This window comes from Sceloporus undulatus, chromosome 2, assembly GCF_019175285.1.
Source record: "Sceloporus undulatus isolate JIND9_A2432 ecotype Alabama chromosome 2, SceUnd_v1.1, whole genome shotgun sequence".
Taxonomy (NCBI): Eukaryota; Metazoa; Chordata; class Lepidosauria; order Squamata; family Phrynosomatidae; genus Sceloporus; species Sceloporus undulatus.
This window is the reverse complement of record NC_056523.1, coordinates 192,500,126-192,622,080: the sequence shown is the minus strand read 5'-3', so window position 1 is coordinate 192,622,080 and position 121,955 is coordinate 192,500,126. Positions and strand designations below refer to the sequence as shown.

Sequence of the window (121,955 nt, the reverse complement as noted above, 5' to 3'; positions counted from 1 at the left end):
TTAACAAATACACCCTGACTCATACTTGATTAATCAGTATTTGGAAATATAAATTTTAATATTAATAATAAACTCCCCCCACTTATTAAATGTATATACAGTATCGCTATAAATAACTTATCTCTCCTCATGTAAGCAGACATATTTATATAGGTAATATAACTATATTAAATTTGTGTGTGTGTGTCAATGAATCTATGTGGATTAAAAAGTTGTTCTGAGCAACTTCTGGGTATTTCCTGACCCTGCAGGAATTCCAGTGTACAGTATATGAGAGAATACAAACACCTTGTACCTATAACAATGTTTGCAGGTGTCAAATTAAGACCAAGCATTGATGGTATTGTTGGCTGAATTTCTATCCCAGTGACAAAGTAGTGTATGTTGAGGGAAATGTTCCCCAGAGAATGGCACTTTTTTGTGTGCCAGCCAATACCAGTAGGTCATTTGGATGCTGTAATGGTTTTTGCTTGCTTTTTTATTTGCCGCCCCATTGCAGACATAACTGCAAGGCCAGAGTAGGTTGTGGCGTCTACTGTCAAATGGTGCCAACTTTGCTAGGTCTTAAGTGAGCAGATGTTCTCCAAATTCTAGACAGATGGGGGGGAAATGATCTCCCATTTGATTTCTTCCAGTGATAAAATAATGGTTCATCTAATGTTACCACCACACTGTAACCAAGCTGGGCTTCTTGTAGTATACACGCTGCTTGCCCAGGTAAATGTCTCCCTTCAGAAAGATACAATATTTTACCATTACAGCACTTTTATTTCTTATTTTCTTAGTTGATTTTTCATTCATTCAAGTACACTTCACTTTCTTCCTAGCAAGGGTCCCACAGTGGCTTACTGTAATTTCAAGTAGCAGTTGGTTAAAATGTTGTGTTACTAAAACACACACACACACACACACACACACACACACACAATTAAACAATAATACTATTAAAAGCAGATAGTAGAATTCAAAATAAATTTACCACCAAAATGGGCATTTATTTCTGAACTGAAATAACTGCTTGTCAGTGGTTAGATCTGTTTCTTGTATGCATCACATTCTGAGCTGCTCAGTAGATCACATATTCTGAAAGGCAGATAGTTCATCAGTAATTTTATGCATCAGTCTTGTTTTCCTGATGTCAAATGTCAACTGCTTTGCAAGTTTATAAAATTTCATTGGGTTCCTCTGAAGGGACAGGGCTGTGAAAGAGGATGCCACAGTTTATCCAAGGCTTCATATTGTCTGTAATACAAACTCATCAGGAGAGTAGGCCAACGTATGCCTTCAGCTCAGTGATATCAAGGGGCTTCCACCATCTTTGACTTTGGTTCCATGCTCTTGTTCTGTGTATTTTTCCATGGGCTACATGGTAAATAATGTATTCAGCACAGAGGAATGCAACGGTTTCCTGTCACTATTTCTTCTTTTGTATGCCTCTTTAATCTTGGCAATTCCTGAACAATATCTGAGACAGCTTTATGGTGAACTGTGTGTGGCTGTCTGAATCAGGTCTTCACATCCCTGCTTCTCATGACATCAATGTAGTGGACCCTTGCTATCTGCTGGATTTTGGTTCTAGGACCCCCCCATAGATGCCAAAATCCATGGATATTCAGGCCCTGTTAAATACAGTGGCATAGGAAAATGGCGTCTCTTATATAAAATGACAAAATTAAGCTTTACTTTTTGGATATATATATCAAACCATAGATGACTGAATCTGTGGATAAAGAATTCGTGGATATGGAGGACTGAGTGTATCTGTGCTCAGTTCTTCCTGGATATAATTCAAGTGAGAATCCACTCACTGCCCTCTCACCTTTAAGCAAGGAGAAGGGCACATTCTCATCTGGGCACCCACACTACCTCCTCTTTATCATTTTTCAATCACAAATGGCATGGTGGGAGATTCATTTGTCCAAAAAAGATTACAAAAGGTATCTCACTGGCAAAATGCAGTTGATTTGATGGGACAATTTTTGTCCCAGCAACTAAAAAACAGCAACATTGTACAATGAAAGTGGATGAAACTTGTTCAAAACTCTTTGGGATACAAGGATCCAAAACACACTGCAGAAATCATCCAGTTTGATACAGCTTTAACTGCCCTAGGGAATCCTGGGAATTGTAATTTATTGTGGCATCAGAGCTCTCTGACAAACTGTCTCAGAAAACTACAGTTCCCAGAATCCCCTAGCATTGAGCCAGGACAGTTAAAGTGCTATGAAACTGGCTTATTCCTGCAGTTTGATCCTGAAAGTTGTAGTTTAAAAAAAAAAAAACCTTCCCAAGCTCAGAGCAAATTCACATTTATAGATGAAATTTTGCTACCTTATAATAGAGTAATTTTATTATATTCTATTCTGTTCTAACACAGCAATGGAATTACTGCTTACACAGAAAGCTGTGTATCTCTGTCAGTGGCAATGCTCCTAGATACTCAGATTATGCAAATTTATGTCTGGTAGGTTTTCCTAGACTGATTATTTAAATGCAAGCTTGCCTTTCCACCTTGAGGAGTTACCTGAGGCACTTAGCAGGAATGCAGATGTATATTTTACAAATTGGAGCAAATAACAAAGAATGTCCACCCATTAAATGCTCTACTTTGTTTGTTTCCTCAGATGAACATAATGCTGACTGCTGTTGAAGGATTCTGCCTTATAGAAGATGAATAAAGGATCTTTTGAGTGATTCTGGCAAGGTTTTCCTGTGCCATACTGAAGACATTTGCTTTCACAGGTAACTTGCATTACTTTTGAGAGGTAAACTATGGGCAAAGCAGGGGTGGGCAGGGAGGATGACTTTCCCATAATGGTTTGTGATGTTATCATGGAAGAGAACCCCATACATCCCCATGTCGTGATACTATATTATAAATCAGGGGTTACTGAATATTTTTTTTTCTGTTCTAAATACTGTACCCAATAAATATTAACTGTATTCAGTGGTTGCATTGTGTGGGATCGTTCTGCCTGCAGCCCCTTGGTTGTGATACCACATCTGTTGCAAAGTACAATAACAAAAATCCACAAAACAGTGATAACTTTACTGGCCAACCAAAATGCATGAAATACATGTTGCAAGCTTTCAAAGCTCCACTGGTACCTTCAGCAGGCACAGATGTTGAACATGATACAGTTCTCCTGTATAATACAGGAGAAAAAAATATGAGATTAGCCACAAACCTGCATTTTGGCAAGATGTTGCTCTTCTCAGTTCACATGTTTTTGACAGGACATTCATACAGGCCGGCCCCTCTTCTTTCTGGCCATGTGGTTACGCCATGAAAAAATTTAAGTTCCGTTAACAAAGCAAAAAGAGGTCAACACGGCTACCCCTGCATAAGAAATCTTGTGGAGAAACAATATTTCCTTAGCAACAAATTTGATTTGTATGCAGAGGCAGTGTTGCAGCATGGAAAGTTGTTTGCAGTATGACGAGCTCCTGTTGCCCATATTAGCTTTGGTGAAATGCATCATGTTTTTGAAATGTGGTTCTGGAGAAAAGTACTGAGAATACCAGGCATGGCCAAGTAGACAAACAAATGGGTTCTAGAACAGATCACGCCCAAACTATCTCTGGAAGCCAAGGCATGGTACAGACTGCCCAAAAAGGACGGCCTGCCAGAGGCCTAATTTCCTCCGGAGGGAAGCTGCAGCCGCCAAACTGCGCAGCTTCCCTGCGGAAGAAAAAGAACCTGGGAAAACCAGGTTCTTTTTCCGCCACCATTGTTGCATTGCAAGTGTGCCATTGCTGCACTCATGACGTAACTAGTACGGTGCAATGCACCACCATTGTAGCGCCACCAGTCCATGCTAGGGTTAGGGTTGCGTTGCCGCCATGCTACAAAGGGCCCATCTGTCCCGGACCCAAGATGACTAAATTGAGGCTGTCATACCTGTGTCACATCATGAGAAAAATGAATCATTAGAAAAGACAATGGTGCTTGGAAAGGTGGAAGGCAGTAGAAAGAGAGGAAGACCACATGCCAAATGGATAGACTTGATCAGGGAGAACATGGGACTGAGCCTGCAGGACCTGAACAGAACAGTTGAGGACTGGGCAACTTGAAGATGTCTCATCCACAGAATAACAATGAACCAAAGTCGACTCAAGGGCAGTTAACAACCACCACCACAACAACAATCGTGTTTTCTCCAGACCTCATCCCTGCTGAAGTCCTTGCCATTTTTAAAACATTTGAAAGGATTTTTTAAAATTTGTTTGTGTTTTAAAGACTGGGTTTCTCTGTGTGCCTCACCAGAGATTTATTGGGTGGGGCGGGGTGGGGCAAAGTATACGTGACAGCGGGGTTTCTATGCTTCAGCAAACTCTGGGCATTCATCATCAACCCTCCCCACTTTATTTCTGCCCTGTGAGCATCTGTTCCCCAGTGCTAAAGCACACACCTCCTAATTCAAAAGTATGGGCTTCAGCGGGGAAGAAAGAGTGAGCTATGCCCAGACCTAATGAGTATTTGGTTCAGTTCACAGTGTCAATATTAGTTGCATGTAGACACATTCTGGTTGCTCACTGTGTGTGTATGACAACATAGCAGCTAAGCTCTGGAGCTGGCACTGCCTTGCCAATGCTTGTTTATATACCCAGCTGGTGTCGCAGTCATTCCCCACCCATCTTTGCAGATATTGCATCTTTTCCTTGAGACATGGGTGAGGTTGATGTTTACCTGCTTCTCAAGAAAGAAAGTAATTAATAATTCTGGGTGGGGACCAGGCAGTGTGCTTGCATCCTTTTTGAAGTTGGAGGGAAGTAATTTTCCTTTCTGCTCCTCCGTCCCCATTCTCCCTCACCTCTGCTGAAGTGAGGAGCAGTAGCATGTTTCTCCCACCCTGCCCCAGAGCCAGGCCTTTAACTCCTGGAGGCGTGTGTTTGAGGGAGAAGGTGTGGCTCCCAGACTGATATTAAAAGTGAAAGTTGAAAGGCAATATGTTTTAATGAAACAACTGTTACTTGAATACCTGTTTTGTTCCTCTGACAATAATGTTATGTTGTTAAGTTAAGTACAGGCACACCTTAATTGTTAGACAGAGGTTTGATTAAATGTGGGGATCTCATTATTGCAAGCTATTGTACATACTGTGAAAGCCAGTTGAAAAGATCAAAGCCACAAGTTGGGAAAACTGGAACATTAAAAGTGAGGGAGTATGGGGGGGATGTTATTTGGCAGTGGCAACCAGTCATCTTCCCCATGCCCTGCAGACATGGATGGTTGTGTCGTAATGCTGATGATCTCACATCTTGCCCAAGCCTGACCTACCTGAGCAAATGCTCAAGATGTTTCTCCAGAGCTTGGAAAAACTTAACTACAATTGTCTTTTAGTATCCACAGGGATTCTGTTCCTGACCCCCCCCCCCCAATGCCAAATCTGTGGAATCTCAAGTCCCATAGTTTTTAATGGTGGCACCTGGCCATGTGCACATGCCACCATTAGGGCCAATGTGGCTTGCCATCAGCGGATGCTCAGATTTGTGGATGACAAGCTCATGGTTGAAGTGGGTGGGCTGCCCAAATCCCACTGGCTGTGCTGACAGGAGGATTCTGGAAGTTGCTGTGTAAAAAGAAAAATGTTTCTCCACTGTGCATTTTGCTGCATGAGTGGTAGTGACATTTGCCTTCAAGTCATTTCTGACAGCCACAGAGTGTAGTCAAGACTTGATAGTACTGATTTTCTGCATTTACAGATAGCTAGTAAAATGAGAGGTGCCCTTCATGAGTCATCGTATACCCTCCAGAAGGCTAGATTGTGCCGTCCTCCTGATTTAATACAAGTCTGCTGATTCTCTGGTCTTGCCTTGATACTAGTCTGGTGTCTCCTCACCCACTCAGCTTTCCTGTTTGTTGCTGGTGCTGTCGGCCTATCCTCTATGTAAAGTTTTGCCTGCTCTTCAATATGCCCATTATATCTTTACACAGAGCGGACAACACCAAGTAATACCCTTTTCCTCTAGGCCAGTGGTTCCCAACCTTTTCTATGCGCCTCACCACTAGAAAATGTTTGATTAATGCTCACATAGCCTACAAAAGTAATATAACATTAGAGGATGAAGAAGTCTAATTTCTAATTTTTGAACCACATCAACCACAAAAGATCAAATTGAACCACATATAACATTGCAAGTGAACCAATTGAACTTTAAAAAAATAAGCTTTTAACTGGATGCATAAAATGCAAATCTAAATTGAGCAATTAGATTGTAATTTGTTCAGAAAAAAATTGAGTGATGACTTGTGTCCTATCACTCCAGGGCACAAGCCATTTTTTGTTGCACCCCCTGATATTCTATCTTGCACTCCTGGCTGGGAACACCTGCTCTAGCCAGTTGTAGCACTATGATTTTGATTTAATTGCCATGGCTGCATCCCATGAAATCTTCGGATTTGTAATGTGATAATGCACCAGAGGGGCTCCCAGGTGAGTAGTCTAAATACCCCTCCCTACACTGCAGATCATAGAGTTCTATTAGGTGGAGGCATAGCTGTTAAAGTGGAATCATAGCGCTATAACTGTATAGTGTGAAACCATAAGAAAATGGAGGTAAGATGGCAGGTGGATGCAAAGATGGAGGAGCAACTGAGACAGCTCCTCAACCTTGGGCTGCTGCCACACTGCAGAAATAAAGCAGTTTGACACCACCTTACCTTCCATGGCTCAATGCTATGGAATTGTCTCTGGTATTTGTCTCTGGTGGAGCACAAGGCTAAATATTTTTAAAACATTGTTGTTGTTGTTGTTGTTGTGTACCTTCAAGTCATTTCCAGCTGACGAGTGGTGACCCTAAGACAAACCTATCATAGGGTTTTCTTAGCAAGATTTGTTCAGAGGGGAGTTGCCATTGCCTTCCCCTGAGGCTGAGAGCATGTGACTGGCCCAAGGCCACCCAGTAGATTTCATGGCCAAGCTGGGACTCAGACCTTGGTCTTCAAAGTCATAGTCCAACACGCAAACCACTGCACCGCGCTGGCTCCAAAAGTACAAATCTCCAAATTCCGTAGCATTGAGTTATGGCAGTTAAAGTGGTGTCAAACTGTTTTATGTCTGCAGTGTGGACACACCCTTGGTTATTGCTAAACTTCCATTCTGTGTGTGTGTGTGTTTAGCCTCATCAAATGTTTTAAAAAGAGACAGTATGGTGTAATGATTTGAATGCTGAACTAGGCTCTGGGAGACTCGGGTTCGAATCTCTGCTCCACCATAGAACCTCCCTCTGTGGCCCTGGGCAAGTTGGACTCTCTCTGCCTCAGAGGAAGGCAATGACAAATGTCTGAACAAGGAAACCCTATCAGAGAGTTGCCATAAGTCCGAGTTGACTTGAAGCCATACAATGACAGCAACATACATTTTTCAATAATATTTGCAAAAAATATTTTCAGACTCTTAGCTTTTTAAGTGCAGTTAACACTCTGTGAGCAGTCAGATTAGGAATTGGTCAGGGATAAGTACAATGAAGGTTTGTTAATTGATTTACAAGGAAGAGATACAATATCTAGTTGGCTTTCTTGCTCCTCCTGAATGTTAAAGCATCTCTCAAGACAATTAACTGATGGTCAGCTAAGCCTCTTAACTCCACTGAGGTATTAGGACAGCTAGAATAGCCAGCAGGCTCTGTCTCAGGTGGGAAAACAAAACAATAGAAGAAAAGGAGAATTCACTTAAGGCAGCCTTTTTTTCCATCCCTAAAAAGGAGCTTAAATGGCAATACTAAACTTATCTCCTTACGAATAATCTCCACTGAGTTCAACATGGCTTACTCCAAGGTAAGTGTGTATTAGGATTTGCAGCCTTAAGGACTGTTAATGCAGGAACTGTGGCACATTCAGTGTATTGTATTATTGTAAGATTCCCAAACTTTTGCACACAACTGCAGAGACCTAACTTGCCATTCCCCAATTCTCTTGCACTAGAATATACCCCAAGAAAAAGTGTGTGTGTGTGTGTGTGCGCGCGCGCGCGCGCATGCACCTTCAAGTCACCTGGTTATGGTGATCCGATGAATTTCATAGGGTTTTCTTAGGCCAGGAATACTCAGAGGTGGTTTCTGCCATTGTTGTTGTGTGCCTTCAGGTAATTGCCAATTTATGGCATCCCTAAGGTGAACCTTTCATGGGATTTGCTTGGCAGGTTTCTTCAGAGGGGGTTTGCCATTGCTATTCTCTGAGGCTGAGAGAGTGTAACTTGTCCAAGGACCCCCAGTGGATTTACATGGCTAAGCTGGAATTCGAACCCTAGTCTCCAGAGTTATCATCCAATGCTCAGACCACTGGCTTTCAGCGGTTTTGCCATTCCTTTCCTCTAAAACATTGGCTACAGAACCTGGTGTTTTCTGGCGGTCTTCTGTCCGAGTACTAACCAGGACTCACCCTGCATTGCTTCCAGGATCAGACATAATCTGGTGCCTTTAAGGTATTTAGGCCAATGGCAGCAATACTGCCCCAGCAAAGGTTGGATCTGATGCTATAGGAAAATTTTCTCAAGGTGTCTTGATCTGCATCTTTAACTTGAACGACACACATACATCTAACAGTGTAGCAATCAATGCACAAGAAAAGGCTGTTGACATGGACCCAAATCCCAGGCATAGCCTCATCACTGGAATGTTGAAATGCATTTAAATAATATCCTTGCAGATTAAATAGAAAATTGACTGTGGTATGTTTAGTTCAGCAATACTTCTGCATGCCTTCTTCATCAGTGGTAGTGATGTGATCAATCTTGCATTGTACAGCCACATGCCCATCATTATTGAGGTCAAGGAACCCACCATCACATGAACAAACATTTTGGGTCGCCTTTTTTAATATAATAATACAATTAAAAAGTTAACATCTAACAATTTGCGAATAGAGCCATATTTAAAAATCACTGTTTGTGATGCTTGGCGAGCTGTGTTGCTCTTGGTGTCAGCATATGTATGTAATGTTTCTTTCTTTTCCTCTGCTTTCTTTTCCTGCAGTTCCTGCTCATTATCCTAAATGTTCAAAAATTAAATTAAAAAAGAACTATATGACTCCAGTTGCCTGAATTGTTCAGGTTACTTACCTTATACGATCTGGGCTCACCCTGTCTACGAAATCATATCATGTACAATATGACACCCATATCTGTGGTGGTTCCACTTACCCATATCTGAAAAAATATTTTCTCTCTAGGCATTTCCTAGGTCCTCCAACACAATTCTGTGGTATGATTCTAGTGGACATTCATACCGGATGAGCTAGAAATGCCTAGACAGGTTTCTCTAGGAATCTCTAGGTCCTCCAAACTTCCTCCAGAAGTCATTCATTTCAATAATAATAATAAATAATAAATAATTTATTTATATTTCTCACCTCTCCCTGCGGATCGAGGTGGGATTACAACCAGATAAAATTCAGTCATCATTACCAATAAACGATACAGTTAGAATCAACAATAATAATTCCAACAAAAACCCTAACCCTCCCACAATACAATAATAAAATTAACAGTTAAAACCAATAGAGTTGTTTGCTATTATCTGCAGTTTTGCCTTTTTATAATAACTCAGGGAATGTACCCCCCACAGATATGGGTGTTGTATGCCATGCAGTGGCTTGAGCATTGGACTGTGAATCTGGAGACCAGGTTTCGATTCCCACTCAGCATAAAATCCATTGGGTGGCCTTGGACAAGTCACAGGCTGTCAGACTTAAGGGAAGACGATGACAAACCTCTGAACAAATCCTGCCAAGAAAACCCCATGATAAGTTCAGCTTAGGATCGTCATGAGTTGGAAACAACATGGAGACACACAACACACACACACACTGTACATTACCTGGTCACCCATCCGATCACTCAGTCCAGTCACAATGGCAGTGAGATTGGTCAAACAGTGAATTTTTGGATGGTCTACATGGAAGCAATTTATACAGAGTGTCACCTGTTATTACTTTGTTTGGAACAAACAGGCTTGTGTTCACCTGGCTGTGAGTTGCTTTCCCCAAGCGCAAAGGGATGCTTACCAGCTACTACCATTCTAGTGCCCAAGGCAAAAGGGAGCTGTCCTTTGGAGTTACTCTAAGCATACAAGCAGGAAAGCCTGGTGCTGTGAGAAGGGGGTGTTGCTGAGTCAGATTCTGACTGTCTGCTGGATATATCAGGTTCTCAATGTGACTTCTTGTGGTAGTGGTGGGTGTCTTGGGTAGGGGCATTTGCTTTGCCAGTTAGGAAACTGGCAATTGGATATTCACTAAAGGCCAATGCACAGTAGGAAGCTGCTGCTGCTGCTGCTTCCAACCCAATCTTGTGTTTGCAAGGCCAACAGGAAACACAAGAGCAAATGCACAGTCATCAGTCCATAGAGTATAGTAAGCCATCCATATCAACAGTTTTTTAATCCGTCGATTCAGGTATCCACAGCTTGCAAATATTTTTTAAAATATATAAATTCAAAAAAGCAAACCTTGATTTTGCCATTTTATATAAGGGACACGATTTTACTCTGCCACTGTAGTTAATGGGACTTGAGCACTCACAAATTTTGCTGTCTACTGTGGGTCCTGGAACCAAACCCCAGCAGATACCAAAGGCCAACTGTATCAAGCTTGAAAAGGGTAGCGGTGGTAGAATGGCTTTCTGGTATCACTTGGCCTTTCCCATTTCCCACCTCTCTGTGACACGCATACATTTTTATTCCACAAAGAAAAGCAATCCCTCTTCGCCATGGAGGCCCACTGGGTAACCTTGGGCAAGTCGTACTCTCTCAGCCTCAAAGCAAGGCAATGGCAAATGCCCTTTGATCAAGTCTTGCCAAGAAAAGTCCTTAATAGGTTTGCCTGAGGCTTACTGTAAATTAGAAACTAAATGAAGCTGCACAACAGCAAATGACAAACAGCTTTAGTTAAATGGAGATCTGATAAGCACAAAGATGTTTCTGCTGCTTTATGAGAGCAAAAATCATAAAAATAGGGAGATGGAGAGCCAGACAGTCTGAGTCTGATCCTGTAGACCGAACATATAGAGCCTGGGAAATTTTTACTTTGGGACTGCAACTCCCAGAATCACCTAGTGGCTTGCTGACAGGGGAATTCTGGGAGATGTTATCAAAAAAGTTCACTTTTATGAGCTCTGAGGTTAAGTTAGACCCAGTATTCAAATTATCACTTAATTATAATCCAGGAATGGGAATTTCCTGTTAGACAGCTCCTGGTCATAGTGCTGACCAGGATTAGCATTTTGTTTACCAGATGGGTAATGTTATAGGGCTGCAACCTGCAATTTTCTTCACCATTGTCTATTCTGGTTAGGAGTCAGGACCACTGAATGTTGCAGTCTCAGAACACCTGGAAGGCCATAGTCAATTTCAACTCCTGTTGTAAAGAAAATGCTAATGTAATGCAGTGACCAAAAGCTGTTTTACTAGGAAGTCTTTGTTGCAAATATCAACACAGCAGCCATGTTCCTGGGCAGCCCTCTCTTCTGTCAGTCTCAGTCTGCATCCATCTGTAGTGTGGAAATATTAATACTGTCCTGCTTTGCAGCATTGTGGGAAGATAATACGCTGCATACAAGAGAGTGAGCATGGTGTGATGATGGGTTGAGTGGACTAGAGCTCTGGGAGACCAGAGTTCAGATCCCTGCTTAGCCGTGGAAACCCACTGGGTGGCTTTGTGGAAGTCACATTGTCTCTGCCTTGGAGAAAGGCAAAGGCAAACTTCCTCTGAACAAGTCTTGCCAAGAAAACCCAGGGTCACCTTAGGGTCGACGTATGTCAGAAATGACTTGAGGGCACACAACAACAACAGTGTACACAAAGTTCTCTGATTACTGTTTGTGCTATATACTCATTATATAGCAATAGCAAGTACATTTCTATACCGCTTGTCGGTGCACTTAAGCACTCCCTAAGCAGTTTACAATATGTAAGATAATTGCCCCCAAGAAGCTGGGTACTCATTTTAGTAACCTACGAAAGGATGCCAGGCTGAGTCAACCCTGAGCCCCTGGCTGGTATTGAACTCACAACCTTGTGGCTTGTGAATGAGTGGCTGCAGTACAGATATTTAACCACTGTGTCACCATCAGAATTGGTGACTTGGTAACCCCTGTGCAAATCAAGGACTAGCATCACTGGCTTTTTGGGCTAGATGGTACCTCTTCCTAGAAATACTTGTCCCCCCTCCCACCTCTTCGGTTCCTGTTTGTCACTGTCAAGACTTGGAAAAATGGGTCCAAGGTACCAGGGCATATGTATGTGCCATTGTTGTGTGTTGCATGCCTTGAAGTTGTTTCTGACTTATGTACCTAAAGACAAAAAAATAAATAAATGAGGTTTTCTTGGCAAGATTCTTCAGAGGGGTTTTTCCATTGCCATCTCGGTGCAGTGGTTTGAATATTTGACTCTGGAGAGCAGGGTCTGAATCCCTGCTCAGCCATGAGAACACACTGATCTTGGGGCCAGTCATACTCTCTCATCCTCAAAGGATGCATCTGCTATACTAATATTGTATATGCTACACAACTATACTAATACTGTATATGCTGCACAAGTAACCTCCTCTCATCTTCAGTCCCCTGCAAAATAAAAGTATCAACATATCTTACAGGACATTATGAATAAAGTTGTATAAAGAGTACCTTGGACCCAATTTTCCAAGTGTTGACAGTGACAAACAGGAACTGAGGAGGTGGGAAGGGGGCAGGTATTTCTAGGAAGAGGTACCATCTAGCCAAAAAAACAAGTGATGCCAGTCCTTGATTTGCACAGTGGTTGCCAAGTCACCTATTCTGATCCGGCTAACTGTGCCCCCAACCACGAGATTTGTAGATGTGATTAGTAGATCAGGTAAGAATTCTGTGGGAGCCAGAGAAATCAGGCTAGCAGACTTGATGGAAAGGAAATGATCACCAGATTTGCCAACCTGGAAGATACATGCCACAACCCAGGCAGACACTTGCATATCACCAAAAAGAGGATGTTGGTTGACATAAAATTCTGTAGACAAATGTATATGAGAAATTATTTTTGTAATTTAAATAGGATTACAGTACATCTCACTTGAGTGAAGGAAACTTGGGATCAGCTGGCGTGCATGCCTCCTGAGTCTGATGCCAGAATACACTACACTTCCCAGAATTACATAGCATTGAGCCATGGCAGTTAAAGTGGTGCCAAACCAGATTATTTCTGCAGTGCAGATGCAACTGTAGACTTTTAACTGGATTTGGGATGGACAGTCCTTCTAACAAAGAACACTTTCAAAAAGGGACCAGAACAAAGTCACATTCTAAATGTTACTTTATCTGTGTAATTAATAATGCTAGAGTAACCTGTAAATGTTACTTTTCAAAGGTGCTTTAAGGCATTTTTAGAAGGATACCATTCTTGTTAGTTTTCATATACATTAACTGGTAATATAGCTTGAAACAGAGGTAGAGGAAGTTAAAGAATCAAGTCACACCAACCAGAGAGACAACAGGAAGTCTAGTAGCACAATATATAGAATATACAGAATAATTTTGATTACCAGTGAGAATTAAGATATATATATATATATATATATATTCCATATGTGTATATGTATTATGTTATCTTTTTCAATATGTATACAGTATATCTATAACTTTTTTAAAAAGGCAACAGAAAAGTAACAAGCAAGGAAGTGATGTACTTTCATAATATTGCAACAAGTAACAAAAAGAAATTACTATAATACATAATGCAGTAGTACCCCAACTTTGGTCCTCCAGGTGTTTTAGATTTCAGTTCCCAGAAACCCCAGGCAGTTTGGTCATAAGTAGGAATTCTGGGATCTGAAGTCCAAAGCATCTGGAGGACCAAACTCTGGGTACCACTGGGGTAATTTTCCAGTTTATGGCATATTCTAGATGATGCCTCTCTCTCCCCCACACCCTAATCTTTGTTCTAAGCTCCTAACCTGTGATTTTTGTGCTTTCTTCACCATCTCTAGATTCTACTAAATTGCCCTGCTGTCCCTCTTAGTCCAAATGACAGAAGATTGGATGTGGTACTATCCTGATGCCCTCTAACACAGGCGTCCACACGTGGGCCTCACCGTAACCAGTACTACAATACTGTGGCCAAGCCATGGAGAGTATCTACCAATTCTACTTCGACACGTCAAAGATTGTGGAGCACTACAATTACACCAAGGATAAGCTGGAGAAGGATCTTTCAACTGGTCTTTCAACTGGCAGCATTCTCATCATCGTGCTTTGCTGCTTTATCATCCTGGAGAACCTGCTGGTGCTTGTGTCTGTTTGGAGGAACAAGAAGTTCCATTCAGCCATGTTCATCTTCATCGGCAACCTGGCCTTTTCAGACCTGCTGGCTGGCTCGGCCTTCATTGCCAACATTGTTCTTTCGGGCCCGGCCACCTTCCTCCTCACCCCAGTCCAATGGTTTGTACGAGAGGGCACAGCCTTTGCCACACTGGCTGCCTCAGTCTTCAGCCTGCTGGCTATTGCCATTGAGCGGCACGTGGCCATCACTAAGGTGAAAGTCTACAGCAGTGACAAGAACTGCCGGATGGTGCTCCTGATTGGGGCTTGCTGGGTCATCTCGGCTGCCATTGGTGGGCTGCCCATCCTTGGCTGGAACTGCATGGCTGATCTTGACAAGTGCTCAACTGTCCTGCCCCTTTACTCCAAACAGTACATCCTCTTTGTGGTCTTGATCTTCACCATCATCCTCTTCTCCATTGTGATCCTCTACGTTCGGATCTACCGCATCGTCCGCTCCAGCCACGCTGAAATGGCCGGCTCCCAGACTGTGTCCTTGCTCAGGACGGTCACTTTTGTCCTGGGGGCTTTCATCATCTGCTGGCTGCCGGCCTTCATCATCCTTATGGTGGATGCTTCATGTGCCAGGAAGTCATGCGCCATCCTTTACAAGGCAAAATACTTCTTTGCCTTTGCTACTCTCAATTCAGCCATCAATCCTGTCATCTATACCCTCCGCAGCAAGGACATGAGGAAAGAGTTCCTGCGGGTTCTCTGCTGCTGGGGGATGATGGGACAAGGGAAGCCTGCGGAGCGGTGCATGATCCCCCTCCGCAGCTCCAGTTCTTTGGACCGCTGCACACAAAAACAGGACCTTCCCACTGCACCTTTCATGAAGGAGCATTCCACATTTGTGTGAAAAGACACAAGGAAGGGGACTACAAGGTGGAAAGAAGGAGAGGGTTGGGATAGGGTGGGCCTCAATGATGCGGTACAAAGGCAACACGGTACAAGGTATGAAAATAACATCCTGGTGGCCAAATCCACCCATTGTGGACTTAAATGGAAGTGTCCATTTGTTCACTAGACCTACACAGTATTATAACTTACTGTTAGACGTGTGTGAGAGAGAAACTGACTGACAGATGGGCTGACTGAAATGAAGTGTGAGGAATGGGTAGCTGCTGAGCTACAAATATGGTACGATTCTCCATTCTAGCAGGGGCCTTGTCACTCTGAACATCCACATTTATTTCTGTCCTATACCTGAGGGTCATAGACCTTAAGAGGGATGTACATTTCCTCTTAAGTAACCCCTTACTCTCCCATAGTGGGATTTCCTCAGAGAGAATGTGCTTCAGCCATGAGTCATCAATTAAACTTGATTTTACCATTGAACGATCATTCACAAAGCAAAGCTCAATAAATACAAGTTATGTAGGGGAGGAAAATCACATACTTTAACAAAGAGATGTCTTTCTCCACTAGATGGAGCACTTCTTTGTAAAACATTCACTTCCTCTTTCTATGGAAAAGTAGCCAGAGTCACTCCAATCTGTTTGGGCTGTGTCTATACTCTTGTCTTGGCTCTGATTTGCCCATTCCAGGTTCCCAAGGAATTTGGGGTGGGATGGGGGGCTTTCTCAGGAATGGAGACTGACACAACATTATTTGTTTGTTAGCTCTAGCGTGGCCTGCAGTGCAGAGATGCAGATGTCTATCCATCTATGTTTCCTGCTCTGAGCTCCATTCAGACTGGTTTTTCAGGTTTTCTCCACATTTCAAGTAGAGCAAGGGAGGGGTAAAAAAAAAGGGCAATTTCTCCTTTCATAAAGGAGAGGCAACAGCTCAGTTCAGAGCTGAGTAAGGCAATAGCAATAGCAGCTACATTTCTATACCGCTTCATACTGAACTAAGCAGTCTCTAAGCAGTTTACAACGTGTAAGCTAATTGCCCCAAATAATCGGGGTACTCATTTTTGTGACCTTGGAAGGATGCCAGGCTGTGTTGACCCTGGAGCCCTTGGCTGGAATCGAATTCACAACTTTTTGGCTGGGAGTGAGTGGCTGCAATACTGGCATCTAACTACTGCGCCACTTGGGCTCCCTGAGACAAGTTGTAGTCCAACATGACCAGAGAAAGGCCACTTGGGGAAGGCTTTTCTGTGGGGGAGAGAAGAGGAATCAGTGCAGCTGAATATTCCTGGAAGCGCCACAAGAATTAGGGACAGTATGTGGCTGCTGTGACCTTGTGTCCAATGTGTCTCTCTTACTGGTGTCACTGTAATGGAAGGTACAGCAATAGGGATCGTCTTGCTCTGAGCAAGGTTTCTAACCTTTTATTGCTTCTTCTGTCTTTCACATACATGCACAGAAGATGGAAGAGCTGCACAATGTCTAGAAGTGCTCACAGCTTCTACTGTAGTTGCCCACGGGAATCAGCTCCTGGATGGAAGACCAACAACAAATACCAGATTGCTGGAGGCTATATTTCAGAGGAAGGCACTGGCCAAACCACCTTTGAGTACCCTTGCTTAAGAGAACTAGGAAATTAATGGGGTCTCCATAAGTCAGCAGGCAACCTGAAGGTACATACAACCATACAGGGGCTAAGGAAGGGGTAGTCAACTCCCTAGGGGCTTCATGCTGCAGCTGCACTGCCCATGATGATGGTTGGGAAGTTCTGTGAGCTGAGAGTCCAAAAAAGGAGTTTTTCCAAGTTAGAAAACATGCATCCAAAGTTCCTGCTGTCCTTTACCAAGCACTTGCATAATGGAGCTTGTGATCCATCTACCCCAGTACTGTCAAGTCTTGACTGGCAGCCATAGCTTGCCAAGTTTTCAGGCAGAATTGTCTCCTTGCAGCCTCCCATCCAACTACTAATCAGACCAGATCCTGTTTAGTTCCAAAATTAAGTAAGACTAGCGGACCTAGCAGTGGTGTCACTAGAGTTGGCATCACCCGGTGCGGTACCTCATGGTGTCAACCCCTGTAGGCCTCTTTCCATACTTACACCACACAGAATCTTTAGTAAAGTTTTTGTACCAATAGCAATTCCTGTATATCACCGAGTGGCTATAGTTGTAACATAAACAATTATTATTATTATTATTATTATTATTATTATTATTATTATAGTTTATTTATATAGCGCTGTAGATTTACACAGCGCTGTACATACAGATAATAAAATTGATAAAAATGAAACCTGCCAATGGCGTACATTCTACAAAATACATATAAAACAATAGGTAATAATACAAGATAGATACAACAACTAGCAAAATTAAAATTATACGTTTAAATTGTAATATCCTATGCACAGCCTAAGTATATTTACAGTTATATGCTTTGATGTGGTTAAAGTTAACATTTGGTAAGGTGTGCTGTTTTCAAAAAGAATTTAAAAGGATAAAATAAATAAATTTGTAATCTATTTTTGAAAAAAATAAAAAACCTGGGGCTTCTCCTTTTTCCTCCGCCCGAGCCTCAGCCCACTCACACCATCTCTTCAGTGTTTTAAAGGGACGCAGGCAAATCCCATAGCCCATTTCTGCACTATGAATTGCCATAGCTACATCCTGTGGAATCCTGGGATTTGTGCACTAAAGCTCACTGGGTAAGAATTCTGTCCCTCCCTGAACTTCCTAATTCCCAGGATTCCATAGGACAGAACCATGGACAATAAGGGGAATCATAGCACTATAATGGTGTAATGCAAAAGGGTGCTGGTGTATTCAGGGTAGCATAGTGGTCTCTTCGGAGGTTTTGTGCTCATTACTCTGAAAAGCCCAATACCCCTTCACAGTTGATACCGGCACTTAAGTGGCTAAATGGGGAATCAGCCACTAGAAGATCTAGGGAGAAATTTGCCCCTTGAGGAGTAACCAATGCTTATCTCTCTGTTGTTTCCAACTCGGAGGCAAAAGAGGAGAACACAGTGAACTTGGTAAGACTACCTGGTAGTTCATTTTGGGCATGGAGATGAAGCTTTTTACTCAGCACTCTGTAGCTCTTCCTGAAATGCCACCCCAAGATGCAGATTGCTGAACAGGGGGGCAAGGGCAGGATGGGAAACTGGTCTGATGCTGCATTTGGTAGCTACTGACAGCCATCTGGGCAGCGACCATGTTGGTAGCAGAGAATGACCTATTTAAAGAGTCAATAGGAGAGAGCCAGTGTGGTGTAGTGGTTTGAGGGTTGGACTAGAATTCCAGGAGACCCGGGTTCAAATCCTGTTCAGCCATAGAAATCCACTGGGTGACCCTGGCCAAGCCACACACTCTCAGCCTTGCAGGAAGGCATGGGCAAACCCTGCGCCTCTAAACAAATCTTGCCACGAAAACCTTGTGATAAGATTGTCTTAGAGTCTCTGCAAGTCAGAAACTACTTAAACACACACAACAACAGCCTATCAACAGGGCTTCTATGCAGCCCACAGTGCAGGGGTTAGTTTTGGGTCAGAATAACCTCCCCTTCAGCCCAAAGTCTTCATGCATCTGCTGAGAGACTGGATTTGGGCCTCATTTTCAGTTTGCTTCTCCTATTTCCATCCAGCAGATGGAAGGTCTCTTCCAGCCCCTTTGACAAACAAATTGACACTGTAGTGTGAGAATAAAGATGTGCTGTAGGTTTGGGAGAAGCTGAGTTGGTGAGGCTGATGGGGTTGTTAAGGGAGGAGATGTGGATGGTAGGGAGGAGCAAGCAGTTCCTTCAAGGAAAGACCCAGGAGTGTTTCCTGCTAGCATAGCTGCTCCAGCTGGAGAAGCATGCCGGAAGCATGATTCAGCCAGTGTGATGTGTAGGAACATGCCAGCAAGAGGAGGGTGTCATCTTTCTTAATGAACGGGAATTAAGATGCAGGCGTGGGAATCAGGTCCCTCCAGGAGCATGGGTGATGCAGCCCAGGGCTGGAGGAGGCAGGTGATTGCTTTAGATTATCCATCTTCCTCTTGCTTTCCTGCACTGCCTTACAGCGTTCCACGGGACGGAGGCCTTCCTTGAATAAATGTCTCAACTCCCCTTTAGAACCCATCCCCTTCCTCTTGTGAGAACTAACAGGGACATCAAGCCCTCCATATCTATGGACTTTATTATCCATGGATTAAAGCATCCAAAGCATTTTTAAAAATATACTGTAGTACAAATGCCAAAAGGCAAACCTTGATTTTGAGCCATTTTATATATGAGACACCATTTTACTCTGCCATTGTATTTAATGGGACTTGAGTAGCCATGGTTTTTGGTATCCATGGGGGGTGCTGGAACCCCAGCAGAGACCAAGGGCCCACTGTATATATGCTGCTTCCCAGTTTACTACACCTGCTGGTTCTAAACAGGATCTCAGGAAATCTAATGGTTGCATATGGATTACAGCTTGATGAAGGGCTGTATTTGTACCCAGAGTGGGGCATGCTCCATCCATCCATATCAGGAAGGGGTTCTCCTCCAAATGATTGGATCTCTATTGGCTGAAAGGGGTTGTTGAGTGTTAGCAATTAATGCCGCACCCTGAGAAATATCCATTGTAAAGAATAAGTGTGCAAGCCATTCACTAATTAAACTGAGTCAGGGCTGTTTGAGTTCCAGAGATTTGAATCAGAATAGCAAGAACCTTGGATAGGACCCCTTTTATCTTTAAAAGTGGTTAAATGCCTGTACTGCAGCCACTCACTCAAAACCACAAGGTTGCGAGTTCAAGACCAGCAAAAGGGCTCAAGCTAGACTCAGGCTTGCATCCTTCCGAGGTTGCTAAAATGAGTACAGTGGTACCCCGGGATACGAATGCGCCGCCTTACGAAATTTCCGGGTTACGAAAAAAATCCATTTAAAAAAACTGTTCCGGGTTACGAAGGTTTTTTCGGGTTACGAAAAATTTTTTGGTGCTTTTCGGCGCTATTTCACACGAAATCGCGGCTTTTCCCCATTAGCGCCTATGGCTTTTTCGGCTTACGAAGTATTCCGGGTTACGAAAGCGGCGGCGGAACGAATTAATTTCGTAACCCGGGGTACCACTGTACCCAGATTGTTGGGGGCAAATTAGCTTATAGTTGTAAACCACTTAGACACTGCTTAGGCGGTATGAAGCGTTATATAAATGAAGCTTGTTTGTTTGTTATGTATAAATGGATAGTCAAAAAGGATCTCTATGCATGGACAGAAGCTATGTCTCTTGCCACTGAATCATCCACACCTCACACACACATGTTTCCAGAAAGACACTGAATCTAGTACTTCTCCTGAGCATGTGCCTTCAATTTTTCATAAGGTTTCCTTAAGCAAGAAATACTCAGAGATGTTTTTTACAGTTTCTTCCTCTGAAATATAGCCTACAGCAACCTGTTATTTATTGGTGGCCTCTGTGGTCTCTTCCAACTCTATGATTCTATGAACTAAGGCTGACCCTGCTTAGCTTCCAAGATCAGACAGAATCTGGTGCCATCAGGGTATTTAGGCATCACTATATCTTTCCTATGGTTATAGATGATTAAACATTGAAGGCTGCAAGTATCTGGTACATGACAATATGTATAGGGAGCAGGGCATGGAAGAGGGGTTGAGGAATAGGGTGGGAAACATTTGACCCTCCAGGTGCTTTTGGACTACAACTCCCACAAATTGTTACCATTGGCCATGCTGTGTGGAGCTTCTCAAAGCTGAAATCTAGAACTTCTGGAAGGTCAAACTCTCAGGGCATGGAAGGATGTACAACAAAAAAGTGTCCCTGCTGTGGATTTGCACACGCAGCTAAGGAAACTATGAAGGAAAGATTTGTGGATGAAAGTTTGCTTTGAATAAAGTCCTATAAATGTGCACCATGTGTACAAACACAATCTGGCATGTTCCCATCCAGAAGGAAGTTACATGTGATTTATTCACAAGTTAGTATAGGACTGGAGCCTCAAACTGTTGACTCCATGCATTGTGTGGGTGGGTGTGTTGTTTGTCATAGCAATGAAGTATCCATGACTGGTGTGTTTGTGTGTGTGTGCATGCAAGATTCAGATTCAGTGTGCAAGTGTTAATAAGTGAAGTTTCCTGTCTGTAAAGAGTTGCTGACCTGCTAATAGGCGTACAATCAGAGCCGGTGATGTGTGCATTTTGACTGGTGCCTGGGCCTGTTCATGTGCATCGGTGTGCACATGTTGTGTGGACATGCATGTAGTATTCCCCTCCTCCAGCAATAGCATGGCACGACAGTGACATTTTGGTGATACCATGATATATAACCTCCACAGCTCTCTCTACAATTATGTCTCATATTTGTATTTACTAACCCTTTCTTCCTCTGTGGTCAAGTTGGGGCAAAAGACCCTTGGTTTCTTTCAAGGAGAGACTTTCACGGTGCTTAGTGTGTCCTTCCTTTCAGGCACTTGTTATCACGTTGTACAAGCAAACTTCTAGATGAGTGGTGGTGGTATGCTTTCAAGGGTGGATTGAAAATAGTAAATTTTATTTTTAATCAAACTTAATTTTTTAAAGAAATTAAAAAGCAGCTTCCAGTGGCATATTGAAGAAGTGTTGTTGCTGGTGCTATATATGTTTATATCTGCTTTCAGGGTTTTCAGGGTTTTATGAGATTTGAGAAACCTGTTTCATTAGAGGCAACAGTGCACCAAAAAACCTAAAATCCACCCAGTGCATATGCACATCAAAAAGAACATAGATTTACCAAACCACCCTCCACTGTCAAAAAATGACTGTTTACTTTCAGCTCTATCACCCTACTTCTGAATATGCTACCAGAGGATACATCTACACTGTAGAAATAATGCAGTTTAACTGCTGTGGAACCAGCCTACAGAGTCCTGTGATTTGTAGTTTTGTGAAGCACCTACACACTTTGGCAGAGGAGTCAGCAGACCTTGTAGGGCTACAAATCCCAGGATTCCATAGGATGGAGCTATGACACTTATATGGTGTCAAACTGGATTATTTCTATAGTGTAGATGCAATCAGATACAGCATCTGTCTGATGTCACCTGAGTCCATCCTTTCATCCACATCATGAATGGAGTGAAGTTTGGCAAGAGTTTGTTGCACTACTTATGTTCTGTGCCTATGTAAACTTTTGGCCTATGAACAATACAAGTGGGAAAACTACTTGTGAGTACCAAATCTGAGATACAGGGTTGCTCACACTGGAGGCATACCCTTAAAAGAGATTGCATGTCCCATTACCACTTGTCAGTCTTGAATGTGTCAAAGCAAAATGTTAAGAATGTGTATCTACAGCAGAGACTTGATGATTTATTAGTCTGTTCTTTGCCCTTGGAAATCATAGAAGGAGCTTGGATGAAGTTAGGGGAAGGAGGAGCAATAAAATGCTCATCATTGCCACCATCTATCTTTCTTTCTTTCTTTCTTTCTTCCCTTTCCTCCCTCACCCCTCCATTGCACAAAACAAACTGTATGATGTTAGGCCATTTGCTCCTGCTATTTGTAGCTCAGCAGAATTTTGCCTGTGGAAACACTAACTTTTTGCGTTTGTTTTTAAAATGTTATTCTCCCTTTTAATGGAGATTTGTATTAAAATGTTCACTTCTACATCAGGCTTCTGTGCTTTTTTCTCCCTTTATGTTTGTGTGAGGACCAGCATGCATTTGAAAAAATACCTAGGAATCTTTCCCTCTCTCCTCCCGACAACCAGATCCCCCCCCAATTGGACCCTATTACAACTCATAATCAATCTCATTGTGTCTGGGAGCAGTGTTGGTGTGTAGTCCAACGTATCTCGAGGGCACCAGGGTGGTGAAAGCTGCACTAAGGGATGAGCATCACTAGTGCATTAAGATCTCACACCATGATAAAATGCATCTGAAACTTTTATGGCTGTGGATACAGTTCGGCAGCCAGTTCCTACTGTCAGAGCTACGCAGAGCACTGCTTTATGCTGAGTTTGGATGATAGGTTTATCTAATTCAGTCTTCTTCATGCTGCCACTCCAGAATTTCAGACATATCTGGAAATGCCAGAGACTGAATCAGGCAGTGGTGACTGAGGACATCCCTGTCAGTGGAGCAGGAAATCCATTCCAGACTTCCATCCTAACTTTAAAGTAGATATCCAAGGTTTGTTGTTGTTGTTGCTATCTGTCTTCACATTCACTCTGACTTACAGCAACCCTTTCATAGGATTTTCTTGTTAAAATTTGATCCCAACCGCTTCAGTAATTCCTTCCTCTGAACCTCAGATAGTGTAACTTGCCCATGGTCATGCACTGGGTTTCTACAGCCAAGCAGGGATTTGATCCCCAGCCTCACTGTGTCCTAGTCCAACATCCAAACCACTGCACTATACTGGTTCTTGCTATCCAAAATGTTGAACTGTTTTTGAAGTTAGAGTTCATCACCTTGGATATTTCTCTGTTCAAACTAAACCCAGAGCAGATTCACCAATGTGCTGTTATCCAAAGAACAGATGGGAGGAACTGGGAGGTCCCCGCCAACTGTTAGCGATACTTCAAATGTTGTGGGAATTAGCTTTGCAAGAGACTTGGGTAACCTTTGGACCATGTGCGCCAATATATGCCAGTACTAATTGGCAGGACTCCAGGTTTTGAATGACACACAAGATAGCAATTCACACAAACACAGCTAACCAAAATGGAAATATGGAAAGGGGATAGCAGAGGTTTTTAGGGGTTTCAGTGAGATTATAATTACCTGTCCGATGAGAAGACCATGGGAAACTGGAGTGGTTCAGCCTTGAAAGTTTGAGGGTGACACAGAACATACGGAGTGGTGTAAGCCAGCTGTGTGCACAGTGGTTAGGTTTTGATACCTTAAAACTAGCCCTAAGTGATGGGCTATTTAACCAGGTAACAAAGCTTGGATGTCTTATCCCAGGAATCAGCAGTGAGATTCTGGGCAGGTTAATGGTTTTAATTTTAGTGTAATAAAACAGTGATTGGATCGGGATATCCCTGAGATGGGTGGGTGGATGAATGGAGTAGTTTGGCTGAGAACATAACAGGGGGTAGATAGATATTGACTTACTGCTTTGGTTACGAAGAGTTTTGGTTGTGAAGAGTCTCCGGTTTTGAGAGCAAACACTGATTACTTGGGGGAAAGAAGGAACACTTTAATTGGATGGTTTTGTTTACCTGGATGTACCCATGCCACAGGCAAAATGATTCTTTTTTCACCTGGGAATCTGATGTAGTGTTCTTGAAAAGTCATTGGTCTTTCAAAAACATGCTATCCCAGAAATGTGATATGAAAGTATGAGGACCCTAAAATACAGTGCGGGAACCATGTCTTCTTCATGAGAAGAAAGAGCTTTACTCCTGAGCAACAGCCTTTCCATACCACAAAGCCCTGCCAAGCCATGGTAAAAGCACGCATCATGCTGCATCCACCAGTCCACAAGAGCAAAGAGGAAACTGCAGCACGTACAGTCAGCCCTTCTTATATACAGATTTTTTATACACAGATTCAAGCATCCACGGTTTGAAAATGTTCCAAAAAAGTATACATTTCAAATATCAAACCTTGATTTTCCATTTTTTATAAGGGACACCATTTTGCTATGTCATTATATTTAATGGGACTTGAGCATCCACGGATTTTGTTATCCATGGGGGATATTGGAACCAAATCCCAGTGTATAACAAGGGTCCACTGTATATCTTTGTTCCAGACCCTTGACTTCTTGATTCCACCCTATTCTTTCCTTGGGCTGGGAGGAAATCTTTTCCTTCACCGATGCAGCTGTTGTTAGCAAATGGAACAGGGAGGAATGAGTGGGAGCTTTCCGTCTGGCTGGGACTGTGGGAGCTGAGCCTTTTCACATCAGGGTGGGCGAGTGTGAGGGGTGGGACAATGCTTTCACAAGATTATTTTCCTCTTTATTAAAAAAACAAAAGCCCTCCCACCACCCCCAGTCTCCCTTGAGGGATGTGGCAGGCAAAGACTCCTGCTGAAAATAGTGCTTTCTTTTGCGCAGGAAAGCTTAAGGCAAGCAGCTCAAACTGAAGTGTGAGGAGACTGGTGGTGGAAAAGGTTGGATGGGAGAGAGGTGTTTCTTTCCTGAGTATTACATAGCAGTTTCTTTCGTTTTTCAATGACATTTTTCCACTATGCTGCACAGAACTACAAAAGCATCCATGACTTTTCTTTATTCTTAACCTGGGGGACAAGATATTCCCTAGAGTAAAACTGCACTGTTGTTTGGGCCGTTACACATATAGAGAATTTAGAGCTTGGAAAAGGTGGATGGAAGGGTCTTTCTTTCTTTCTTTCTTTCTTTCTTTCTTTCTTGATTACAGCTTTGCTGGCTGGGAGGATCTAGGGAGCTGTACTCCCCCAAAAGTAATTTTTCTAAGCTTTGATGTGATGGTCTAGCTGTGTCCAAGAGTATGTACAGTACAGTACTGTTATAAATGCTTCATGCAAAATATTGTAACTTGCCCATCCCTGCCTATGACCATTTGTTTTGGGGCTTTGTAATGGTGTGAATGTGGGACTACAGCTCTGGAGACCAGGGTTCAATTTCCTGCTGGGTGACCATGGGCAAATCACACTTTCCCAGCCTTATGGAAAGGCGATGGCAAATCTCCTCTGAACAAATCTTGCCAAGAAAACCCCATGATAAGTTTGCCTTAGGGTCGCTGTAATTCGGAAATGACTTGGAAGGCACACAACAGCAACAACATTCAAAATCACCTCTGCTTTGCTCACTCTCCCTTGTGGCCTCAGAGAAGGAAGTGGAGAAACTGTTCTGGGATGCAGCCATAACAGCAAAATCCTACTTGTGAGACAACTAGCACATAAAGATCTGAATCTGGAAGTATGCCGAGGCCCGAGGAACAATTTTGTTTAATTTTTAAAAAGTAGAATACAGACCAGATGTCCCAGGGTTTCTTCTTCCACGCCTCTTCTCCATCTCCCCAGATCATTGTGCTGGGGATGTGAGGTCTTCACTCCTCAGTGCATGGCAGGCCAAAAGCTACTGAGAGACCCAACCCCAAAAGACAAACATTCCCAGGGAAGCTGGAGGGGTCAGTGGCTTCCTTCTGACTACGCAGGCAGCAGATGTTTCAGGAGGGTGGGTGGAGGGAACTTGTTTTCTTTTAAAAAGCAACATCTGCAATGGATTTGTTGGCTTTGAGGGATACAGACAACCACAAAAACCACAAAGCATGAAGCAAAGAAGACCAATGTCTGTTCTAAAGGAAAGAGAAAGAAAGGGACGTGATTTTCAGCATGTGTTTTGGCCCACCTGTCCTCCCACACTACCACGTGCTCCAATAATGGGCTTATGTACATTAAAAAGAAAAAGAAAAGATGGCCTCATCTTTCAGCATACAATTCTCATGTTTTGCCACATGTCTCCTTTGAAACATTACCTGTAATAATAAAACAATTCAAACAGGAAAATAAATCAGAGTTCTTCATATTTTCTCACTGCTTCATTCTAATCCAAGACTTGATCCCTTGTCAGTTTCTCAGATCATGTGCCCCTAATACAGAGACCAGATATTACCTATTTATACTATCCAGGGCCCCCCAAAATAGTTGCCATTATAGTTTATGTTGCTGATGTTGTTGTTGCGTGCCTTCAAGTCATTTCCGACTTATGGCAGCCCTATCACGAGGTTTTCTTGGTGAGTTTGTTCAGAGTGGGTTTGCCATTGTCATCCTCTGAGGCTGAGAGAATATGGCTAGCCCAAAGTCACCCAGTGGACTTCCATGACCAAACCGGGATTTGAACCCTGGTCTCCAGAGTCTAAGGGCCCGAACAGACAGGCCAAAATAAAGCTGCTTCAGGTCACTTTGGAGGTATGCTATTTAAATGATGCATGCGTCTTAAGAGGCCAGAAGCCGCACTATAGCCATGCTCCAGTCCTAAGGATTGGAGTGCAGCTCTGGCATGGTTTCTGGCCTCTTAAGATGCATGTGTCATTTAAACACTATGCCTCCAAAGTGACCCGAACCAGCTTTATTTTGACCTGTCTGTTTGGACCCTTAGTCCAACACTCAAACCACTACACCATGCTTGTGTTACACTTTATTTTCCCGTTTCTCAAAGGCAAAGAACACAGTTACTTTTATTTGCTTCTTTACAAATACCTAAATATCTGTAGTAGAAACCACACTCTCCCTCTGTCCACCTGTCATCCTCCTATACAAGAAGGTGTGAGGGAGCTATTAAACCAAGTAATGCTTCTTCCCCATCTTTTAGTGGGAAGCCAGACCCCTATAACTACAAAAATAATTTGAAGGGCACAGCTACACTACCAAAAGAATGAAGTTATTCCTTGTCAAGTCCCAGTTATAATGCAGTTTAGACATTACCAGGAAAATGACATAATTAAAATTAACTTTTTATTTGTAATGAGTTATACACAAGCTCTGCTTATATCAAAGGAAACTGGTTAGTCATTAATGGGTCACAAGAGTAATCTCCAGAGCAAGGATGACTAACTGTCAAGGTTTTGGTCACTGTAAGGATATCTGCTCAAATTTTGGGGAATATTAATTAGCTCAACACACCAATATAGGGCTCCTTAAAAGTACCCTTGTCGGATCGAATCCCAGCCTGTCTACCAATGGACCAGAACTTCCAGGAACTGACGCAAAGGCAAAGTCTTTGAATTTTAATCTAGTTTATTGATGCACAGGGGGACACACTCACACACATACATTCACTCATGCAATCACTCAAGGCTAATAGAATAAAGGGAGGAAAAATGGGGAGAGAACACAAGGCCTGCTAATGGAGATACTTGCCTGAGATGGTTTCCTCGGAATCAAGGTAGATGCAGCAACACTGTGAAGGGAAATGGGAAAGGGGGTGTGTGGAACCACGCCAGGAGAAGCAGACTGACAGAGTGCCTGCCTGCCAACCACGTGGACCTTCGAACAAAGGAAAAACTGGACCTTAAATAGGTTCCTAGTCACGAGTCAGCAGAGGCGGTTGTCCTACATCAAAGTAAAACCAAATTTACACATCACTTGATCCATAGGCATCCTTTGCCATGGGAAAACGATTGTTGCCGGAATGGCTTGTATCTGTGAAACATCTCTCAGCCATAAATCTGTCTTCTAGGTGTGAAGGAATCTCCCTGTCTGCAACTCCTAAGTAAGGCTGCTGCCTATGTGGTCTCTCCGCTTTCAGGTCATGGCAGCCAAGGGGCAGCTCCCATAATGCCTTTCCTTTAGGGTCATAAGGAGACATACTTCACCCTATAGATGCAGAACTTGCTTGGAGGCTCCTATGATCAAGTGATGCCAGGGAAAGGGGGCCACCTGGTTACCTCCACAGATGCATTTTGGGATAGGGATTTTGGGGGTATTTTTTATAAAATTCCAGACTTGATAACATCACTCAGGAAATCTTAGATGGCAGCATCCCTGAAAAGTATTAGGGAATATTGTGGACAATTTCAACATGTGTTTGCCTTCACTAAGCTGTTTTGGGCCTAGAAAAGGCATTTATTTCAACAGGAAGTAATATGAATGAATGATAATATAGAAGGGAACAAAGGAGCCTCAGGGGCCATAAAAACAGACCTGGGGCCACATGCAAGCAGTGTGTTGTACTTTCCCCATCCCTGCTCTAGAGGAACCTAAACTAGTTTCTTCTTACTGTTTTCTTCAAGTTGTTTCCGACTTATGGCAACGCTAAAGCAAACCTATCATGTGGTTTTATGACAAGATTTGTTCAGAGGAGGTTTGCCACTGCCTTCCCCCGAGGCTGAGAGAGTGTGACTTATCCAAGGTCACTCAATAGGTTTCATGGCCAAGTGGGGAATTGAACCCTGGGCTCCAGAGTCGTAATCTAAAACTCAAACTACAGTCGGCCCTTCTTATACATGGTTTTTTTATACACTGATTCAAGCATCCACGGTTTGAAAAGGTTCCAAAAAAGTATACATTTCAAATATCAAACCTTGATTTTCCATTTTTTTTATAAAGGACACAATTTTGCTCTGTCATTATATTTAATGGAACTTGAGCATCCACGGATTTTGTTATACAGTACATGGGGGATCTTGGAACCAAATCCCAGCATATAACAAGGGCCACACAATGCCACACTAGCTCTCAAAATTAGGATTTCCAGATTGTGGTATCTTGCCAAATATTTTACAAAGGCTCTGCCACTCTTCCTGATGCTCCCAGCCACTGCCAGATGTTTGCCCAACTTCAGTGGGCCTTTTTGTAAGATCTTGACATCTAAGCCACATTTTTGCAAAGTTTCCTTCTCTGCTAAAGCCTTTCGTTCTCTTCTACTCAGATTTTTATCCTTCTCAATCTCCAGGGGTTTAGGGAGAATTACGATGGGTTCAATTTGTTTTTAAGAACTCTGAGTGTATAAAACAGATCAATATAAAACCTTGCCACATCCTATGACAAATGATTTCAAACCAAAAACTCACAAAACACCCAATTAACCTTGGCTAGCCTCTGAAGCAATGTTTTGCAATGACTCCGGAAGACAAGTCAGCATCCAGCTTCTTCAGGAGGAAGGAAAGCTGAAACAGCCAGATACTTAGTTGCCAAGAACCTCAGGCCAACAGTTGGTGGCATTTGGTGCACAGATGAGAAAGGAGGTGGAAGGAAGAATGGAGAGATAGCAGTGTTGGTTTAACAAAAACAATGCCAAAAAAAAGGGGGGGGGATTACCACAAGGGTGCCGCTAGTCATCTTGTGTTGTTTTGGGATGCAAAAAGCAGTGTCAAGGCTCTAGCTTGCATGTATTTTTTCCCCTCATTCTGAATGGAATCCATCCTTTCGAATTCTGAGTGTGGTTTTAGGAGTGAGGTGGGTCAAATATTTGCTTCCAATTGAGGCAGCATTGATTCTAAGCATCAAAACAGGTGTGGTGCTCTTGTGTCAGAATTATGCATCTATTAATGTCCCCTTATGCTACAAAATCAAATTAATGTAGAAGGATCAGTCAAATCATATATAGACCCAATTATCCACCCACCCAACCAATTATCTAGAAAAGTAATTCCAGTTCTTGACCTCAGCAGTGGGAATTTGTAGGGTTGCCAGAGCAAAAACTGGAGAAGGCTCCTTTACCTTTAATGGTTCTGTTGAAGAGGAAATTTCAGCAGATGTAGCTTGCTGTTCAGTTGGATGACAAGCAATGTCTACTGAAACCTTCTCTCATACACATCCATTAAAGCTGTCTCCAGTTTTCAACTGGGCAAGTCTACCATTGTGTGGACTTCAGGGAGAGAAAAGTATCAACATCTGGAGGATCACATCATTCTTGCTCCTGCTCTAAATGCTGGTACCTCACCCCAATAGAGATTGTGAGAATTTAAAAAAACCTCATCTCCACATGATGCTAAAGTGGTTGTATTAGAAGAGGTACATATGTGCATATGTGGTATTATTGCACCAAGGTCCATTTATTCTGATTAAATGTACTTTCTATAATTTTAGCCATCACACATCAAAATATTGTTCTTTATCCTCGTCTTTCCTATTGCTTGTATTTGTTGGTGAAAACAAGGAGGTGAAACATAAGAGCCTAATGTGTTTTTCACTTGCTGTCACCAGAATGGAAATTGCAAAGTACTGGGAGACAGGTGAATTACTTACAGAGAACTGATGGCATATAGAATATGGGATACTTTATTAATGGAAAAACTATCAGACAGAATGAATAAACTGAAGAATTCTATGGTGCATGAGGCATTCACAGAAAAATGGTTTCCATTCTTAGATTAGATTAATCATAATTCTCGTATTGTCAGTCCACCATACCATCATTTAAAACTTCGGAAAGATATTGTATAAGAGGCCTTAACAAAGCTTGAAGTATCATTACACTTCTTTGCTGTAGACATTACAGTCCCTGCTGTAATCTTTGCAGTAGATTATATAAAATAATGTTTAAAAATGTGAAATTATTTTTGATTATTTAAGATGGGACCCATTAAATATCTAACAATTATTAGTTAATGGAATATTAGATATGGATTTATGAAGAAACACCAAGACTATGTTGGGAAAGGAAGAATGCTTTACATCTTTTTATTATTATATTTTTTCTTCTTCTTTTTCTTTTTTCTCTATTCTCTTCCCCCCCCCTTTTCCCCCTCTTTCTTAATCTTTTCTCTCTATATATATTTTTTTCTTTTTTCCTCTATTTTCTTTTTTTCTTTTTTATCTGTTTTTCTTTTTTCTCTTTCTCTTTTTCTTGGTTTCTTTTTCTTTTTCCTTTAGATTTTTGATTTTCTTTATATATATTTTTCTGTTTAACTGTACTGTTTGTAACATCATAATTTTCTTTAAAAAAGGACATGGGGAAAAGTAGGAGGAGAAGAGAGAAAACTGGACATCTTAAAAGCAGCTGAGAATGTGGGATAGCAGAGAATTAATCAGGACAGTCCATGTCAAATTGAGACAGTTGGAGGTATGCGAATACTCTTTATTTACATTCTAGTATTCCCTTTTTAAAATAAAGACACACCATTACTTTAGAATTTACCACATATGTGCAAAGTGATAGACAGGTTTCATTCTGATACATGGAATATTGCACAGTTTTAGTGAGTAAGGCACCATGATGAGGGATCACATCAAGGTGGCCTATGGGAACAACAAAATGGTGGAATGCTGAGCTCGGAAAAGTTATTATTTTGGCCTACAGGTCCCAGAATCCCCCAACCGGCATGGCCAATAGCTGTACCAGATGGGAGATTTCTGGAGGTTATAGGCCAAAGAAGTAACTTTTCCAGACTCTAGTGGAACAGAAGGAGAGAAAATTCTAGGAAACTGTACATTTCTACACAAATGCACACATCCCTCATGATGCGCTGCAGGAATCTGGAGCAAATGATTTGTAGAAAAGACTTCTGTGAGCAGCAGCCTACTAAACTGGTGGCACTAGACTAATCTATGGGGTAAAACAAATGGGCCAAATAAAGCAGTTTACACTCGCTTTGATGGTGGGGTGTTTAGATGACGCACGCTTCCAAAGCGGACAGAAACTGGATTGAAGCTGTATTCCGGGGCTAAAAAACGGAGCAAAAACATACCTCAATAGTCCAATTCAGGGCAGAAAATGGGCACCTTTGATCCTGCATGTAAACGCCCTGATGTGAAAGCGGTTCTAAAGGAGTGATCCATCCTAATCCTAACCCTACAGCATATAGACACACCGGTGCAGGTGTGCATTAAAAAAAGGATGTAGTTGGCGTATCCATACTTTGGATATATCATGAGACAACATGACTAAATGGAAAAGACAATAATGCTTGCCTGCCAAAGTGGAAGACAGTAGGAAAAGAGGGAGACCATATAACAGGTGGATTGATTCAATCAAGGTAGCCACAACCTGAGTTTGCAAAACCTAAAGTGATGACTGAGGATCTTGAAGGTCTCTCATTCACAGGATTGTCATAAGTCAATGCCAACCTGACAGCAAAATAAATAACAATGCTAACCAACCTGTTCAAGGTGTCCTAAACTCACCTCTTGCTTGAAGTGTGCTAGTTGATGGCCTCTGGTTGCCAGTGTTGAAATCAGTTTCACCTGCCAATCCAGACACATTTTGTAAATTAATGGAGAGGGGAGAGTGAGTAGTGTTGTCCTTTGCCTCTGGCAGCAAAACACCTTGGGACAGCCCTGGCTGCAAGTACAGTTGACCCGGCCATGGCATTTCCGCCTCCTCAGCACAGGCCTCAAGTTGATGGTGGCAGCTCACACAGCCACACCATTTTGACTGGGCAGCTGCCTTCACTGGCATACTTGAACGCTGCTGCTGTTGAAAAGGGGTGAAGGAAAGGGCTGGAGAACAAGTGACTCATGAGTGGAGAGCTGCCAATTCCTGAGTGGCAGGATTTGATGTAAATGATCTGTAAGTGAATCGGCATAGTGCAAAATAATACGCCTCCAAGTCAAACAATTTGACTTTTTTTTTTTGCTGGCAAAGCCCTCAGACGCTCAACATCTCTAGTGAGCCAATGTTTTGGGCTGCTTCAGATTCTGGCATCAGATCAAGGGTTATGCTCCACCAGCATGGCTCATTAAAATACACACACAGCATTATATACCAAGGAAGACTGATCAGTGCTTAATTGTGAAAAGAAGCAAAGTCTCTAGACAGCCTAGGCATAAAGCTGTCCTTACCATGGTGTGACTGCATCAGAGGGCTGATTCTGCATTCCACTAGCTAAAAGACAGCACAGCAGGAGACAGCAGAGTAGTGTAGTGGTTACAGTACTGGATTAGAGTTCAAATCCCCTCTTATTTGCCAGACTTACTAGGGTGGCCTTGAGCCAAGTCATACTCTTTCTCTCTAAGCCTAACCTACCTCACAAGGTTGTTGTGATGATTAAAAATGTAAGAAAGGGTCGTGTATGTCACTTTAAGTCCTTGGGAGTAAAGTTAGATTATAAATGTGATAACTACAGTATATACCCATGTATAAGTCTAGAAATTTTTGTCAAAAAATTGACCCCAAAAATTGGGTTGACTTATCCAAGGGTCAATGTAAGTAATTTGTTTAACTCTTCTCCTTCTCTGATTAGAGTGGCAAGAGGTATGAGCTTACTTCATACTGGGAGCAGCTAAAGGAAGCACCAACTTTGTCCTTTACATCCTTTGTTGCATGCCCTAAATTTATCCTCGACTTATCCATGAGTCATACTGAAATCCATAATTTTGGCTCCAAAACTTACACTTGACTTATACATGAGGTGGACTTATAGTCAAGTATATACAGTAACTACATCACTGCTGCCTGAAATGGTGGTCTGGTGGTACTGTGTTCAAGTAATTTCCAACTTAAATTGACCCTAAGGTAGCCCTATCCCAGGGTTTTCTTGGCAAGTTTCTTCAGAGGGGGGTTGTCATTGCCATCCTCTGGGGCTTAGAGACTGGGACGTGCCCAAGATGCCTGAGATGACCACCAATGTTAACTGCCATCAAGTCGACTTTGACTCACAGTGACCCTATGAATGAGGGACCTTCAAGTCACCCTGTCATCAACAGCCTTGCTCAAGTCTTGCAAACTCAGCGCTGTGGCTTTATGGATTGAATCCATCTACCTATAACATGGTCTCCCTCATTTTGATGAGACGGGTCAAAATGAAATGATTGTCATACTCTGCCTAATGATAGGCCCAGTCCTGCTACTGAGATCAACATAAAAAGCATTAGGAAACTGACAGAGTCCCACTTTCAGTCTACTGTACAGTAACTAGCAGAAGTAGAGAAACCCACCAGAAGCAGATTCATTGAAATAAATATCTGGTTCCTCAAGGCTCTACTTAAATATGGAGAAAGAGAAATCAGAAATGATCCAGAACGTATCCTAGTGAGTCATCATATTAATTGATGTGTAGTTCCTACTTACAGAAGAAAAATAACTTTTTTTGATAAAACACAGCTGGCTGAGTTGTTACATATTAGTTTTGGCTGGACAGCCTCTCTCCTAATTGCCCATCAGGGACTTGCAAAAGCTATCCACACACACATGTACATCCGCCACCACTGTTCTCCACATCCTAATTGGGGACCGGATCCTGGAGAAGCTTGCTTACACTCAAGACATCATAGGTTTCAATGGAAATGCTTGTTTGACCCGCTCAAGTAATAGGGGAGCTGGGCTGAGAAACATCAAACTTGAATGCTGTCATCCTTTTAGAGATGACAATTAAAGAATGTGAGTATCTTCTTACTCAAAGAGGTAAGGGCAATCCGCTGTTTGATTTATTGGGTGTGCTGTCAGGTTGCCAAATAGCTAATATTATCTGGTTAGTTTACAACTACATCGTTTAAAAAAAAAAGTCCACAAGATATGAAATCATAATAAAATGGCATTGGGCAAACAGTAGGAAGTTTAAAAAGGACACCGGACAAATAATAAATGTTTAAAAAATTGCATCAAACAATAAAATATTAATAAAATCACTGGCCAATGTAGGGAATTTACAGGATTTAAAGCACTAAAATAGTTCTATCCACTTTGGGCTGAAAAGAACATAATGCAAGTGCCAGGCAGCCCTCTCTGCAGAGGACATTTCTACTGAAAAGGCCTTCTCCTTTGTAATGACCTTTCATTCGGTTGAGGCATCTGGAGAAAGTCTTCAGAAAAGGATTTAGACAGTGCAGATCATGGACTGAGCAGAGGGGGCTTTCCTCCCCCTGAATTTTTCTTCATTTGGTCCTCAACCTGCCCATGACATTAGGGTTGTGTTGTTGCCTGAAAGTTGACTCCAGTTTATAGAAACTCTTTTGTAGGGTTTTCCTGGCAAGGTTTTTTTTTTTTCTGAGAGAGTGTAATGTGCCCAGAGTCACTTGGTGGGTTTCTAGGGATGAGTAGGTATTCCAACATGGATCTCCAGGAGTCCTACTCCAACACTCTGGCGTGGTACAGACCGCCCAAAAATGGTGGTCTGCAGGCACGCGTTTTAACTCCGGAGGGATGCTGCAGCCGCCAAACCATGTGATGTGCCGCCAGAGTAAAAAGAAGCTGGTTCTTCCAGGTTCTTTTTTTGGCTCATGGCGTATGTCATGTGTGCAGCACTGGTGCACTCACGGAATAAGCGACATGCAGCAACGTGCAGATGCTGCTCGCCCCTTACATAAAGATGGTGGCCCCTGTGTGGACAGGAGGCTGCCATTAGGCCACCACCAGCATGTAGTAGGACTTAGGACCGTGTGGTTGGTGCAAGGTCCCAAGCCCTACTATCGCTGCCAGGACACCATTTCCTGATGGTATGAACCGGGCCTCACACTACACTGACTTACAACTTTAGGGATCAAGTAACTAAGTAAAGAACGAAATTCAAGTGGAAACCAGCATGGCATAGTGGTTTGAGTGTATAACACGGGCACACTGTAATGCCATAAGCTCTGTAGACTGAGTCCCATACAGGAGATCTGTTGTTTCTTGGACAAACTGTTCTCTGGATACATTTCCATACAGCAAGGGTCATCTAGGGGCAGAACAATGTCAAAGCCAGTATCCTGCTGCACCAAGGATGGAGGTACATACCGTTTTAAGTGGGTTTGAAGTGCTTTTCTAGCTGCAGGTTTAAGGTAAAAAGGGCAGACATTCCAAAAGGCAACAGAAATTATTTAAGCATGCAATCATTGCATTCTTATGCAATGATTTGAAGGTTGGGAATGTGCTTAAAAACCACTTACAACTCATATAAAATGGCATGTGCCTTCATCTCTGGTGCAGCAGGATATTGGTCCTTGACATTATTCTGCTCCTAGTTGATCCTTGTTGGACAGAAAAGTGTCCAAGAAGCAACAGGCCACCTGTATGGGACTTGGCCTAATTCTCAAGCAAATCCTTGGCCCTCACCTTTCCCATTCATTTGTCTCTTGTCTTTGCAATAGTGACTGGTCGGTGCCATGGAGGCCTAGCTTTGTCAGGATAAATCCTATCTTTAGGTGCTGACAGAGTGACAAGGTTGCCTTCAGTGGCAGTTTGGGGAGGAGGGGTGGCATAAAGTTGTTAAAGGTCAAAGCCTGCCCTGTCAGATTACTGCTTTCAAAAGATGTAGACACTTTTAAAGTCAGCTTTTGGAAATGGAAGCAAGGGATGCCATTTTGTCCTCTTCCTCATGCAGCAAAGATCCTGGGCCATCCTTTTCCTTTGCTCTTACCCTCAGACTTTGTCCTGTGAATCTGTCTCAGCTGAAAGCTGTGGACATAAGGCATCTTAAATTAGATTCGCATGCTTTAGGTGTATGGTGTGTGTGCATGTATAGTATAAATGGCCCCTCATTGTGTGTTGTGCAATAGAAAAGGGCCCTCAATGATAGTTCACAGTCTTGCACAGAGGGCCCTTTTACACTACAAAATTATAGTGCTATGATTAAAGTACCCATTGTATCTTTACACCAGGGGTAGGCAACCTGCGGCCCGTGGGCCGGATGCGGCCCGGCAAGGCCTTGGGACCGGCCCCAGCCTGGTCCTGCCGCCGCTTGCCGCCAGAACCTTTGGCCTCTCGCATGAGAGCGTGGGGCCTTTGGCCTATCAGGAGGAGGCGGGCAAGGGGGGCAAGCAGCGGGCAAGGGGGGCAATTGTCTATAGAAGCCTCCGAAACATGCATTTATATTAACATTTTTTAAAAAATCAGCAATTTTTTGCGTGTCCTCCATTTTTATAAAAGTGTCCTCCATTTGAAAATTTTGTCCTACATTTGTCCTGGTTTATTTGTTTATTTAATTTTTTAAAAAATTATTTAATTATTTATTTTTTGGCTTCGGCCCCCCAGTTGTCTGAGGGACAGCAACCCGGCCCCCGGCTCAAAAAGGTTGCCTACCCCTGCTTTACACAGACAGCACTAGGTGCCCTTTCTTTACACAATCATAGCACTATGATTCCAATTTGCCATAGCTCCAGCATTCTATGGGGTCCTGGGGTGTGTAGTTTGGCCAGAAGTAGCCAGAGCTCTGGCTGACCATTTTGAATGGCCTTCCCCATAACTGCCAATCCCAGACAGGGCAGTTAAAGTGGGATAATAATGCTATAACTGTGTAATGTGAAAGGGTCCTGTGTCTCCCTCAGTTTCAGAGTATATTCCCAGAAAACTCTGAGGCAATGGAAAGCTTCTAGTGCTACTAGTTCAAAGGCACTGTGTACCTATTCTGACTTTACCTCCTCAACCGATTTTCTGTGGTAACAGCAACAACAACCAAAAAGTTGTTCAACAGCAATGTGAAAATCCAGGAGGCTGACAAACTGAAGGCTTTTCCTGGACTTTCTGTAAAATTCCATAAATGAAGCAGAGCAATTGCACAAGGTAGACCTTGTCTAGAACCATCCTGAGTCACAAATCAAGCAGAGCAGAAAGTTTTCAATGCTCTTCTGTATTTCTAAATGAACAGATTGCAGTATATCCAAAAACATGTAATTATGGGTTACAAGTAACATAAGAAGCTACACAATAAGGAGAAGTAAACCATAGAAATAAAAGAAAGCAGCTGTCAGAGCAACTGTCAAAGGAAAGAAAGAACAATAGATAAAACAAGGCATGTGAGTGATTTAAGTTACTGAGATGTGTTATTATTGTCAGTCTTATTGTTTAAAGCAACAGACTGACACTGTTGCTCACCAGATTAGACATTAATACAAATACCTATTAATTTTCCCCCAAGGTGCCCACTATGCACTGGGTCCTGAGGTTATACTGAATTTATCACCTTTGGTTGTTTCAGAACTTTCTATCTGAACATTTTTATTCTTTTAATTGGTAAAACAGTAAGTTAAATCTCACTCTCTCTCTCTTTTCTGAGCATACATTGCTAGACTTATCTTACTGCCATCAGTATAACCTTCAGTTGGCAAGGACAGTCTAAATCAGTTCTGTCATCCCACTTTTTCATGTGCTTTAAAATGTCCCAGTTTTTCTCTCTGCCTCCCAATTTCACTCTTTGCCCTTGATTTAGTTCAGTTGTTCCAAACGGGAGTTCAGAATACCAAAGTTGTGTGCACTCAATGAATTCAGCATGGGGGAAAGGAGGGGATTGAATCTTGCCTTCACAGCAGACTCAGGCAAAAGCAAACTGCTGCAGACATACTTAGCTTCTGTGTCCTTCCTCATTCATAACTTTTGCCATCTTGACCATGAAAATTGCATTGTCAGCAGTGTGAAGAACCTATGCAAATAGACCCAGCATAATTCGGGATTAAACTCTGCATGCCTTGAACCATGCATTTCGAATACATTCACATTATGGATTCCATTTTTATTCAAGTGTGAGCAACCGAACTCCAAGAGATGCACATTGATGCAAATCCATAGTGTGAATAACAAACCCAGAATGCGTGAGGTCATTTGCATTATTGTGCTTTAAAAAAATCATGTCTGAATAAACCCTGTGAAATATTGGAGGTTATACTATGGAGCAGGGATGAGCAACTGTGACAGGGGTCATTTTTCACCCTCCCTTCCCTTTAGGCCACACCAGTGAGTCTGATGATGAAAGTGATGTCATGTCACTTTTTGTTTCACTTCTGCTGATTTGGGAAGTTTATCTTTTTCAGCTGATTGGAAGACTATAGGAGTTATAGGGGCAAAACTGCTATCATTTGTGGTGGTTTTTACCCCTTTTGGCAAGACTTGGGCCAAAAATAGTTTGTGCAAATCTTTTTAATTTGGGGGAGTCTGGAGGTTTGGATTCCTCCCAAATGGGATCCTGGGTTGCACATGGCCCATGAAGCACAATTTTCCCACCCATGCTATAGACCAGTGGTTCTTAACCTGTGGATCGCGACCCCTTTGGGGATTGAATGAACCTTTCAAAGGGGTCGTCTAAGACCGTCGGAAAACACATATTTCCGATGGTCTTAGGAACCAAGATGAAAATAATTTTATGGTTGGGGGTCACTACAACATGAGGAACTGTATTAAAGAGTCACGGCATTAAGAAGGTTGAGAATCACTGCTGTAGACTCTATCTCCAGATGAGTTAAGTGCTCATTGTCCTCAGACAGAAAGCATTTAGCTATTCTAGCTGGGGATAATGGGAGATGTGGTTCAACATATCTGGAGGACATTATGTTAGAGAAAGCTGCTAGAAATAATGGTGTGAATATATATTGGTCAATGACCGAATAAATTTTATTATTAATGGTGCAAATAGCACTTTTCTTTTCATTTTCCTGGGACATTCTTTTGTCTCTTGTGCATGTCCAAGTTCAATGGCAATTATCCCAGGGAACAAAAGCTCCAGCAAAATAACTGTAGCAGGCATCCTGGAGTCTCCAGCTTGTTCCAACAGATGGTAAAGCCATCTCCTGGTTATTACTTAAGCAAGGATGAATACAGTACTGTATAATTTTGAGAATAGACAAGTGAAACAGCCCCATCTTCTGACAGCAAGACAGTATTGCTTTGTACCTAATGGATTTTTTTGTTCAGGAGCTCATAACTGCTTCTCTGGCATAATTCTCTAGGGAAAAATAATTCTAGGGCAAATATGTCTAAGGCAGTAATAGAACAGTTTATTCATGACAAACAAATACAGGTTATAGCCATCAAATTACTAAAATAATTAAAACCCTTTAAAACTTCCACAGTCAATTAGTTCTATAACATATAGAGCAATATCTAAGGCAGTAATAACTCTAGGGCAAAATTCAAGAATACAAAAGATACAAAAGAGTAATCTCAATGGTTTTATATTGAATGCAGAAACTGGTGTCAATGCAATACAGTATTAAGCCTGTGGGATAAGCCCCATTGGTGGTGGGCAACTGTGGCCCAAGACATTTTGCCTACTGAGGTGCCATTGCCAACACACACACACACACACGCACACACAGTCCGATTTTAATCCTGGTAAGAGGATGTCATCCTTAGTCTACTACAAGGTCTCAAAACTTTTTTGGGCTACCATCTCTTTTTCTCTTGGGTAACAACCCTAATGCCTCACCAATGCCTATTTCTTGATATTAGGTCTACTGTTCTACTGCACATTCAGAACAACCAAACTCAGTTGCAGCTCCATTTGCCATCTTGTCACTCTGGGAGCAGCAACCAAGTATCTGGCTGAGCAGTGACTGAGGAGCCTCTTGCCCATGCTGGCCTTTACGGCAAAGATGTCACTAGGGGTTGTGTGGAGTGCACGCTGTACTGGGTGACACCATAAGTGGGGTGATACAACAATGACCATGGAGTATATCAGACGGAGCTTTTGGGCGGTTTTGTAGCTCAGTTCCAGCTCACTTCCGACGTGATTGCACTTCCAATGATGCAGTTTCATGTCATAAACTGACTATCAGAAGGCATTGATTTCCATGGGAGCCCCTTGCGAATTGCTTCAGCAGTGTTTCTGAAGTCACCCCTCATTTTGGTTAAAACGGGAAAAAAGTGACTCCAGAGAATTCGCTTCCAGGCTGCCTTCGGTTGCACTGCGATTTGTTCTGGTGTGGAAAAGCACTCCGATGCCACCCCCTTGGCCCCTGCGTCCTGCTCCATCATCCCCCTCCTCCTCCTTCATGCCAGCCGATCCCATCATCCCCTGCCTTCTCCTAGACCTCGATGAAGGATGACAGCTAAGGAGGGGGCAGGGAAGGAGGGCAGCGTCCAGAACCCCACTGAGCATGTGCAAGGGGGCCGATTCGAATCGTTGAACCCTCAAAGTATGCCCTGGTGTGGTAATACAATGTGTACTCACTCCCCTTTGCTTGAGTCCGCATCACGGGACTTGCTTGGAATCGAACTGACTTCTCTACTCCCTCACTTTGGAAGGACAACCGAAAGGCAACCAGGTGTGGAAAAACATGACGTTTTAACCTAAATCCGAATTGCTAGAGAGGAGTGACTCTGGATCTGGTGTGGAAAAACATCTCGCTTTGCATTGCTAGAACAGGAGTGACTGCGGATCTGAGCTGCAACCTCCCCCATGTGTGGTACGGTCCTATGCTAGTAACGCCACTGTTGGTCCCTAAACATCTGCCTTTCAGAATAAATGGGGATAGCATTAACATACCTTGTAAGGCATGAGGAGCTCAGCAAAGGAGAAGATGTGGCCAGAAACTGGGGCAAACCAGGCTTCTTCTTTCTCCACCCTTGAGCTTCATACACTTTCTCCAAAAGAGGAGATAACACGGCAGGACTTTATGGGTTCCTCTGTCCTCCTGGTATGGCCCCATCAGTGAGAGAAGAAGAAATAGGTAGAACTATTGGGCAACTGAATGTGAAGAAGACTGCTGCCTGCCATCGATACAAGAGCCTCTGCCTTCAGGAATGGAGTGCAGGAGGAACCCATGGATTCTTCCTCCTTTAAAATCCAAAAGCAAAAGGCTGTTGTGTCAGTTCTGCTTTCTGCTTTGGAAGCTGGAGGCAGCTGTCTCCTATTCCAATAACAGTGTTCTGCTTTGTGTATTAAGAAAAGGAAGAATCTTTGGATTTCTCTGTACCAGACTCATGAAGCTGGAGTCTCTTGTGTGAATGGGACACAGCAGTCTCCAGCTTCAAGAGTTAGGAGGATGACGAAGTTGTTTATGTCACAACTATTACCATTACATTCAGTGATGCATGGAATTATTGTGTAACATTAGTACAAATTTTTTTACTAAGGATTCTGTATGGTCTGGTAAGGAGGAGGTCAGTTGGAGGGGGGGAGTGTGTCACCATGCACCACAAGTTATTGCACAAGGCATCATGAGTTATCGCACCAATCTTAGTGATGCCACTGCCTTGTGGCAAAGGCCACTGCAGGCAAGAGGCCTTTTGGTTGCTGCTCAGCTGCTGCACCCAAGGTGACCAGGTGCAAAGGGAGAAGCTTCTCCCCAGTGAGGAAGGACTCCCAATCTTTCTTTGTCGAGGTGGAGAGGGACGCACCCAGTGTGTGTGTGTAGGGGGTTTACATGCTCTGGACTGGAGACTAGCATGGATGGGGAAAGGGACAGATTTTAACTACTGGAACCACTCCAAGTCAAAGGACTCTTTCCAAGAACTGAACCCAGACACTCCTCCCCTTCCTTCCCCAGAGACGTGCCTCCCCCACACAGCTTCAAGTGTTCATTATCCCTGCCCCCAAACATTGTTTTTACTGCTACCTCTTCTCTCAGTCTGTTTGACGAAAGAAAGCAGAAACAGCAGTGCAACTGTGACTTGCCAGCCAAGTCCCGGCAAAGCTCACTTAAAACCTAAGCAAGGCCTTGTTCCCACTGGCTTATAACACGGATCAGGACGTGAATCATGGGTGCATCATTCCCATTTGAGTGTGCATTCGATCCACATTGCTCCAATATCGTTCCCATTGGAATTCGAATCTGACTCCGAAGTGATCTAATTATCCTGAAAAAATCCAAATCAGTAAACCGGTTTAATTTAACAGTGCATTTTCAGCGAGTTTTCCTGTGCCTCCCAAGTCTGATTCGCGGCATATGAATGAGAACAACAAGGGTGTCCGATTCGGGAACTTGGGGATGGGAGAAGCAGTGCTCAAGGGGCTGGCCTGGGGGTGTCACCCACTTGTTCTCTTTCCTGCATTACCAGTGCAATTTCCCCCATTTGCATAGCCTTTCCCCCGGTGGAGTGGGAAGCAGGGAAGACACAGAAGAGCCTAGGACGCAAAGGGATTTGGGGTGAATAGAGGCTCCTTCTCTCTTTCCCAGAGGAGCTATGGGAAGACACAGAAGAGCCTGGGATGCAAAGGGGTTTAGGGCTAATAGGGGCTCCATCTCTCTTCTGGAGGGAGTCTGGGGAGACACAGAAGAACCTGGGATGCAAAGGGGTTTAGGGCGAATAGAGGTTCCTTCTCTCTTCCAGAGAATAGATTTAAGGGGAATAGAAGCTCCTTCTTCCTTTTCCGGAGGGGAAAAGCACCTAAGCAGCTGATTGGCTGTGACGTCAAGCGCTTAAGCACTTGATTGACAGCTGTTTTTTTTAAAAAAGAGGTCCCGGAAGGGCAATGAGAACAAGGAGCAAAATAACCCACTTCAAATTATCACAGGGAAAATACCAATGGGAACGAACAACCCAGGTCTATTTGCACCCGTTTTTAATGGGAACGATGGGTCAGATTTGATTACGACTTGGAAAAAAAATCCAAGTCAGAACTGCAGCGATATAAGTCGCGTTATATGCCCAGTGGGAATGGGGCCCAGGATCCCAAATCTGAAAGCTCCTTTTTGCCGCGTCTTCTCCCCTGCTGCCATGTGCTCTAACTCCTCATTCCAGTCAGTCAGTTTGTCCCCAAATAGCACTGCTTCAAGCCACAGAAGCCATGCTCTGCATCCAAGCCTCATAAGAGTTTCCCAACTGCCATTATTAGTGAAATACACAGCTAAGGGAGTGAGTATATCTGGGGAGGTGAAGAGAGGGAGACATCACCGCAGAAAACAATCATCAAGGTGTGGTGGTTTTAAAGGACACTTGAGAGATGTTTCATGTAACCCTCCTCTCCACCATGATCCTAAAGGATGATAGGTCCCCTTGTCTTGTACATTAATATTTGACTGAAAGCTCCCCTGCAACAGCCTTTTCTCCTCACTACCTTCCTGGATCTTTCCACTGCCCCAGTGGGGCATACCACCAACTTTGGAAATCACTGGTCTGCTGTATCTGAGAGCAACAGACCAGCGAGTTAGTGAATGTACATCCATGTGCACATGATGTGTCATCTGACACACAGAGATGAGAGAGAAATCACTAGGGTTCTGGTGGAATGACAAGGCCAACTGAGGCTGCTGCTTCATTCTGTACAAAGCAGTGAAGGCAAGTCTTGGTGAGTTGGGGACAGTAAGCAATTACCCTTCCCAACTCACCATGTGCTCCATCCCTTGCTACCATGCTACCAAATTTAAGTGGCAAATGAGGAAAAGCTCTTAAAAACAAGCATGAAATGCTAGCTTTAAAGGGTTTTGTGGCTTCATGTCATTTTTCAGCAGTATGGATTTGAGCTGAAACATCTGGGGACCTGCTATGGAACCAGCATGTCTTCCATGGGCCACATATCACCATTCACTTGTCTAAAGGTAGCTCTGGCCCTGTGAGGACCATAGAATAGTTGAAGAGATGCAGAAGAGGCCATGTAGCACATCCTGCTCTCTCATCAAAGTGAGTGTGGGGAGATGAAGGCAGGAGAAAACAAAAAGAACAACCTGAGGGCTGCCACAGCTATCCCCTGGTTGCTTCACTCTGTCTAATGGTAGGAAAGACCCTACTCAAAGAGGACACCACTGTGCAAATAAGATTCAGATTATAGTTGGGGGCACTGTTTTTCTCCTTGAAAGGTGTAATCTGTCTGGAGACACATGCTTATGGTGAGCAGGACTGTCCCCAGCCATAAAAGAGACCAAAAACAAATCTAGGCACAGCCAAACCTTTTGTTTCTTCTTGCCACCCCTTTCCTGTCATCTTTTGCCTCCCCACTTCTGTCACCGAATCACAATTCAAACTACTAATTGCAACATTAAAGAGAGATTAAAGCACATTTAAAGCATCCCTCAAATAAAGCGAAAATGGAGAGTAATTGTGCAAATGATTATCATACGCAATTGCACAAATAAAGCGAGATCAGAAATGCGTTGTCACTGAAATCCTGAAAGTAAAAGGATGCGCATTAATGCTTCTTTGTGACCACTTTAATGGCGGGTTTTGTGCGGTGTAGTATGAAATCGTTTCACGTAATTACACGATTTTTCTGGGCTATTCACAGGACAAACTCCCAATCTTCTTTGTGTGATAAACTCCACAGACACTTTACCTCCTTTCTCCTGGCTCAGTATATAGGCAGGTGAGCAGAATAAAAGGGTTAGAAGCCTGCTTGGTCCATCTCTCATAGAGATACATTTCCAGAAACAACTATTTCCCCATATTTGATTATCAATACAGGTCTGGTGCAAACATGAAGAGAAATGTTATGGTGAGATGTTATGATTCAACAGGGCACATAAATGTGCAGAGGCTACAGGTTATACATGCTGACCCTAGCCCTGTTTATTTGTGATTTCGATGGAATTTTACAGAGATTTATTGGACTTCACCTTCCAGAATCTCCCAAATTGTACTGTAGGATTCTGGGAGCTAAATTCCAAAAAAATAACTTGCCATATTCTACATCTTACCTGGATTCACCTGAGCAATAGAAAATGCCACACAATTGATGCATTTACTGCATGGGGGAATTTGTGTTAAAGAATAAATAGAAGGGCATCCTTCAGATCTCAGGTCAGAGATTGAGTCAGGTCTCATGTGAGAAGGGTACACCATGGGAATAGTCAATACAAATAGACCTTGCACTTGACACACATTTCTATATACTGTTTCTGAGCATAATGCATGAACAGGACTTCTATGAACCCTGAATGTATCTGACTGTATCTGACAGGATGGAGATACCATTGCCTGGAAGAAAACGTGACTCGGAAATTGGGATGGGAGTCTTGGAGATGTCTCATCCATAGGATAACCATGAGCTGAAGTCGACTTGAAGGCAATTAACAACAACAAACTTCAGAGTGCCCCTCTCAATCCTGGATCTTCATGTGGCAGCAGTGGCAAAACAACATTCACAAAATTCCATTTAGTGTGCCAGTTGTGCTCTTTCCTGAGCTGCCCTGATTTGGCACTAATTCATTCCTTGGATTTTCATCTCTGTAGCAAACAAACTGTAGTGGTTTCAGAACTGGACTATGATTCTGGAGATCAGGGTCCAATTCCCCACTCTGTCATGGAAACCCACTGGGTGATCTTGGGCGAGTTGCACACTCTCAGCCTCAGAAACCCTTATGATAGGTTCACCTTAGGGTTGCCATAAATTGTAAGTGATTTGAAGGCATGTTACAACAGTAATATTTTTTTTATTTTTTAATAATTTTATTGATTAAAAGCACAAAACAAACACAAAACAAACAATATAATGCCGTTACTTATCACTTATGACATGTATACTACTTGCATTCTATATCAATCCTATTTTATCTCACTTCCTTAGGCTAACACCCAAAGTCCCTCCAATCGTATCTTATCACTTATAACTAACTCTCATTGTATGAATTAACTATTGCCCATTAGATCTATAAATAATGATAATAGTACTTAGATACGCTCTTTACACCAATTCTGCTTCTACTCATTCAGTCACTTAATATTCCTTTATCTCTATACACTTCTCCATCAGAGCTTGTATGATTTGCATTCTCTTTTCATGTTTCTTATATATTCCTTCCATGGATTCCAAACCCCATAATATTTTTCTAATGTCTCATTACTTAATAACGTGGTTAATTTTTGCATCTCACAGATTTCCATTACCTTTAATCTCCATTCATCTAAATTTGGGGTTTCTTCGCTCTTCCAGTATTTCCCGAGAATCAATCTCGCCGCCACGATCAAAAAAAATATTAATTTGTCTTTATTTTTATCTAATTTTAATTTGTCTGAAATATTTAAAAGATACAGTCCTGGATCCAAACCCACTTCAAAATCTATCATCTTTTTAATTTCTTTGTGTATGATTTCCCAAAATTTCCTTACTTTTTTGCACTTCCACCAGCAGTGTAAGTATGTCCCCACATTCGTTTTACATTTCCAACATTTCTGATTATTATTTTTATACATTTTCCCTAATTTGAATGGTGTCAAGTGCCACCTATACATCATTTTATATAAATTCTCTTTTAAAAGGACACATGGAGTATATTTTATCCTTACTTGCCATAGCTTATCCCATGATTCTAACTGGATTTGTTCTTCACAGTCCTTTGCCCACTTTAACATAAAATCTTTAACTGTTTCTTTTTCTAATTCTAGTTTTCTAATTATACTATATAATTTTGAAATCTGTTTTTTTGGGAGTTTCAATATATTTTCTAATCCCATTTCCATCGAACCAAATCCTCTTTCTTTTAAATCTACAATGAAACGTTCCTTCAATTGCATATAGGTGAACCAGTTACAAGATAGACCTTCTCTATTCAACTCTTCCTGTGTTTTAATCGTTACCTCGTTCCCTCTTATTTTTAATAAATCTTTATATGTCACCCAATATTCCTTTTTCAGAATCTCTCTTTTATATATAGCTTCGTTTGGTGACGTATAGAGTGGTAGTTTCGGACACCATATTTTTTGTACTTGTTCCAAATCCTCAATAGATTTTTCCTTATTATATGATTATCAAAATTTTTGTCCAGTTTTAATTTATCATAAAAGAGATATCCGTGAAGACCAAATTTTAATTCAAATTTTTCCATATTAATTACCCTTTTATTTTGTAGTTTTATCCAGTCCATAAGCCAATCAAGCACACATGCATAGAAATACCATCTCAAATTTGGGACCGCAAGGCCCCCTTTGTCTGTGGCATCCTGTAAAACACTAGTTTTAATTCTCGGTTTTTTATTGCTCCAAATGAAATTCGACAAGTCTTTTTCCCACTTTTTAAATATCTGGTCTTTATTTATTATTGGGATATTCTGAAAAAGGAATATCATTTTAGGGAGTATTGTCATTTTGATAATTGCCATTTTACCAATCCACGAGACATTCTTATTTCCCCAATTTTGTAGGTCTGTTTTAATTGTTTTCCATATCTTTTCATAATTGTTTTTAAACAGATCAATATTTTTATTCGTTATGTTAATTCCTAAGTATTTGATTTTTTTAACCATTTGAAAACCCGATTTTTCTTGCAATTCTTCTATCTCTTCCTTCCCCATGTTCATTGTAATAATCTTTGTTTTTTCAAAATTTATTTTATATCCTGCTACCTTTCCAAATTTCTTTAGTCATTTCAGTAAATCGTCTATACTTTCATTGGGATTTGCAATAGTTAAAACCAAGTCGTCAGCATATGCTTTTAATTTATACTCCTCCCCATTTAATTTGAAACCTTCAATTTTTTTATTTTGTCTAATTTGATTCAGCAGAGTCTCCAAGGTTATTATGAACAGCAATGGGGATAGGGGGCAACCTTGTCTGACCCCTCTAAAGATCCCACATCTTTCCGTTCTTTCTCCGTTAATTACAAATCTGGTGTCTTGCATGTCATATATTGTTTTTATTGCGGTTATGAAATTTGTCCCCATTTCTATGTTTTTTAATAATTCAATCATATATTCCCAGTTCACGTTATCAAAGGCCTTTTCGGCATCAATGAAATATAGAGCCAATTTTTTATCGATTCGTTTACTATGAATTTCTATCAAATTTATAATGCTTCTGATGTTATCTTTAATCATTCTACCAGGGAGAAAACCCGATTGGTCTGTATGTATCCATTCACTTAGTACTTTTTTTAGTCTTTCAGCCAGAATTGAAGCAAAAAGTTTGTAGTCAGAATTTAACAATGTAATCGGCCTATAATTTTTAGTTAATGTCAAATCTTTATCTTCTTTTGGGATTATTATTGTTTCAGATTGTATCCATGTTGGGGGAATTTTCCCTTTTAGACAGTCATTCATCACATCTACCAGGGGTTTCACTAAACTTTCTTCACACGCTTTATAATATTCATTAGTGAAGCCGTCTGGGCCCGGTGTTTTCCCGTTTTTGCTCTTTCGTATGGCCTGGGAAATCTCACAAGGTGTGATATCAGAATTCAAAATTGCTTTTTGTTCCTCCGTAATTTTTTGAATCTGCAAGGACTTGATAAAATTATTAATTTTAGTCTCCTTGACCATTGGTTTCTTATAGAGTTCTTTATAATATTTGTAGAAACAATTTTTAATTTGATTTTGATTAACCACAAGGTTATCGTCTTCTCTCAGCACTCTTATAGTGCGTTTTGCTCTATCTTTTTTTATATAATGAGCTAATAATTTCCCTGGTTTATTTGCAAATTCAAAAAATTTTTGTTTCGAAAATTTAATTTTCTTCTCCAATTGTTCCACCATTATATTCGAAATTTGACTTTGTAAAAATTTAATCTCTTAAGGTTTCTTGATCCTTGGGGTTCTCTTTCAATTTTTTTTCCCTCTTTCTCAATTCCTCATTTAATTTTTTCCAAATTCTCATTCTTATTCTTTTTAATCTCTGATGCTTTTTTAATCAACCATCCTCTTATAACCGCCTTGTGCGCGTCCCAGACCATTTGAACATTTGTACCTTTATCCAGATTTTCTTCAAAATAATAGTTAATATTCTGTTTTAATTTTTTAATCAATTCCTCATCTTTTAATAATATATTATTTATTCTCCATTTGGGGTCTTTATTCCCTAATACCAAATTTATTTGCACTGGGCTGTGATCTGAAATAATTCTTGGGAGGATAATTGCTTTCTTTACTTTTGAGATCATATGTACAGATATTAGAATCATGTCTATTCGTGACCAGGATTGATGGGGATTGGAGAAAAAGGTGAAATCTTTATTTGATCCATTTTTACATCTCTAAACATCTTCTATAACTAAATTATTCATCATATTAAAAAATTTGTTTGGTAATTTCCCTTGTTGTTTTTTCAATTTTTTTTCTGAAAATTTATCCAATTTGGGGTCAATTACCCCGTTCCAATCTCCTAGCATTATCAAAGAGTCGAATTCTATACCTAATATTGTATTCTTAAGTTTTTTGTAAAATTTGTTTTTTCGTTCTAATGTTCCATATACTCCCACTATTAATATTTTCTCTTCACTACAATTTAGTTCTACTATTACATAATGTCCTTCCGGATCATTGTAAATTTCTTTCGCTTCATATTTTGTATTTACATAGATAACCACCCCCTTTTTTTTGTTTTTAGAAGCTGAGATGAATTCCTGACCTAACTTAACAAATCTTAAATGCTTTTTATCTTTTTCTTTGATTCTCGTTTCTTGCAGACAAATCACATCTAAGTTAAGTTTGTGCAAATAATGACATATTTTTTTTCTCTTTTGGGGTGTATTTAATCCTTGTACGTTCCAGGAGAATATTTTTAATTGATTTGCCATTTTCGGGCTGTATCTTTCAAATCATACAGACAGGTCAATTTTCTTTATTTATTCAATTCAGATTTATTTATTAACTTCTCAATTTAAAAAAAACAAGAGAGTAATAAAGTTGGAATTTACTCAATATGGTAATTTGTCAAAATTGTCTTTCCGCCTCCTCTCTTTCCTCTTCCCTCCTAATCCGATCTTCTTCTGAGTTGATTTCTTGTAAATCTAAAAATGAATTGTTTAGACAACCCTGTTCAGACTCTTGATTTTCCTCCTCTCTTATGTCTTCTTCTTCTTCTTCCTTGTTCTCTTCTTCGTTCTCTTTGTATCTTGGGTCTAGCAGATTGTTGCTTGCTTCCTTTCCATTTTTTCCCTTCTTCTTTCTTCCCTTTTCCGTTGTGTTTGAGCTCGAAGAACTATTCCCCTCTTGTGTACGTACGGAGGTTTTCCTTAGGAAGGCCTTTGCCTGTTCCGGTGTTTGTATTTTAATTCTTTTTTGGTTCCACCAGAAGGTTAGGCCTTCTGGTGTCTCCCAGCGGTATGGTATACTTTCCTTTCTCAAAAATGTAGTTAAGATGATGTAATCTTTTCTCTTCTTTAATAATCTTCCAGGCACATCTTTCAAAATTTTTAGTTCCAGGTTGTTATATTTAAACGGCGTGCTGTTATGTACTGCTAAAAACTGATCTCTGACCCTTTTTCTTACAAAATAAATTGCTACATCCCTGGGCCAGCCTTTTTGTTTTGCAACAAAAGAGTTTATGCGGTATAATTTATCGATCTCTTCCTCGAAAAAAATAGGGTCTTTCTTTAGAAATTTGGCAATTTCCTTTATTAGTTTTTCCGCCAGATCCTCATTTTGTTCTTCCGGTAGCCCTCTGATTTTTAAACATTTTTCTCTTAGCTTTTGTTCCCATACCGCTTTTTCGTCCAGTTCTTCTTCTCTTTTTAGTAGAAGCTTCGCAAAGTCCAATTCTAATTTTTCAGTACTAAATTCAACTATATCAACCCTCTGTTTAATTTTTTGGTTGTCTTGAATCAGGGTGTCCACTTTCCCATTTATTTCCTTTAAATCCGCCCGTATCTCTTGTTTTATCTCCTTTTTAAAATTGTTCATCTCTTTTGCCAAGCTTGCAGAGAGATTTATGGAGAGACTTTCTATTTTGTCCAGTAAAAGTTGATTCATTTCTTGGGGTTGTAGTTTATCAACAGAAAGCTTTCTTTGATTAGGAATTGACTGATTTGCTTTTTGAGTTTGTTGTCTGGTATTCATATTAATCCTATCACCTTCTTCTTTTCTCTCTTTGAAATATAAAGAAAACAACCCTCCACCACCCCAAATAGAGAGGTATGAGGAAGAGAGGAGGAGAAATATAATATTATGGGGTTAGGAATTCAATCAAATAACATTCAATACCACCAGATTAGTTATTTCTTATCCCCCTTTACTACCGAAATCTTATTTATAGTTTTAAGCTTTATTCCCCCTATAATATCGCTACAATAAACAATTTTCTCCTTTTTTGAGCTGTATACTACTTCTAATTGTCCTTCTTACTTACTATTAGTTATTATTTAAAAAAAAAATAATAAAACAATTTCTTTCACTTCCTTCTCTTTTTGTTTTCTTCTCACACCCCTATATTTCCCAAATACACTTTACTTTAAAGTCTTTTCTATTATCTTCCCCCTTTTATCTATATTCTATTCTTTCTGTTACTTAGAGTTCAATATTTATCTCTACTCCTATTTCACAGTTTTTCCAATTTCATTCCTTATAACTTTTGTTCCCTAGTAACTTATGATACAATAACTCTCTTATATATTTCACAAATTACGTTATTTTTCTTTTAAATTCTAACCCCCAGTGTCTCAAATCTTCTTCCTTCCTTTCCCCTTTACCGCGAAGCTTTGTATTGCTTTGTTCTCCTTGTCACCCTCTGTTTTTGCTTTGATTCCCGCACTGAGTCTTCTTTTGTTTTAGTCCTCCAGAAGCCCTTCTTTCTTTGGCTTTCTTTCTTCCTGCTTTCTACTGCTCTCCCGCTAGCACACTTCCTTCCTCCTCCTTCTCCCTTCCTGCGACACTCTTTCTCGCCGTCTCTATACTTATGAGTCCTCCAACTATACTTCCGGGGCCGCTCTTGCACGTCTCTCCTTGTCTTCTCCGGATGCCTCTGACCGCTGCACTCCTTCCGCTTCACTCCTTCCTCCCCCTCCCGTCCAGAGACCTTGGAGCTGCTGCGTTCCCTCCTCCGCCGCGGATTCTCCCCCGTGTGTCCTTGGCTTTTCCCAGGTATGTGTTCAGACCCAGGGAGTTAACTCTTTCTTTTCTTTTCTCAAACAAACTTAGACCTTAAGTTTGTATCCCTTTATAAGACGAAAGGCAGGCGAAATAAAGTAAAGGGAATCAAAGTCATGAAAAATCCCAAGTTCAATCTCAGACTTTTCCAGGCTCCGTCAGTGCTCCTCCAGATCTAAAAAGGATATTATCTTTGAGCAACTGAATGTATTATTTTATATATCCAAGATGTTCAAAAGTTAATATTAACTAAGTACTTTCTTCCTTATTTTCCCAATCCAATGCAATTTAAGTAGCTGTTATGTTACTGGGCTTTGGAAGCCTTAAATCCAAGAGTCCTCTTTGTAACTCAGTAGAATCAAAAATTGGTGGCGCCTCTGTGCGAACGAATTGCTTCCTGCCATAAACTAGCGTGGATTGCTCTCACAGACCCCTGCTATGGATTCTTCAGTCTTCCCCACGTAGCGGTTGGACTTACTCTGAGGATTTCTCAGTCCATAAGCGGTAAGGGTCTTCCGTCGAGCCCCCTCTGATTGTCCTGACAGTCAGGGCAATTTCCCGGACTTGCAGAAATCCCTTTCTGGGTCCAGGGCACCGCTTTGGCCAAGACGTCTCCGCAGCTGCCTCGGAGTTCGTCCTAACGAGGCGCCATCACAACCGGAAGTCACAACAGTAATATTTTACAGGGCTACCCTCAGAGAAATTTTAGTTAGTGCAGCATGCAATACCAGTCTCGTTACCCCTAAATTATAAGGTATAGGCTACTGCATTTTTTTCATAACTGAAGTTATTGGTATTAATTATTGAAGCCTTAAAAGGCCTGGGTCATAACAAAAGGGTAACTGTCTTACTATGAACACCTCCAGTTATTAAAATCTACAGGAAGATCGTCTGAAGATGTATCACGACTTGCAGAGACCTATATGGGTTTTAGTTTGAACTGTAAAAGAGGTGTTGAACCATATTCCTTAACAATGTTATGCAGCTTTGATAGTGGCTTTAAAGTTTGGGTTAAAACCCAAAGCTGATTCACCATTCCATTGACATGGGAGCTACCTGCCACTACTGTATGCAGTGTGATACGTGTAGCAACACTACCTGTAACACATTAGTTCATGGATAATTATGGGAATAACAATACTCCTTTTAAATGCAATGCAATAATTGTCAATGCTACTTTTCTGAGTGGTGATGAGGAACATTTATCTGCAGACCAAGATCATCTATGAAGTGTAAAGTTGCATCCATGCAAAACTATGCCTTATCTCTCATCTCCCACAGGACTCATCTGTCTCTTGCACTCCTCCCCACTATGGCTTCTAAGTAGTAGGGGATGGTCGGAGAGCATCCCACTATGTCCCAGTGACTGAACGCATAGTAACAAAGGCATCCTATGGACCCTCCTGAATATCTCCTGGAAGTCCCAGAGAAGGACATCACCACTGTGCATCCCGCTACAGGGACATAGCCAGACACTCCTCTGCTGCTTCCTGCTCTCTAATAGTCACTAAAAGTCAGTGTAAGTGATGGGTGTGTTTTGAGGGGGTTGAGGGAGTCATTGTGCAAGAGAGGAGCTGAATTCCTTCCTCTGCAATGACCAAAAAGAGAGACACACCATCAGAATTACAGTGGCATTGGTCACTAACAGGATGCCAGCTATTATTATTACTTGGGTTTTGTGGGAGGGGGGCGATGGCGATGATTTGGCATTTGAAAAATCACACACAAAAACATTTTAGTCTGTTTCCTTGTTTTTAAAAATCAAAGGAAAAGTTACAAGCAACACAACACACAACTTTTCAATATTTATGAATGACTTAGATCAGGGGTAGGCAGCCTTTTTGAGCCGGGGGCCGGGTTGCTGTCCCTCAGACAACTGGGGGGGGCTGAAGCCAAAAAATAAATAATTAAATAATTCTTTAAAAATTTAAATAAATAAATAAACCGGGACAAATGTAGGACAACATTTTCAAATGGTGGGCACTTTTTTAAAAAAAATGGAGGACACACAAAAAAAAATTCTGATTTTTTAAAAAAATGTTAATATAAATGCATGTTTCTGAGGCGTCTATAGACAATTGCCCCCCTTGCCCCTGCGCGCGAGAGGCCAAAGGCCCCGGCAGCAATCGGCGGCAGGACTGGGCTGGGGCCGGTCCCAAGGCCTCCCCAGGCCGCATCCGGCCCGCGGGCCGCAGGTTGCCTACCCCTGACTTAGATGATGAGTTAGAGGGAATCCTTATCAAATCTGCAAATGATACAAAAATGGAAGGAGTAACTAACACGTTGGAAGATAGGAACAGAATTCTAAAGGACATTGATAAATTGGAAAATTGGGCTGAAACTAACAATGAAATTCAACAGAGACAATTATTGTTGTTGCTGTTGTTGTTGTTGTATATCCCACCTTCAGGACTTTGACAGGACCACCTGCCAAGGCAGAGAAGATCACATGTAAGGAGAACAAACCATATGATGAGGAAAGACTGAAAGAATTGTGCATGTTCAGCCTGGCGAAGAGAAAACTGAGCAGGGACAGGATTGCATTCTTTAACTATCTCAAGGGCTGTAACAAAGAGAAGGGTGCAGGTTTGTTCTTTACTGCCTCCAAGAATAGGATCAGGTCTAATGGTTTTAATTTTCAGGAGGGCAGATCTTTATTGAACATTAGAAAGAACCTTTTGACAGTAAGAGTGGTTCATCAATGAAACCAATTGCCTACAGAGCTGGTGAAGTTTCCATCTCTGGATGTCCTTGAAAAGAGACTGGACATCCAGAGAAGGAAACTGGAGATTCTGGGAGTTGGAGTCCAAAACACCCAGAAGACTAAAGTTTGGGAATCATTGCTAGATGGTTTTGGATTTGATGACCCATGGAGCCCCTTTCAACCCTATGATTCTATGAGATACTGAAAATTGTTCACATTTAGAACTCTCTGAGTTCACATTCTCTTGGAAACATTGTCTGCCCCTCTTCTTTGGATGCCTAAACTGTATTTCCAAATACTCAACTGACGTTTTAAGTTATTGCAGCAGGGGAATGAACCAAAATTTGATTGGGGCAGCAGAACTCTTATTTGCCCCTATTTTGCTTCTCAGCCTCACAATGGCTCATACACACTGCACATATGAGAGTCAGCATTAGGGTTTCTTTCACTAAAGTATAGTGAAAGATGACTATCTACTTTCCTATTTTCAATAGATTTCTTTGCAACAATAAAAGTTTTGTTTTTTAATCTTACCAGAGCATCCTGCATACCCTGTTTTATAATAGAAGCTCCTGTTACACTGGGACATGCTGCACTCTACTTAATATAAATATCAAATTTCCTACAATAAATACTCCTAGTAAGTAAATAAACCTTGCACATTTATTCCGAAGTCAAAATGGAACTTGTTTCTTCATGGTTGGGAAAGAGGAATTCTAATCTGCTTTCCTTAACTTCAGTCTTCCAGAATTCAAACATATATCCGTTTGAAAAACCAGTATGCAATGGAAAATAAGTATGCAATAGACTCATGTAGCACCTTTGAGACTGACTGAAAGAAGTTGGTAACATGAGCTTTTGGAGACTGAAGCCTACTTTGATGCATGTTTCATATGTTTTCATGTTTCAAAGGTGCTACAAGATCCCTTCAGTCTTCCAGGACACTCTTGTCTCCAACTGACCTCTGTAATGGCCATTCTTCAAGAGGGGAACCTCCATGAAGTTTCAACGTCTGAAGAAGAATCCAAACAAATCTTTTATTACTTGCAATGCAAAAGCATTTTATCACACAACATGGGTTAATGAAATCACAAATGCAAGAATGGCTGTTATCATCACCAACCATCTATCTTGTGAATGGCCAGTCTTAAAAAGTCAATATTCATTTCCATTTCGCTTCCCTTTAACCCCACTGATCACATGCCCCCATTTCCATTGCTAGTCCCAGATAGACCCGACTCACTGAATAAATTGGATTATATAAGTGTTGATTTACAGCTCGGCAATCTATCCCATTCTAGTTCAAAGCAGCAATTAGGTTTTGGTTAGGGGCCTTCCCCATTACAAAAAGCAAAACCCTGCTTTGATGGGCAACTAGAAGCGGACCGCCTTTGAACAACAGGCGAAAGGAGGATGGAGCAAGTTTGTTTTCTGCTGCTCCAGATAATATGATATGAAGCAATGGATTCAAACTATTGTACAGGGGAAAAAAGATTCCACCTAGACATTAGGAAGAAGTTCCTATCAGTAAGAGCTGTCCATCTGGGTAATGGAGTTTCTTTGGAGGTTTTTAAACAGAGGCTGTTGGGAGGGCTTTGCATATTCCTGCAGGGCAGGAGATTGAACTGGATAGCCCTTGGGGTGTTTTCCAAATCTAGAATACTTGCACTCCCCTTTGTAAACCCTTATTATTATGCATCTGAGGAAGTAGACTTAAGTCTATGAAAGCTCATGCTGCCAACTTCTTTCTTTCAGTTCATCTCAAAGGTGCTACTAACTAAAGAGATACCAAGATAGGGAAAAGAAACGGGAAGAAAAGGAATGCTCCTTCCTACATAATTGCGCAATTGTGCCAAAGATTTCCAGACCATGTTGCGTTCATCCAGTATTTCTCCTGCACACACACTGGAAGGCTCCTGCAACAAGTGCAGTGAACAGCTTGCTAATAGTGTGAATGAAGCACAATTGCGAAGGTGTGGAGGTTAATAGTGTTTCATTCATGCTATTGATGAAACAATCCAGGACCTAGACTGCCTTTCATTGCAGGCAATTCATTCTCATTGCTAGGATTGGTTTTGTAGTGGATTTCAGTCTTGTTTTGAAATGTAGGGCACATTTTTGTTTACATTTGAGGGGGGGAAAGTGGTGAACTGTATCAATTTTATTTTCTTCTGTTTGGGACGGAAACATGATTTTCAGACACGCACGGTAGCATCAAAACAGCACACACAAAACATTCAATCACAATGTAATAACGAAACACTAAGGGATATCTGCAGAACGCAGATCTCTTTCATTTTTATGGCATCATTACAGCGCAGTTGCACAAGTGTGCTGAAAATATCAATCGCTAGAGCACTATTATCTTCCAATAGTGCGATTGTTGTGGAATTGGCCCTGGTGCAATAATCTCCCAAGATCTCTCTGCCTCTTGATTGTACAGACTAACATGGCTATATCTTTGGATTCTACCCATCATTACACTTGTCCCTCCACGTTTGCTGGGGTTAGAAGTACAGGACCCCTGTGAATGTAGAAAAATCCACAAATAACAAAAACACCATGTTTTTCCCTGAGGGGACACCTCTCTAGGAATCTCTAGGTCCTCCAGGGCAACTCTGTGGTCAACATCTGCCAGACATTGAGCACAGAATTGCACAGGAGGAGCCACAAATGCCTAGTGGAGTACTCTCTCTAGGAACCTCTATGTCTTTCAGTGTGACTTTTGGTTAAAGTTGACCATAGAGTTACGCTGGAGGAGGACCTAGATATTCCTAGAGAGAACATATTAATATTTATTATCATCATCATTATTATTCCTTCCCCCCTTTCCTCTTTCCATCTCTGATTGCACAGACTAACATGGCTATATCTTTGGATTCTACCCATAATAATAATAATAATAATGATAATGATTTCTGTAGTCCCATCCATGTACATAGTGCTCCAGGAACCATCTCTGAATCCCATTATTGTTGCTCTTCTTCCCATTGTCATTATCATCATCACGATTATTATTATTATTCCTTCCCGCCCCCGCCCCCTTTTCCTTTGACGACTTGGTCTCTCCCTCTCCATAGGAACTGGCGCAAAGGGCCCGCCCGCCATTTCACAGACAAACTCCGCCCCCTTCTCTTCATATATCCCTTCCCCCCCATCTCTAACGTGGGATGGTCTCTCCCAGCGCAGGCCCCGCCCCTCCCTCCTCCTGGGGCCCCTCCCTCCCCGGTGCGCGCGAAATCAGTCTCCGGCCGACCGAGGAAGAGAGCGGTCGCGTTCTTCCCTGCTCTTCCTCCTCTTTGGTTCCCGTCTCCTTGGTTCCGATGCCTGCCCGGTCCGCCCCGGAGGAGCTGCGAAGGCGGTGAGTGAGTGAGCCAGCGGGGCCTAAGCCAAGCAAGCCCCAAGTCTGGAAGGAGGAGGAGAAGAAGGGAGAGGAGACCCATCTCTCTCTTCTTCCCCCGCAGAGACTCCATTCCAAGCCCCCCTCTGAGCACACTTATGATGAGGGTTGTTTTATTTGTACCCCGCCTTTCTCCCAAAGTGGGACCCAAGGCGGCTAACATATAACTGACCCTCCTTCCCTCCTTTCTTTTCTCCCCACCTTTAAAACCCATCTTTAATATAGGGGCCCTGGCTCCTTCCCCTTCCCTCCTTGACCTCCTCTCCCCATTTGATCATGAACAAACCTTGCCAAGAAGAACAAGCAAACAAATGTGTGAATCTACAGCACTATATAAATAAAGTATAATAATAGTACTAATTAAGGGTCTGCATAAGTCAGATACAACTCAAAAACACAGCAACAGCCACAACAGTATTTAATAATCAATATTCAATAATTGTGGATGTATAGGAAAACTGTAGTCTCCCCTCCTCCCCTTTCTTTCCCATTCCCCTCCTAAATAAATATATTTGGGCCTCCATTTGGATATTTTTTTGGAGGGAGGAATTGGATATAAGGGGGGAGTCTGTAGTTGTCCTACACATCCAAGACTATTTTCATTGGGGTTTGTCATCTGAGGTTGAGAGAGTGTGGCTTTGCTTGTTGTGTGTCTTAGAGTTGTACCTGTTGTGTGTTTTCAAGTTGTATCTGACTTATGGCCACCTTAAGGTGTGAGCCTATCATGGGTTTTTTCTTCTTGGCAAGGTTTCTTCATTGGGGTTTGCCATCTGAGGTTGAGAGAGTGTGGCTTTGCCCTCCTTCTTCTTGTGTGTCTTCGAGTTGTATCTGACTTATGGCCACCTTACGGTGAGCCTATCATAGGGTTTTTCTTCTTGACAAGGTTTGTTCATTGGGGTTTGCCATCCTCTGAGGTTGAGAGAGTGTGACTGGACCTGTGTGTCTTCAGGTGACTTAGGGTGACCTTAAGGTATGAGCCTATCATGGGGGTTTTCTTCTTGGCAAGGTTTGCTCAATGGAGTTTGCCATCTGAGGCTGAGAGAGTGTGGCTTTGCTTGTTGTATGTCTTCAAGTTGTACTTGTCTGCCTTTGAGTTGTATCTGACTTATGGCCACCTTACAGTGAGTGTACCATGTCCCCCCCCCCTACTTGGCAAGGTTTCTTCATTGGGGTTTGCCTTGACCTTCCCCTGAAGCTGAGAGAGTGTGATTTGGCCCTAGTTGTTTTTATGTATCTTCAAGTTGTATCTGATGTATGGTGACCCTAAGGTGAGACTATCATAGGTTTCTTTTGGCAAGGTTTCTTCATAAAGGGATTGCCATTGCCTTTCCCTGAGGCTGAGAGAGTGCAACTTGTCCTAGTTGTTCTGATATGCTTTCAAGTCATTTTTGAGTTATGGCAACCCTAAGGCAAAACTACCATGGACTTTTCTTGGCAAGAGGAGGCTATGAGAGTGTGGCTTGTCCAATATTTCTCCCCCATACCAACAATAACTACTAGGCTTCCTCCCCTTGTTGCTTTTTCACAGATTCTTCCACAGAGAAATGAAAGTTCCTCCAGGTTGGGGTGTGTGTAAAAGGGGGGAACCCCAAAGTGTTAGGAGAAGAAAAGGTCCCTTAAAAAGGAAAATACAACATAAGGAGGGTCTCTCTTGTATGTCACCCCTCACCACCACCTTTCCTTCATTTTTCACAGAACAAATCTGACTTATAACTGAACCTGTAAAATTGGGGTGTCTTCTGTGCCTCCCTTTGGAGACCTGGACTTTTGAGGAATTGGAAGGCATGCTTTACTATAGGAGAGCATCTTCATTGCTTTCCCAGTTGTGGGCCTGTTACCTCTAAAGAAAATGAATATCCTCCCCTCCATATATAAGTTGAAGTTGTGGGTTCAAGGTGGCATTCAAGGTGTCCCTTCCTGCCTCTGCATTATTTTCTTTTGGCAGCCCCTATCTGTCAAGCAACAAAAGTAGGGTGCTAGGTTGTCACTTGTTTCCAAATCATTGAAATCACTAAGGTGTCAGGTTTTTAGGTTTCTGCCATCTCAGTTACTTTTTGACTCTTCTCATGCCTTACTCCTTCCCCAACACTTTTAATCGAAATACAGCGGAACAGAGGAGTGAAGCCAGGTAACTAATTTATTCCTAGTATTATTTCTTCTTCTTCAAGAAGCAGGGAAGACAGAGGCAGGAGTAGCTGCTCTCTTCTGTTTGCATCCAGCATTTTTCTCTTTGGGGGGAGTGCAGGTATGTGAGAGTTTTATTTTGCTGTTGTGTGTCTTCAGGTCTTTTTCCAACTTATGGTGACCCTAAGGCAAGTTTTGTCCAGAGGGGTTTTGCCATTGCCATCCTCTAAGGCTGAGATCAGGGGAGCCAAAATGGGTCCTTTTGCATTTTTGGCCTCTCCTTTCTTCTGGGTTGCCTCTTCTCTCATAATGCTCCTGCTTACCATCTGAGACAGGAAGTGAAAATATCTTACGCAGTCCAAAGCATGGCTTGGCGGGAACGCTTGCTTGTGTGTGTGTGTGTGTGTGTTTCAGGCCAGGATTGGCACACTCTCTCACACACACACACTCCAGGAAACAGTGGTTAATATGCCCTGACTTAAAAAAAGAGAGAAGGGGGGGTTCCTCATGCGTTGGGTTCATTGGCACCCTCGGGGCTTGCAGGGCGGGCTGGTTGGTTCTCTGCTTTCTGGCGCCTTCAGGAGCGCGGTGCATTTCAATGGAGCCCGGCCCTTTCCTTAGGAAGCGTTTTCTGTGGGCCTCTCTTCCTGGGCCAACCTATCCCAACAGCAGCCATTCTGGATAATCCGAGCTGTAGACTTTTTTCCCTTTCTGCTCGGAACAAATTGTCATTGTGCAAATGTTTTTGCTTAGTCGCTTTCTCTGGAGCTGGTGGCTGTGCTGCCGCAGAAGCATGTTGGCCGTTGGGTCGGAAGCAAAGCGCTATTCTCCCCCTCCTCCACCATGTTTACCAACAGATATTTTTAAATATAAATATATATATATATTACTGTCCCGCAGCTTTGGGATTTTAGATAGGAAACCATTGTTGTGTTTAGGAAACAGAATACAGACATGACTAACTTTCCACTTTCTTCCACAGAAGGAAAAATAGAGTTGGACTCATGTAATCATTGTTCTTCCCCATGCTTCTTTACATTTGGTATCCGTCATAGCTCTGTGTTTCTGCTCTCAAGTGGTCCTTATGGCCCAGCTGCAAAATGGAGTCCAGAAAGGTGCGCTTGTTGAAAATGAGCTGGCTTTTGTGTAGCAGTGCAGAGACCGGAAGAAGGGTAGTGTTCTTTCGCTCTCTTCTTTTGGGGAGAGGGGGGTCTCATTAAGTGCCCACATGTTAGCTTTCCAGCTTGAAGGCTCAGTACATGAAGCTTTTTATGCCAGCTGCTGTTATGCGCTGTGGAGAGGCTTGCCATGCAGCTTGTGCCACATGGTCCGTCTGTCTGTTTGCTCTCAGAGGAGGAAGATAGGCAACGCAGGCAGGCAGCGTCTATGTTGCTATTGTCTGGGTTTGGTAGTTTAGGAGGTACTCTCCCGTCTTTCCCACACAAGAACCTGTGGCTTTAATGCAGCAATTTTCCCAAACCTTTTTTTCCTGAGAGAGTAGGATAGGGCCTTCCCTTGTTCCCCCACTGTCTGCCCCATCTGAACTCTTCCCATTCTAGGAATGGAGAAGGTGTTGATGGCGGAATTACAAACAATCTAGCAGTGTGTTTGAAGAGACAATCAGTTAATGTTCCTGTCCCTTCTTTCCCTCCGTATTGTTGCATGTGTGTGTTTGGTGGTGACCGCAGGAGAACCATGCATCTGCAACTGCCTCACAACCATTTCACACCTTGAAGTATCCCATAGCTCTCTGTTCTTATGTGGGGTGATGGTAGATTGCAGTCAGCCATTAGCTGCATGGAAAATCGTCTCCATAGTAAAATTTTGAACTGCTTTAGGCCAAGAGCTAGCTTTTCCTTTAGAAGTCAAGCTTTGTTAGATTATTTTTTTTAGCTAGGAAACTTGTTCCTGAGTTACTGTGGCATTTAGCTATGAAAGTTTGTGAAACCAATATGAATACCCACCAGGTAGCTGCTACTTTCAAATATTAATTTGGAGAAACGGAAAGAGAAGAAAGGGATCCCAGATAGTTGTATGTGTTGTACAATTGATTTAGCAGGACATCGGTAACCGTGTAGTATTGGGGGTTCAGTAAAGTGGGAATAACCATTCTTCAGGTCTGTGGCTTCCTTGGCGGTATTAATTTTCAGAACCCAGTGGGTGATGGTGGGTTAGCAGTTCAATTTATGTGCCTCTGCTCCTTCTACAGTTGTCCACCTCCCTCTAAAATGCCCTTTTGATAAATTACATTTTCAAGTGGTGTATTTATGTACCTGCAGGTTGCCTGTTGAATTGTGGTGATTCCATGTATTTCATATGGTTTTCTTAGGTAAGGAGCATAGCACTTTGTACCCCTTGTTGATCTCCCATCCAACTACTAACCAAGGCTGACTCTTCTTAGTTTCCAAGACAAGACAGGGAAATGGTGTCTTCACAGTACTTGCTTGATCCTGCTTTATTCCCACCACTTCTGCCTGCCTTTGCCAACAGGAGTGGAAGGTTGGTCAGGAGTGGAAGGGTTTTGGATATGAGCCAAAAGTCAGATGTTGTAAGCCATGAAATGTTGGGTTGGCAAGACCAGTGTGACAATGACACAGGTACATTTTAGCCTGTCTTCCATTTGTTCACTTACAAGTGGGTGGCCAGGAATGTTAGCCAACTGACTTTGTGGCATTTTAGCAACTGTGATCTGTGCTGTGCAAAGAAAGCAAGAAGTGAAAGATCTGATAGGTTGTTAGTGTGTTGTAGCCAAAACAAATAGGGTTTGTGTCATGTTACTTCAAGACCAACAAATTTATTACACTGCAAACTTTTGGAGCTGTAACTTATTCTTATTAAACTCATGGAATGGTAACATCTTTGGGATGGTGCAAAAGTGGGAAATTAGTGGCCCTCTATGTTTTGCTGGGCTGCAACTCCCATTAATTCTAGTGATTACAGCTAGTGATGAGAAATCATGGGAATTGCAATCAGACTTCTATTGGGCTGCATGATCCCCATTTTTGGTATCACAGTTCCTTGTACAGAAGCAGAGGGATGCGGAGGATCTTACAAAGTAAGTAAGTAAATTATTCAGGGTGTAAATGGAAAGGTGACTGAGACAAGAGACTAAATGGTTGAATTAGTAAATGTGACCTGTTCCAATTGTTGATGAATATAGCCATAGCAAGAGCAACTCACATACACACACAAACCACCGAAAGAATCATGTACTCCTCTAGATGTTGTCAGACAAGTCCCAGCAGTCCTAGCCAACAGAGACAGTAGTGAAAAATATCAGCCCAACAACAGCTGAAAGACTGCATAATTCCTAATCAGTGACTACTGTTTGTAGTGTGAGCTAGCCAATTTCTGCTGAGCCTGTCTAATAATGTGTCAGCGTTGGAAATGAATTTCAGTTCTGCAGTTTTGCACAGGAGCCACTAAACAGATTCTCTCTTCAAAGAGAGCAAGCATTTTAAAAGGGCCTTCATAACAACATGGTATTTTGCTTAAAATAAAACATCTGGCCTACAGTGTGCCAAATCATAAAACTAAAGGGTAAGTTAGAAAGAGTGTGTCTTATGTGGCCACCTTGAATGAAAGAATGGGGAAATCCCTTTTCTATATAAAAAGGGGCAGAGGGGCAGGGAGAAAAAAGGAACGTAGCAGCATGTTTAAGCCAAACTGGTTTTTATTTTAGAATGTGCTTTTGTGGATAAAAACTTACTCAGATTTAGTACAGAGTGATATCTAGGCCTCAAGATATGCAGCAGTTGTGGGACTGGGGTGGAATGTAATAAGATCCAAAAAGCTGCACATCATGCCTTTCTGTGTATCACAGAGGGAGGGGACACATGCAGTTCAGCTGTTTTGGTGCCATGAAATGTTGAAACAGACGAGGAGTTAAATATGAGAACTGCAAGTAAGTGGTGCCCTTTCACTTTGGCCATTGTCCTAGAGTAGTAAAAGAGTTAGTCTTTTAAAATATTTTGATCATGGTTGCTTGTTTTTATTGGAAGGGCAGATCCAAAGGGAGAAATTGTGTGTCAGTGGAGTTAAGAAATTGCTCAAGTCCTAGACTTGGCTGCTCACAATTTGGTCATGTTCTTGCATGGATATGCGTGCATGTATTCACATGTATGACAGACAAATGACAAGTAGCTTGCAGAGGATACTGGAGTCCTTTTCTAGAGCCTGAAAGTGTAGGTGTGTGGCTGGGATTCTGGTTGGTTGCTGCTCTTCAATGGAAAAACATCCCACTCTCTTCAGATCGCTTGCAATATGGCTTCTAGCCAGGACAGCTTGACTTTATAGCTGAAGATCAAATAGAATTCATTTTCTTTTTATAGTGTTGCAGAAGTCTGTGGCCTAGAGCCTGTGTTCCTTCATTTGGCCTGTCCAGTAGCATCTGTTGTCGGCCACAACCATGATGCCAACCTGGGCTGTGTAGTCAGCCATGTGGGAGTCTCACTTTGAGTTACAGGATGAGAGCTCTGCTTCCTTGAGGTATTCAGTTAGCCCATCTTACTTCCCATAGTCCCACTTTAGGGAACAAGTACCAAGCTAAATGTTGAAAACTTTTCTCTCAACACACCCCTGATTTTAAGTTCATTAGTAAATTAGTAAGTATGCCTTTCTTAGTGGACACTGCAGGAAGGGCTGATGAGAAGAAGCCCAACAAGAATCCTCCTTTCCCACAGGGAGTCAGTTGAAACCCCTGGGGAAGACTACTGGGTGTTAAAGCTTGTTTGTTTTGTGTGTGTGTTCCCATCCATCTTCAACGGTCCCTCCACATTTGCTTGAGTTAGGCGTGAAGGACCCCTGTGAATGTGGAAAAACTGCAAATACAACACCACTGTTCTTTTTACCTAGGAAAACACCTCTCTAGGAATCTCCAGGTCCTCCAGTTCAACTCTCTGGTCAACTTATGCCAAAGGTTGATCATAGAATCATACTGGAGGACCTACAAATGCTACCTACAAGGACCTACAAGGTTTTGTCTAGGAAGTCCTAGGTTCTCCAGCACAACTTTATGGTCAATCTCTGGCAGAGTTGTGCTAGAGAACCTAGAGATTCCTAGAGAGAACATATTAATAAAAAGTGCAAATACATTCGTAAAAGTCAAAACCACAAATGTGGAGGGCCAGCTGTAGTTCCTTCTCTTTGGGATGGCTAAAATGACTGTTTGCTTAACCAGCTCCTCTGGCTTTTGGGTTGGCAGCTGTGGCTCTCTTCCTGAAGAGTGAAAGTTAGCTTTGAAACCCATTCTTTGCAGACAGTAAGTGAAGCACTCCCTGGATTAAGAAAACAAAACAGACATCTTTGTGAATTGGAATATGCTGTAAGCCTATAAGAGTCTTTGAAGGGTTGAGCCATAGCATGAATTTCCTCCCCTAACTGAATATGTCCCTTGCATTTTCTTATAGATAACTTTTTTTTTGCTGTGTTTTTCTTTCTTTTCTAATTTTGAGGACTTCACTGGGAATGTTTTGAAGCAGCCGTTCATAAAGTCATGCCCTGCGGAGGTTTCATGGGTGATTGGCCATGCAGGCTATGGATGGTATGAGTTGCATACATCTGAAGGACACCAAGTTGTGGAAGGCTGCTTTAAAGCATACTAGACTTCTCCTCTGTCTCTTTTGGATGAACAAATTTGTTGGCAGCAGCATTTGTGCTGTCATTCTGTCATTTTTGTGTCTGGACGTAGGCTTGCTAAATACTGTGATGTAGTGCTGAACCCTCCAGAGGTGTGGCTGAGTGGAAATCAATCCCCACTATGATCATGATCAAAGTCCGAGACCAAAGGAGGCAAAAGTAGTTTCTCGTACTCTTTCAGCCACTTTGAGCCAGGGCAAACATGTTGTCCCCTTGACTTCCCTCTTCACTGGAACATGGTGTCTCTGAGGTGCTATTGATCAAAGATGTGAACATGAAGTGAGACTCCAAGCTGGTGGGTAGTGAGGGTGTGTGTGTTGTGTGCCTTCAAGTTATTTCCGACTCATAGCGACCCTAAGGTGAATCTATTCATGGGGCTTTCTTGACAAGATTTGACAAGGTCACCCAGTGGGTTTCCATGGCCAAGCTGGAAATTGAACCCTAGTCTCCATTGTGCAACACTCAAACTACTACTCCATGCTGGGTGGCAAGGAACAAGATGCCAAAGGAGGCAAAGTCAATGGACCTAATACAGTCCAGTCCCAGTACATAGAATTCTGAAGTTAGAAATGATATAGCCTACTTTCACAGGGTCAGGGGGAGTAGTTTCTCATCCTTAGGACCTATCACCAGAAATATGCAAAAGAAAAAAAACTGCTAAAAATCAAAATTAGAATTGTCATGTCTAATTGCTGCTGTCCCATGAAAACTAGAGGGGTTAAAACAGAAAGAGGCTCCCTCCTAATGAAGAACTGTTTTGTTTTGTTTTTTATAATAGGCTAAAAGATCTGGAAAGGGATGAAGATGGTCTTGGAGAAAGAGTGAGTGCACCCATTTTCATTTCCCCCACTCTGATGGAGAGTCGCACGTCTGACCATGCCTTTCTGCCATTTTCCTAGTAAGCCTCTGCAGGTCTGACTTACTAGATGCAAGAGTCCCTCATCCTCTTTCTTTCTCTTCAGGAATGCGTTAAGGAAAAGCTGAATCTGATACATGGCTTCTTACAGGCAGATGCTCAGAATCAGCTGAAAGACCTGGAGACCAAGCTTCACAAAGAGGAGCTCTCTGAGGTGAGTAGCTAATGGTTAGGGATGCATGGATTCTTTTTGTACTGTTCCAGGGGCACACTCTGTCTGCTTCCCTGTTTAACTGGAAGAATTTCTGAAATTAATATGTGTCAAGTTTCTTGCTATTTTCAATTCCTTTTTTTTTTCTGGGACTTGTACATTTGATTAAATCCCAGTTTAGAAAGGAATCTTGATGAAGCCCCCCCCCCCCCATGGTGATTCAAGCACATGTGTAATTTTCTGATGCATATCAATCACAAGAAGGGCATGAATTGAAAACTAGCATACTGTATACATACAGTGACCTCAACCAGGGATGAAGTATCACAACACCTACAAGCTTGGGTTGTTTGGCCCCTTCCTCCTCCCGCAGATTGGTAGAGAAGCTAAAAATACATGTGCTTAGCCAATCAGTCTTTCTGTTCTGCTGCAGGAACGGTATCTGGCCAAAGTTAAAGCCCTACTCCACAAAGAACTTCCTTTTGAAAATGGAGATAACCTGGAACTTGGCCAGAAGGCCAATGGCTGTGCAGAAAACGGTGCCTATGGTAGCGATGAAGAACCTGAGAGAATGGGTATTAAGGTGGAGGAGGACAGCAGCATGGAGATCGAAGAGGCAGCCTCATCTTCCTCTTCAACACCACTGGCTTCACCATCTCTGCCTAAAGCTCGTAGAGGCAGGAGAAGCAAGTCTAACAGTGAGAGTAGAAGTAAGAAGTGATTTAAACACTTAAGCAAAACGCTTGAGAAATGCCATTAATTTTAGGTGTGTTCCTTAAACCTGTAGTGGGCAATGTGCAGTCCTAGGGTTGCCTGCAGCCCTTGGGCTGGTTTCATGTGGCCTTTGCCCTAATTCCCAAACCTCTCTGCAAGGAATTAGTTCAGCGAGGGAAGGAAGGAGATAGAAGAGGTGACAAAGAGGATGAGAAAAGGGTGTGTCAGAAGCAGAGAGATAGGGGAAATAGTTGGCCTAATTTTGCACCAAGTTTCATCCACCACTAATCTTAGCCTTATCCACTTCTAGCTGTGGTCCCAACAGGTTAAAAAAAAAGGTTGCCTGTCCTACTTTAAATGGACAGCACCTTAAAACCTGCCACCAGACAGGTAAGCTGAAACTTTCTGGTTGTATTGGGTTGATTTCAAACAGTTGACACAGATATGTGTAGACAGGTGAGCTAGTAGAAATATACAGTTAGTCCTCCATATCCACAGATTCTTTATCCATGGATTCAAGCAGCCCCAGCTTGAAAATATTTTTATATACATCTATCTGTGTGCGTGTATTCAAAAAAGCAAACCTTGATTTTACCATTCTATATAAGGGGCACCATTTTACTATGCCATTGCAATTAATGGGAATTGAGCATCCACAGATTGTAGTATCAACAGGGCATCATGGAACCAAACCTCAACAGTTACTAAGTGCCCACTGTATTGTGGAATAATAACTTCTGGACTTCTGTAACCCGATGCCCTTCATATGTATTAGACTACAATTGCCATTGTCCAATCAGCAGGTCAGTGACCACTTGTGAGGGAAGGTGGGAATTGCAGTCTACCACACATCAGGAGGGCACTGAATTGGAGAAATATGTCAGTCTCAACTCTGGAGCCCTCCCTCCTCCATCATGAGAGATAGGGGGAAATGGGGTCAGTGCTGCATGAAACCACATGCACAGCAGGATGGGGAAATTTTTTTTGTTTTTTGTTTTTGTTTTTGGCCCCTTTCTGCAGTGCATTAGCCAAGCAAAAATTTCAGAACCAGCAGTACTGACAGGTTGCATCATCTCATTTTCTATCTCATTTCTGTTACTGAGTGCTGGCTTCACAGTCTCCTTATTATGAAGCATCAAATCATAAATCTGGATTGTGGAGTAAGCTATGAGGTTTAGATGTGTTGCTATACATTACATAGCTCATTTGTGCAAGAGCTAAGTGTCATACTCTGAACCAGAGCTTGCAAAGTTAACATTATTGAATGACACCTCACAGAATCACACACACCCCAGGCATAACTAGTGGCCGTGGAGGGGCTTGACTTGTGATGGAAGTGATTCTAGAAGGTCTCATCCCAGGAAATAACTTTACCAAGTTCTGCTTGGGAACTAGGTAAGTGCTTGGTTTGTATTTGTGTTTCCACTCAGCCTCAATTCACTCCAGTCCTTGTATCCAATCCCTGTTCTTCATTTCAAGGTGGCTGTAGCAAAATGAGGGACATGGCTCTTTAGGCAGTGAGAGCAAACTCCTGAGTTTGGTGGGATATTGGGAATCACATGACCCCCCAGGTACTGTGGGACTGTAGCTCCTAGCATTCCTTGCCATTGGCTGTGCTGGTCACTGCTTAAGGGACTTAACACTTAAACAACATCAGGAGGTGTACCTGATTCCCACCCTGGTATAAGTGTGAGGAAGTTTGTCCTTCCAGTCAATTTGAGATTAAGGTAGTGTGTTTGATGATGGAAGGTTGCTCTGATTTAGACATGATGATAGTGATGTTGATGGGGAGTGTAATCTGACATGAGCTGCAGTAATAGTCCAGTACAGTAATAGTGTAATCTGACATGAGCACTTGAAAACTGCAGTAATAGTGCATGTTGGCATCTGCAACTGTGTGTGTTGTTTTTGTTTTGTTTTATATTTTTTATTAATGTACAGAAACCCCAAGCAGCTCAAGGATCACCCGTAGTTCTGGCAAGCAACCTACCATTTTGACTATGTTTTCCAAAGGGTGAGTAGGGTAGTGTGTAACACTGATTGCCTTTTGGGGCAGGGAGGAATGGTATGTTTTCATTGCTGCTTCTGTGTCATATTGACTATCTCATTTGCCTGCCTTTTCTTCTTTTTGCTGTGATTGCCACATTTACAGTTCCAGTGAGGTGGTTAGTGGTGAGCACTGGGCAGACAATGGTGTGTGGGTTTATGTATGTATGACAAGTGTGGGGTTATAGACTCCTGACTAGGAAGGAGCAGGTTATAAGATTTTGACAAAGAACAGCAAGCTTTCGTGGGTCAAGAAACAGTGACAAAAGTTCAGCAAGCTTGACTTTCCCAGGAGCTTCTGAGATGGTTTGTTGTCATAAGTGCATGGTCCCCCCAAAGCATGAAGAATTGAGATAAAAGGTTGGGATGGGGGTTGGGAGTTGCAGTCCAGAAAGTAACTTCTAAGCTCTGATCAAAGCCCTTGTTGTGTCCCGCAATTTACCTTGTAAGTCATGTTATCAGAGCTGGATTTTGGATTAGTCGTGACAGTAAAATCATGTGAAAAAAAGGGGGTTCAAATTGAATGTCTGCACATCTATGGCTATCCATTGCATGCTGTTTACACTAAACATGCTTTGCACAATTGAACTCATTAGGGGACTCAACAGACCGCCCCTAAGGGGCGGCTCTGTGCTGCCCCTTTCCTTGCCGGATTGGGGCCACAACAATTACACATTACGTCCCTGATCTGACCTTTCCGTGGCGCAAAAAGAAGCCGCACAAAGCGGCTCCTTTTTGCGTCACAAAAAGGGCACCCTAGCTGCTGCCGCCATGGCTTTTCAGCACTCCTTTGGCGCAGCACTTTAAATGGAGCCTCATGGTGCCCCCTGCCATGTGGTTTGGCATGTGGCGTGCAAACACTACGACCCCACGACAGTCTGTATAGGATATAAGAGTTGTTTAGCTCCCCCCCCCCCACACACACACACTCTTAAGTAGAATTAATCACTTCTGAATTACAGTAACTTTCTCTAAAAAGCCCATATTATGGTTGATCACAATAGGTCCAATAAACGCAAATCTGAAGAAGTGAATGGAGAGCCAAAAGAAGAAACGAATGTAGAAAACGAGGAGGAAGAGGAGGAGGAACAACTTGGAGAGAAGGTATGCATGTAAGACCATGTGAATGTTGAATGCTTTACAATATTTTTCTTTTTTCTTTCCTCCCCCTCCCCCAAAATGTTTGAAATATGGATGCAAAACTTAGAATACTTTTAGGTGATGTGTATGGCAAAACAACTATGGCTTTAGTGTTTCTGTATTACCCCTGGTGGACTGATGTCTTCATCCTGGAGGATGCATACCTTGCATTCATGAGAATCAAATTTTCACCTTCTTAAAGGAAGAAAAGGTTGGAGGCTTCTCAACACTGTTTTTCCCTTTCCAGGAACAAGATGAGAAAAGAATCAAAATGGAAACTAAAGAAGGGTAAGCATTGTTAGCTGGAAACTTGATGACTGGGAACATTCCTCCTTGTTCATTTTCCTAGCAAAGAATAAATAAGTTTGTAGCTGTGTACAAAAGCATGAACTTATTTTGAGGTTTTCTCCTCTTTGAGAAGCATACATAAGGCCTGAACAGGTACAGCAGCTTTGTTCTCCTTTGCACCAAGCCACTCTATAGCCATTTATTTTTCTAACCAGCCCCAATAAATTCAATAATATCAATTGCAATTTATCAGAGAGAGGGACATAATGAAGATGAGCTTATCTGATTGTGTGTTAAAATATAGGATATTTCTTGGTAAAAGTAATGACACTACTACTGCCTATAGGAAAAAATGCAGAAAGTCTTTGATAGTATTTGGGAACAGTGCTGTTCTTTATTCTTTTGTAACAACAGGGCAAGGGAGTGGAAATGAAGCCAATTTATTTGTTCTCTTTAACTTGGATGGCCTTGTTTGAGCAAAGAGTGAACCAGGATTCGCTTCAGTTTTTTGGTAGATAGGAGCACATACTAGTGTTGGCTTGGAAAAAAGAAAGCAAGGGGCCAATTCACATGAATTGTGTAGCCCTGGTTTCTTAACCCTAATAAACAGTTGGAGAACATTGCAGTTTTCACAGCCCAGAAAAGCTGATAGTCTTTTAAGATGTGTTTACTTTGATTAAACATTTAGTGGTAAATATCTAGATGCCTAGCATTGATGGGATAACATAAGAGACATTGAATTGGAACAGTCAGTAGCTGTCCCACTTTGGAGGACATAAAATGGCTACAAATCTGCCTTCCTGTACAAGATTGTTCCTTTCAACATGAAAGCTGCTTTGTACATGAAAGTGCAAAGCACTATGTGTGTAGGTGTGTATTATTTATTTAGAAGAATTATAACTTTCCTTTTGGCTACAAGAGTCCTCAGTGTGTCTTGTGGATATAGATGAAAAACACCTACAGTAGTATCACAGTTGTTTTCTACTTTACAGTTGCGTATCAGAATTAAAGGATTAAAATTTACAGAATCTGTGTATCCAGTAGCTTAATAATGTTCTTGCAACAGCTTATGTTCAACTTATTTTACTGTTGGACAAGTTGTTTATTTTTGAGTTTTGTATGGTTTTATTTTGTTTTTTCTAGGTCTGAGATAAAGGAAGAAGCAACTCAGATTAAAACAGTGCCACCTGTTAAAGTAAGTGGACATTTGTGTATTTTTGTTTTGATTTGTATTTGGAAAATCTGTCTAGAACTGTAGCATTTCTGGTGCAACCCTCTTCCCTGATGGTTGATAAGCAGTATAAGGAGTCGAAAAAACATCTGTTCTCTGCTTCTAGATACTGCAGTACAAGCATAAGTGTAAAAATTGAAAGTGCAGAGAAAGCAGTTCAGATGGCTCTCTAACGGCTGGCCCTAATTTTCCTTGGCCTCTGTTTTCTGTCTTTAAAAACAGAGTACAGTCAACCCTACATATCCACGTTTTTTTTTAATCCATGGATTCAAGCATCCACAGCTTGAAGATATTCAAAAATATATAAATTCTGAAAAGCAAACCTTGATTTTGCCATTTTATGAAAGGGACACCATTTTATTGTCCATTGTATTTATCCATGGATTTTCCTGGAACAAAACCCCAGCAGATGCCAAGGACCCACTTTAATGATGGTGTACCTTACAGGGTAGTTTTTGAAGATGATTGAGAAATGTAGCTAAGCAGCTTCTGTATTTGAAGAGCTCTATAAGCCATGATGAGTGAAATGAAATTGAGTTTAAGAACTGGATTGGTGTGAGCAAATGGTTTAGCAGCACAAATTTAGCAGACAAGCACCTATTTGTGCAGGTACAGCAGACATCAGTGTTGTTTGGAAAAACCTGTCAGATGTCCATTTTGGCTAGATTGCAACAGTCCATATAGCTGAGCCAAAATCATTTTATGATCTGAGGCAAAGGACAAAATGGTGTTCCTCTCCATCTGACATACTAAAGCCAGCTAGGCTGTCAGTTGAATCTTTCACACGTGAATAGTATCTGTTGCCACCCCAGAGGCATCAGGCTAGTTCAGGGAGCCCAGAGCAGCACATGTACCACTGCCCTCCAACAATGTGGAACACTGCTGCCCTGCTGGCATCTGTTGCCTGAGGCAACATGACCCTTGGTTATTCAGAAGTCACAATTAATCTTTGTTTATCAAAACTGTTTTCTCAAGCACTTTCTTGTTATGTATTCTAAAACCCTCCTTTGTTTAAATAGGTAAAAATATTCTATGCAAATTTATTTTAAAATATTTTGTTTTTGATATGATTAACTTCATGAGTTGCCTGAGAAATGCTTTATAGTGAAGACGAGGTTATACTGTCATTATACAAGTACTTGCATTCAGTTACAATGTCATACAGCAAGCTTTTGGGTAGCTACCTTTTTGACTCCTGAAGTTAGCTGAGTCATGCATTTGAACAACAGGTTGTTTTTAGACTCTTTGTAAACCTCTTGAAGGAATAAAAAAAAATTCTTTTTAAAGTGTTCAAAAATGACTGATATTATCCTGTCTTGTCCTTTGGTGATTTTCCTGATTTCAGATTTGCTCCTCCATTAAATTTGGAACAATATTCCCTAGGTAAAATAAAAAAACACCACCCTTCAAACTACGCATTTAAATAGTGAGGATTTTAAGGTTTGTTGGAAAAACATCATCCATTTTTTAAAATCCTTTTGTTGCTCATCAAATGTCCATTGGATGCCTGTTTTAACTTGCCTAATAAAAGGGTGGTTGTTTTCTGAGAAAGAACAACTGGTTCTCTCTGAGTAGGATCTTTCAATGCAAGTGACTAATTAGAGCATATTATAAACTGACATTGGCATAATTATGTCAGTAAATGGGAAGTTTCTAAAGCCTTGTAAATTGAGTCCTCTTGAGTTTCCTGCATTAAAGTGGGGGAGGTGGGCACAAAGTACAGCCTCCAGCTATAAGTGGATGCCAGCTCCCAGCATTCCTCACCACTAGTTTTCCTGGGGGTTGAGGAGTGGTGAGGAATGCTTGGAGTTGTAGTGGCTAGAAAGGGGCTGCACTTTGCCAGCCTTTCACACAAAGGTAACAAGGGCTGAGAAAAGCACAACCTTCCTCTTTCTGTATAGTTTAGCAACTGCTACAATTCATGCTAAAACATAATTGCATACCATCAAAAGTGTTTTAGCACAGGCTTTCCATTGTAACAGAACATTTCTTGTGCAGTTCACAGTCCTTGACCAATATCTTGGGGTGACATATCCCTCTTGTGTCTTTCCTTTCCAGACCACTCCTCCCAAGTGTGCTGAATGCCGACAGTACTTGGATGACCCTGACCTCAAGTTCTTTCAAGGGGATCCAGATGATGCAGTAAGTCAGTGGACCTTTTGCAACTGAATGAATAGAATGCTGCCTCAGTGGTTGCAGGTCCCTCCAGAATAAAGGCAAAATATTTTATCTTCCTAGCTAGATGAGCCAGAGATGCTGACTGATGAACGTCTGTCTATTTTTGATGCCAATGAAGATGGGTTTGAGAGTTACGATGATCTGCCCCAACACAAAGTGACATTTTTCAGGTGAGGCCTCCTGCAGACTTCGTGTAAACCCAGGTTGGAAGGGAATCGGGAAGAGTGACTGTTGGAAGGCAAGCATTGCCTGGGGCTTTCTCAGTGTTGCTCTCTCTCCAAATGGGATTCTGCAAGTAGCAGCAGGATGAAGGAGCTGCTCATTTGGGTCTCTCAGGGCACAGGACAAGGTGTGCAGGGTAGAGGAGGAAAGTGATAAGCGCAGGTAGGCAAATAGCACTCCTGCTCAAGGCCCATCCATTTTTTATGTTCCAATTGATGCTACCAATCCAGTGGAACAACTCTCCCAGTACAACTGCAGAACTGAAGCTAGCTGGACAGTTTGTGTACAGTAGGGCTTGAGAAAGTCAGGATCCTGCCTCTCCATTTCCTGAAATGCCCCATTTAGCATGGCAGTGACTGAGGATTCTGGGAGCATTGTTGTTGTTATATTATTATTATTATTATTATTATTATTACCACTACTACTGTTTGTATCCACTTTTTTTTCCAAATTTGGAACTCAAAAGAGCTGGAAAAAATACCAACTTTGATCTACCCTAGTGACATGTAAAAGTATATAACTGTAGATAGGGATCTTTGCCCGTGTGTAGTTCTGTATCTGGATGAATGTGTCTGTTTTTAGAGAAAGAGAGGTGATTTAACTTTATAACAACACAAAAGGAGCAGTTTTTGTGTCTTCCTTGCTATAAGGAGAGACTTTAAAGATGTAGGAAATGCCTTCAGTCTTGGGCTCTGCTTGTGCCAGCAGTGGCAGATGGAGGTCTTCTGAGTGGCAGGAGAAATCCTACTGGAGAAGTCAGACCTTGCCTGAAAGTACAAGGCTGCATTGTTGCATCATGACCAGATTCTCAAAGGGCATTCTGGAGGAGGAGACAGGTCTTTCCTCTGTTTTCCCAAGCAGCTTTACTACCTCATTGAATTTGTCCTCTCTTGCTGCTTCTTTGCGGTCTCTGTGAATGCACACAAATGGGCTATTCTATGTCTGCTCAGATAGCATTGGAATCTTCTGGAATTGCTAGGGAAAATTTTTTGGCAGTAGCCCCGCTCATTTGTGTATATACCCCAGCATTCCCGCTCTTTCTCCACTTCCTTTCGTCCACCGTGCTAGCAGCTTGAAGGAACTATGCCTAGATTCATTTGTTCTTGATAAATTCGGATTGAACTTGGACCATTTCATGGCTTTTCTTGTCAGACTGGATTCAGCTATGGCTACACTTTCAAAAAGTATGTGCAATGCAAATGAAAAATACCAGGCCATGGTATTCAAAGTACCTCCTGTGTTTGGGGGGAGGTCATAACGTGTCCGCCTGATCTCATTGCAAAGCCTTCACCCCGCAGGCTTGCAAAAATTGAGAGACTTGCTTCTGGGCAGCTCTCTATCGCCAAGTGCAGCAACCTGAAGCTACCATTTCAATGCTTTCTAAATCTTCTAAGAAAAACCCTAAATCTTCTAAGAAAAACCCAAAGCTGGCTGCTCTGACACCTCTGTAGTCACAACCGTTGCATCTAAGTTTGACCAGGATCATGATGCTAAAGGGAAACATTCTATAAAATGCAAGCACACAGAGTCTGAAGGGTCACCACATAAGCACAACTCCTCAAAAAAACACCGGGACTCTTCCCACACCGAAGCTGGGGAATGTAAAAGGAAGAAACGCTCATCGGATTCATCCCATGAGCAGAAGTGCACTCTAAAATTGACTCCCCCAGCAGTTGAGGGATCACAACAGAAGGTACCTATCCCTTCTGAGACTTCTCTAGCAAAATCCCCAGTCCCATGTTGAAGTGGATGTGGGGTCTGCTTCAGAGGACAAATTGCCCGCCTCTCCTCTGCCTCCTCCCATTCCCCAGAGATGGCTGATGCCTCATTTGTTCCAGGTTCGAGACCACTAGTTGGTTTCTCTTGAATCTCAAGAATGCTTCATGGATGTCGACACCAACTGTGAGTACCATGAACATACTGACGAGGCTAATCATTGGTACCAAGAAGAAGGTGCATCTTTAGATTATTCTGATCTGATCTTTGATGAATAGACAGGTCTATACTATGTTCCCTTAGACTGCCAAGACATTAACGATGACCACCTCATTCAGGAGTTACGTCGCCATGCTCGCTCCTCCCCAGCCAGGTCTTTGGTGTCATACCAGCCTCGGCGTCTCACTCTGCTCAGCTCTCAAAGTCCATCTCAAAGTCTGCTACCAAAGCACCTCCTCCCATGCTAGTACACTAGGAATCAATACGTTCCTGGCCGAGACAAAGATACCCATCCCAATCCTCTTCTTTGTTGGCAGGCGTCAGCTACCCCAACCCCAATCCAAGTATGCCTCTTACACAGAAGAATTATTGCTCATACAGCTCAAATAGCGTTCAGACACATGGCATCAACCACCTACATCACCCCATGGTCAAGGCTCCAGTTCCAGGCTTGGTTCCTCTCTGTCTTTGATCCACAGAGGGACCGTCTTCTAAAGTGGTTCACGGTACCGAAACCCATAGCCAAGTCTTTGCAGTGGTGGCTAACACCTGCCGATGTTTGTGTTGGAATGCCGTTGTTACCACCTCAACTAGAGCTCACACTGACTACAGATGCTTCCCTGATGAGATGAGGAGCCTATACAGATGACCTCACAGTCAAAGTGAAATGATCCCCCAAAGAAAAGCATCTCCACATCAATGCCCTCAAGATGCCTTAAGATCCTTTGAGTCCACCCTTCAGTACTGCACAGTTTTGTTGCTAACATACAACACCATGGTCATGTATTACATCAACAAGCGAGAGGGAACTGGATCCCAAACCCTACTCAGCCTCGTCCTTTGCATCTGGGACTGGTGCATAGAGAAGTAATGGGGCTTGTGCCCGCAGCGTACCCCATTACACCTTCTGGGGCGTAGGAGGCTTTTTTCTGGCACGGCTTCCAGCATATGCTGGAACCCGCTTGTGGCACGCCCGTATATGACTCAGGTGCACTGTATGTTCTATTCCCTCCATTCTCATTGATCGCCAAGGTTATCACCAAAATGAGGATCAACCATTCCAATGCCATCCTCATTACTCGTGGTGGCCAAGACAAGCTTGGTTTGTGCCACTGCTTCACCTGTCCAGAAGGAGTTATCTCTGCCTACCATTCCAGCCCGAAGGCCAGGTTCGATATGCGGATGTCGGGAACTTTTGCCTCATAGCTTGGCGGATTCGTCCGTAACTTCCCTTCCAGAAACTGTCCACGAGGTCATCCTTGCAGCTCATAAACGTTCTATCCAAAAGTCTTACAACCTTAAGTGGTGCATATCCAAGACCTTCTTGACTGAGAGAGGGCTTCCCCATCTCAGGTTTGAGAACCTCACATACTGGCACTCCTCATTACGTTAGCAGACTCTGACCTCTCACTCTCATCACTGAATTGCTACCTTGCTGCCATTTGCACTCATTACCAATTTGACAACCATCCTTCCTTTTTAAAAGAGATGCTGGTCAAGAAAATTCTCAAAAGATTTAATAATCTCCACCCACTTTCCTCGATCCCTACCCCCACATGGAGCTTAGAATTCATTCTTACCTGCTTATCTGGAAAGCCATTTGAACCTATGGCCATGACTGACTTACGATTGCTCTACTGGAAACAGCATTCCTCACAGTCATAATAATAATGCGATATATTTATATTGCGCCTTTTCCTTGCAGAATCAAAGCGGATTACAAGTAAAGGCATCACTCCGGCTCATCATGCTAGTGAGCTGTGTGCACTCTGTATCAACCAGCACTACCTCAGCTTTCATAGGGACAAGGTACAGTAGTACTCCATCCTGACATCATGCTTTTACCTAAGGTGGTCTCTTCTTTCCATATGAGCCAGGACATTGTGTTACCAACTCTGGATCTGAACCTGTCTATCGATACCAAATGCCGCCTCTATGCCCTTTATGTTCGATGAACGCTCGCATTCTATCTGAACAGGACTTCAAATTCAACATGGTCTCAGAGACTTTGTTTGTTACTTGAACTTGAAGTTGGGATTCCTGTAACCACTCAGTGCTTCTCAAAGTGGGTAACTGCCACCATTCATCTCTGCTATGAACATTCTAAGAAAACACACACACACACCGCTTGAATTTGAGCCGACTTCACCAGGGCAGTAGTCACATCCTTCATTTTTCTCAGTGGCATACCTTTGGAGGATGTCTGCAAAGCTGCTGTCTTGTCTCAGCCACTAACTTTCATCTCCCACTATAGATTGGCCATCAGAGCAAGATGGTATGCAGCTTTTGGCAGGGCAGTGTGGCTTTCTGGAGTACATTGAGGATTGGTAAACTGAATTTTGCTATCTGTTAGTTCTAACACATGACTCAAACACCACTATTGTTTCCATGTCTTTATTGTTAATAAACACTCGTTATTGATATTCACTTGGTATTATGACACTTCCTCCTACATTGATCAAATCTTATCAGTCTAACCCATTTGTGTGCATTCACAGAGACCACGAAGAAGGACAGGTTGCTTACCTGTAACTGTAGTTCTTTGAATGGTTATCTGTGAATTCCCACAATCCCACCCATTCTCCCCACAGAGTCGTGTCCTGCTCTTGTTCCTCTCTTATGCTGTTATGCAGCATCTTTATGGAACTGGAGAAAGAGCAGGAACACTAGGGGAATATATACAGATAAGCAGGGCTATCACCAAAAAGTTTTTCCTAGCAATTCCAGAAGGTTGTGAAGGTATCTGCACAGGGTCAGAATAACCCATTTGTAGGAATTCACAGATGACCACTCAAAGAACTACAGTTACAGGTAAGCAACCTGTCTTTATCAGTACTTTCCTTTGTCCCCTCCTCTCAATGCCAACAAAGGCACAGATACCTGATTGCCGTACATTTTATTAATTTCTTGACTTAATGTAGGGGTGAGAATCATGTGCCATTTAGGTGGTTTTCAGACTACCATGTCTGGGAAGGACCCCATCACAGCCAAAACGAAGTGGACACAATGGGATTTGTCATTCCAAGAAGCCGTAGATCTAACTATAGTAAATGTGCCAACAAAAACTGGTAAAGAATACCCTTGCTTCTGCCACTATTTGTATTTCCATAGTCAACCATGAATTCAGAGGGGTTTCCTTCAGACTGAGTGCAACCCTGCTAAATAGCAGCTGAAATCTCCTATCCTGATTATGAAATTTTCCCACCCAAAGTACTTCGTTTTATCTGGATTCAGCTTCATTATAGCTGGCTTATAGTGTGTGAACAACTTTGTCTGCATGAATGGAAGGCTGGAACTGTGTGTTAGACTCAAATATCAAAGACCCTACAACTGTCTATTTTTCTGTACAGCGTCTATGACCGAAAAGGCCATCTGTGTCCATTTGATACCGGTCTCATAGAAAGGAATATTGAACTGTACTTCAGTGGTGCCGTGAAGCCAATCTATGATGATAACCCTTGCCTGGATGGTGAGTATGAACTTACTCTAGGACATCCTTGTTTCAGCTCCCAGGAAATTTGAATTGCATACTGCTGTCTGGTGGTTCTTCTGGCAGTCTGTGTTGCAAGCTAGTTGCCTAGGCTTGCAACACGTTGACAAGTAAACTAATTTGCTGGCTGTTCACTCTTGTACTTCCAGATGGCTGAAGTTAACAGATGGAGTTCTTTAGGCATTGGTTTTCTGATCTTCAGCTGTATTGGGAAGTGTTTATCTTACTGTAGTGTTCACCATCAGTGCAAAAATGAATGCCAAATGGTCCTAGTATTGAATTTATATCTGTTTGTGTCCAAAGGGTGTAGCAAGGGGGGTGCGGGTGGGGGGGGGGGAATAAGGATGTTGCCACCTCAAATAAGAATTCTGTCCCACCAATGAATTTTTCTTCAGTTGTCAAATTTCTAGCATTGCAATAATTTCCAACTTCAGTTGACCATTTAGAAACAGAATTTAGGTGTCCAAAAAAGGGGGCCAGGCATGGTTACCCAGGGAATGTGAACATAACTAATTAAAGAATCTAGTTAGGTCTCACTATCTGCAGTGGTAGAAATTTGGAAACTAAAGGGAAATTTCATAGAGGGAGGAGATTATTATTGGGCCCTCATTCCCCTCACCTTTATTATTCCCCTGTTGTGTCAGCTTGTCATGGTCTTGATTTCAAACTGGGCCTTTCCCATTAAGAAACCTGTTATCCAATAACAAGTAATGTAAGAAATAGCTCAGGAATTAGTGTACCCTTTATTCCAAAGAGAAAAGCTAAAGGAATACTAATGTTATGCTTGCCTTTGCTTCACAAAGAGCTGATAGCTCCTTCTACATTGGGGAAGTACCGTGTTTCTTTAGGCCAAGAATTCCAGAGTTTTGTCTTAAACAAGAAACAGAATATGCCAAGCTTCCAAAAACAAGACAAAAACATACCAGTTGATAGAGCTCCTGCTCAAGTCAGGATTGGCTTTTTCGGATTGGTGGGGAAAGAGGGAAGTTCCTGTGTAGTCCGTAAGTTTTCATGCTTACAGGGGAAGGGAAGATCTTCAAGGATGGTTGTGCTGTTCTGCAGGCTGGACAGAGCAGAGCATCTGCCTCTGCTGTGGCCAGTTAAGCAAATTCCAACTATGAATACTTGCTGATGCTTATCTAGGAATGCATAGATATGTTTAAATCTTCTCTCTGTTCCTATTACTGATTAAGGTGGTGTCCGAGCTCGCAAGATGGGTCCCATCAATGCTTGGTGGATAACTGGTTTTGACGGAGGAGAGAAAGCTTTGATTGGCTTCACTACAGGTAAGCTCCTAAGAACATTTTTCAGACACCATTAGCAGTAATTGTCACGATGGGAAAGCCAGTTGTATTTTCTTCATATCCCACATTTCTCCCAGCCCTTGCCTTGCAAACGTCAAACCAGGCATAGCTAAAAATACACATCATAAAAATGTTAACAAATAATTAAATTAAACTCTTAATAGTATTAAAAGCAAGTAAAAGCATGTCCATTTAAGAAAAATATATAGATAACATAGGACACTATTAAAGGCCCCTTTCATCATTAGAAGTCATTTCTTAAAGGCTTCTGAAATAAAATAATTTTTTAAAAAATCTGCCTACAGGAAGTATTGTAGTAATGATACTGGTCTAGCCTTCCTAGAAAAAGAATTCCAGAGCTTGCAGGCAGCCACTAAGTAAACCCTTCGTGGAGTAGTAATGGAACTGCTGGGTTGTCCAAGTTTGTTTCCTCACATGATGCACTCAAAATATTGTCAGGGAGAAGGGGAGAGATGTAGTGGGATGCCAGCCAACTTCTTTTTAGGTGGATATAACTGAGTTTAGCCTAATCAGCCTTTTCTTCACTATCAAAACCATTATTCTGGGTAAAGTCTAATTTTAAAAAATGTAAGCTGCTCTGATAGCCTTTTGGCTGAAGAGCGGGGTATAAATACTATAAATAAATAATAAATAATTGCATGCTGGGCAGAATAAAGTATCCTCTCAGATTTTTTTTAACAACTTCTGGGGTGTAAAATAAATATACTTTTGTTTCTGATCTTCATTACATTTTTGTTTTTATGGATTTCATGTAAATTACCTTTCATGGTTGTGGAATCGAGAGTGCATTCAAAAATGCATTATTAAGTAAGAGAAAACAATTGAGCAATAGAGGACTCTTAGTTTTTTAAAAAACAACAACACATCAACGCTATCTTTTAAAAAATAGCGAAACAGCCCAGATATCTATTTAAAAAGCACTGTATAAAAGTACAGACAACCATGTTACCAATAAAAAAATTTATGTCACTGCTAATAATAATAATAATAATAATAATAATAAATTTTATTTACATACTACCCTGTGGCGAACCAATCCGGGCGGTTTACAACATTAAAATAACATACAGCATAAAAACAATATATTTCCCTCCCCCCTTAAAAAGTTATTAAACTGCATTAAAACCACAATAACTAGTTAAAACAACAATAAATTAAACAAAATAATACCAACTGATAAACCACTGCAACTTCAGTTCTAAAGAAAAAAAAAGGGGGCTTTGGAGACATTACTGAGGAGCGGGGAGATCCTGAGGCTGGGATATTTTAGTCTGGAAAGGCCTGCCTGAAGAGATCCGTCTTGACAGCCTTTTTGAAGCTGTCCAAAGATGTTAATTGACGGATCTCGTCCAGCAGGTTGTTCCAGAGCCTGGGGGCGACAGCAGAAAAAGCCCTCCGGTAGGTCGCCACAAGCCTTGATTTTTGAGGCTGCAACAAGTTCCTCCCAGAGGACCGGAGGGCGTGAGGGGGATTGGGAAGAGGTGGTCTACCGCCTCTATTGCTACCCAAGCTTTCAAAGCATGTTTGTGTCTTCACCTTTTTCTGTTGGGTTAGCTAAAAAATTCCAGCCTTTACAGTTGCCGATACATTTTTTAAAATGTTGAGTGTACCAACTGTGTACTGAACAGCTGAACAGAGTACAAAAAGCCACAGTCCTGAGTTAAGGCAGCTTGACTGTTGAAAGTGCTGAATTTCAGCAACCACTTGTTTTCGGTGCTAATACGCAAGAGAGGATTCCTGTGCATTGTGGCCCTCTGAGCATTAAATCCTTCATGCTTATTCTTGCAACAGCTGCTACATGGGAGCTGTTGGTAGAAGGCTTTTACTTAAGCAGTGCTTCTTGCATGCTAGTGCTTCTGTAGCAGTTTCCTAGAACATTATCACGCCAGAATTGAGAAGTCTGTGTGGATTTGCTTGCAAGAGGCTGGTAAGCAGGATACCAGAATCTGACTATTCTACCTTCAGCATTTTGTCTGGCATATTCAAAAAATTCTTTATTATTCACTTTTAAATTAGTCCCAGAGAGGCAAATGCTATGGTCAGAAAACAGACAAGGAGAATTTCTATTCTCCTCCACTTCATGTGCAAACTTGTGCTCTCTCACTGTTTCTTTTATTCTTACTATCTTACTCTTTCTTTATTGCTTTCTTGCCTGGCTCTTAAGCTTTTAGGGAGGGATGAGGAATACAGAGAAGCCCTGTTGGAAATGGAGGGCTGGGCTAGATGAGCATTTTGGTTTGATTCTTGAAACCAGTTCTTGTGTTTGTAGGTGGACCATTTTTAAATTGCTTAATTGTCCATCGGTTCATGGCAGAACTTGGAAAGGTTAATTTTCTGGGCTACAACTCATAGTGTCCACTGGCCATGCTTAGCAGAGGTTACTGGGAGCTGTAATCAAAATAAATTATATTTCTAAGCTCTGGTTCATGGCTATATTTTTGTACCTGAGTCACATTCACCAGGATATGGCTTTGCATTGAATTCCAGCTTTTGCGGATTACATCCTGATGGAACCGAGTGAGGAATATGCTGCCATCTTTGCCCTGATGCAGGAAAAGATCTACATGAGCAAAATCGTTGTTGAATTCTTGCAAAACAATCCTGATGTCAGCTATGAGGACTTGCTGAACAAGATAGAGGTTAGTTGGGACAGAGCAGGGAAACAGTCTGTACATTAGACAGGGAATCTAGCCAGCCAAGCCTTAATATAGCTGTGGTTCTGAATAAGGTTCTAAAAGGGTGTGTTGTAATCCTGAGATGTTGTGAAAGATACTTGATTTCTTAGGCTGTCCCTTTCTGAAAGGGAAAATTCTGGTTTGGATGGGGATAGAAAGGTCAAATGTCTTTATTCCCCATTTCTACCCCAGAGAAGTCACATAACTCAGTGGTAGAAAGTGTGCTTTGTATATACATATAATATCCCAGGTTCCATTCCTAGTATTTCTGCTGAAAAAAATATCAGATGTTTTGACTTCAACTCTCTAGGATGTTATACACAACGTGGGTACCAGGAACGTGGAACTGAAAGTTTTCCACTGTCATATTTTTTCATAGAAATTTTACTGTTTCTAAAAGCTCATTTTCATAAGATAAATTAGGATCATAATGGAAAAGATACCAATGAAACTAGAAAATTTCAAAATTGTAAATCAGGCTTCCTCAGTCTCCTTGCAACTCAACTAGTAATAATAAATTTCTGTATTAAAAATACACAGTTATTTTGGAGTGGTAAATTAACCGTGCATGTCTACTTAGTAAATTTTATTGAATTCAACAGGACTTACTTCCAGGTAAGTACAGGTTAAGTCTCCCATATCAGGAATTCCAAAATCTGAAATATTCCAAAAACCAAAACACTTTTAACGAGTGGCTGAGATAGTGACACTTTTGCTTTCTGATGGTTCACTGAGCACAAACTTTGTTTCATGCACACAATTATTTAAATTATTATATAGACTTGCATTCAAGCTATGTGCATAAGGTGTGTATGAAACATACATGAATGATGTGTTTAGACTTGGGTCCCATCTCCAAGATACCTCATTATGTAAGTATATGCAAATACAGGTATTCCAGAATTTTAAAAAATTGAAAATAGTTCTGGTCCTAAGCATTTCAGATAAGGAAGACCCAACCTGCATGTATAAAACTGCAGCCTCAATATCTTAATTCTGAGTGCTTTCCCTTTTTAAAAAATGGGGAAAAAAATGAACTACTGTGCTATCAAGCTGTCAAGGTTAAAATATTTGCAGGAATCCCAGTAAAAATAATATCTAATAAAGGTCTGAATTGTTTGAATAGATAATTTAAAACACCTGAACTCAGCGGCAGTAACTTTTCAGTAGATGTGTATAGGTTTGTCCTGTAAATATCTTCTGCATTACTCTTTTGTAATTAAATTAACTCCAGTTACTTCAAGATAACGAAGAAAAAACGTTAGAGACATTTCCTTGAAGAAACTAGAGGCAGTGTGTATCTTTTCCATCTCACTTTAACCTATTTGACTTGATTGTTCTTTATATCCTTAAGAATAATCTGATCAAATAGGTTAAAGTGAGAGGCTCTTCCTATGAGCTCCATGGCTGAACTGAGATTTAAATCTGATTTTTTTCAGTTCAGGTCAGATTCTGTAGTTCAGGAAAGGGGAACTTCTAAATGCTTTGGCCTACCACTCACATCAGCCCATCTAGTATGGCCAGGAGTAACAGACTTGTGAGAGCTGTAAATGCAAAAACATCTGAAGGCCCCAAATGTTCCTCATCTATGCTGCAGACCCTGAACCAGACCACCTTTCAGAATGATTGAACAACCATCTTTGAACAACAGACAACTGAAAAAATGGATGAAATCAGTGTTGCAGGATCTTTTGTTCTTGTTCTAAACTCTTTCTCTCAAGCTGTCAGTTTTGAAGTAAGAGAACTGTTACATCCTGTAATCCTCTCCAGACGACCGTTCCTCCTGCTGGATTAAACTTCAACCGCTTCACTGAGGATTCTCTCCTGCGGCACGCCCAGTTTGTGGTGGAGCAAGTTGAAAGCTATGATGAGGCAGGAGACAGCGACGAGCCTCCTGTTCTGATCACACCCTGCATGAGAGACCTGATTAAGCTGGCTGGCGTCACTTTGGGGAAAAGGTACACCAAGGCTGCAAGGAGGGACAGCCGGACGGAGTGCATCCATAAATAACTGTCTCACGACAAATGAGCAGTCTCTTATACTGGAAATTGGCCTTGCCTAGGAAAGGATCAAATACAGTTGAGCTTTAAACAACAACCTAGAAACACAAATGTTGGTCTCAAGATGCAGAATTTTGCAATTTGTATGATCTGTGCAGATGTGTGCAGTTTATTTTATGTTGTTTATTTTCATAGTTCCTCTGCCGCTGTCAGTTGCAGGTGGGAGTTATATAGCACTGGTGCTCTACTAAAGGGTCTTGTTTAACCACCTGAGTGACTTTTGAAATTTCATTAAACATTGGAATATGTCCCACACAGTTACAAGCACTAGAAGCTTGTGCTGTTTTATAATGAAAGTTTTTTTTTTTTTAGGAAAGAGCATATACTCCAATGTGGCTCATAGATTCCAAGAGTCGCTACATTGATGTGATAAAGCAGGAAGAGTCCAAACCGAGCTTCAGCCTATATGGGAAACAGGGGTTTAATGAGTTCCCTACACAGCTATTAGGTGGACAAAGTGTAGCTCTGGGGCTTCAAGCAGCCCCTCCAGGCCCCTCCAGACTCCTTGGATTGCTCTTTTTGTAGCCAAAAAACTGAGTTTCTTCCCCTGGAAACCTCCAGGAGCAGCAGGTCACCTTTTAAATAAGTTACCGTTCCAAGGCATTACTTAACATGTTAAAAATATAATTTTTAAAACAATAGAAGTGGACTTCTTTCTGATGCTTCCTGCTTGTTTTTTGGCAGGTCATGTGGCCCCAACATGGTCCCCATGGGAGAAAACCTGACCTCAGACTTCACTACCATTGCACAGCCCTGATGTAGACAGCATTTAATCTCCAATTAAATGGAAGCAGCCCTTGTCCCAGAAATCTCTTGATTTTCTCTGTTAACCTACCTAGTCTTAACTATTAGTTAAGACGTAGTTCCTTAGAGGGAACAGTTGCATGAGTGCAAGCTATAGATCTTTAGCATTTGACAACAACTGATATGATGGGATGCTCTTTTATATGGACTATGACCTTCAGTTTAACAGTGAGCAACTGGAAGGTTTGGGTGGTCATACCTATCTGTTTCTACATCACCACCCACCATTGCTACCTTAATCCTGCCCACTAGAGATTTCTGGGATGTTTTTTTCAGCGATAGCTTGGAATCCTATGAGCCACACTGTCTTTAATATGGTAGAGTGCACAGTTCACATCCCTGGAAATTCTAAACTAGAGAGCAAAGCAGTAGTCAGTTGGGTGTAATTACTATTTTTGGATGGCAGAGGGCATTCAGTCCTAGCATCCTCCTGCTTCCATACTTTGAAGCAGCAGAGCCATATGATTTGACCCCTCAATGTGCATTATAACCTATGGTAAAGGCTTTGGAACAAAGGAAGCTGATTTATATTGTGCCTAGCCACTGGTCCCTCTAACTCTCCAGGGTTGTAGGTGGGATAGTTTTCCAGCTGTTTGACTCTGGAGCACCACTTGCATCCAAAGTATGAATTTGACCATTGAGGGGGAGCCTTCCTCATAGATCAGCTGCATGAAGAGACACTTGAGTGAACTCCTTTTCCATTGTTAAGATGAAGATGAAATACTGTAGCCCAGTGTGGGATGCTTAGATGTTTTGGACTGTTGTTCCATCATTCCTGGCTATCCAAAATAATGAATGAGGCTGATGGGAATTGAAGTCCAAAACTGGGAATGCCAATATCTGCTTGAGGAAGGTTGCTATAGGTCCTTTGAGACAAAAAAAGTGATAACTTGTATTGTCCCAGTTTTCTTTTATCCAAGCAAGGTCCAGCAAGCGTGTATTTTCTCACATCAATTTTCTCCTTCCAGGCGAGCAGCAAGAAGGCAGGCCATTAGACACCCTACTAAGATCGACAAGGACAAAGGCCCCACCAAGGCCACCACCACCAAGCTGGTGTATTTGATCTTTGACACTTTCTTCTCTGAGCAAATAGAGAAGACCGAAAAGGAGGAAGACAAGGAGAACGCTACAAAGCGCAGGAGGTGTGGTGTCTGTGAGGTAACTACCGTGGGGCTGTATTGCTGGCCTAAGCCCTCTTTTTCTTGCAGTATTGGTGGGCTGGTGTACTTAAATAGTTGGCCCCAAGATTGAGGATAAGAAACTTCAGGGTCTTCCATGGCTTCTTCATCACACATCTTCTCCCTGCTTTATGGATTCCCTTTTAATTTTGTTGTTGTTCTGTGCCTTCAAATTGCTTCCAACTTGTGGCGACCCTAAAGTGAGCCTATCATGAGGGTTTTCTTGGTAAGATTTGTTCAGTGGAGGTTTGCCATTGGCTTCCCCTGAGGCTGAGAAAGTGTGACTTGCCCAAGGTAATTTATTTTTACTACCACACCACTTGTTGCTGAAAACATTCCCAGATTCTGCAAGCACTCAGCTTTTCTGCTGCAGAACGCAGAAGGCAAATGAAGGATAATCCCTTGTAGGATTTTTGTAACAGATTCCATTTATTGAAAGCAAGGCAAGCAGGAAGAGATCCAGATTATGAACTCCTCCCTTGGTCTTTGTTCCTCAAAACCTGTTTTTCCATCACAGCATGGGAAACAAAGGAGAGCCCCTCAGTCTTCGTGTTTCCTTGCAAATTTATAAACACGGTTGGTAAAAAATATGAGTGTTTTACCTGTCAAAAAGGATGTAGAGGTAGATTTTCTTCTCCAAGAGGGAAAAACAAAGTTTCAGTGTTTGATTGTTGTTTTTTTAAAGAGATGTTTGCAGTAGAACAATATGGAAAATGAGCCCTAAGAGAATTCTTAGGCTGTATTTAGTAAAGGAACATGTTAGACCTTCTAAAAGGACTATTTTTGTTATTTTGCTGAACTTTTTTCTTTCTGTGTGTATGTACTTTTACCCTTTGCTTCTGGGTTCATTTTGTTTCCATGTCTAATGTTTTTATGTATTTGTAAAACTGCCATAAGAAACATTAGCCAGTCTAAACATAATGAACAAATGCTTTTACAAATAATTTCCCCCCAGTTAATCTCTCCATAGTGCAGGGTGGGCAACATTTGCCCTGTGACCCACACACTGCTCCCCAACCAACCTTTGTGTTCCTCATGCCCCTCTGAGATCCAGTGTTCTGTAATGATTTGAATGTTGGCCTGGATCTTCAGGAGACCAAGGTTTGGATCCTTACTCAGCCATGGATGAACTGTCAGCCCAAGAGGGAGGCAGTGGGTAACCCTCTTAAAAATGTTACCCATAAAGCCCCATGACAGGTTCAACTTAGGGTCACCGTAATTCAAAAAGGACTTGAAAGCACACAGTAGTAACAACAACAGGTCTGTCTGAACTGCATAGTGGCAGTAGCAAACTAGGAAATTCAGAAGTGTGATTTGTTGCTAATTGTTAGGGCTAAGGGATTACAGTCAGCTAGGATGTGAAGCAAAAGGTTGACCTCTGGGCCTGCCAAAAGTTTGAGTTCTTAATTTTTAGTTGATTTTCCCCTTCCTTTATTGGACTGCTGTTTTCTGTTTTAGGTGTCCCACTTTCCTTGTGAACTAGCCCTGTTTGAAGTCTCATATGGCACCTGTTGGACATCCTTCTGTTGACTCAGTTCCTTGTTCTTCTTTCCTTCTACTTTCCTTTCCAGGTTTGCCAGCAGCCAGAGTGTGGCAAATGCAGAGCTTGCCAGGATATGATTAAATTTGGCGGCAGTGGAAAGACAAAGCAGGCCTGCTTACACAGAAGGTAATTGTGAACATTGTGTTGATGGGCCAGGCAAGGGATTTGGTGCAAGGGAGTCAACTGCCCCTCTGACACCTTAGTCAGCAAAGGGAAGATATCCAGAGAAGCTTTGGGCTGGGTAGCATATGAACAGGGTTATCTCAGATTGGTTTCCTGTTTTCCTGGATTGATTTGCTTTAACATAGTTTATCTTGGGGAGGAGAGAGGTGGTGGGGAGAGTCTGCAGTGCTTAATTCCAAGAGAAGCCAGCTATGTTGAAAGACAGATTTCAACCTATGTTTCACCAGATTCTTGGTATCAACTGATTATGAACATAGTAGCTCGTGTGCTGCTAATGACAACAGGCATTAGCAGTTTTGTAAAAGAGGAAAGTTGCAAAATTAAATGGGGCATTGCAGGAAACTGACACAAAAACGGTTGAAGAAAGCCTGACCAGCAAATCCTGGGCAAGATGATTTTGACCTTATGTTATTTCTAGAAGCAGTCATTTTCTTGTATCAAAAATAGCTTACACGCTGGAAGGCTGTACCCAAGCATATAAAAGTAATGAGTGTCTGTTTTACATTTCCATACATACTCTCAAATATGTTAAAATTACTGATATTTGAAATTATTAATAGAACAAGGAAAGACTGCTGTGACCCTCCACAGATTGTTGGACTACAATTTCCATCAGCTCTCACCACTCTGAACACTGTCTGTCTGTGTCTGATGGGACCTGCCATCTAACAGCATTTGGGATGCTATATGTTCTCTATCCACCCTGGAAATACAGTCAGGGATAACATTATTGGTTGGCATCTGTCAGTTTCTCAGATTATCTTTAACTGATCGAAAAAGACTGATTTGCAGCATATCGCATCTCTTATAAGTTACATTTTTGTTTTAAGAGAGATCCTCAGTGTGCAGCCCTCCCTGATATAATTAAAATAGCAGCGAACCACAGGGATTCGACTCCAGACTGGATTCTGTATGTGCCTTACCTAGATAAGATGAAGAATATTGGCTCTTGGTATAAGATGCTGTGTGCATTCAGGAATAATAAGAATTGAACAATTATGAATTTAAAAAAATAAGAGTCAGATAATATATAAGAAAGAGATTTGATGTTGCCCCCATAGAGATTCCCTGTAACATTTGCAGTGATGATATAGGTGTTGGTCTAGTCTTGGGAAAGTGCTGTACAAATGAAATTAAAAAAAACCATTAACTTGCTTGCTTTGTACAATCTTGTCTTATTAGTACTAGGTGTATAATTTGGTTTCGGATACATTGCAGAGCGTTAGCAACTTGTATATGTGGGTGGGGTGAAGTGGGGGGAAATTTTATAACTTTCTGATTTGGTTATAGGTGTCCCAACTTGGCTGTGAAAGAAGCTGATGAGGATGAAGAAGTGGATGACAATATTCCTGAAGTTCCCTCACCCAAAAAGATGTTGCAAGGAAGAAAAAAGAAGCAAAGCAAGAGACGGATTTCTTGGGTGGGAGACCCTGTCAAGGTAAGTTACCTGTGTGGGGAATGGCATGCCTTAAGCCAGGTGTGGGCAACCATATGGGAGCAAGGGCCAGTTCCTTCCCAAACCACCCTGAGGGCTACACATCTCCGAAAACCATCCCAAATGTTTTCTGTTCAAACCCTCTCAAAATGGTGATAAGAAGTGAAGCGACATCTTCTCACCATTTTGAGAGGGACTGTAGAGGAGAACAACTTGGGGGGATAGTCTGGAGTTTTGTGGTATTTATGGGATGTGATTATTTTTACATGTTTTCATGCACCTGGAGGCTTTCTGTATGGTTTGGGGGGGGGGGGAGCAAAAAGTGCCCTAAAAGCACATCAGATTTTTAAATGGGGAGTTGTGATTCAGATGGCTTCAGAGGTCACAAACACATGTTTAAGGGGTTGTATTCAGCCCATGGGCTACAATTTGCCTAATTCTGTATAAAACCAACAAAGAAAGAGATATATTTGGGGTTCCATTTTTTAGTTATGTTAACTTTGTATTTCACACTTCATAGTGCAACCAATGTTGTGCAGATTACTAGGTTACCATCCAATGTGCTTAATGGTCTAATGTCTGTAAGTGGCTGTCTAGGTCACTTGCACAGGGGCTGATTTTCAAAAGTAATCCCCCCCCCAAAAAAAAAGGTTTATTTAGTATTTGTTGAAATATTTATATCCTGTCCTACATGCCAAAGCATGGAAATGGTGGCTATGTTGGCTCAGGGACTCTGAAAGTTGTTGTCAAAATATGTAATGTTTTTAAGCTCTGTTACTATCTGTGCTTGTTTTGTCTTGATAATGACTCCTTTTTCTGCGTGCAGAGTGATGGTAAGAAGAACTATTATCAAAAGGTGTGCATCGATTCAGAGACATTGGAGATTGGTGACTGTATTTCTGTCAGCCCCGATGATCCTACACAGGCGCTCTACCTAGCAAGGTGAGTGTGAACTTGGAAATAAATGTAGGTTTCTCAGAGCCACTGTGGACCTATTGGTAAGAATGAAGGTGCTTTGATCAAGGTTCAGACTTCCATGCTGTCTTAAAATGGATAAAGACTATCCAGAAATTTTCTGTCAATCCTGCTTATAATGAGAGTGATAGACCCTTGCTTAATAGTACCACTACTATGCCAGTTTGTGTAGTGGTAAAGTTACTCTCTTGGACTACAATTCACAAAATCCCTGCTGATGGATTCTGGGAGTTGCAGTTCAGTTTTTAAGCTCTAGTCCCAACTTTTTAATGTGTACTGTGGCCTTGTGTAATTCTTTCACTTGCACAAAACAGAGACTAGATCCCACAATCCAAATTCATCTCCTCTGGCCAAATGCTCCTCTGTGCACTACCACCTAGCTCTCTTTTCATCAGAGCTTTTGAAACAAAGCAAAGAGGTTTACCAAGCAACTGGTGTTCTTTTCCTGACAGAGGTTTGTTCTAGGATCTTAATAAATGGTCATTCTTTCCCCCATTTGTTTCTTTTCTACATCATTGCCTGCCCTCAGAATCACTGCCATGTGGGAAGATGCTAACATGGACGAGCCGATGTTCCACGTTCACTGGTTTTGCCGGGGCACTGACACCGTTTTAGGAGCAACCTCTGACCCACTGGAACTCTTCCTGGTAGATGAGTGTGAGGATATGCAGCTGTCTTATATCCATGGCAAGGTCAATGTCCTCTATAAAGCTCCCTCAGAGAACTGGTCCTTAGAGGTATGCTCAAGAATCTTACTGCTTTTCCATTTGATTCTGCAGCTGGTCCTCTTTATCATTGTAGTCCCCACATGTAGCCATGTCAGGCCACTGTTGGCAATAACCACAGCCACCCACCATATCTCTTCATAATTCCAGCTCTCCACGGCTCTCTGTGTGCAAGCTGTCTACAGTACAGCTTTTAACTCCTCTCCTCTCTGCCATTCCCAGATGTTCCATTCCCTAATGTATTCTGGTTGTGACATAAACAGCAGCTTCCTCTATTTTCAAAGCACTTGTGATGGCTTTAGACTATAGGAAATCTCCATCTGGGTTAGATGCGTCTGTAGCTACCCTGACACTTGCTCCATTGTTTTTGATGAACTAGAGGAGTGGTCCCCAAACTTTAAGAGATTTTGGACTTCAGCTCACAGAAGTCTCAGCCATGTTGGCTAATAGTCTGGGATTTTCCCAGAAAGAGACCCAAGATGGCTCTCAAAGAAAAACATTTTAAAAATATAATAAAAACATCAAATAAAACAATATAAAATTACATACATTAAAATCACAATACCCACTCCATATAACAAACACCCCATATAAAAGTCATCCCGTGGTTACATGATTACATGCTACTATTGAGAACACACTCCAGCCAGGCAAACCGACACAAAGGTCTTCAGCTTTTGTGATTGTGGGGATGGGTGTGTACCGAATTTGGGGAAATTAATTTGTAGAAGTGCACAGCATGTAGTCACACTGAACAGGACATTCTGAGAGTTGTAGACTAGAAGAGAAACTTTCCCAGGTGTGTGTGTGTGTGTGTGTGTGTGTGCTGAAGCCCGTAATATGTATTTTTGGTATATATCAATAAAACAGTCTACACTTCACAGTCTGCAGTTTTCACCAAAATCTTTTTCCAATAGGGAGGGCTGGATGTCGAGATCAAAATGGTGGAAGATGATGGCAGAACCTATTTTTACCAAATGTGGTATGATCAAGAGTACGCCAGGTTTGAGACTCCACCAAAGATTCATCCCACTGATGACAACAAACACAAGTTAGTGCTTGAGACCTAATGACTTGCAGAAGGTGGGAATTAAGGGATCCTAAATGAAAAATAACTTAAAAAAAACCAGAAACCCATAGAAATTACCGGGATTCGATCACTTGATAGCAGAGGTTTGGGGCACTCTGAGCTGTTCATACAGCACCAAAAATCTCTTCCAGGAAGAGTTTTGTTTATGATTGAGTTTTTTCTCCCCAGTTGAGAACAGGCATCTGCTTCCTTCCTAGATTCTGCATGAGCTGTATTCGTTTGGATGAGGTGAGGCAAAAGGAAATCCCCAGAGTCTTGGAGCCTCAGGAGGAGTCAGAAGGGAAGATGTTCTATGGCATGGCAATGAAAAACGGGGTGCAATATCGAGTGGGAGATGGAGTTTTCCTTCTCCCAGATGCTTTCCCATTCAGGTTGGTTCTTCAGATGCCTTTGGGGAGTGGGCAAAGGAAGGGATCACTTGGTGATGGGTGGATATGGCAAAAGTTACAGAATGGATTGGTGGTGCATGGTGGCACTATTTGTTATGTATTAAAATACTATATAAATTTTCTGAACATTTTCAGACTTAAGCGAGAAGAAGAGCTGCTCCATGTTTTGGTTCGGTTAAGGCTTCCAGTTCTATTATTTTTCCCCCGTAGCAGGGTATCTGCCAGTGAAATGATGAAGTGCATCTAGGTTTTTGGTATGAAAAGGGCTGATGAACATGATCACTCACAGATATGGGAGTAAATACTGGATAAGTTTGGATTTGAACAGGACTAAAGCTGAGGAATGAGAGACTAGGGTGACCTATTCAAACGTTCCTTGCTTTATTAAGATCTGTGTAGACAACAGAAGGAGAGAGAGACGTTAATGCTAGGGTACAACTGTGTCTACACACAGAAGACTGCCAGCCAGGAAGACAAACACCACTGCTGAGTCTGGAAGTAGTTCACAACTGCTGAGGTTCTTCTGAAGAGGCTTTTAATCTTAGTTGCAGCAAATATCTACAATCACAATACAGCAATATTTACACAAACCAGCATAATGCTCCGCCATCAACCAACATCTACACCACCACATTATGTTACTAGAGCATTCATTCTTATATACGTAAACACAGCTAGGATTCTGATCCAGCGTTTCATCAGCTTCCTGCCATGTAGCCACAGTGTCAATGCAGTTTGGAACCTCTATGGCCTATCTCCGTGCTCATGTTGCATCAGCGTCCTCTAAGTCAGCATTTTCTCTTTAACCCATTGCATGCACCTGAGACATTTTACACAGCCTGGGGCAAAAATGTATTGACAAGAGGAAGCTCTTGGGGTACAGCAGTGAGAGTGAAATAGTTGGTGTGATTATATCACGAATGTTCAAAATATCAGTAGTCTGTAAGAGGGCTGTGTGCTTAAATTGTTGGGTTAATGTATCAGAGATTTAGGTGATTGGTATAATGAACTTTAACTGGCAGGTTATATTACTGTTAAGAGAATTTTAAATGAGTTTTCTGCTGATGTGCTTAACAGCATGGTAGCTTTGATTGTTTAAACCTATATATAAATATATCCTTGTCTGATTTTGGTATCTTAACAGTACAAAAATGTATTCACATTTGAATCAGTATGATGTAAAAATTCTTGAATCACTCTATAGTACACCCACGACCCACAGTCTTGCAAATTAGGCAGCAACATTTATTGATCCATAAAGCATGTAAAAGTAACTTTTTGTTTCAAACTGAAAGGAGGTATACTCCTTCAGTTCACAAAACCTTCAAATCTGATTCCTGATTTCTCTAATCATTAAAATTTTCTTTCATTTTTACTTCTCCACAGCCTGAGGCTGACCAGTCCTGTAAAACGCCAGAAGAAGGAGGCAGTCAATGAAGAGCTGTACCCTGAGCATTACCGCAAGTACTCTGAATATATCAAAGGCAGCAACCAGGATGCTCCAGGGCCCTACCGCATTGGCCGAATCAAGGAAATCTACTGTAATATCCGCAGCAGTGGCAGACCCAATGAAGCAGAAATCAGGCTACGTGTATATAAACTTTACAGGTAAACAGAGCTGCTAGCCTGATTTACTTGCTAAAGTGGAGGAAAAAGGAATTCCCCTGGCAAATTATTCTCATCCAAGAAATCAGAATCATAAAAGGATTGCATTGGAAACATAGGGATCAGTGACATAGATGGAGAACCATGAGATGTTTACAGAAGTGACCTCCACTGTGCATAATTATCTCCGAATATGGAACTTTGTGCACAAGAAAAGTCCTAGCACCCACTACTGTCCATGCAGAGCACCTTCTTAAAACAAAAACACAGTGAAAGTGAATCCAGAATCTGTATTTAAGGCCAAACTAAATGTAACATTAAATTCTTCTTTGTCTTTAATGTGCATATGGTTGGTTTTTTTTTAATGTGACTAGCAGTTACTTGAGGTGGTTAATTATTAGGATTGCAGCTGGCAGAAGGGATTTTAACTCATTTCTTCCCTCTGCTGTTTATTCAGAGGAAATCACTCCTCTAAAATTATGATGGGTATTGGGAGCAAAGCCTTTGCCATTACTAGCAAAGAAGTATATAACGTTGCATGTAGCTGGGTCTCAGCCTCCCTTTCCACAGCTACATATGTTGTTGAAAGGGCTTTACCTCTCCCAAACTGATACCCTTCAGATGGTCATGTCTAGTTGTATTTTTCTTTTTAATTTAATAGCAGTTGCATGTACATTTCTATACCACTTGTCAGTGAACTCAGCACTCACTAAATGGTTTACAATCTGACTTATGAAAGCATGGAAGGTTGAATCAACCTTGGAGCCCTGCCTGAGATCAAATTCACAACCTTGTGGCTACATTATGGGCATGCAACCAGTCTGCCACCAGGGCTCCCTAATTTAAGAAGAACAATGTTACATAAGACCCAAGCCCTACCAGCGTCGGCATTCTGTTCCTACAGTGGCCAGACTGTGAGAAGCCAACCAACAATGTCTCTTGTGTGTTTTGCCTTCCCAGGCCAGAAAACACCCATAAGTCTGTAAAAGCCAGCTACCACGCAGACATCAACTTGCTCTACTGGAGCGACGAAGAAGCAACGGTGGAATTCAAAGACGTACAAGGCCGTTGCACTGTGGTGTATGGGGAGGATTTGACAGAAAACATCCAGGACTACTCTGCCAGTGGCTCTGATCGTTTCTATTTCCTAGAGGTGATCTTTCCCATTGTACAGTAGGGAGTTGTGCAGAATTACATGGATACATTGACCAATAGATTAGTCAACCATTTCTAAAATTATGGCATTTGAGAGCCTTAGATGAAAAATAAAAATTCTCCCTCCCCTCCATGCGCAGGCATTCACTTTGATTAACATGGATCCAGATGCACTGATAAGTTCTCCTATGTAACCTTTGTTCTAGTTCAGAAGAACTACTTTAGCTCTTGTTCATTTCAACAATGCTTCCCTGTTGATTGTGCCCCAAGGTACAGATCTGCTTGCCACCCTTAACAGCACTCCCAACTCTAGTAGATAGGAGTACCTCTGGCCCAAGGCACCAGTCTTTCATTCGTCCCCTTTTTTTTCCTTAGAAGCTCAGAACACAGAAGACTATGTGTGTTTGCTGTAAACTAGCAACAAAGCAAAAATGTTTTCTGCATATTTGTTCTTACATGTGTTTGCATGGTTGTTGTTTTTCAGGCCTATAATGCAAAAACAAAAACCTTTGAAGACCCACCATATCATGCCCGTAACTCTGGAAATAAAGGGAAAGGAAAGGGAAAAGGAAAAGGTGGGTGCTTAATTTGTTCTACTACTACCATAATCAACCTGGCGCTTCAGTCTATTGCTTTCAGTCTTTGGAAGATTAAAATTACATTAATGAAAATTAAATTTCCAAACCAGGTTATCTCACACTGTGGAAAGAAAAAAGATGAGCCCAGCAACCTGCATAAAATGTACAAACTAAATGTATTTTCCAGACCATATTCTTGATGAAAAATTCCTGGAAATGGAAAGCTAGTAGAGCAGGGGAATGGTTGAGTTACATCCTTTTTATTTTTTCCCACTGTATCATCCTCTATCAATGGGTTGTTTTTTTCAAAGACAGGGAGCATTTTAAAAATGGTGTTCCTTCTACCCGCATCTCTACCCTAAAATGGTGGGGGCTAGTTGTTCTGCAACGAAGCCATCATATTTATTTTTCTGTAGCAATAAATAATTTGTGTTAAGAGAATACAGGGAGCTGTAATAGGCAAGTCTCCAGTTTTGCATTGCGGGGTGAGGAAAGTAAGACACCTAGTTCACCAAGGAAAGTTGTAGTGGAGCTCAACGTGAGCTGTATTGGCACTGCAGAAATCATCCAGTTTGACACCACTGCCATGGCTCCATGCTATGGAATTCTGGGAACTGTGGTTTTGTGATACATTTAGACTTTCCTGTCAGATCTCTGGTGTGCTAATAAGCTACAGTTCCCAGAATTCCATAGCATTGAATAAGGCAGTTAAAGCAGTGTCAAACTGGATTATTTCTACAGTGCAGATACAGCCATCCTCTGTTTTATCCTTCCAGTTAAGCTCCTTTCTTGTATAGTGTGTCCTGGGTCATGTTGCTTTTACCTGCGGCTAAAAAACGCAAGTTTAAAATGTAATGACTGGTAACTGCTTTGCCGCTGTCATGTCAAGACACAAACTGCAACCCTTCTCACTGTGTGTTTTCAGGTAAAAGTAAAGGGAAATCTTCAGCAGCATCTGAGCATAGTGAGCTTGAAGCTGCGGGGATGAAGCCGCCGAAGTTACGCACCTTGGACGTCTTCTCTGGCTGCGGAGGCTTGTCAGAAGGATTCCACCAAGCAGGCAAGGCAACAGAAAAGCCACTGGGTGGGTGGGAAATGTAGCTAAGCTCTGTCTATGACGGTGGAGCCAGTGGGTTTTTTTCTGTACCCATAGCAGGGGTGGTGAACAGGAATTGGATGGGTGAGTCTTAATCCCCATCCTCTGCAGCCTGATGATATTAGAAAGCATGGCCAGAGTCCTCATCAGGATCCTGCAGAAGTATTGGGTGGATTTCAACTGAGGAGGAATAAAAGTGAAGCATTGTCAGCTAGCTACAACAGTTCAGAGAAGCAGGAGAAGGAGAAAACCAGATCAGTTTCACTTCTGAACATCTCCAGGGATTTTGGATGGGAAGAGTAAGGCTTCCCTGGGGCGGGATGGAGAACTTTTGGAAGGTAGAGGATTCTGGGATGAGGGACCTTCTTTAATTGCCTTTGATTTTGGAAATAAGGAATCCTGCAGAAAGGTCTCTCACCCGTTCTCATTTTTCCTGTTTGTTTTTTTCCAATATCAGAAGTCTCAGAGACACTCTGGGCCATTGAGATGTGGGAACCAGCTGCCCAGGCCTTCCGCCTGAACAACCCAGGCACTACGGTGTTCACAGAGGACTGCAACGTCCTGCTAAAACTGGTTATGTCTGGGGAGAAGACCAACTCTTTGGGCCAGAAGCTGCCCCAGAAGGGCGATGTGGAGATGCTATGTGGTGGGCCCCCTTGCCAAGGCTTCAGTGGGATGAACCGCTTCAATTCCCGCACTTACTCAAAGTTCAAGAACTCCTTGGTGGTCTCCTTTCTCAGGTGACTGGCATCAATGCTCATTGGCTTTCTCTGTAATTCTTAGTGTTTAAATATTTGAAGGGATGTCATATTGAGGAGGGAGCAAGCTTGTTTTCTGCTGCTCCAGAGACTAGAATGCAGAACAATGGATGTGAACTGCAGGAAAAGAGATTCCAGCTCAACATTAGGAGGAACTTCCGGACAGTCAGGGCTGTTTGACAGTGGAACAAACTCCCTCGGAGTGTAATGGAGTCTCCTTCCTTAGAGGTCTTTAAACAGAGGCTGGATGGCCATCTGTCGGGGATGCTTTGATTTAGATTTCCTGCATGGCAGGGGGTTGGACTGGATGGCCCTTGTGGTCTCTTCCAACTCTATGATTCTTTGATTCAATGATTCTATAATAGCTGAATCAGGGCCATGTATGTGCTTCCAGTCTACAGGAGGGAAGAAGTGTGGAATGTGTGGTAGTAAATGTAAAACAGTTTTCCTCAGAATCAGAGTTAATTTATAAAAAGTGAGGGTGGAGAGGAGAGCAGATCTATTTGTCATCTTATTACTTATATTTCTCTCTGCCTTTCCTCTAGTGGGTTTTCATTCTCCTCACTTTATCCTCAAGATAGCAACCCTGTGAGGTAGTTTAGGGTGAGAGAGTGACTGGCTCACGGTTTCTCGCTGAGTTTTATGACTCAGTGGAAATTTGAAAATGAGAGACTGAGTTATGAACTAGGATATTTACAGACTGAATGTTGGCTCAATGAGTGGCTTTAGACATTTTTTCCTCTTTTGCTCCCTTTTGTACTGACCTTTCTTATCTCTTTGATTAAGGTAGTTGTAAGCTGAATTTCAAAAGCAGCGTGAATGTGTGTTATTCTTTTTGTGGTTATATCTTAATATTGTTGTTATCCTTTTGTTACATCACAGCAACTCCCAAGGCCTGGCAATGTATACATTGACCTCCAATTACACAAAGGGGGCAGGGGGGGAGCTGGCACTCTTCATGTGACATTTGGGGGGGAGAGAAATTGGTGTATTTCTTTTTATTTTCCTTTATTATTATTTTTTACTGTATTTGAGGGTCTCTTTGAGCTAATTTTGGCCCAGAAGAAACTTTTCAACCAAAAAGTAACATTAAGATTTGTTACCTGGTTATTAATAGGCTTCTCCAGGGCTTCAAACAGTCACAGGATGAAGTACAGTAGGTGACAAAAACATGACAAAATTATCCTTCATGGTGTCTAGAAGGCATGGGGGACATGTTTAGTTTTAACAAATTAAAAAATATATATATTGTGTGTGTCTGGGAAAATGTGATGGGGGATAACATGCACTCTGTGGGCTGACATGCAGTCTTTCCCTTCCTGGTCTGTTTAAAACCTCAGGATTGTTCTAATCTTGAAATAAGGACTGTTTGGGGAATGTGGATGGTGTTCTGGATATGAACTCAAAGTTTAGCTATCTAGATTCCTGGATTGCAACTCTCCTTGTCCTTCAGCTAGCACAGGCAGTGAGGAGGAATGTGCTACCATCTCTCAGAAAAGGAGACCGCTGGAGAAACAACCCAGCTGATCTCTCAATATCCCTTCTCCTATAGTTACTGTGACTACTACAGGCCAAGGTTCTTCCTTCTTGAGAATGTGAGGAACTTTGTCTCCTTCAAGCGCTCCATGGTGTTAAAGCTCACCCTGCGGTGCCTTGTCCGGATGGGATACCAGTGCACCTTTGGGGTGCTGCAGGTACTGTTTTCAGGCATCTTCTGTACTAGGATGGAAAGAATGGAAGAGTGAGGGGAAATGTTTTCTCTATCCAAAGTATAGAACTAGAACACACTCAGAATCAGGAGCTATGTAAGCTTAGATTGCATTTTCCACTACTTCAGTAAGTCTTGGGTAGCACCCATCACCTTTAAAGGGGATTTGACCATTTCCTGGAGAGGTACGTCTACAGATTGATCAACAGCTATAATAACAAAAATGCACCTCTTAGAAGGAGTGTGCTTAAAGGAGCAGACAGTAAGATGGCTGCACTAATCCACCTTGGTGATCTTATCATTAACCATCAGTTGTAGGAATCCAACCTCAAATCTCTACACTTTCCCCAGGTGGTTGATCCTGTGGAGTTTAGGTCCCTTTCCCTGAGCTCTGTTGAAACTCACTTGTCTGCCCATCTGCTTTCTTCACTTATTGTTGCAGTGGGCTAGACATTTGTGTGAGTTCCTCCTCAAATTAAACCTGGCTTTAAACCGAGTATGCAGCAGCTTTGAGCCCAGCATCCTTGCTGCATACTCGGCTATTCTTTCAAGTGGCCTTGTGGTGCCCATTTTTACCTTCTCCTTTTATAAAATGTGGAGCCCCACATTCAGAATAGTCTCTTTCTCTTTAATTTTCCAGGTGGTAAACTGAAAGCAGGAGTAGATTTTAACCAGTTACACTGAACAGTTTTAAAGAATAGGCTGAGGGTGTGATATTGTTTCAATGAACTGTTTTAATGGCTTTATATCTTTTAATAGCATCTTATAATTTAAAATGTAGTCTTAAATCATTTTAGTACTGTGACAATTTAATCCCATTTTGTGTTTTTCTAGCTGCATTGTGGTTTTAAAATGCAAGCTGCCTTGTGTTCCAGTTTGCTGAGAAAGGCAGGATATAAACACATAATAGTGATGATTGTGGTGTAAAGAAACACATAGAACTCAAAATGAAAATTACAAGTTTGTCAGTGATCATTGTTGTTCCTTGGCAAATCCGTATGTGTTCATCATATGTCTCTTTGCAGGCTGGTCAGTACGGTGTGGCCCAGACACGCAGGAGAGCAATTGTGCTGGCTGCAGCTCCTGGAGAGAAACTCCCCATGTTCCCTGAACCCCTGCATGTGTTTGCTCCTCGAGCCTGCCAGCTAAGCGTTGTGGTGGACGATAAGAAGTTTGTTAGCAATATAACAAGGTAATGGCCACCTCCCAAATTTAGTAGATGGTGATTTCAATGGGCAGATGAGGATTGTTCAAAGGCAGACAGCTAGCACATGGGAAAGTCAATCCTTTGGGCTCTCCCCCCCCCTTGCCATGTATTCAGGTTAAATTGCTGTGTTGGCACTTTGCAATAAATAAGTGGGTTTTGGGTTGCAGTTCGGGCACTTGGTCTCTAAAAGGTTTGCTATCACTGGACTAGGAATTACATTGAACATTAGCTTGTAATACTAGTCATCATTCTGGCAGGCACTTTTGAATTAAAACTACAGTTGTAAACTTCCTTCTATATCAGTCTGCATGGGACTATTGAACATTGATTATTTTGATCTCTTGCCTAAATTGCTCTGTTTCCCTACAAGCAATTGTAGGGAAGCACATCAGCTCTTCTTTATACACTAGGTTTTGCTTTCATTTGCCCTTGTGAGGCACATTTTGAGCTGCTTCACAGATCATAATAAACATGAGTGGCTGAGTTCTGCTTTGCTTATGTTCTGAAATCTTATGGACCAAGATTAGAATCCTTCCACAAGGGCCTAGCATTAAATGTAGAGGGTGGGAACTACCACTACTTGCTCTCCCTCCAGTTGAGCAATGGCCTCATCCAGGCCAGCAACAATAGTGCAGCAGTGGCTCCCATGTCAGTGGGACTGAATTGATGCCAGGTTTTGACTAGTTTTGAAAGAGGTATCTGAGATACTGAAACCATTTAGGAAGAGTTCAACCCTTGAAAAACTCTTAAAGCCTAGAGAAAAGCCACAACTGCAGTACTGTTCAAAGTTTCAGAAAAGTGTTGAGCTTTTCTTCTGATAGTAACTGATTTTACCAAGCACTGAGTCACTGTCCCCCAGCTTACACTTTCAAAATAATAATAATAATAATAATAATAATAATAATAATAATAATAATAATTATTATTATTATTATTATTATTATTATTACTGGAGGGAAACAGTGTTCAGCCTCAGAACATCTCAGCTTTTTCAACTGAAAAAAATATTTCCCAAACTTGTTACTGAATTGTTGGAAGTAGGGTGGTGGCCTGTCCTATTTAGGACTTCACCTTTGAACAGCATTCTTTGGATCTATTCTAGGACATACTCTGGTCCATTCCGTACCATCACAGTCCGGGACACCATGTCTGATCTTCCTGAAATCAGGAACGGAGCATCAGCACTTGAAATCTCTTACAATGGAGAGCCACAGTCCTGGTTCCAGAGGCAAATCCGAGGTTCTCAGTATCAGCCTATCCTCAGGGATCATATCTGCAAGGTAAAGAAGCACTTCCGATCTCTTACTACTTTATAAGTTATATTTATGCCACACCTGTCCTTCAGTAAGGTCAAAGGGGCATCATAGTTCTCTTCCTGCTCAGTTTACCTGAACAACCATGTGCAGTAGGTAAGGCTGAACAAGAGTCACTAGTCCAGAATACCCAGTGTGTTTTGTGACTGAGTGGGGACTTGAACCTGTTGTAATCCAACGTTCTTAACAAGTAGGATTTGCCATGTAAAATACTGAGACCAGAGCTTTCTAGGAAACAGGTCAGTTCAGAGAGCTTTATGCAAAATCTAGTAGATTCCCAAAAGAAAACAACTATCTGAATGACTTGTATAATTATAACAAAATACAGGAGCTACCCTGCTTTGAAATCTTGGAAGGAGGTGGGAGCATTAGAGTGATGGAAGAAAAAGCGAGGAGTGAATAAATAGAACGAATGAGAATTGGGTCTTTGGGTACCTAATAGTCTCTTTTACTGCCTGCTGCCTTTCTGTATGCAAGAGAGACACCTCTCTGACCCTAATTGTCAACAAAAGTTGGAGAAAAGTATTCAGAACCTCTTCTTCAGAGAGACAGTAATAGAGTAATGTGCTAGGTCTGTTGTGATGTCCTCCTGTATCCACCTTCCAGTTTGGGCATTTTTATGGACTCATTTATGACATTTGCACCGTTTGGTAAATCCAACGCCTTAAAAAACTCATTTTATACTGGGAGATAAGCACTTGCTGTTATTGATGTGGGGTGGAGGAATGGGGAAGGTACTGCTGATGATTCCTCAGGTGCCAAGGCTAACTAGACTTTGGTTTCTTAGGATATGAGTGCACTGGTAGCTGCTCGGATGAGACACATTCCATTGGCCCCAGGCTCAGATTGGCGTGATCTGCCTAACATTGAAGTGCGCCTCTCGGATGGCATCACCACCCGCAAGTTACGCTACACACACCATGATAAGAAAAATGGGCGGAGCAACACAGGAGCCCTGCGAGGGGTGTGTTCCTGTGCTGAAGGTACAAGATATGGGTGTACCTGGGGGAAGAGATTATTGAGACAATTTATTCTAAAGAGGCTTCTTATGGCCTTATTTCTCCAATCTTTAAGAAGCCGGAGCTTTGGAGGTATCTGACAGAGGTCTTGACCAGGCCTCAAACACTACTCAAGGCAGCTAATAGCGGTAACATGAAAACAAACACAATGAGATATTATAACAAATAATAAAGCATAAAACCATTATAAGTTTAACCAGCAGAAAAATCAGATTAAAAGGCAGGTGAGCTAAAAAATTTAATTAAGTGATGAAATATTAATATATCTCTACACTAACAATCTATAGATGTATTCAAAGGAAATATAAAATGCTGCAAGTTAATAAAAACGATAACCTTTAATTTTTAGGTCAAGCAGAAAGAACTTCAGTATTTCTAGTGTTGAAGTCTACATTGTATAGAGGCAGGGGGAAGATAAAAGCAGAAAAATAGACACACATACATCCTCCAAAGCTCCAATCTAATATACAGTCAGCCCTTCTTATACACGGATTTTTTATACACGGATTCAAGCATACACAGTTTGAAAATGTTCAAAAAAGTATAAATTTCAAATATCAAACCTTGATTTTCCATTTTTTATAAGGGACACCATTTTGCTCTGTCATTATATTTAATGGGACTTGAGCATCCATGGATTTTGTTATCCATGGGGGATCTTGGAACCAAACCTCAGCAAGGGTCCGTTGTATTTGCCTTGGTTATTTAGAATGGTAGCTATTTGCTTTCTCCTGATCACTAAGCGGTCCATCTTGTGACTAGGTGACCTGGCTTGTCAATAATTTGCTATCTGTTTTGAAAATTTTTGGCTTCTGTTGTGGAGATAAATCTGATAATGGGCCAACTTTGCCTGCTGGGCCCTTAATCTTCCTTCATATTAGAAGCAAGTCTGTGAGTTTGGAAGTGTCTTGGTGGGTCAACTAATCCAAAAACTCTGTGTTTATAAAAAAATATTAAATCTAGAACACTTTTTTTTTTGCTGCCCAGAAGTGCCTCCATCCATCTCCTACATGTGTCCATGGTTGTAAAAATGCAAGTTAATGGTAATGGACAGGCATAACTGTGTTGTGTTTGTTGTAGCAAAACAACACAGAGCCTCTGCATCCTTGACAACTAAAATAGTACTCCAGCATGAGCTTTTGTGGACTACAGCCCACTTCCTCAGATTTTCTCAGATACAGAATACAGAAAAGATATTGGTTACTCCAAATACAGAAGTGGGCTGTACTTCTTAAGATCTCATGCTATGTTTGTCTTAAATGCTGTAAAGGTATGTCGGTTACATTGGGAATGAATGGTCCTGGGATTTCCAAATCCTGCTCCTGCAACAGATCCAGTTTGATTTCATTGTTCATTTCTGATCCAATCTGACTGTTCTGTGGGAGCCTGAAATGCTTTCAAAAAAATATGGGGTCAGGATGGTACTTTGACTGGAAAGCAGTGGTTTGTGAGGGAAGAAGCAGCTCCTGGGCTCTTCATGCCTTCCACCATTACAGTATCTTCCCCCCCCCCCCCACTTGTAACATTTTGAGCTTTTATGGTATAATGCCAATTCAAATGTTAAAAGTACATCGCTCCCACATTCAATGCAAGGCTGTTTGACTTCTGTTCTCCCCACTAGGCAAGGCATGTGATCCTGCAGACAGGCAGTTCAACACCCTGATTCCTTGGTGTCTGCCCCACACGGGGAACCGGCATAACCATTGGGCTGGTTTGTATGGAAGATTAGAGTGGGACGGGTTCTTCAGCACAACAGTCACCAACCCAGAGCCCATGGGTAAACAGGTAAATAGATCTCTTAAGACGAGTATGTTCATCATCATCCTCTGGCAGAATATGTATTTTGTAAGTTGAACTATATTGTATGCTAAAATGTTATCCAAGGCGAGGCTTCCTTAATTATGAATCCTCTGGCCCAGTGGAATTCCCTGTCCCAGGGAGACAAGGTCTACTCAATACTGAAACATGGAGAGATCTTTGGGTTTTTTTTGGGGGGGGAGGGGGAGGCGTTAAGATTGTTTTGGTGACTGAAGCACAATGAAGACTTCAACTACCTGAAAGCATTAGATGACACAATTTGTCTTCAACTGTCTTTTTAAAAACTTTTAAAGTCACTTATACTGTAACTTCCAGGTTTGCCAGTAGAGAAGCCGTCATGCTGCCCTTGACATCTGCTCTAACCCAGTTTAGGAGTAAGTGAAGTTCAGGGGGAAAAAGTAATGAGCAGCTCAGTGAGTCTCAGCCACCTTTCTAGTTAGTGGAGATAAGAGAGAAACCATTCACTGTGCATCCCAGCAAGCTGAAAACTGATTATTTTAACAAACTTTTTCTTTCTTGAGACTGCAGCCTCTATCATATAACAACAGAGACAGACTAACCAATACTAGCCAGATTTATTTTGCTTTTTGGGTTTTTGTTTCTTTTCTTACCCCCTCATTTTTGTACCATCTCATCCTATGAAGAGTTCTAGAGAACTAGAGAACTCACATCCCCTTTGCAGGACTCTGGTTAACAGTTCAGTGGTCCTAATAAAGGTATTGCCTATCTTTTATTTTTATTTTTGCTATTGAACAAGGCTACTTTTTTCTCTCTAAGTCAGTCTCAGTAAGCTTTTCATGTTGCTCTGTTACTCTAGATTTTAACAGATTTCTTGATATTTTATATACTGTGAACTGGTTTGAGTTTGGTTTTTTTCCCCCCTCCAAAAGGCCCTTTGAAGAAGAAAGAAGATATAAAATCCTTTGAGTCAGTCATTTGCCATTCTGACCCAAGGGAAGAACTTTCTTAGCATAAAGCAGGTGAGCCTTGGCATAGTTTCTGGTAAAGGTGACTTATTCTCTCTTCTGTAGGGTCGTGTGCTTCATCCTGAGCAGCACCGAGTAGTGAGTGTGCGGGAATGTGCGCGATCCCAGGGATTTCCAGACACATACAGGCTCTTTGGAAATGTGCTTGACAAGCACAGACAGGTATGTTGTCGTGCCTTTTGTGCAGGTCCTTTCTGGGACATGGTGCTTTTTAAAAAAATGTTTTAGAGAAGTGGACAATTGACCTTCCAAGTGTTGTTGTACAACATTGCTCAATAGTCCCTTGCTGGCTGCCTGGTACATTATGTAGACAAAAATATCTGGAAGCCCACAATTGCTGACCCCTATTGTGCCCAGCTGGCATAGGAACCCTCTTAAATAGCCTTTCCAAGAAGTGATGATACTCAGTGAAAGCAACTATCTTCCCCATAGCAATCCCTGTTATTCTGAGGGTCTTTTGTTGCTGGTTTTTATTTTCCACAGTTGCTTGAAAGCTACTGCTGATTTTTTTAAAAGGAGGTTCAGCAGTAGTACAGCGGTCTTTTTAAAGAATGTTCATGGTTTGGTGGAATAAGTTCTGAAATCTTCTAAACATTTAAGGCCACCCAGTACAAGCACATATCTTGTAAAACACCCTGGATCTTCTGAAATATGTTTGTGTCTGTTTGAGAAAGGCAGCTGTATTGTAGGACACTACAGACAGATTTCTCCAAACAGGAGAGGGTATGTGTTGGGGTAGACATATGCTTCCTATCTTACTATATTTTACAAGGTGAGATTAAAAATGTATTTCAACTATGAGACTCTGGTTTAATACAAGAGGGTAGTGTATTAGTGGGAAACTGTTTACTGAGATCTGTGGTCATTTTCCATATTTGGCTATAAAAATTAGGACACCCTTGCTGGAACGTAGTGGGTTTTTTGTGTGAAAATAGCACTATAAAATTCTGTGTGTAGTATTCTGAAATAACAGGCTGCTGAAGCTCAACGAACTTGCCTTTGCAAATCTGCCAGGGTTCCATTGTCATTAACTTGTCATTAACTTAATATGAAAAGGGAAAGTTGCTTTGCTTTTCTGGACCTAGCAGCATTATCCTTTGGTAGTTCAGTTACAATAGCTTCAGGTCCTTCTTTTCACTCATCTTTCCGGTGTTTTTGCAGGTGGGAAATGCAGTGCCTCCACCTTTAGCAAAAGCCATTGGACTAGAGGTCAAATCATGTGTGTTGACAAAAATGAAAGAGGATGCTACAGGTAGGTTATGGGGTGCCAGCAATCATACTGAAAGGGGACTTTGGGTTTCTGTATTCTGTTAATTTGTCACTGTGTGCCTTCAAATAGTTTCTGACTTATGGTAACTCTAAGGTGAATCTATCACGTGGTTTTCTTTGCAAGAGTTGTTTGGAGGGGGCTTGCCTTTGCCTTCTTCTGAGGCCGAGAGAGCATGACTTGGCCAAGATTACCCAGTTGGTTTTCATGGCTAAGTGGGGATTTGAACCCCTGGGCTCCAGAGATGTAATCCAGCACTCAAACCATTATAGCATGCTGTCTCTCAGCCCAGATTCTAGATACAAATTCTAATAATACTCTGTAATATTTGCAGGGCCAGATCAGCTCTTCCCCTTCTTACTGTCTCTGTCTCCTGCCTCCTTACATCTTATAGTGTTATCTATGCCTAAGATATTCTACAGTTTTTCCTCTACATTGTTCACTCAGTGGCTTCTGTCTACGCACCCACCAAAACTGTAATATGTTGGCCACTCTCCGAAACCTCTGTCAAGGCTTTAAAGCAGGAATGGGGAATATGTAGCCTTCCAGATGCTATTGAACTACAACCCCCATGATTCCTCACAATTGTCTGGCCTGGTTAAGGCAGATAGGAGTTGCAGTACAACAGTCATTTGTGGCGGCTACACATTTTCCACCCAGATGCAAAATACACATGGGGTTCTATACAATAGTGGGTACCCCACAATGTTGTACCTGCCTTGGCCCTTTCCTCTAACCCCAAATGGAATAATGGGTGGGTTTTTTTGCAGAGGGGTCTATGTTCCTTTTGGACTCCTCCACTTCGTCCCTATCCATGGAGATGTGAGCTGGACAGACTAATAATATGCTAAGCCATGTGGAATTTACATTTCTGGTGTATCTTACTCCTCTGCAGATACAATGAAACGGGAAAAGATGGACACTTCAGATTAATTTGTAGATCGCTCATCATCTGCTGCACCTCTGTTACAGCACCTGAACACCCAAACATGCACTGATAATTTTTAATGTCCTTTTTTTTTTTAATTTCCAGTTTATTTTCCTATACGTCTGGACATGCTGAAAATCGTTGGCGGTTTCTTTGTTTTGGCGGGGGAGGCGGGGAGGATGTTTGTGTTTTCTCTCTCTCTCTCTCTCTCTCTCTTTCTCAAAGCCTGTGTTTGTGAGCAGTGTTTGTCTCCTCGGCTGGCATTCGGAAAAGCTGTTTCGATGTTCCAAATAACCATTCTCAAGTGATCAACTGTGCAGTGCCTGACACTTCATGCGTGTGCGTTTGTATGTATGTTGGGGGGAGGGGGGATTGAGGATGTTTTTATGATACATTGTATTGAAATTTAATCAACCACTTTATACAAGTGGAAATTAATACTTTATGTAGTTTTTTATATGTTGTAATATTTCTTCAAATAAATCTCTCCTATAAATTATTCCAAGGTCCCTTTCTTACTTCCTTCAGGCCCACCCCGAACCTTTCATCCTCTGGTTTAATTATTCTTAATTCTGGCAAGTTGGTTCACACATGCATTGAAAACCACTTGATTATTCAAAATTCAGGAGCTTGTTGTGTTGACAGAGACAATAACCCAGAATAGAATTGATATTTGGTATAAACAGAACAGCCTTTTAAATGCTTAGTGGAGAAAGTATCAAAAACATTTAATGGTTTTATTTTGAAGATCTAGTATGCTGTTTGTTAGAAAGGATAAAAGAACAACCTATACAAAAGAGGTACTTCAGTCTCCTCAGATGCAGTATTCCATAATTATAGGTAACTGCAGTAAGGAACTCCATTTTTTGTGGGGCGACACAGTGGTTCTTTCTGTGGCGCTTTCATGTGGTTCTCGCAGACAAATCACGTATAAAATTATTCAGAGCTTTAAAAGCTACAGAATACTGTGTGTGTATTTGGCGTAGTGATTTGAGTGTTGTACTGCAACTCTGGAGACCAGGATTGGACTCCATCCTCGACCATGAAACCCCAATAGGTGGCCTTGGGCAAGTCACATACTCTCAGACTTAGACTTAGCTTGACACAATCTTGCCAGGAAAAACCCCATGGTGGATGGAGCCATGGCAGTTAAGTGGTGTCAAAACGATTAATTCTGTAGTGTAGATGCCACCTCAGTCTCATCCATATTACTGTCCTTATAGGGCTGCAGTGTTTTACGTTTTTGGGCGCAGACACATTGTACAGAAGGTTGAAATTGAGGACATCTCCTGGAAGAGGATATATGGTCACCCTGTGGGGAGAGCAGTCCTATTAACTACCTCTCATTTCCCTTGCTGATGCAATGGTTAAATGCCAGTATTGCAGCCACAAAATTGTCGTTTGATCCCGGGTCCAGATCCACTTAGCCATGATTGCTAAAATGAGTACCCAGCTTATTTTGGGCAGTTAGCTTACACATTGTAAACCCTTTAGGGAGTGCTTAAGTGCACTGATAAGCGGTACAGAAATGTACAGCCCTCCCTTCGTTCTCATGGCTTGGGTTCCGCTGTCGATTATCTGGGGGGGGGCAAAGGAGGGAGTTAGCACGTGTGCCTCCATTCAAGCCAGCAGGGTTTCAATATGCACATTTTTTTTATTTTTGTGGGTGGTGTGTCCGGAACAGTCCCTGTGAAAAAGGAGGGGCGACTGTCTTGCTGATGCTATTGCTATTGGGAGGAGAGTCTCAATCTACCCTTAGGAATAAGCTTGACCAATCCTGGAATGATATTTGGGAAGAGACCACAAGGGCCCTCCAGTCCAACCCCATTCTGCCATGCAGGAATCTCAATCAAAGCATCCCCGACAGATGGCCATCCAGCCTCTGTTTAAGACCTCCAAGGAAGGAGGAACTCCACTACACTCCAAGGGAGGGAGTGATCCACTGTAAACAGCCCTTACTGTCAGGAGGTTTCACAACGTCCTTTTTAATTGTGGTGCCAGACTGGACACACATATTCCAAGTGGGGCCTGACCGAGCAGAATAGAGTGGCACTATTACTTCCCTTGTCTAGACCACCATACTGTACTTCTATTGATGCAGCCTAAAATTGCATTGGACTTGTTAGCTGCCGCCATCACACTGTTGACCAGGATGAAAGGACCATTGCAGAGCATCCTTTGTTACAAATCCACTTAACAGTTTTCCTTGTCCCACATTTTACAAGCTTGTTTCCAAGAATGTCATGGGAACCTTGTCAAAGGCCTTACTGAAGTCAAGATATACTATATCCACAGCATTCCCTTCCTTACCAAGTGGTAATTTTATCAAAGAAAGAGATTAGGTTTGTCTGGCATGACTTCTTTCTCTGAAACCCATGTTGACTTTTTGTGATATGGCATTCCCCTTTAAATGCTCACAGACTCTTGTTTTCCCATTGACCTCCATTCTAGTGTGACTGTACCATCAGCCGCCAAATTGGGGGGGGGGTGCAGTTTAAAAAAGAACCTTCCTACTAATAGATACTAGTATTATCAAGGTAAATGTGATTTACTCTTAGTCTATTGTTGTTATACTAATTGTCTAAGGCGGCTCTTGCTCTTATTCAAGCAAAACGACCCCCCTGGGTCTGAAGTGGTACAGCCGCGCGTCGTTTTCCTCAGATTATCATCGCTGGATTTCCTACTTGCCTCCTCCCAGCATGCACCGCGGCGGGGCGGAGGGCTACGTTCGCTGGCGTCGACGCGAGGAAAAAACTACGACCCCGTGATGCCCAGCGGCCGGCTGAGACCAAGTGCGTCACGCTTAGGCGTCTCTTCCTGGGCCTTTGGAGGCCTAGTCCTCCCTCTCGGCGCCCTCCTCGAGTTTCGCGCCGCTGTCTCTTCTTCTTCTTCTTGGAGGAGCAGCCCTGCCGACCGGCGACTATGAGTGAGAGGAGGGGGGAAGGGGGCCTTGGTGGGGATTGGAGGCGGGCCGTGGCGGGGTCCTGGGTCCCGCAGGGAGGGAGCTGCGGGTACACGCATAATACACGTGTGCGCCCCGTTCACACGCCAGTGTTGGCATTCTGGCCTCAGGAGGGGCTAGTAGCCTTGGGCTGCTGGGGGAAGTTTTGTCTGTTGTGGTTGCGTGGTACATGGCGACCCTAAGGAGGACCTCTCCTGGGGTTTTCAAGGGGGCTTGTCATTGCCATCCTCTGGGCCAATGGGTGTGACTTGCACGTATGGCGACCCTGTCGTGGGTTTTCATGGCATGATTGGTGCAGAGGGGGTTTGGGGCATGGCTTCCTCTCAGGCTGAGAGAGTGTGACTGGCCACAAGGTTCAACACGCAAGCCACTACATCACACTTTGGGTTGTTTCATGCTTTCAGGTCATTTCTGACTTATGGCAACCCTAAAGGGACCTATCAGGGGGTTTTCTTGGCACTTTTCTTCGAGGAGGTTTTGCCATTGCCATCCTTTGAGGCTGAGAGAGTGTGACTTGCCTACAGTCACCAAGTCGGTTTTCACGGGATGCTGGGCATTGAGAGTCCTAGTCCAACATCAAATCCCAATGCCCAGGGTGACCAGATGCCCTCCTTTCCCCGGGCATGTCATTTCATCACCACCTTCTGTCCAGCAGGAACTCCAAATGCCCCTCCATTTTGAGCATGATTTCCATTCCTTTGGCAACATCCTACATTTTTTCTTGGGATGGGCCTGCATTTTGTGGTGCCTTGTCTTCCTGGTCTCCTGACTGTGCCACATGTCACCATGGCCCTCCAGGCGCGTCAGCAGTCCCCATCATCATCCCTCACCAGTGGTTATGTTGCTTGGGCTGATGGGGCTTTGAACCTAGAAACATACAGAGGTCAATACATGCCCACTCCTATTCTAATGTTGAATAGTTAAACACTGAGCCTGGAGATGGGTGATAAGTAAACCGAGCCCTTGCTGAATTCCCTCTCCATTCTATCTTACAGAGTGGGAGGCAGAGCTCACTTCGACAGTGACCGACGCTGAACATCCATGGAAAGGTTGGGATAGCATATCTGTCTATGTATTACCCATGTGCTGGGAGCAGCTTCTTCATCTCTTATGAGATCTGGTTTATTGGGCCACACATCTTTCACAGAACTGAGCTTGAGCAAGTCATACTCTCTCAGCCTCAGGGGAACGCAATGGCAAGCTCTGTCTGAACAAATTCTGGCTCATGATTTGTTTGCCTTGGATTGCCCAAGTCAGAAGACGCTTGAAGGCACACGACGACAGCGAACAACTACAAATGCATCTGAGGAAGAAGACTTAATCTATGAAACGCTCCGCTGCCAACTTGGCTTCTTTCAGTTAGTCTCAAAGGTGCTACAAGATCTCTCTATATATTAACAGTATGCAGAGGGATCTTGTAGCACCTGTGAGACGAGCTGAAATAAAGAAGCTGGTAACATGAGCTTCATAGACTTGAGCCTACTTCCTAGCTGTCTTACCTGGAATGTGAGAGCGTATCTCCCACTACAACGTATACATTAATAAAGACATATAATTCTCAAGTGACTTTTGCCTCGCTTTGTGTGTACGCACCACACACACATCTAAACACAGGTAATGCGAGTAGGTTGTAGTTGGAGGGCTGGAGCCTTTGTGCTGTGTGTTGGTGGTCTTCTTCCTTTTGGAGGGGGCAGGACAAGAAAGAAACAGTGGCTACGGCCCAAGAGTTGTTATTTTAATGACAAAATAATTGGAATAACTGGCATCTGGACAGTGCTGGTGCATGGTTTCTCCCCCTCCCCTTTGATGAAACTGAAAAGCAAATGTGTGGTTTGGTGTGAAGCTGTAATGGAAAGAGTGAGTGTGATGCAGATCATAGGCAAAAAGGTATCGCGATGTGGAGAAGCAGCTACTGGGATCAGAGAGTCAATGGAAGGCACACATATGTGTATGGCTTCTGAGAGCAGACCATTAATTTAAAGTTCTACCTTTATTTCAGCTTCCAGCCCAGTTGGGCAGCTCAGGTGGAGGAAGGTGATGGTAAGAATTTTCTTGTACGCTAATTATGTGCGTCCTCAAATACAGAGTCGTTTTACTTGTCCATCCAGATGGTGGTTCTAAATTGCTTTTAATCAGAAGTCATTCATGCTTCCTCTTTAGTACAGCAGAGGGCAACCTTCAATCACATATCATCTCTCCAAGGACCCTTTACTATGAGTTGGGCAACTTCTGGGGTTTTTTGTGGGGGGGCAATTACTGCTATACGACTATATTAAATTTGCTGCTATGTCAGTGGCAAAATTAAGAATGCATACTTGGTTTCATATATCATATATTCATGCTCCCCCTACGGAACTACTTGAAAATATGACCCGCTCACTTATACTTTCTCAACTTTGCCAGTTCTAGTTCATGCTTTCAGACAGGTTTATGCTCTGTTCAGGGCAAAGCAGCTATGTGTCGCATGGTCCCTGACTCTAGTCTTTATGCCTTCCCAGTTATAACTCCAGCCCAGAGAAATCGCATCTTTTGCCTTTCAAAAAACATGATCTTACTATAGAAGCCTGGATTTGTAGTTTAGTGAGGTTCTAGAATCTCTCATAAATAATAATATAATAATAATTATAATGCATTGTTAAAGTCTTTTAGCAGAGTTCTACAGTCTGCCCTGCCACCACAGGGATGTGTTCTGGCACACACACTCCCGCGTAAGGCAAATCTCACGTATGTGGAGTCCCGTTTAATTGAATGGTGGTGGCGCCATTTTGTCCCCGCCTCTCGCAATCTGTGAAAGCTTGGAATCAGTTTCATTGTAAACCAAAAGGTTCACCTCTAGACAGTGTAGTATGTACTTTGAAGTTATTATTTTTAAATATGTATTCTGCCTTTGCCAAAAAAGTAGTCAGTGCATCTAAAACTAATAAAATTCAAATAACACAAATGCAACTAAAATACAACAGTCTAAAAAAACCCAATTTAAAAGAACAACATCCGCTAGTTCAGACACCTTCGCAGCAGCCCATCTTAAATGACAAGACTAGTCTCAAAAACAAGGTATTTGCCTACCAGGGAAAGGAAATCTCAATGTAAGCAAGGCTAGATGCAGAATTCCAGAGCTAAGTAGTAGCCAGTGGGAAAGTTTTCTCTTGCACCCCACGAAATGTGCTTCCAATGGTGAAATTAGAAAAGGTCCTCCCCCTGAAGATCTTGAAGCCCAGACAAGCTCATGAGAGTAAGCATTCCCCAAAGAACCCAGAACAAGTTGTATAGGTCTTTTAGGTCATAACTATTATGTTGCATTATGGCCAAGAGCAGACCAATAGCCACGGACATTGTTATAGGAATAAAATCACATATTCCCTGCAACAAACACTAGTCAACTGACTGGCTGCAGTGTTCAGGACCAGCTGAAGTTTAAGAACACTTTGCAGAGCCTGTACAACGCAATCTAAATGGGTTGTAGCTAAGGCCTGACTGGATCAGACATTGATGTTTATCACACTATGCTCTTAAGAGCTACTATTCCAGTGTGACTCCTCTAGCAGCCTCCTGTTGCATGCTGGGATGGCAGTTTTAAGGAGGGTACTTTAGATTCTCCAGGCAGAGAAGTTCAGCTCCTTAAAACTCCCAATCCCAGCATGCAACAGGAGGCTGCTAGAGGAGTCCACTGGAATAATACTCTTAAGAGGCATAGTGTGATAAACATCAATGATACGCTGGCCTTTAACTCTATTTTCTCCATATTCTAAAAAGTTCTGAAATCTTGTAAGGGCCATTTTAAGGTTTGAGTTTTAAAAAAATAAACATGGAAGCATAAACCTAAGGAATCCCTAAAATGTGTAGTGGGTTTTTTGGACACCTTGTTTGCTTCCTAAAGAGATAGGCATTTGACTGAGGCTGACATCCTGTTAGTGGCTCTTGCAGGCATAGGCCGTTACAGACTGCCAAATAAAGCTTCTTCGGGTCTCTTTGGAGGTGTGCTGTTTAAATGATTGCATGCATCCTAGAATCCAGAAGCGGCAACCAAAGCTGCACTCCAGTGCTTAGGATGGAGTGTGGCTTTGGCGCGGAACTCAGGACTCTTAGGACCCATGCATCATTTAAATAGTGTACCTCCAAAGAGACCCGAAGCAGCTTTATTTGGCAGTCTGTAACAGGCCAATTTTGTGCAGTCTGCAGACGCTGATATCCCTTCTTCCATCAGCAGCACCCACATCCCTCCAGTGTGTACCTAGCATAGAGATACTAAAGCCCTCTGACCAGTTTGTGCTCGTGGAGAACAGGCAAGATTGCAGAAACATCTGGCTATGTCCATGTAGCCAGACAAGAGTGATTATGTCAGTGCTGAGACCTCTGGGGGACTCAGGATGGATTCAGATGTAATTGCTTCATGTCTAGCTAATGAAACGTATGGCCCCCGCTCTCCACCAAGCACAGAATGGCTGTGGGGTAGGGCTTTCACCTGCTCTGACAGGTCCAGGGTAGTAAAAGCTCAGTGTAGTTTGCTTCTGCATGCAGAACTACTATGCTGTATGAGCCATACAGAATTGTGGACTGAGTTTGTTATTACACAAAGTGATAGTCTCCCTCTTTGTGGGATAATTTGGACTGACATCATTGTTCCCTCTCACCACCAGATAAATGCATCACCAGTGAACTGCTCAAGGATATCCCCCTAACGAGGGTGCTGAGGTGGGAGCGAAGCGGAGGCGGAGGTGGAGGCGGAAGTGAAAGCAGAGGTGGAAGCGAGGTGGAAGTGCAGCTGCAGCTGGCAAATGCAACTGCAGTGCCAACTGTAACTGTAGTGTTGAACCAGAGCTTGTAAAGGAGGTATGAGCTGGATTGCTTTCTCATAGAGATGAGAGGTAGAAAATTTGCATAGCATGCATGTGCATACACACATGCTTTGTATGGGTTGTTGTACTGCAATTAAATCAGGTCAAAATGGGCTAAATGTAGAATACAGGCTTTCTAGTTATTTTTCTAAGGATACAACATTGACAAACCTGAATGTCAGACAAATATAATAACACAGTTAAGCATGTTTTTGTTTTGCCAATGTTTTGCTTCTCAGTCACAGATGGCAGTAGCAAAAACGAATTTAACAAGTTTCATCCTTTAGTGAAGTAAAATGTTCAGTTGGTTGCACTTAATCAGATTTTCCTCAACTGAAATGGAATGGATAAACAGTCCACTGAGTAAGTTAAGCTGAAATTATTACAGTTGTACCTGTAAAAAGAAAGTTTAAAATATATCAAGTTCAGCTTCCTTACGTGTGTGTGTTCCGTCAAATCACCTGTCAACTTATAGTGCACCTCATGTATTTCTTAGGTTTTTCTTAGGCAAGGAATACTCAGAGGTGGTTTGCTAGTTTATTCCTTTGAATTTTCTCCTGCAGCACCTGGTATATGTTGGCAGACTAGTATATGTTGGCCAAGATAAAATGGAGTCTGGTGTTTAGGGTATTTAAGCAGGCAGCCTTTAGATTGAATCCTAAAAACAAAAACAAAAAAAGCAATGTTCTTCAGGTGTAATTTGTGTTATAAGAGAAGCATACCTCTTTCCCACTGTTACATATATTCCAGTAACATAATTTCCTCAAAGCCTTGTTGTATGTGAATGCTATTTAAACCAAATATGCTAAATCAGATGATATTATTGAGAGCAATGGAAAATTTGCCAGATCTTACGTTTCTGGAAAATCCACATCACTGCATTTTCAAGTTTTGTGGAATACAGAATTTCTGTAGGCCCAGAAAGATTGAGATAATTTCCCTCACTTCTTTCCCCCAGGACCCCTACCATCCCCCAAGGAGTGTGAATGGAAACATTAAAACAGTGACTGAATCGAGAAGAGGAAGATGGCCGCCTAAAGTGAAGGTGAGTGCAGGGTTAGGATCCAGCCGCATCCTTCCCCTATCTTGTGGTGTTCAGTGGGACTGGACCCCATCCTCTAACTTTAGTTGATACAATGGAAATTCAGCTCCCCATACACCATATTTTTTCTTTGTGCTTTCCATGCCTTGTGGTTACTTTCTGTCCGCACGCTTCCTTTTCTTTTTAGAATGTTCCTGTCCTGCAACATGGGGTACTAAGTTTTTGACAGAGATGGTATTGACTTAATCAGACCCGATGGTTGTCCAAATAACACAGGCACTTCCTATATATACCTCATGGTTATGATCCTGAGGTTACCCTGGTTTTTTTTTTACTAATTCCTTTTCTCAGTAAAATATGACATGTCTCTGTCCTTTTGCAGATCAATCTCGGACCTTTCGTATTGAAACCCGGAAGGCCTCTAAGGCTGTTGCAAGGCGAAAGGTAATGATTTGGGGAAATTGGGGATTGCTTGCCCTTTGAGTCTTCCACTTTGTCCACTGGGCCTGCAGGGATCCTTTAGTGATTTCACCCATCTTCAATTTGTTCTTTTGGCACTGTGGGCAGGATCTGCCTGAAAGCCAGAAACAACAGTAAACATTGTAATTCAAAGCAGTATTCCAGGGACTGGAAAGGTAAGGCTTTCCAGATGTTGTTTAAACTGCAACTTCTGTGATCCTTCACCATTGGCCTTACTGGCTAAGATTGATGGGTGTTTCAGCGCAGCAACGTCTGGTGAGATAAATGCTCCTGTTCCTGTAAGAAATTGCCATCATATCAAATGCATCACTCCCTACAAAGCGAGGAAGTGTTCTGACTGAGCTAATAATGAATGTGTGACCCATTTTAAGTACATTTTGAGGGGCACATTCCACAAGATCCTCCACCCTGTATGAGGCGGGTGCTTTGAAAAAATAGTGTAAAATAAGCACACAAACTCTTATTTCCTTGTTTTGTGCTCTTGCATTTGAAATGTAATTGCTTGGGCTCTATAGAATTCAATCCCTTGCTCCTTCAAGAAAGGAATTACATCTACCTTTTCAACTTTTAAGGATATAAATGAGGCAACTTTGATCAAAAACATCACTTTACTCTTTCCTCACTTAGACTGGAAGAAATTTTGGAAATTCAGAGTCGATGCTCCTGGCCGAAGTGTGGCACAACCACTGTGAGTGATGATGTCTTCATGACTTTCATCACCAGCAAGGAGGTGAGTGGCAGCATACACAGGAGGATAGAGGAAAAACCTCAAGAAGGCTGAGTGGGTGTTTTTTTGTTTGTTTGTTGTTTTTTGCATGGTTCCTCTGGCTATTCCGCTTCACATTTGGCCATATCTCAAGTTGTGACTGATGAGGAGGACTTTGTCTGGGCCTGTGTGGAGGAGGGCCAGCTTGGCTTTCGGTCATATCACACACACTGTCCTCACTTTTGTCAGGACCTGAACTGCCAGAGGAGGAAGACCCGCTGAACAAGTTGAAAGGGCAAAAGATTGTGTCCTGCCGTATCTGTAAGGGGATCACTGGACCACTCGTTGCCTCTACAAGGACACCCTGGGACCCATGCAGAAGGAGCTGGCTGAGCAGTTGGGGCTCTCCACAGGCGAAAGGAGAAACTGCCAGGAGGTGAGTGAGGGCAGCCAAAGAGGCAACTGAAAGGGAGAAGGTACTCACTCCTGCAACGTGTAAACCAGTCTTCCTTCCTCCCTTCCTTCCTCCTTCCTTCCTCCTTCCTTCTGTCTTATACCCCAGTCTTCTGTCAGAATAGCTTACAATGTTAATCACACAGCTTGCTGCCTGCAGGCATACAGTTTTAAAAAGATATGAAACAAAAGGAGAAGGGGAATGGCAGTGGGGAAGGGGGTCTGGTCCTGCCGTCTTCTCTCCCTGAGGTCAGGCCATGGCAGATGAATGGAGGAAGGGCCCTTCTGTTTCTGGGCTAGGCATGATGGAGCTTTTGCTCACCCCTTTTTCCCCCCTCTGGGCCAGGATGATGGCAGTTGGAATGGGAGAGGAGCTTCTTCTGTTTTCTGGGCTAGGTATATTTTCATCCTTCGAGTCAGGAGGAAATGGTATTATTGCCATGTTTGCTAAATCATGTTGCATTCTACAGAACCAGAGCCTGTTCAAGCCCAGCAAAACAGACTGGGAAGATTGTCCCTCCAGCCTGAGGGATGGAGCTAGCCGCAGGGGAGAATCCATGCAGCCGAATCGCAGAGGTGAGCTTGCGTAGGTGGGAAGGCTAGAGCTGAATTTTCAGAGTTCTGCTCCCAGTACCGGCGTGAGTATCT

The 121,955-nt window shown here is 42.1% G+C and overlaps 3 protein-coding genes across 4 annotated transcripts; all 3 read left to right on the top strand.

Annotated features, from left to right (window-relative positions):
* The first annotated feature begins 2,621 nt into the window (after positions 1-2,621).
* Positions 2,622-17,290, top strand: S1PR2 (sphingosine-1-phosphate receptor 2). The gene is made up of 2 exons (XM_042448112.1): positions 2,622-2,742; positions 13,955-17,290. Exon 2 carries the CDS (start codon positions 14,092-14,094, stop codon positions 15,142-15,144), a length of 1,053 nt encoding a protein of 350 aa, XP_042304046.1. The 5' UTR covers positions 2,622-2,742; positions 13,955-14,091; the 3' UTR covers positions 15,145-17,290.
* Positions 17,291-58,792: 41,502 nt separating this feature from the next.
* Positions 58,793-111,335, top strand: DNMT1 (DNA methyltransferase 1). Of its 2 annotated transcripts, XM_042452329.1 has the most exons (34): positions 58,793-58,898; positions 67,477-67,519; positions 67,661-67,768; positions 68,199-68,475; positions 70,421-70,493; positions 71,530-71,629; positions 71,913-71,953; positions 73,097-73,148; positions 75,243-75,326; positions 75,423-75,532; positions 80,870-80,988; positions 82,203-82,295; positions 84,822-84,973; positions 86,780-86,967; positions 88,842-89,031; positions 90,623-90,720; positions 92,068-92,215; positions 93,039-93,154; positions 93,717-93,924; positions 94,830-94,963; positions 95,200-95,373; positions 96,778-96,999; positions 97,957-98,149; positions 98,636-98,726; positions 99,655-99,789; positions 100,283-100,565; positions 102,136-102,277; positions 103,317-103,483; positions 104,601-104,778; positions 105,599-105,794; positions 107,452-107,615; positions 108,680-108,796; positions 109,796-109,886; positions 110,797-111,335. In XM_042452329.1, exons 1-34 carry the CDS (start codon positions 58,861-58,863, stop codon positions 110,832-110,834), a joined length of 4,563 nt encoding a protein of 1,520 aa, XP_042308263.1. In that variant the 5' UTR covers positions 58,793-58,860; the 3' UTR covers positions 110,835-111,335. The 2 variants fall into 2 exon arrangements, with proteins under 2 accessions (XP_042308263.1, XP_042308265.1); XM_042452331.1 differs by lacking the exons at positions 58,793-58,898; positions 67,477-67,519 and adding an exon at positions 67,560-67,610 and having other exon boundaries at positions 67,706-67,768.
* Positions 111,336-118,158: 6,823 nt separating this feature from the next.
* EIF3G (eukaryotic translation initiation factor 3 subunit G) lies at positions 118,159-121,897 on the top strand. Its single transcript, XM_042447647.1, is given in 13 exon segments — positions 118,159-118,240; positions 118,429-118,518; positions 119,585-119,606; positions 119,608-119,675; positions 120,051-120,115; positions 120,778-120,823; positions 120,826-120,878; positions 121,104-121,113; positions 121,116-121,175; positions 121,178-121,267; positions 121,270-121,290; positions 121,778-121,817; positions 121,819-121,897. Coding segments are annotated over 13 exon segments (726 nt in total).
* The last annotated feature ends 58 nt before the right edge of the window (positions 121,898-121,955 follow it).

What these genes read in the sequence shown, in the direction of transcription:
- DNMT1 (XM_042452329.1), top strand. Translation starts at nt 58,861, where the DNA reads ATGCCTGCCCGGTCCGCCCCGGAGGAGCTGCGAAGGCG. An exon ending in AAGATGGTCTTGGAGAAAGA is followed by an intron (nt 67,520 to 67,660) that starts GTGAGTGCACCC and finishes CTTTCTCTTCAG; the next exon opens with GAATGCGTTAAGGAAAAGCT. An exon ending in CAGGCCTGCTTACACAGAAG is followed by an intron (nt 90,721 to 92,067) that starts GTAATTGTGAAC and finishes ATTTGGTTATAG; the next exon opens with GTGTCCCAACTTGGCTGTGA.
- S1PR2 (XM_042448112.1), top strand. Translation starts at nt 14,092, where the DNA reads ATGGAGAGTATCTACCAATTCTACTTCGACACGTCAAAGATTGTGGAG.